This window comes from Agelaius tricolor, unplaced genomic scaffold (assembly GCF_023055355.1).
Source record: "Agelaius tricolor isolate 1412-34295 unplaced genomic scaffold, bAgeTri1.0.p SCAF_1, whole genome shotgun sequence".
In the NCBI taxonomy this organism is placed as follows: domain Eukaryota; kingdom Metazoa; phylum Chordata; class Aves; order Passeriformes; family Icteridae; genus Agelaius; species Agelaius tricolor.
Genome location: NW_027269261.1, coordinates 92,089,390 through 92,229,275, shown reverse-complemented (window position 1 = coordinate 92,229,275; position 139,886 = coordinate 92,089,390). Strand labels below are relative to the sequence as shown.

Sequence of the window (139,886 nt, the reverse complement as noted above, 5' to 3'; positions counted from 1 at the left end):
AAGGGACACTTTTCAAAGTTCCAGAGTGAACTTTCTGCTGAGATAAGCAGAGTTGTGTGTTTTCCCTAGGACTGGCTCTCAAAACCTTAGGCGCTTTGAGGATTTTTCAGATGTAATTTAGGATTAATTGTCATAGTTCCAAAAGCCTCAGATGTTCTTTGGAGTTTTGAATAGATTTGTTATTACTGATAACAGATGTTTGTGTGAGTAGCTCAGCAACAAATGGTCATTTGACTTCAACTTGCTAATCCAGATATGATACAATTTGTTAAAAATGCCTGAAGTGGATCTTTTAAGTCTTACTTATATTGTTCAAATACTTGAAAGACTTGTTGCAGGTCATAAATTTCATAATACATTCCTAAAGTGATGGCCACCAGGCTAAGCATCCAAAATAAAGGTGAAATGTTTTTTGAAGGCAGCAATCCTCATGGTCTGGCTGCTTGCATTAGGAATTATCCCAGCCTTAATGCTGATGTTACAATGGAGCTGCTGGCAGTCAAGGTTTTTTTCTTGTAATTAACCTTTTTGGCTGGTGATGTGATCAAACAGGCACAAAATGTTTTGACTGGAGAGCAGCCCAGCACAAAAGGACGTGGAGGTGCTGGTTGATGATGGCTGAACATGAGCCAGCTGTGCCCAGGTGGCCAAGAAGGCCAATGGCACCTGGCCTGTGTCAGCAATGGTGTGGCCAGCAGGGCCAGGGCAGGGATTGTCCCCCTGTACTCTGCAATGGTGAGGCTGCATCTTGAGTGCTGTGCCCAGTGCTGGGCCCCTTTACTGCAAGGATGACATTGAGGTGCTGGAGCAAGTCTAAAAGAAGTTAACAAGGCTGATGAAGGGTCTGGAGAGTGCCTCAGTCATATGAAGAACAGCTGAGGAGGGAGCTGGGGTTGTTTGCCAGAGAGGAGGCTCAGACATTCTCACTCTACAGCTGCCAGAAAGGAGGCTGCAGCCAAGTGGGGGTTGGCCTCTTCTCCAGGCAACCAGTGACAGGATTAGAGGGCATCATCTCAAGCTGCACCAGAGAAGGCTCTGGTTGAACATCAGGAAGAATTTCTTCAAGGGCTGTCAGGCATTGGAATGGAGTGCCCAGGGAAGTGGTGGAGTCACCATGCAATGGAATGTTCAAGAAACAACTGGACATGGCACTTACTGCCATGGTCTAGTTGACAAGGTGGTGATTGTTCAAAGGTTGGACTTGATGATCTTAGAGGTCTCTTCCAACCTAAATGATTCTGTGATTCCTGGAAGTTTTCTGTGTTTGTGTGTGAGCTGGTGCTGATAAAGTGTATCTCCCAGCAAATTGTGTGACTTAAAAAACAAGCAAGAGAAACAAAGTACTTAAAATATTCAGTTGAGAGCTTCCAGTACTCAATACAGTGTTCTGTGGTTAAGTGAATATCAAAATGTTTTACACACAAAGCAATTATCTCTGCTCATATAAGCACTACCTTATAGCTTTTTTTATTCCTTTATAGGATGATATTGAGAGTACCATGACTGATCTTGTCAAGTTGAGATACTTTCCCACTCTTTCATTCTTTGCATTACGTGTTTAAAAGGGGCAAGGGGTGAAATGACAGGGGGAAAAAATGGTAAAAAAGTATTAAACACCTTACAGTTCAATGCTTTTTTCTATTTGATCTCCCCAGAGCAGGATTTAGGTTGAAAACAAGATGTCTAAAATGAGCTGCCTGCAGCAGAGCTACTTTTCTGAGCTCTTTATAATCACTAGAATTCAAATCAGCACAGCCTGTGCAGGTTTTGAGAGCTTGTGCTGGATGTGGGATTAAGGATGCCCAGGGCCATTTGAAATATTCAGTGACAAGCCAGACCTGTCAACATCAACATCATCCTTTTTGTTTGTCTCTTTGTTTTTCCTTCCATTTATGCCTGTCAGACAATGTTTTCTATACATCTGAAGCCCAGTTTGATGCCTAAATCTGTCTCAATATCTGTGTCTTTGATCACTAGTAATGTAAATAGTACTGATAAATAGTCACAATAGTACTGTGAAAGTAGGTTTAGGTTTTTTGGTAGTTTTGTTTTTTAACTGTCTTTAGGTTTTTCCTGTGTATGTTTATTTTAAAAATATATCTGCACTCCTAAAGAGTTAATATATGATTTTCCTGATCTTATTTTAAATGGTCCTATTAAAATAGCTGTTTTCACACAAACAGCAGCAAGAAAAAGTTTACTTCATTTTGTATTCTACAGATATTTAAATCTACTTGGAGAAGGGGTTACATAATTTTCCTAGGCTAGTCTGGAGAAATTGGGATTCACAAAACCCCAAACTCTCTGTACCACAGCACTTTCAACTTCTTAAGCAGATATTATAAATATTGAAGCTGCCAATCACTGAGGGGTAAAAAAAAAAATCATATTTTTACGTAGCTGTCCTAGAGTGTGTGATCAGTGGCTTAACACTCTAGTCAGAGTCCAAATTTACTTAGTTCTTGGCCAGAGTAAATGTTCTGTGGTTGTCTCTCAATACAGTCCTATGAGTAGGCAGTATACAGATTCTCTTAGTTAGCTACCTGCCTTTCTTTCTTGTTATTGGATAAATGTCATGTTTTCCCAGCTGAAATTTTAGGGCAGGCCTGCATGCATAGTTCCCATAGAAACATATTACTGTCTTCACACAAACTGGACATGCTGAGTTGCTGTGGCAACACAGGTAAAAAATTCTAGTAGGTGTAGAAAATTGTCAAGTCCATGCTGGCTGCCAAGCCTGAGCATCTGGCATCTGCCAGGAGCTGCTGCTGAGTGCCCTAGAAGGGAGTGACATGCTCCCTAGGGTGCAGATGATGGTGTTAAACCTTAAAATAGCAGAATGTTCCTCCCAACTTGCATATATTTCTGCATTTAACCATGAGAAATACACTTCCCTTGTGTGTTTTGTAACTTCTCAAGTGATGTATTGATTCTATTGTTGATGATTGGGCATGTAGAGGTCAAAGAGGAATGTCTGGATTTTGTCACCAACTTGCAAATGTTTCTAACTGATATGTACCTGCTGGTAATCCTGAGTGTATTTGCATCTTCCCATAGAAAAGGTGATCCTGTTGGAACTATTTTCCCCTATTTGAAATCAATTTAAAATGCAGTGAGATGAGGTAAGGAAGATCCCCTTACTGTGGATTTAAAAGCAAGTAAAACAAGAAGTTTGAATCAACTTGCAAAAGATACAAAAATATTTACCTGGCAGCAAATGGAGGGGTGGGAAAGCACTTGAGATTATATGATAGGGGAATAAGTGACTTCATGCTAGTTGGATTGTAGTCATACAAGAGCAGCTTTTGCCAAAGTCTGTAAAGACAGGTACGTTAGTTAAAGTGCAGTATGATATCACCTTTCTGCTCACTAAGTCAGGAGTGGTGCCTGGCTCATTCTCAGTAAAGTGGAAGAAAGTTGCTAAACCAATTGACCGGCTCAGGATGGGGAGAAGGGGCTCATCTTATTTCCATCTTGGTCTTGCTGATCTGTGCTTTGAACTGTGTCCCTTTTGATCAAATGAAGGTCAGTGCAGAGCACAAAGTAAAATGTTGAGCATCAGCTCCGTAGAAGATGAAGAGGAGACAAACCATTTTAGGGAAGAGTTACCTGCTTCAGTTAAAGTAAGGCCTTATGATGTATTTTATTCATATTAAAATAAATAAATAATTCAGTTGTTTTAAATGTGAGCCTATAAGGCTTTGGTTAACTTTTGAACTCATCTCCTAGACTCTATTTATATTTGAGACATAACCTCTCAAAAACTCCACTCAGGAGACGTTTGATCAGGCCTTTGCAATGGTGTTCTCACAGCCACAGATGGTCAGTGAGCAAGGGCAAGGCAGGGAATTCTGTATTGATAATATACTAGATGTTTGGTGTATTGTTTTTCACACTTGTTTATACATCAGTTTGTCCAGTGACACTAATCTCTAGCATAGCTTGTGCCTTGCTGTTGTCTCAACATGTCTCTCTACCCTACTCCCTCCAACCTAAGGTCTCAAACCACCTCATATGCATGAACCTAAATATTTTATATACTCCACAGGACTCCTGACTGGTGTGTGTTTGTTCCCTGTGCCTAACACTGTGCTTGCCATTCTCCTCAGGAGCACTCTCCTCTGCTCCATGCTGCTCTCTTTCTTTCCCCTTAAGCTGAGTAACTGAGGAACAGAATCAAGTTAAATTCAGATCAACCATCTCAAATTTCAGCTGGAAATCTCTTCTTTCTGTTTCAGACACAAAGGTGGTGTGCCCTCCTTTTTTTTTTTTTTATTTCAGTTTATCTAAGACAGGAAATAGCATCTCCCAGCAAAACACATCTTGTTAAGATTATAAAACCTCAACACAGACCTTTAGGATGTGTTGAGGGCATAGGAACATGGTGTCTTGCATATGTAAGGGAGACATTTGCCAATCCCTCTTGATGAGGCCTTGAGCTAAGGTATAACTTACCTTGGTTAGTATTTTATTCTGTGTAGCACTCCCTGACATGCTCTTAGAAAAATAAGAATAATTTAGTACTAAAATATGCCAGTGTATCTATAACTACAAAAATAGCTTCTCCCAGCCTAGCACATAATTGCCTTGGAAAATAATTTCTAAAACATTCATAGAAAATACAGATCTGGCAACAAAACTTGCAAGTAAGGGCCAAACATTTATGTAGTCTCTTTCTGATGATTAGCATGACTACTTCAAAATGATTACAAAGAAAAATTGAGTGCAGCTCCTTTCCTTTTTCATCCTTTGTCAGAAGTCAAGAAAATGCATGAATCCTGTGCATAACTGCTTACTTTTTTCAACTAGGAATTATAATTTTGTATATTCTTCAAGGTAGCAGAAAAAAAAAATTCTATACTTCAAGCTAAGGATAATTAAAAAGAACTGCTTGAAATAGGTTTTCATCAATTATTAACCTTTTATTGACTACTAGTAGTAAAGACACTGGTTTCAGCTCCCTCAGCCCATCAGTTGCCATTGAGAGAACTTACCATGAGCTCTACTTTGATATCCCAATATGTTCTCCAGTAAAATTGTGCAGCAGATTTAATGCTCCTAGTTTTGTCTGTAATGCATCATAGAGGTTGGTTTTGTGGTACCTTTGAACCATAGTTGTTCTACCAGAAGCCATAAACTGAGACCAATGGACAGCTTAGATGGTGGTAATGGTTAAATCTATTAAAAAGCCAAACAATGTCTTAGAGCAAGGCACTGAGGTATCCTGATCTGACACACAAGCTGAAAGCACCAGAACTTTTTTCTTTCAGGCACCTGACTTTGATTCTCTGTATTAGTTTCTCTAGTCCAACTCTGAAAACTATCCTATGCCATGGAGGTGGAAAATGCATGTAACCTTGCATCTCTGCATATGGCTGAGCTCCCTTTGACAGTGTAAAGTGTGGGCTTTTTGACAGTGGCAGGCATGTGTTTTTCCATTTGCAGATGTGGCTATAAAGAGGTTCAGTCATCAGTGAATATCCCTGCTCCCCAAAACATAAGTGGATATAGCAGAATAGGCATGAGTTCCCTTGGATCTGAGGAATTGAGAAATAAAGACCTAAACTGATTTCCTACCCCAGTCATGTAACAGCTGTATAGTTACCATAGCAATGAAAATGCTGCTTAGCATAAGAGAGAAATTAGCTGGACTGATGGACCATGCCATGGGTGGTTTGGAACAGCACTCACTTCAGATTCCATTCACTGGGAATAATGCCAACAGAACAATGTCACATTTAATAAGACAGGAAAATAACAAGACCACAGTATGTCTCAGGTGAATAAATTCTACGGAAAAAGACACAGGATACAATTATTGTTTGTATTCCATGCACAGTTGTATTTATAATGGCATGCAGCAGTTTTGGCAGTCCAGACAGCTTCCTAAGTGAAAGTGTGTTTGCTTTTATTTCCCCTTTCAAATAGACTGGCATCACAGCACTATTTGCAAATAAATTTTATGTACTCAAGGGAGAATGAGTGTGAGGCAAATTCAGAATTTGTATCTTGTTAGGCTGTGTACTGTGAGACCCAAAGACAGTGGAATTTTACTCAGTAAATAATAATGATATGTTTTCAATAAAAATAATAAATAATTATTATATACATTTTTTAATGCAGTGGAATCTCCTCCTAGTAAAGCTCTTAATCAAATTCTAAGCATGGCAACAATGTTTGTGAATTGTGTATTGGGATGCTCATGCAACCTGAACGTTTGAAAAAGGAGCTGACAGATCAAGACCTCAAGAAGTGGGGTTATCTGGAGGTGTCTCTTAATGTGTGCTGCTTGACAGGAGAGCAGGATGAATCCATCACTCAGGCACAGGTTACTTCTTTACTGTTCGACATTGGAGGTGACCCTGCCACTGCAGAAAGGCCCCTCGTGCGGGCTGGGGCTCTGTGCATTCAGCTCAGTGCATGTTGGGTTTAGGAAGCACGGTTCCTGTGGGGTTTGCTGACCTTGCTGCTCTTCTGTGAGGGCAAAGCCTCAGGAGGACATTCCTCTTTCATCCTCAGTCCTAACCTGCTCTCAGCTCAGATTTAAATCTAGGTTGAAAATTTGATCTAGTGAAGATGCTTCAGTCTTGTCATAGTTCTCTCATCAAATTGGCTACTTGTTCCCACAGAATGGAAAACTGCTGGCCATCCCTTGCCCAGTAATGGCTGGGGAGCTTTGCCAGGAAGCCAAGAATGTAAAAGTATGCAGGGAACCAGTGGTTTAGCCTACTTCTGTGTCCCCTAGTCATGCAGGGTGGACCTCCTTCCTGCCAGTGAAGTGGCACAAACACCTTGGGAACCAAGTGCAAGTCAAAGGTTGTAGTAGAAAGAAGATGGGTGAAGATGGGCAGTCTCTTGGGAAGAACATCCTCAAAGGCAGCCCTGTTGTAGAGAAGGTCTTTCTCTGGGGCTTGTAAAAGAGTGCTCCATTAGCCCAAAGGAGACAGGTAATGCTCAGCAAAGCTGCCTGTCCTGCTTCTGCTGGAAACAAACATTTTTCAGTACTTTTGCAGAGCAGCTGTTTCCGTACTCATTGCTCTGTATGGTGGAAGGTAGGTCCAGCCCACACTTCCTTGGCACTATTTTCAGCAAGGGATGGGCATGGCCAAACATGGCTGCAACCTACGTGTCATGGGCCTCAGCAGATGCTTCGGCATCGCAGCCTTGGAAAAGCAAATTGAGGCACAATTGGCTTAGCCCACTTCTATGTCCATTACTCATCCATCCCTTTGGAACTTAAAGATGCTCCTGATCATAAGGTTTAGTGAGAGAGCTCTTCTTTCCAGCCTAGGTTTGTGTGCTGCAAAGTGCTGAAAATAGTTTTATCAGTAGTTTTGTCACCGGCAATGAGAGTGTGAACTCCTAGGCACTGACAAAAACCCACTTCTGGCTGATCCTGTGATAGTGTCTATTTTAGTACACAATTGACTGTATAGATGTCTGTGCTGGGAATGAATGTACTGCTTAGCCTGGGTGGTTGTTAAAACTGGAATGAAACAACAATGAGAACTGCAGTTCTTTATCTGAAGTTGACTTGGGCTCTTCAGTATCTGTCACTTACAAAAATGTCGACTTGAAAATAGTGCCTGCTGTCTTTTTATTAACTTGGGATGATTTCATGTGTTGGTGGAAGTGAAGGGCAGCAAACACTTTATTCCTTCTCTCTTCCTCACCTCAGCCTTTACTGAAGAGAAGAAATTGCAGCATAATAGAGAGACACAGGTGTTGAGGAGGACATGAACCTGACACAACCAGCAATTTCAGAATGCCTCAGAGTATGCCTTGAAACAATGTCAAGAACCAGGGAAAACAGACGAGATAAATGTAAATGTTTTGACCTGTGTTATTCTACTGACATGTTCACAAGAGTGTTTAGAGATGGGAGTGTGATGGCTAAAGAAGTGTTTGAAAAAGAAAATGAAACCAGCATGAAATTCTGTAATGCGCCTGCAGAAATCCAGGGGTGATGCCAAGGTGCAAAGTGTTACCTTTTTTTTCCTTTGGTGTCAGTGAGCCCAAGGTCAGGCCCTGAATGTGCATTCTCCTGCTGTCACCTGGGCTTGCAGGGGATGAACATAAGCAGTAAATGTCTTCTCCTTTCTTGCTTCATATTGGGGAAAAAATGTTCGGCACAGACAGAATTTAAGTGCTAATTTGTTTCAGGTCTCCCCTGCTTCTCCTGTAAACATGGTCATTTTTTCAAGTCTACATTGCTGTTGGAAACAAATCCTGAAACTGTTTTTTAATAATATCTACGTCATCTGTGAAAACAATCTGTTATGCATGGAAGAGGTATAATTACCACAGTCACTGTCAGAATTGCATAATTTAAATCCTTTTTCCCTTTCTTCCATGGAAGAAAAGGAACTAATTATTGCAGGGATTCCCATTATTTAGGAAGAGCAAGATTCTTAAAAGAAATTAATTTCTTTGGTGACAAATGACTTGTCTCATCCCAATGAGCACTGCAAGCTTGTCTGTGTGACCCCCAGGGAGATGTGAGTGTGAGGCCTTTGTTTCAGCTTCTGTGTTAGCTAAGTGCAGGCATCTGAATGTATATACTTAATTTGCAGAAAACAGTCTCTGTGCACTACATCTTCTAAAGCAGAGTCTCTGCTAGTACTCTGAGATGAGAGTAAACCATGTCCTCCTGGATCATTGGCAGCCAGTGCTGCTGGTGATGGATGTTTAGGCTGACAGATGGAAGATTTATTTACAAAATATGTCCCATCTTCCCTTCAGACATATTCATGGGTATATTATTTTATTGCCACTGCCAAGAAATTCTGATCTGTTTTAAGGACCTGGAAGTCTGTGGTGAGCATTTTGTGTGTCCTGCCTGCCTGATCATTGGCCTCTTTGTCTCTTCAAGGATCTAAACCATCTTTATTTTGCCTAATGAATAAATTTCCTGGCAAGCTGTTTTATATTTATTCCAATTACTGTCTCTGTCTTATATGCTTCTCACTCTTGGTAAGGTACTTTACATAACAGAGCAAATGTGTCAAGACTTGTTTACTCTGTCCTTTGCTTCTATTGTCTACCATCAAAGAATTATCCTGGCACTATGGACCTATCCTGTCTCTGCAAGTCACTTTCTGAAATAGCTGGTAAAACATATTACCTGGCTGCTGTTGCCATTAGTTCTGTTAAAAAACCCACCAGCTAAATATTTCAATCATTATTTTACCTGCTATGCAGCATGATACTCTTTTAAACCATACTCTGGTAGGTTGGCACTGAAGAATGGCATTGTCAAGAAGTTACCTTTTAGCTATCTTTTTCTGTCCTCTTTAGACATGAGATATTTTTTCCAAAGTGATCATTGTCCTGTAGTGTGGAATACTTGAAGAGTCTTTATTGAGTCTTGCTGAGCTGGAGCTCACTGTTCTGTCAGTCTGGTCCTCAGCAAGCCTTCAGTGACAAGGCGAACCTTAGCTTGGGGTAGATCCTCAGCAGTGAGGGTTTTCCCAGAACTTACTGCTAATTTACTTAAGTTTTCCCAGAACTTACTGGATCTGGTTTCCATGTTCCCTTCCCAGCTGTCATCTTGACAGTCTTCTCCAGAGTGGAAAAGGGTAAGGACAAAACAGACCAGTCTGGACAGGAGGTGGGATGTTTGCAAGAAAAAGCTGAAATGAAAATGTGCCAAGACACAGATTTTCATCAGCTGGTTTTATATAGAATCATAGAATGGTTTGCATTGGAAGGAACCTTAAAGATCATCTAGTTCCACACCTCCATCAAGACTTGTCTTTTTTGTTGTGGGTTGTATCCTGTATTTATTTCTGACACTTATGTATCTGACATTCCTCGTACGTTAGGCAGCACCCAAACACTGTCCATTAAGTTGGTTGATGAACAATCACATTCAGCAAGCAGATGTGCACAAGTGCTCTTTGCTGTTAAATTGGATAGAAAATCTTTGTGTATTGTTCTCATAACTGAAAAACCCGAGCTTAGGATGGGAAAATTGTAAGCTGTACAACCTACCCTCTTCCTTTTTAAGTTAGGATATCCATAACAGCAGGGCTCATCTAGAAGTAAACCTAGTGTTACTCTCTGCTTTTGGGAGGGTAAGATTTGAACTTAAACACTTCTTCAGGAGTTGCATAGCAATGGAATTTGCTTGCTCTCACATGGTGTATGAGCCTAAATTTTTCCTTCAGCTTCTGATAATGAGCATCTCAAAACTGGGACAGTCCTTGTTAAGCCTGCTGGAAGAAATGGAATTTCTTCCACTCCAGGTGTTTGTTTTTTCAGTAACTGCCATTGTTGATCCACCTTCAAACAAAAGCATCAGTGAACAGGAAAGTGTTCTACCTTAATTTGTAGTGGGGGTGACAGAAAAGTGAGATGCATGATTCACTTTCCTTGACTACCCAGAAATCAAGCGTAGGATGTTCAGCTCACTCCTGCTTATAATCAGGGGGTGAAAAACAAGAAAGGGCTCCTGCAGTGGATGTGTCAATTGCAGAGAGAGATGTTCCCCCTAGGCAATGATTCCCATCTTTCCCTCCACTTTCCCTGTACTGATCCTGGCTGGAATGCTATTTATTGCTTCCATAGCAGCTCATATGGTGCTTGGCTTGGGTTTGTGACCACAGAGTGGTGATAACACAGTGATGTTTTAGCTATAGATGAACAGTGTCTGCATGTTTTAGCTGCAGATGAACAGTGTCTGCACAGCATCAAGGCTTTGGTTTCTCACTCTTCATGTCCAGAGAATAGATTGAGGGTGGGGAGGGCACAACCAGGCAGATGTCCCAAACTGAGCAAAACAATATTCCATGCCATATAATGTCATGCTTGGCAACAAAATGGACAGAAGGGTATTTAAATAGATGAGCCATCTTTTTTTATTTTTTTTTTTTTTGCTCATGGCTGGCATCAGTCCACTTGTGGGAGGTGGTAAGTGATTGGTTTGGTTTGGTTCAGTTTATTTTCTTTCTTTCTTCTTTCACTTCTCCTTTGCTTATTAAACAATTTTTATCTTGCTTTTGCTCTTCCTTTCCTCTTCCCCTGCTCCACTGTGGGTTGGAGGGGCATGCAAGCGAGTTGTGTGGTGCTCAGTTGCCTTCCAGGTTAACCCACAACACAACATTTCTGCATTGAGAAGACAGCTCCACTTCCAGTCAAGCTGTGTGAGTTCCTGAAGCCTTGGTTGGAATAGTAATTGTTAGCACATTTATATATAGCAGGTCGCTGAGGCCACTAAAGCAAAGCAGCTCTTACAGGATAGATCTTAACAGTGAATGCAGTAATCAGCTCTCGTTGGTGAAAGTCAGAGAGCTTCTAAAGATACACAGGCAGGAACATCTGGGAACACATGCAGGAGTCTGGGCCTTCTCCACAGCTGTAAACAAGAGCTTGCAAAGCCCTGGTTGTCCTCTGGTGCTGCTTGGGGATGACCTGTCTAGCCATGCCAGTGTGTTGGCCATGCAGCAGCAAGAAAGAATGGTCTCAAGTACCAGCAGCATTTGGCTCATGGTTTTTCAAGTGTCATCTGGCTTTGGTTCCTGGCTTAGCCATGGACTGCTTGGGTCAGACCTTTCACATCTCTGCCATGGCTCCACACAATCTGCTTCAGTATTGTGGCAGTGAGAGGGTGTTACAGAAAAGCTTATTATCAGGCCTCAAATAATGATACACACAAGTAGCTTTCTCCCATGTTTTGAAGCTGACTTGCCCAAATTGGATGATAGAGAATGAAGGATGAAGGATGATAGAGAGCTCTTTGTCTCTTTTCCCCTGTACAATGATAAATGTTCCTCCTATGGTTTCATTTTTAAATTAAAGCAATTTAAACCCATTGTGCTTTCTCTGCACCTTTATTTAATTTTCAGCCTCTTGGCATTTTGCTTTCACTCTTCTTCAAAATTTGTTATGATTTTTCCTGCCTGATTAAATTAATTTAGGGCTTTACTTGTCACTTGTTTATTGTCTAATTCCCTAACTCCCTTCACTCTCCTACTGTTTAATACTTAGTACACATTGTATTTCTCAGCTTTAGCAATCTTTTCTCCATCTTCCCTGGCTGTCGCCCAGTATTTTGCTTCATGACATAAATTCTTCCCATTGTTATCCATCAGCATTGGAAAGCTTCGAGTCAGCTTCTCAGCAAGGAAGCAGATTGTGCCACCAGTCCTGCACTTTTCAGTACTAGCTAGTAGCACTGTGAGTAGTTCAGCCACCACTTTTGTTTCTTTTCTGATACCAATTGTAAATTTTTGATAATCTGAGAGAGGTGTTTTTAACCATGAGGTTGTGCTGGTATCTTCAGCCTTATGTTCTCCTGACATACCTTGCTTTTGTGCCCTTGTTGCTTCTGTGAAGATGGTAAGAAAATTGAGTTCAATTATATTTTATTCCTGGAACTGACTTGTTGGTTGTTTTTTTTCCCCTCCTGGAAAGTCATAGAAATATTTGAAACCAAACAATATAGCATAGTGGCAGGATACTCCATCAACAACTCACCAGAATATACTATCTCACTGCTCATGATGGAGGATTTGATCATAGTGGCAAAGGTAAGAGTTGGGATCAAGCTTTTTTGTGCACTTTTATATTTCCCCTCAGGACTGATAGGTAGGGTGTTTTCCCTGGACACAAAGTGTGAACATATTTTTATGCTTTGTGTTTCTCAAATCTCCTTTTGGGCATTTTGCTATAATATCCCCCCCTCCCATTTATCCTCTATCTGATTCAGGACAGAGCTGCCCCATTATATGGAATTGTACTCTGCTTCCTACTATGAAGCGTCAAGATAAGGATTTTTTTCCCTGGGTGTTATAATCATAGAAACATAGAACAGTTTGGGTTGGAAATGACCTTTAAATGCCATCTAATTCAACCCCTCTGCAGTGAGCATCTTCAAGTTGCTCAGACCCCATCCAATCTGGCCTTAAAACCCCTTTTCCAGGGTTTTACCATCCTCATTATAAACAACTTCTAAATTAGATATAACGATTGTTGTATCCTACAACCTCAGAGGACCTGTATCCTACAACCTCAGAGGACCTTTATTTATTTATTTATAATACTTTTCATAATCATAATGGAGTTATCAAATATATACAAGAACTTGCTTAGTAGGAGCTTAAGTTACAAGAAAGATATATAGATATTATAAGTTTCATTTCCATTCTCTCCCGTGTAATCCAAAAATTGTTCTTGAAGACACTGAAAAGCAGCAAGAAGTTAATAATCAGCTCTTGCTGGAGAGAAGCACTGCAGCATTAATTGTGTCTCTCATGAGGAGGCTTCAGGCATATCACTTCCACTCACACTGATCATAAAACCAGCACTGTGAATTGTTTCACATTTATATCCATATCAAGCTGATGCCAATTTATGACTGTTGTGTTCTTTTTAAATACTAAAATCTTATTTTGTTTTGATCTGTACAGATAAGGTCCATTAGTTTCATTACAAGGTGTACAGTATGATTCCAAAAAGCTGCCTATTATTGGTATTACTGAGCTGTTAGAACCTCACTCCATTCTCAAACACCACCCTTGCAAGAGGAAAAGCATATCAGGCCTATTGTGACTGAAGGGCTTTATCATATTTGACAGTTTAAACATACCTGGTGTTCTCATTTTAGCTTAACTTTCTAAACCATTTGCTTAACTACAGCATGTTCTTGTAGCAGCTTTGTTTTGCTCTTTCTGGGAATACTTGTTCCATGTGTTTGCCCAGACTCCACAGAGGGCTGAATGCTGCTTGAAGCTGGTGGCACTCACCTCTGCCCTTTTTTCTGTCCCACTGAGTTTCATTTGAGAACAAGTTGTCAATGGGGATTTCAGGAACAGTGTGGACTTCAAAACACAATGTGGCTTGGGTTAGGCCTGGCAGAGTCATTACACTGTTTTTGACCTAAGGCAGCTCAAAAGAGTTGGTTTTCCTCTAAGAAAGATTTTGGACGGTCACCAAAAACCTTTTCTGAGTACAGACTTATAAATTCCATACTCACACAGCCTCTGACCCAGGACTCTCACTGAAGCAAGGCTGCATGCTACTATCAATGCTGTAGAGAAAAACTTTTCCATACTATAAAATAATCTTTGAACTGTTGGAAGCTACAATTGCCAGACCCTCAGGGAAGGAAGGCCTGCAGGTTAGCAAGTTCAGCCTTTTCAATTTACCAGCAAGACCTTTAAGATGGGGGCTGCCTCATTTAAAGATGAAGGAGTGAATATAGCTCACCTAGTTGCTGGGGAGAAGTCCTGACCTCCTGTCCTTGTGCTGGCCAGAAGGATTCCTGTATTGATCATCCTTGTTCTCTATGCTCTCCAGCCACAGAGATTATTTGGCCTCTGGAGCACTTTAAATCTGATTGTGCAGAAGATAAAAGAGCCTGAGACCTTTTCTCTGACACAGGAGGCAGCTCAAACAACTCTGTTGAACTCAAGAGTTGGATTTGAAGCTGGCCTAAAGTCTTGAGACCTCTGGATGGAAGGTATTTTACTATACAAACAGCATGTACTTAAATATTAATACCTATTTCCAAGCTCTATCCTAGTCCAAGCAGAAAGATTATTTCTTTGAAAAAATATGACTCACAAAGATTAGATGCTTAAAAAACCTGTTTGTAGTGCAAGAATATCTTGCTTTATCAAGGAAAACTTTTCAAAGCTGAAGAGGGCTAAAAGCCAGTTACATGCAGGCTTCAGGGAGCTGTGGTTTTACACAAACCGTGTATGCAAAATGAATTTTTTAAAACAGCAGGCCCTTTAAAGAGCTATATTTTCACTGGAGGTTAAATGAGAGATGTTCTAAAGTGATGTTTAATATTTAAAGTGCCTAACAGAAATGGAAACTCTTAAAATTTTAGGAGTCTCTGCCAACCATCTTGAAGAAAGCAGTCAATTCCTTCCCACCAAGAATCTTTTCTGTCTATAGATGGTGGGTCACTCTTGATTGTGTATTTCTTCCATACACTCACCAGTGCTGGTGCTATGTGACAACTGTGCATGTATTATAACCAGGGGTTGTTCCTATAACATAATAAGGTCTATTTAAGGGGGTCCCCAATCCCATGAGGTTTTAAGAAGGAACATCCTTCTTAAATGAATGTTGTCATTGTAATGACTGTTCAGTATCTGAGCTCTTTATGTTGGACTGTAGCTGTATTTGTAGAAGTGGGTAGGTTGGTATGAATTTTAAAGAAACAAGACTGCTGCTGTGCCATAGCACAGAGCAAATACCTCTTTATTGTCATATTGTCAGCATTTTCAGAGAAGTGCTCCTTTACCTCTCTCATGGCCCTCAAAGTGCTTACCTTAACCAGAAGAGTCTGGCAAGCATCCTTCATAACTGTGCTGCATACTGAAAACCACAGACTGAAGAAGAATGTTGGTTTCTGCCTACTTCCCATCCTTGATTTACCTTTCCAGATCTATTCTGTAAGGAGTAAACTACTTCTCTCTCCTTTTTTGGAGCTACCAATCTTAGAGCTGTGTGTCTCTCTAATACCAACCTCTGCTTTACAGGTTTCAATCACATATTCTTTCAAACCATTTACAGATTAACATAAATCAAGTTAAAACCTCATTCAAATTGTACTTGGCTTTGAGGATGTAGGTTCTCCTTCAGACCAGAAATACTGTGTGCATGTTAGTCTGCCTGTCTGATTATACTTGTTTCTCCTGGTTTATCTAATAAAAGAAATTGGCTCCCAGCAAGCAATGCCTCACAGAAGGCAGTATAATAACTTCTTATGGTGAGTTGGCTGGTAGTTCAATGACATGATTTCTGAAGAGGTGCAGACCTGGTTGATCAAGATCCTCTCTGCAACACTGAATACATGACTATAAATCTTCTGTGAGCAAGCATGCTTCTGGCAGAAGGTGATCCCTGATGTCAGTATCCTCCTCTACTATGGAGGAGACAGCAGGAAGGAAAATACTACAAATTCTAGGCTAGATTGGAGCTTCACAACCTGCCCTAAGGGTTCAGCATAAAATGACAGCCTTTGTAGAGGACCAGAGAATGAATATCTGAATGTCCTCTCTCTCATATATAAGGGAACGTGGAATAAGGGACTCTTTGCAGTCTCCAGCAGCCTGATCACATCCCATTTATCCCTGCAGGGGAGAATGCCCCACTCACAGGCCCATCTGAGCTATGACTTGAGCTACAAGAAGGAGAACAAGGACTGAGCAGGGCAGCATGTGCACTACAGCCTATCACAACCTAAACATCTGAGTCAATACCTGCAAGGCACACCAATATTAATATGCTTGTCAGGTCATCCCTGCCTAGAGAAGGACATGAATCTGTGAAAATAGAACAGATGAGCTGCAGAGAGAGCTACCCTTGCTAGGAAGCCTGGGGATAATGTGAAACACTTCCTTTCCTCTGGTCTCAGATCAGCCAGATCCTTACAGACAACTTCAGGACAACTGAATTTCAGTGCAAGGGTCTGTGAAGACTTGAGAGCCTCATGTCTGAAGGCAGAATGGAGCTTAGGCTTCCTCCTTCCCTTTCAATAGGCTATGGAAAGACACAACTACCTTGGCTTCCACTGCAGAAGTGCTCTTCTGCACAGCACGGCAAAATCTGGGCAGTAACAGGAAATTAGGTTTACCTGTTTCTCAAACTCCAAAATAAAGCAAACATAACCTGGAGGAGCTTTGGGCAGCCAGGCACACTCGTGATATCCAGCAGTGGACATGGCTTACCAATTTCAGTGGGTGAACATGGCCTTCTGGTAGGGCTTTGTGTCATGTAGCTTATCAAACCTCAGTGACATGGAGCACATTTCTGTTTCATTACTTACTAATGCTGGGCTTGGCAGGCACTGCAGGTTATTATGATAAATTATGACAGAACTGTCATCTGCAGGATAAACTAGGATATAATGCCTGTGACTCATGAGTAGTTTTGTTGGAATAAGTCTGCTTCATATACAACACAATATTTAGAAAGCAATACCTGGAATTTATCAGAATGAAGTCTGCCTCTTTCCTTGTGTGGCTTACAAGATTGAACCAGAAGCCTTTAAAGGTTTTTTCCCCTCTACTCCTCACAGAAATAGGAGCTATTCCAGGAACAAGGCTCTTCATGAAATAGGGTGTAATACGATACCTCAAAAGAATTTATTCTGTGATCAAAACACCAAGGAAAAAGAATGCTGTGCTAAGGCATTACCAAAAGGACCAGATGAGAGGATCTGTACAAGGACAACCTTGATAGGTTCCCACAGGTGGACAAAAGAGCACAAAGTTTGGCACAGGATGAATCAAATAAAATTAAAGCGAAGACTAACTGCAAGCACTGGGGGTGACTTATTCTTCCTTTTCAGGATTTAAACTTTTCTAGAGGTAAATGCAAGTGTTAGGAAAGTTGGGACAATTATCCAAGAATCTCATTATTGATATTTGCTGGCTGTCAGAGAAACTGTTTTAACCCCTGAGAGTAGAGAGGTGAGCTTATTCAAAGCCTGACTAGCACCTCGCACTTTTAAGGGAAGTAGGGTATATCTAACAAGTATAAGTCAGTTTTTAAGTTAAATTATGAAAGTGCCATTTCCCCATAGTTTTTCTGCAGCTTCCACTTAATATTAATTCCACCTTAAAATTATCCCTTGTGAAAGTGATATCACTACAATGATATGAACACAGTGTGTGAGTAATCCACTTTTTATTAATTATTTATATCTGTCGATTTGCATCAAACTTGAAGGGGTGGCTTCTGTTAAAACTTCACTCTGCATCCATAAATGTTTTAGTCTTGCTTCTAATTTAATTTCATCTTGAAAGGTATATAAAATATGCTTTCCAGTTAAATATTATTTTTTTAAAACATGACAAACAGAGGAACTCTACAGAGTTTGAAGGAAAATCAGAATCCATTCTTGGCAACTTTGAACCCTGAATTTGTAAGTACAATTGCCTGTCAACAACACTGTTGAAAGTCAGCTTGGACAGCTGGTTTGTAGATCTGCAACCTTGAAAAGTTTTTTTGAGAGTGTAGTACAGAGAAATGACAAAAATTCAGAAGCTTGTTTCTTTATATCATTTTTATTAACATGCAAATGCAACCATACAGCTTTATTCTTATAACATAGTCATAATTGTTGTAAGTGGTGCAGGAAAGCTCCTCTCTTTCTTTCTGTTTAAACCACCACAGATCTAGAAGGAATTCAAAGCTTTTAACTCTGTAGTAACGTTCCTTTCAAGACTGTTGTTCTGTTGTTGTTTTGTTGCTTTTTTTTCTTTGTTGTCAGTTCTAAATCAGCTGCAGTGAGAGTTGTTTACTTTGCTTTCTATGTGTCTGCTAAACCTCAGACAGCTGCTAACTACACACAAATCCAAAGATTTGGGAAGTGAAAAGGACTGGTAGAATGAATTTCTGCAGAATTTGTGCTCTAATTGTAAATGCAGTTTCTGGCTGTGTGTCACTAAACCCGGGGCTGATGCTGCAGCTGCTGCAGATGAAGCTCCATCCTCATTCTGGTCAGCCACAATATGAATTTCTGTGCTACCTCTCCTCTTCCCACAGCTGAATTCCTTTGCATTTTAAAAATTCCCACTGCTGTCCCTATTAAGAGGAAGAGACAGTAATGATGAGCATAAAGAGTCAGAAAACTAAATGACAGGAGGAATGGAAAAAACATTGTGCAGTGCCCTTATCTACACTTGCAGTTGTGCACCTGCAGTTCCACATCTCATCAGGCAAGAATATTGTGTTTCTTCTGCTATAATCTCCTCTGCATTGCGATTACTGAACAGTCATTAATTCTGCATTTTCACTAATAAGAACTGTTAGAAACAAAATTTAGAATATTTAGAAAAATGCTACAATTCTTGTTCATTATTCTGTGGTTTGGTTTTGTTTGGCTTCTTTGCATTTGGTATAAAAGCTCTAAAATATTTTCTTACAGGACAGAGCAGAGATGTGTTGGAGGTGGAGAATTGGCTACCTGAGGCTTCTTCTTTTTAGAGAGAATTTGAATGCCAATTATTTTTTAAGGTTCAGAAAAATGAGGAAAAGCCTGAGTCATTCTGTGTTTTCAACAGCAGTGCAAATAGCAGGAGATAGGAAGTTCCTGACTTGCCATTGTGCTTATTCACATTTCTGATTACAATCATTAGCATAAGCATCAGTTCTGTGGTTTTGAGATGAAGATGACAGTATTGGTAGCTTTTATGATCCCTGCTGGAGAGGGACAATGTTGTCCAAGACCCAGGTCCTGCCTATAAAGAACAGGTGAAGACAGTGCTAACAAGTTTCAGAGCACTGGCAAAGATCCACCATACCATTAAAGGGTGGGTATTGCAGGGGGCTGGCTGCTTTGTTGGATTGGTGATGTTGCAGACTTGTTTCCTAGCACTGGACTGAAAAATGAAGCCATGTGGTTCCTTACAACACTTGGTTTCCATGAAGATGATTAAAAGCCATGAAGATGATGAAAAGCCTGGGTGTGTGAGCATGGACTAGGGGATTTGTGATCCCTTAGCTTAGAGAAGGCTCATGGAGCTCTTACTGATGTGGATGAAGACCTATGGTGGGAGCAAAGCAGATGGAATGGGATTGTTCTCAGTGGTGTCCAGTGACAGGACAAGAAAAAATGGACATGAATTGGAATTATAGACACTTCCATTAAACATGAGGTTTTTTTTTCCACTGAGGGTGATCAGGGTTTCTCAGACAGATTGTGGAGTCTCCATCTTTGGAGCTACCGAAGACCCAACACATGTCCTGAGCAAAACACTCTATGACTTATAAGATGACTTAGCAGCCTAGATGATCTCCAGATGTCCTACCAACCCCCAGCGAGTCTGTCAGAGCAAGCTACAGACATTATATTCCAAAAGGTCTCTTTGTTTGAAGAAGCAACAATTCATAGGTTTGGAAATTCAGATGATTGGTTTACCTCATCAGTGTGTATAAGCATCTACAGGGGGATGTCAAGAGGATGGAGCCAGGCTCTTCAACAGGCAGAAACTGATGCAGAGGAAGTTCCGCTTGAACATGAGGAGGAACTTTACTGTGCTGGTGACCATGCACTGGAACAGATTGCCCAGAGAAGTGGTGGAGTCTCCCTCACTGGAGATATTCAAGAACCATCTGGATGCAATCCTGTGCAACGTGCTCTGGGATGACCCAGCTTTAACAGAGACTGGACCGCGTGACTCACTTCCAACCGGATCCATCCTGTGCTATGGTTCCAGAGACCTGAATCAGATCCCTGAAGATTTAGGGCACTGCCCTTCACCTCCTGGCGGCTGAGACAGCACCTTAAACAACCCTCACTGCTCCCCCCCAGCTCCCGCTCACAGACTCCCCATGTGCAAGCGCGCTGGCCGCTCAGCCCCCAGGTGGGAACGGGGGAAGGGGACGCCATCCCGACTCCTCCAAAATCGATGTTTCCCCTCGGATGTGCGAGCTCCGGCCCGGCCAGCGACACGCAGGTGTCGCTCCCAGCCGCTGCTCCGCCTGGAGCTCGCCGCTCCCGCCCCTCGACGGCCGCGGCCGCCTCGGCTCCGGCCCCGCTCCGTGCCCGCACCTGCGGCCGCCCGGGGCCGCTCCCTCGCTCCCTCCCTCACTCCCTCCCGCGCTGCCCATTGGAGCGGGAGCGTCACGCGGCCGATCCATGCCGCCCGCGCGGGCCGGGGCAGCGCGCCCGCTGCTGATTCATTGGCTCGGCCAGGAGCGAGCCCACGGCGGCATCCCGCCCGCTCCATCCCGCCCGCTCCGTCCTGCCCGCCCGCTCCAGCCTGCCCGCTCCATCCCGCCCGCTCCATCCTGCCCGCTCCATCCCGCCCGCTCCATCCAGCCCGCTCCATCCTGCCCGCCCGCTCCAGCCTGACTGCTCCATCCCGCCCGGTCCGTCCTGCCCGCTCCATCCTGCCCACCCGCTCCATCCCGCCCGTTCCGTCCTGTCCGCTCCATCCATCCTCCCCTGCTCCATCCTGCGCGCTCCATCCCGCCCGCAGCTCTGGCTCGGCTGGGCTCGCCGGGGCCAGGGCGTTCCGGGAGGGCTGCGCCTTTCGGCCGGGACGAAGCGGCGCTCCGGGATCTGGCCGGGCGGACGTGCCCGACGGGGTAAGCGCGGTGAGGGGCCGGCGCTGCGGGCGGGGGGTGAGCGAGCGGCCAGAGACAGGCACGGCCCTGCCCCGCCGTGTCCCTGCCCCGCCGTGTGTCCCTGCCCCGCCGTGTCCCTGCCCCGCCGTGTGTCCCTGCCCCGCCGTGTGTCCCTGCCCCGCCGTGTCCCTGCCCGTCCCTTCCCGGGGGTGGGTGCTCCCGGCCGGGCTGGGCGGCGCAGGAAGCCCCGAGCGCCTGGAGTTCAGCCCGCGGGTAACAGGTGCCCGAGGCTGTTCCGAGCCGGCACCAGGCGGCTCCTGCAAGCCTTAAGGTCTGAAGCGCTCTGCCAATTTTTTCCTTTCATTTTAAATAATAATAATAATAAGATGCAGGAGGTGGCATTGTTCATTTGGGTGATGTGGAGAACGTCAGCTGTAGAAAAGCTTGTGTCTCCTTTCTGAATTTCTAACGGAGTGATTCCTTCTGTATTGAAAAGCAGAACAGCTGAAAAGCCCACAGACTGCTGAGCATTTGAATGAATTAAACAGTTGAACCGAAAACGTTTGAAAAAATATGGTTGGGGAAAGAAACCTCCAAGATAAGTTTGTTGCGTGTTTATTGTGGGTTTTTTTGCCTTTTTTTTCCCCCTCCAGGTAACATCTCTCTTCCTTTGTGCTTTCAGACTGAAGGGATGAACATCTCTCCTCAATACAGCCTTAGATTATTTCTCCTGCTCTGTCTTGCCTTCTTCCCTTTCTCTGTGCGCTCTTCCCTAGTCTGTTGGTTCTCATACTTTCCCCCTGCCCCCTCCCTCCCTTCCTTTTCCTTTAACAATCTAACAGTTGTCATCTCAGTGCTTTCTTCCTCTGGCCTCAGCCTCTGTTGACAGTGACTGGTGTGTAAGTTCAGGGCTCTCTCTTGACCTGTCTGCCATTCTTTCTTTGCTGGGAACAATCACCTCAGTGACAAGCTCTCAAAACTTCTCTCTGAGCAGTCCCTGTTCCCTGACATTTGCCTTTTCATCCTGCCATACAACCTTGTTTGGCTCATAAAGCTGGACAGTGACTGGAAGTGTAGACACACCACAAGTTTGGCACTTCTGTGACAGGCGTAGCTCATAGAGAGATGGGACAGCAGTGGCAATGCTGCCTCACACTGCCCCAGCAGGGCTGGTTGGGCTCTTGGAGGGAGCACTGAGGCACTTCTATTTCCAGGTGTGTTTCCCAGCCCACTGCTCTGTCTTGGAGTGTCTCCCTGTTTTGGTCTGTTCCTCTCATCAGAACTTTGCCAGAGGCTGTGCACACAGGGGCGCAGATTTATGTGACCGCTGTGGAAACAAACAGATATTTTGGTTTCTGCTCAGAGATAGTAAGGTAATAGTCCCCAATTCTGGTTGTTGTTCTTGTCCATTTGTGGCTTTCTATTCAGGTTCTTAAGCAGAGAGTCAAGATAATTTTGTCCACAGGAGTAAATGCCTGGAAGAATGCCAGGGGAATGGCAGGTCTCCATTGACTAAGGACAGCCTGGCTCCATTCTTGTCAAAATAATGAGACATTCTGGGAGTCACAATCACAACCAAGTATATATAAAATCAATCAAGCATTGCAAGATTTTTTTTTAAGGAAAAAAACCCCAGAATATTAATAACTGGACAAAATAATTTACTACCTACTCTTTCCTTGGTCTCCCATGTACACTTTGTCATGGAAAAGGTTTTGAGTGAAACACAGATGATACACTTGCAGCTTGTTCAAGAGTTTAAATCAAATTTAAAGTCTTTGTACCTATAACAGCAGCACTTACTGGCAAAATTATACCACAAATCTTATGACAAAAAAAATGAAGGCTTTATTCTGTGTACTCACTGCAGTGGGTTGTGGTTGTATTGGTTCAGTGATGTTTTCTTGGCATCTAGTTACTTATTTATAACACAGAGACATGGCAGGGATAAGAATGGGAAAATTCAGACGTGTGCCTGTGAGTTGTGTACTGCTGTCTGATTTACCTGAGGAGAAACTTGTATTTGAGGCACCACAATAAATTGTTTTCTTCTTCAGCAGTGCTGGAGAGAAGACTTAAAGACAGGGGGGAAAAAATCCCCCAATTCTTGTTTGAAACAATCCCAGACCTGTTTGACTTTGGATGAACAGCTCCATTTCAGCGAGTGCTTAAAATTGTCACTGAACCAATTAAGAAAATATTTCTGCATTATGTTGTAGGATAACTACAAAAGTTAAGAAAATATTTGTCATGTAGGTGTGGACATTTTAAAGAAAATCTCTATAATTTTGTTTTATTACTTCTTGATGAAATATAATATATGATTCAAATTACAAAGCTCATGTGTTATTTTGCATCTGAGAGATTATAGCTTCCAGGCCCTGTGTGGATGAAAGAACAAGCTGAAGATTTTTCCACCACAGCAGTGTCAAACCCCAGCTGTGACGTACCCGAGTGTGGGAGTAGCTCTGATAAATGGTCTATCATACCTGTGTTGTTTGGGCTTTTTTCATCCCTGCCACCTGGTTTATCTTGCTCTGGCTTCAGCAGAGGCTGGGAACAGAACTATATTTGCAGGAAAAACTTTGAGAAGTGAAGAAGTGCTGTGGGAAGCGTATTGTGTCCTGTGCTTCAGACCAGATGAGTGCTGTGTGAAGATTAGGGAATTATTTTGTAATGGGAGAGAGGAAACTGTCATTGGCTTCCACTCTGCTTGTCAGTCTCTGTGGTGACTTCTTCACAGATGCAAAGCCAAAACAGAGCTATGAAATGAGGCCTGATGGCCCTCATCCATTGTCTGGGCTGTGCAGCAGCATTGAACCCAAGCCTGGCACACTGCAGGCTGGTTGGGCTGCCTGTGCTGCAGCAGCAGCAGCCCTGGGGGCATCCCCAGGCATCCCTGGGTCTCTGACACCGAGGGAGCCCAGGCAGTTTTAGCTGTTAATGGCTGCTGAGTTTCCCAGGAATCACACAAGGGTAGTTCCTGCCTTCAGTCTGCCCCTGTCACTAATGGTTGGTGTAGGTGGGGTTGTTGAAGCACACCTGGGTGCCTCTGTTCTTGGGCTCGTTGGGTTTTCTGGCTACACAGAACACTGTGCTTCCAGGGTTTCTTCATGGCTTGCAGACTAGGCAATTTGAGTCAGCCTAGTTTGGTAACCCTCTGCATTGAAATAATTTCTCAGTGAGTTTTTTTTTTTTTTTGCTTTCAAATGGAATACCATCTTTTAGTTATTAAAAAATAGCAGTGTTTGTTCTGTCCCTTCTGTAGAGACTGTGAGACTTTTTGTTTTTGGTTTTTTTTTTTAATAGGTTCTTACATGGTACCAGAAATAGGAGGTATTTTAAAAGCAACTCTTACAGGTAGGTCATATTCTGATGGAGCCATTCCAATTGACCTGCAGTGTACTGATCAGTAAGAGCAGATGGAGAGAGCTTTCCTTTCTCTCTGCTCAGAATAAGGTATTGGATTGACAGACTTCAGACTAGAAAGGAATTCAGAACTAGAAGGAATTCAGGAATTCAACCCCATCTCAGCACAGAGCTTTCTGTGAGAATAAAGCTAATAAAAATAAACATTTATTAAAACTTGCTTTACAGTTTAATCTTACCTCATTAGTAGATATGCCAGGGCTCTTTCACTTCAGGGTTTTCAACAAATCAGCCTGAGAGGTTAAAAAATGGCAGTGAGAAAGGTTAAAATAGGCATTATTATAAATAGCTAAGGGGAAGGCAGCCTTTCTCTTGGGAAGTGTTGAATATATGTATATATACTATTGATGTCAGCATTTATAACATTATAGGACTGAAAAGGGGTCTGTACTTTAATGCTTACTGGTAGGGCTTCTTCTGGTCTTGTTGGTCTTGAGGGAACTTGGGTTTGAGGCTGCCATACCTGCACATCTAAGAGGAGGTTGGCTTTTCGTGGGGAGAGGAAAATAGGCTCAGTACTGTTGGTGTAATCCTGCCCTAGATGCAGGAAATGAATGGAATTATGGCTAATCTTTAATACTTTTAGAAAATGCTGTCTCTTAAGACTGGCTGCAGTATCTAAAGCTTTTGGTACTGGAGTTAAGCTAAGCTTCAGTGTGTGTTTTGGGAACAAGTCCCAGCAGCTCCCTACTAGCAGTTCCATGTCCCTTTACTGTCAGTGCAGGCCTGAAAATTTTAAGAGAAAGAGGGATGCAGTTGTTCTGTGATACCATGTTAGGTATAATTCATCTGCCTTCTCAGACAAGGCTAATGAGTGGGCTTGTGTAATATTTGCTTTATTCATTTTTAGAACCACACAGTTGTCAGTGAACTCATAGTATGGTATCATTTCATATTAGTTTCTGCCTTAACTTCTAGGTGACATCTACTGAGTTGGACTTATTATTATAATTTCCTTATATTGTCTATAGGAAAATAGTTGGCAAATCTCTTTAACCTTTATTAAATTTCACTTTGAAGTCATAATGTCATCACTTTTTAAGTAGGTACAAACAGCAACTCTACAGTTAGCAAGCAAATTGTATATAATGGTGTGGAGTGCATAAGAGAAGTTTGTTGTTGGAGTTTACATTGCACAGTTATAGGATAATAAAATGCATTTTATATGATGTGTAATATGGTGGTGTGAGGCAAAGATGTCTCTAACTGTAACCCCTCATCCTTAGTTCACAGTTTAAGCAGTGACTAAACCAGCTTTTTTCCTTTCCACTGTTATAAACTCCTTTTGTGCTGAATCCAACATTATTCTTGTTACTTTAGTGCAACAGTTCAGATATTGCTGTTTGTGAACATCAGTAACAAACATAACCATGGTTAACATTGTACTTTCTTTTTTCTCCAAGAAAAGACCTAGGTATCAGAGTTGGCATTCATGATTGATTTTTAATTGTAAAGTCAGTTTTCAGATATCTTTCTTCTTTTTTTTTCCCCCCTAAATTTAACTCATTTTTATCGCTTGCTTTCTTCTCTTTTATTGCAGGTGGAATTGCGTATTCCCCTGAAAAGATCACCGATTTGAACTCAAACCCTGCCCACCTAGGCTATTGAGAATTAGCAAGAAGCAAGGACCCTGAGGTGAGTATTTCCTGCAGACTTTCCTGTCTGTGCTTGGGAGGAGCACAGCTTGTTCAAAGCCACGTGCTAGGGTTGTAGAAAGATGGGGTCTGGATTGCTTTTCAGCTGAGGCAGTGCAGCAGTGTAAATAAGTTTGTGGTTGGTTTTCTCCTTTGTTTTTTTTTCTGTGACTTCACCTCCTAGTCTTTGGGATGGAGTAAAAAGGAATGTGGGGGTGGCTGACTCCCTTTTCCCTCATGCACAATACTGGTGCTGGTATGAGAACAAAGATATGGGAACAGCCTGAGTTGTTAATTTCTCATAGCCTACAACTTTTGGGTTAACTGTACTGCCTAGCTGATGCACCAGAGTGTAGTGCTAAGCTTTCTCAGCCTGGGACTTCCCACAGTTTGAAATGTTCCTTCATTTTCCCCCTGTCTGGGCCTTGGGATCTTCAGAGTTTGCAAGCGGGCAATGGTTTGTTCATTTGTTCTTTTGAAATCCACTGAGTTCTTAGAATCTGTGGCACTAAGCAGAGCAGAAGTATGTGGAAAATAGATGTAGTTTGTGACTGAAAATTCACCAAGCTCTGTGTGTCTACCATACTGGTAGTTTCTCTTGCTCCAGAAGCAAAGAGTACATTAACAATCCACATGGTTTTCTTTCTGTGCATGCAGGTCAGCTTCGGAGGGACTTGCTGCTGGTTACAGGGACAGTTTCAGACATACACAAAACCAGATATGCCTTTGTGGTCTCAGTGGTGGAAGCCATGAAGTTGTGTTGCAAATGTGGTGTGTGTTCAGTTCTGCTTTCATTTTGAAAGGTGAATGGCTGAGAGCCTCATGCAATGTATCAGTGACGTTCAGATTGGAGAAAACAGTCCAGCTGCACGGAGTTTGATATCCTGCTGCTGCTGTTCAAGGGCACGGGATTTACGCAAACACAGACAGACAGACTTGCTTGCCCAGGTGCCACTGGCAGCTGTCAGGCCAGCTGAGACCTTACAGACTTTCATACACATGATAAACAAGTTCTCATGAAGGCATAATTCAACTCCAAGAGTTGCAGTTGGGTCTCCATGGGGAACATCCGGTTACTTTTATCTGCAGAGAGCAGCCCAATGCTTCAGAAGAAAGCCCTGAGCACTTGCCCTTTTTAGGATGCAGACCTGCCTAAATTTCTGCTTGGCAGCACTGAACACAAGCCCTGCCTTGGGGTTTCTCAAATAATCAAAGTGAAGCTTTTTGTTCCTGACTTGCTCCTGAAAGAAGAGAGCTGGAGTGAGGAAAGCCTGGCTGCATCCATACACATCAAAATCAATAGAGAGGCTTTCATGTTTGCCTCAGAAGACTCCTGTACCTTCCAGAAAAACCCTCAGCCAAGTCAGTTAGAGGAGGTCACTGTGAAGCTCCAGAGCTGTGGGATGAATCATGGCTCTCTGTATCTGACAGAAGAGTGTTTGAGAGCATCTCCTGGAGGAATTCCTTCTTAGAAGCTCCTACCTCTTACCTGAATCCCTGCATGACCTGCTGCAGCCAGGCAGATGCACCTGACAGGCTGCTACTCTGCCAGCTCAGCCTGCCTTGCTCTTCCCAGGAGATACAGGGTCTAAATAGCAACTTCTTCCACTGTGCTGGTCCTTGTACCACCATGCCAGACTGGCTTTTTAAGTAGAGTAAAAGCTTTTCACATGGTTGAGGCTGAGTTTTTGGAGGTATTCAGACAGACAAAGCTTACAAGTGGGCTGAAAGTTGGTTTGAAGCATTGTTTATGCTTAGCTCTGCTGGTTGATTTAGAAGCATATTTATATGTCCTTCAAAGCACAGATTAGCCAGAGAGCTGGTGACTCAGGTTTTTGTTAGCACCTCTGCCTCTGACAGTGGCTTTTCTACAGTGAAAGCAAGTCTCCACATGCATGCAGTCAGTGGTGAAAGGCTGGAGCTTCTAATCCTAATCTATTAGGACACAGATTCTTTGTGTCCTGGAAGTGGCTATCCTCCCCATAAATCATAAATGGACACTAGAGACTAGAGTGGGAGAAAGCTCTGCCTGTGGCCCAGTGAATCCCATCTGCTTTGAGGTGGGAAGAAACACTTAAAGTGGAAGAAACAACATTATTCAGATTGTTCCCATACTCTATTCTGAAGTTTTCTACAAGTGGATTTCAGCTCTTTCTGCAATACTAAAAGGAGGGAGGAGACAATGGCCATTATTGATGCCATGTGAGGAATATTGAAATTAAATGCTTCATTGGAAAGTTATAAAAAAGAAAACCAGCCTTTAAACAGGACTAATCAATGTTTTCAAGAGACATGTCATCAACAAAACATTGAGGAGAAGGGGCTAAAAGATGGTGGGAACCCTGAAAACAAAACACAGAGTCTTGTAATAAACAATTGACAGAGCTGAGATGGGAACAAACCAGGACAGGGATCCTAGGGTCTTCTCTGTGCCACTTCCTTCTCCTAGAGGCAGCAGTTGCTTTAGTTGATTAAAATAAGAAAGCTTCTGTCTAAAGCTTAATCAGGCATTCTCTCTTTAGTTTGAAGAAATGGGAAAGCCAAGGAGGAACTTTACTGGCAACACAGGCACTTTTAGTTAGACTTACCTCTTCCTCTCTGTCCATTTTGAAAGGGTTGGAAGTACAAGATGGAAAACATCCTCAGCCATGTACTGCACTGTCAATGATATCCATGGTTTTTCTCCTTCTCCTCTGTGCTTCAGGCTATTTATTAATGCTGGAGGCTTTCTAAATAGCTAAGGGGAGGGTGAGGATAATGTGGTGAAGCTTCTTATCCTGATCCAAGAATGGGGTTGGTCACTTCTCTCCCCAGCTCACCCATTCACCTTTCCTGCTGTCAGGTTGCTCATTCTGAAAACTCAATCGGTTTGGGTTGAAAAATAGATCCATTTATTGTTTTAAAAGATTTATAACTTGCCAGTCAAGTTTTTTGGCATGTGTTTAAAGTTCTGAACATTGTATTTAAGTGTGAAGTTTACTTTTTCAGGCATGCTACTTATTTAAAATTGCTTTGAGGCATTACTGCCAGCGTTTGGTCATGGTAAAACAGCTGCAGAAAGAACTATTTTACAAATTTGAAATGCTGTTCATAGTACCTGAGTGAAAGTGTTTCTTATTTTGTGCCTGATTTTTTGTTCTTTACAATGGCTCTCCTAGCTCATGAAGCATTAGTCAATCCTGCTGGGTTTTAATTGAATCCAGAATTACCCAAAGCTCAGCTTGCTCTCACAAAAAGTATTTTGAAATATGTTTTAATTTGGGTTTCTTGACTCCAGCTACTGCAGCACATGTTTTGTGCAGAGATGTGCTTTCTTTTGGTGTGCATAAAACTGTCTCATATTCTGAAAAAAATTACTCTGCAAAATGCAAGGCTCCAGTACAGAATGGTGGTAATGACAGAAATATCTATCAAGATAATTTCATGATGCTCAGTATTGCTTTGCAGCTTTTTACTAATCTGTGAGGGAAATCACTCCTGTTTTCTTTTCCTTCTGTAGTGGCATATTGAGCCCCTTTATCAGCATAGAGAAATTTAGGTTGGAAGGGACCCCTGGTGGTCATCTGGTCCAACCTCCTACTCCAAGCATGTTTGACTAGATCAGGTAAGCTTTTCCTTTTATCTAATATTAATTTCTCGTCGCCCAATTTTTGTCCATTCCTTCTTGTCCTCTTACTGTGCACCTCTGAGAAGAGCCTGGCAGCAGCATCTCTGCACCCTCTAAGTGAAAACAGCACTGAGGTCTCCCTGCAGCTGTCTCTTCTCCAGGCTGAACAAACCCTTTGTGCTTCAGCTCCCTAAACATCTTGGTTGCCTTTCCCTGGGCCCCAGAGTCTGTGTGTGCAATTAGGGGAAGGAATGGGAGGGGATGGGATAGCCTTGTCTGAAGAGGCAGTGGCTGCTCTTGGGAGCAGGGGTGGGAAGTGACCCAATAGATGAGAAAGAACAGAACCCCAAAAGCTGTGCTAGGTGTTGTAGTCTCCATTAACACATTTCATATCCACAGGTCTGTATTTGCTGAGGTGCAAGATGTCTGCCCTGAGGCTGATCTCTAACAGGACCTCCCAGCAAGCCTTGTCTAACTCTGATTACACCTGGGACTACGAGTACTATGAGTATGGACCAGTGTCATTTGAAGGCCTGAAGGCTCATAAGTGTAAGTTCAGTGGAGACACACTTCATGCAGCTCAGCTTCCTGTGTTCCTGTTCTTCACTTGTGACTGAATATTGTACAAAACCATTTCTCTCCTAATTCCTAGGATTCTCTGCAATTAGCAGTATCCCTCTATTTATTAGATCATCATTATTGTTTATTATTCTGTATCCTTTTGCTGACTTGTGCATGAGAGAACCATGGATTTATTGGCTGTGGTAGGAATTTGTCAATACTGAGGAATATCTCACTGCCAGGAAAAGTTAACAACAACAAATACAGGTACACTGCTGCTTCTGGTGACTACTTGTTAAGATCAGTGTTGCTTTGTTTTGGTTCTATTTGTTTGTATTTGTTTCTGTTAATGGTAAAAAGGCAGTGGTGGGGAGCCTTACTGTATTACCTGTGTTTGGTTTCCTAAAAGAAAATAAATTTTTGGTTTTTAGAAGCTTGAAAATAAGAGAAGAATTTTTTCCTTATGAACAAACTTGCCATTGGTACTTTCTTCATAGGAGGAGTGTGCTAAATTCACTTCTGTTAATCCTGGAGTTGTTTTACAGTAGAAGCAAAAAATTGAGGATAGGTACCAGAAAGATGAGAACTGTGGATTGGAACTTGGAGAAGGTTGAACTAGGACAAGCTAGTACAGCTGGACCAACATTTTTTTAAAAGTAGACAATGGATTTGATAATCTTCCATTTTAGAGGAGATGATTGTGAGGGACAAACAATAAAAGAGGGGAGAAAAAAGTAACAGAAACCGACTCAATTACCTGATGGGTCTTGTAAGCACTTTGCAGAAGAGAAAAAATCCCCATCCTGTTTCTTTCTTTCTGAGGTAGATACACCCTGAAAGGATTTGATTCCCAGACTTCAAAGTTCTGGGGGGGAAGGGTTCCCATCCAGTGCTGGAGCATTGGTCCAGGATGGATTTCATACTTTGTCTCATTTGTCCCAATGAGCATTCAGATTGGGAAAAAGTAGAGCCTGCACTGGCAAACAGCAGCCCAGAAAGGCTGAGCTCCCTTCCCTCTACACAGTCACAGGGTCTTGGAGAGGCTCTGCAAGGGACACAAGAAACTTGTTGAAATTACTAACACTTCTGAAAGAACAAGAGAGTAGAATCTATTTTTTTTCCCTCAAAAAAGTCTGCTGATTACTGTCTGTATTTTTACAAGTGATAGGTAATTGAAAAATGTGGGCTAGCTTTCATTATGTTTTTAATTTATTTTCCATTCTTCCACTTAATCAGAGGTTAAACCTGATTGCAAAGATCAGCTGAAATGTTATGTACACATCTTCTTTTCAGCTCAGTGTCTCAAACAGCATGATGGGACAAAAAGGTATAAATGACATCTGCCTCTGGATTGCAGAAGGCACAGCTGCAAGTCAGGTCTTGAATTGCCACCAAAGTTATTGCCATGCTGAGCATGGCAGCTGAGCTTCCCTGTCTACTGTTCATAGAGCAGGAGGTCCTGAACAAGTCTTAGGGAATGGCACAGAAGTAACAACTGCTTTTCAGGTGGAGCTTGATAAAAGATGTCATTGGTAGTACTTGAATCGGTGATCTAGGCAGTCCCTTCTAGTTAGGGTGGATTTTCTTTAGTTTTTGTTTGTTTCTTTGTTTGCTTTAACTGATAGATTGGAGTTGGCTCTGTTTCCTTCACTGTTGTTGCATGCATTCTCCAGAGGGCAGAGTTTAATCTACTAAAGGAATAGTCTGTGCTGTGTATGGGATGATACTTCTTGACGTGGTGTGTTCTTGTTCCAGCTGCTGCCAGCTGAGCTGAGATTGTTGTGAAATGTGGAGGCAATGTGATCAGACATGAACTTCTCTGAAATCCTAAACTGGGGAGAAGGACAGGAGATTAAACAAGGCTTGTATGAGGAGGGAGACCTTGAATACTTACAAAGAAAAGGTGTCAATGAATGCTTGTAACTTATGTTGGAAAGCTCAACAGGGAATGGACTCCAGTATATGTGATTTGATTTAAATATAAAGAAATTCAGAAGCCTGTTTTCTGAAAGCAGAGAAAAATGTATTCAAAGTGACCCGTGAGAAAAAGGATTGGCAAAATAATCTTCTACACACACACACAAAAAAAAAAAAAAGATGCCACAGTGATGTTTCAAATATATGACTGCAAAAGGAAAAAAAAAGGCAAAAAGTATGTTCTGTTGTTCTGTTGGAAAAGAAGTGAAGGCATGTAGTGGGATAGAATATAAGAAAATAAAGATAGCGTAGAAAGTAATCTTACCCCTAAGGAGTTGCAGCTGGACCAATTATCAAAGATTAGGAACAGGCCTGACTTTACCAGGCCACAGCTGTAACCAATGAGAAGAAGAGCGCTGTAAAAGAGGGAACTGGAGTTAGCTGGCTGCTTTGTGAAGAATAGAGTCAGTGCTCTGAGGAGCTGCCCATGAGAAACACCAAGAAGGTATGAAACTTTTGTGATAAGGAGACAACAGTATGGAACTCCTGCAATAAGATGAGAACAAAGGCAGGAACTAGAAATAAAAAAATCTGGAAAAGGAGGAACCAGATATCTTATACATTGAAGCTTTAGAAAGTAAATAGACAAAGATAGCCAGGAGATACTTGTGACTGGCAGAGATAAGAACAGAATCACATTTTGTGCCTTTGAAAATGAGGAGCCTCAGTATGTTAGTTATGCTAGTGGGAGGAAAAATAGGCAGCAATGATCAGAGGATTGGAACTGCTGCCAAGATGTTATGAATCTGTATTATGAAGAAAAGGAAAGTCAAAACTGCAACTTGATAATGTAAAAGTATCCTATGAATATCTGCTTGTAACTTTGGGCAGCATAAATGTTCTTGGTACCATATTTGTTGAACAAAAGTTGGGTTATGTCCTGGTAATCTTGAGTAAGTGTTTAGAATTTAGTTGGTTTGAATAATTTCCACTGAAGTGACTGAGACCTAAATAAAATATTGAAGAGAACTCAGGATAGCTGCTTGAATTTTAAATGAATTCAAACAATGTAATTTATACAGCAGAGGGTTGGAGGTGTGTCAGGAGGCACAATAAAGCAAGGAAGGTGTAGCATAAGGCTCAGTAAACTTAAGAATTCTGTTGGGAGCAGGGGCACCAAACCAACCAAAAAACAGTCTTGTTATTCAGCACACAATAGCAGGTGTGATTTTTGTGGGGAGCAGTAGTTTACTGGAGCCTTGATTTTCTTTTTTTTTTTTTTTTTTTTTTCCTTTTAGTTAAGTTTTTCAGCTTGATTGATATAATCTATGTGCATACTTTTTTAATCATCGTGATTGCATTTTCCATTCTGGTTATTAATGCAGCTGCATACCATCCAAGCATGTCTGACTAACTGGAAGGTACTTGTAGCTATAAATGCTTAAATGGTATTTTTTTTTAAGGCGGTACTTATTTTTAGATTAAATCTTCAGGTACTACCAAGTCCAATATGATCAGCTATTTTGTATTAGGAAGGTAAGGTACATCTTTAACCAGTGAATACAGGCTGTGCGTACAGAATGATTCTGAAAGTAATTTAGTGCACATAATATATGGAATTACAGAAAAAAGCTCATGGCAGAATGCTTTAAGCAGAAAGGGGTATTAAAATCTCCTCCCTCTCCATCACAGAGATGTATACTCAAACCACATTCCAGTTATTTTACACAGGTATTGAGGGGGGAAGATATGGCATAGGAGAGGTGGAATAAATATTGCAGTGGGAGACTTGAAACTTAGCCTCCTTAGCTACCTAAGAAAGGGATTAAGGAGAGACTTCATTGTGATAAAGTATTTTCTCAGGGAGAAAATCTCAAGTTGCAGCAGGCATTCTGACTTTGCAGAAAAAATAGAGAATGGTTTGAGTTGATTTCTAGTTTCCACATCTGCCTCTTAGCATGGAAGATATTTCACAGTGGGAGCATGATTACAGCTGGGGCCAAGCACCAGGTAGGATAGCTGATTCCTTGTTTTTTCAGTGTCTTTAATTAGTCCTGTAGGAAATTCAACAGTTTCGTGCTGTGCCTGCTGCACTGGGTGAGACATTACAGCCAGTGGGGATCTCTGAGGCTTGGTAGTGGTGGTGTCATGAGAGGTAAGGGTAGAAAGGATTCCTGACCAAGCCTTCCCTCCTGAATGCTTGTGTGTTACTGTTTTTGAACGTCTACAGTGGAAGTTTTGAATACTTGCATAAGTAAAGAATAACTAACTGAAATGACAGGTGAAAAAAAAAACAGTGCTGATGGGTCCTGGGCCAGGTAATATTGAGTGTTGGTGCTCTGTAACTTTGGTCCGTGCTAATCAGTTGATTGTGTCTGGAAATATCTTTGTTCCACTTGAACCTCTATAAATCAAATTCCTGGAAACTCTGAACAGCTTGGAGCAGCTGTGGACCTACCTTGAAGTTGTAAGTGGACATAGATTTGTTTTTGGTAGTGCTGGCAAATTGCCTATGGTCCATTTGCTATAAATGAGAAGAGTAGATGGAGTTTAAGCACCCAGGCAAAAGGCCATGCTCTTCCCAATGGCTGCTATATTTGGCTATTGCACTGGTTTTGCTATTGATTAACTGCTGGTTTGACTTTTTTGTCTAAATCTGTTGTGCTCCTTTGACACTGTGTTTCAGTTTTCTGTACTTAAGTTGGACACCCAAATTGAAATTTTTTCAAAAACATCTGGTATCTGTTGGTTATTGATATTTATTGAAGTAGCAAATAGTTTTATCTATGGTTCTGTTTCTTGCAGAACCCTCTGTTTTGCCACTAAAAGGTCTTCCTAAACATATTTTGTCAAAGAAATCTATCTAAATCCAGAAACTTAATGGTCTGGGGCAGAAATAACTTAAAATAGCAGGAGTTCAGCTCTACAGAGACAGAGGATTTTGAGGAAAATCAAATAATCCTCTCTTCCTAGTTCTAGCACTGAAGTTCCAAAGCAATGCTTGGAAATGGGCCTGGCATCACACAGGGAGCTCCTATTATTTTACTTACCAAGAGAATTGTCTTCCCTCTGTTATCTACTGTCTGAGTTGTCTAGATATCAGTAAAATTTAGTACTGAAATGAGATTTTCAATGGCAGCTTTCTGTTTAAAAATAAAGATAAATTTGATTATCCCTTTGTCACCCAGAAATAAGCTGCAAATTGTTTTGGGTTTGCACTCATGCTGCCTGTAGAAGGCAGCTTTTTGCAAGTGCCAGTAAAATATTGATCATCTTGTTTCCTTTTTTTCTTTTTCTTTCACCAGATTCCATTGTGATTGGATTTTGGGTTGGTCTTGCAGTTTTTGTCATCTTCATGTTTTTTGTCCTGACCCTGCTGACGAAGACAGGAGCACCACATCAAGAGTGAGTCTGAAAATGGGGGTAACAAATCCTGCCTGCTTAGTGGCACACCTGGGCTCTTGCAGCCCCCAGACAAGCAGTGGCAGTGCTGACACTGTACCATCTTGTTATAGTCTGTTCTTATGAAACAGTGCAGCCTGTCTTCATTTCAGGAAATTTTAGTGTTTTCATTCTAAAAGGATGTTTTGGGTAGGCTGCCAAACAGGTGCCCTTAGTGGGATGGTTCTAAGTAGGCTCAAGTTTTCATGGAGTGATACTGTGAATATCAACAGAGTAGGTAGAGATAAAATGCAGTGCTGATGTTGAATTTGGTTGGTTTCCAAATGTTTGTTTGTTCAAGTCCAAAGATAGATTTGGGCAGTGTTTGCAAAATCTTCCCTTAACCCCTGAGACCGAGTGTTTCTGCTGAGAAACTGCAATAGATGCTGAAGTAGAGACCAACTCAACATTTCTTTAAACCCAGGGTCCCTTGAAAGTCCTCAGTTTTTTATTCTTTTTGGCTGATAAGTCTGTGCAGACCATGCCTTTCCTCAGTGGTTTATCTGCATTTGCAGAGGATGCAGGCTGTCAGTGTCCCTTCCTCTGAGAAAGTTTGAACCCACATCTCCTCGCAGGCTTGTGTGCCATGAAGTGGAAATAAAAAGCCTCTCTGGAGTGTGAGATTGCTTGCAGGCAGGTAGCAATGATGAGAAGATGATTGTAAAAGGCAATTGCTGGTGCTTATCATTTCCTAAAGCAGCCTGTCTCTGCCTCCTGGAGCCCCTTTGCTATTTAATCACATGTAAACTGGCTCTGGAACTCTGTGTAACAGCACATCCCCAGAGACAGGGCCATGTTAGAGATGGCTGATGTGCATCCTGTGCCTCTGCTGTGCTCCTGAAGTTTTGCTCCTGTGAGAAGAAAATAGGAGCAAAACTTCAGGAGCTCCTATTTATATATATATATATAAAAATAGGATATATAAATAATATATATAAAATATATAATATATATTATATATATTTATATATAAATAATATATAAAATATATAATAATATATATTATATATAGATATAGATAATATATATAAATCCTATTTATAAATATATATATATATATTTATATCTTCTGGATTCAGAAGAATCCAGCTTACCAGAACTGATGTGCTGGTATTTTTCCTTCCTCTACAGATTGTTATGAAGTAGCCAGACATTGCTCCCAAACAGATTCAAAATCCCTGTAATTGTTGGTGTGCTGCCTCCTTTTCACAAAGATCTCATTTATTAGCTGAGCATGAGTCTGGATCCCATGTGGACAATTTGAGAGGGGAAAAAGTGATGAAGTTAAAAATACATATATAGAGAGAATTTAATATGGATATTTGCCAAAAATTTTTACACTTGTAAAAATTTACTTTCATGTAGCAGAGGCCTGCTTGATATCTCCCACTTTTTTCTGCTTTTTTCATCAATTTTCTCAGAACAGTGTCCTTGAGAGTTTGTGAAATGTCCACCTTTGGTCATCTTCTACATCCAGATAATGTAATCCAAATTCAGACTTGCTTTTCTTGAGACTTCCAGAAATCCCTTCTGTTCTACACCTAATTATAATTTTTCTTCAGTTGCTGGAGCGAGACCAATTATTCCTTTTTATATTTGTTATAGATCTCTTTGCAGCTTTGGGAGCTGTGTGCCTGACAAGTGCTTGCCCACTTGTCATGCATGCTGAGCTGGCACCTTTAACAAATTTGAGCAGTTTTTTTGACATTTGGTAATGAAATTCTCATGGTACTGAACATGCATCCTCTGGGAATATGCTAAGGGCAGTGAATACAGTTGGGTTCTCTTATTTTTGATACATGTATATAAAAACTGGAGAACAGCTACCTGTAAAACCACTTGTTTTGGTTTGCCTGCATCTTCTATTTCCATGCATGACTGGATTGTTCATGGCTTGGTGTTTCATTAGTGGTCTGCCTTGAGCCCTCCTAGAAAATAGAAAATAGATGTTAACAGGATTCCCAGGTCCCTGACTTCAGGAGGGCTATTTGGCTGCTCTTTAAAGTACCATTAATGTGAGAGATTAAGTGTTTCTGGGGTCAGATGGATGGATCCAAAGTAGAATACTCTGAATTTTTTTTTTTCCCTAGTAGTATGCTTTTCTTGGCTACATATAAAAGGCCATGACAGGATGTACTTTTCAAAATTACACAAGATGTTCAGAATTAGGTACATTCTCAAACCAGAATGGACAGGGTATGGATGGGGACTGGAAGAAATGTAATCAGTTAGGGAAATTATGTCTGTTGCATTTATCTTTTGTTTCCTTGCATGTATGAGTATGTGGAACATTAGCTTGTGCAACTGAAAAAAAAATTTGGCAATATCTGAATTTCCAAAAAATGCTCTTATTCATCACTAGGAGAGGAAAGCATGCCATATTTGTTTCTGCATTTGAACACATCCTTTAGAGCACATTTGTGCAACAAATGCAAGAGATCATGCAACCTATTTGTACAAAATAATGCCTGGTGTAATCTCAAAGCAGTAAATGTTAGATAACTTTTTTTTTTTTAAGAAATCAGTTATCTTGTTTAAGTAAACCTGGGGTTTTTGAGGCTGCTTTTCTTGAGTGGGCTGAAAAGATAGCTGCTGAGAAATTATTGCAGATTGTAATGAGCAAGACTATGCTAGTTTCTAGTCTACATTTTTAAAAAAATGTAATAGAATTCCACTCTGAAATTCAAAGATGGTGTTTGTGAATTTTGAAATCCAAAAATATCACTATATATTAGATCATGTGTTCCCTGCTCATGAGCACAGGTTTAGGCTTCATCATAGATCCTTAATATTCTGGGGCATTGTAAAATTCATTTGCATCCTCCATTAAGATTAGGTTGTCATTGCCTGTCTTGTGTGCCCCTTTGCATGGTCAGCCTTTGCTCCTTCACACTTCACTGGATTACAAAGCACTTTCCACACCTGTGAAATAATTCTACTCCTGCAGTGGATTAATTTTAAACTTTCTTCTGCAGTCACTTCTTCCTGGCCTTACAGTGCTTGTCCTTCTTTCTGTGCTTATTTTCCACTTCTACTGCCTGTGCCACAACACAGGCAATTTGCCAAATTATATATGAAACTTAAACTCAGAGTGGTGCTTTTTACTGCATTCTAAATACATAAATGTCAGTTGTCAGTTCAGAATTATTCCAGGCTGTTTGCCCCTGCTATGTATACAGTAGATTATTACTTGGTTACTGGTCAGTCTTACATCAATTGAACATTATTCTTCTACCTGGTTCACTTTGAAATGCTGAGTGAGCTGATACAGTTTTGACAAACTAGAGAACTGCTCTGATTTCTAGGCTAGTGGAAGTGATATTGGGAGGACAGAATCCCCCCATCATGTAATGGAAGTAAATCAGCTTTTGAGAAGCAGGGATCTTTAACTGTGCCTGAAAGACTAATGGTAGGTATCCTGTGAAAATTTCAGTGGGTGGATTTCTGAAGGTGTCATCTGAGGCACTTATCTCCTGCTGCAGGCTTGAGGAAATGAAATTTCACTGAAAAACTCTTCAGTGCTGGGTGGACCTTTAGGTGTCCAATTATCTGACTCCAGCATCATTTGCTACATCTCCAGATGTAAACAGTATGACATATTAGTTCTTAAAAAAATTCATAATTCTGAGAACATGTTTCATTGCTCATTCTCTGAATACCTCTACTGCCTTCTAAATGCAAATAACTTGCATTTTGTGATGATAGCATATAAATTCAGCCTGACAAAGAATGAATCTGTAGAACTGCTGTCTAGCTTGAGCTCTTCTCACCCCCAGCTGCAAATGGCACCTGCATGAGTCCATGCAGATTGGTGCTGGTTTGAGCTAAGATTTATAAAGAAAACTGCCTAAAAAACATGTTAAACTATCCTTCCTGGCTGCTGGGATTGTTAAGACTGAGAGTGTCTAAAGCAGTCTTTAGTTCCAGCTCTCCTAATTTGGAAATCTGAATGTCATTGATTGAAGTCAGTGGGAAAGATGGTTTGATGTCTGGACAAGCAAGCACTCAATGCCCTCAGTGAGAGCAGAGCTGCCTGTGCCTCAGAAACATTTTGTCTATCAAGGACTTTTCTCAAACTGTTCTTATGAGCCATTTAAAACAATTGTTACTTCTTGAAATCAAGAGTGTCTATAAACTCATTCAGTGAGGTGATTGTTACAGTCTACTGATTACTAGAAGTGCCATTTAAGAGTCCTGGCATTAACTTATTCCCATGGAAAATTGTCATGACAAATGAAGACTTAAAATTGCTTCAGCTGAAAATAATAAATAGTGCTGGCTTTAAAAGTCTGTGGTAGATAAACTGTTTGGTTTCCTTTTCTCCTGATCATAATGGTTCCTGAAACCAAACTAGTTGATTAGAACTCAAATAGTTCTACTTTTGTGTTTACTGCATTTTTCTTTTTCCTCTATAGCAATGCAGAACTTTCTGAAAAAAGATTTCACATGAACAGCTTTGTGGCAGAATTTGGAAGACCTTTGGAGTCTGAGAGGGTCTTTTCTCAGCAAATGGCTGAAGAATCCCAGTCTCTTTTCCATTTCTGCATTAATGAAGTGGACCATATGAACAAAGAAAAAGAGAGCCAGAAAGGTCCAAGTCTGGAGAGTAATACCCACTTCCAGGAGGTTCCCAAGAGCAGTGGAATGTTTGAGGAAGACCTACATTGTCTTACAAAATTTAACATTCCTAACTTTGTGAACACTGAGCAGAACTCTTCATTAGGTGAGGATGATCTCCTCATCTCAGAGCCACCAATCATTTTATAAAGCAAACTGGTTATGCAATCTTAACATTGGATCCTTGACTGAAAAGTCCTTTTAAGGTAAACATCCCCATTATTGTCCAGTTTGAAGCCTTTCTTGGCCTCCTGCTCTTTTGACAGAAAGCATTTCAGACCTGTGCTTTTTATTGTATGTAAGACTGGCTGTACTGATAGAACTCAGTTTAGACAAGAAGTAAGACACTGAATGCTTTATTCTGATGCCTTCTGTGGTCTAAAACTTCTGCCCAGTATTATTTTTGATTTTTTTTTTGTTTGTTTCTTGCACTGTTCTTCATTTTTAAACAACCACTTATGACCAGCTTCTGAAGGATAATAATTTACAAGGACTGTGAAGGCTGAGCCTGGCATTGGGAGGTCTGTGAAAATTCATTGGCCAAGCAAAGTGTAAATCTCAAAGAAGACAGGAATAAACAGCCCCTGGGGATGTTCTGTAGATTCTGCTGCTCCCAATAAGGATGCCTGAAGCTGAGCACCACAATAAATACCTGCTTGGGACTAACTTCAGTTTCTGATCCCTAACTGCTTTTGGGTGCAAGTTAAACCCAATTTACAAAGCTTCCAGAGGGAATACCTTGCAAGTGAAATTGTTTGGTTACAGTGTTTACAAAATGCTATCACCACCTGCTGCTGAGTAAAAACAAATTGGTGCCTGTAATTATACTTCAGAGTGACACCTCAGCAGCTGCCCACAAATTCTAAACACAAACTGTGATTTGACTCTTTTCTTTCTTTTTTTCTTCCTGCTAGTTGCTGATGTGAACTCCCAGTTCAGTAATTACAGGATTCAGTAGCTAAATCACAGGAAATAAGAAAAAACCTATTTTTCTTCTGCCAATAAAGTTACTACATGCAAATGGTGGTGGTATGTTAAGCTGGTGTAATGTGTTGCTAACAGGCTGAACCTTCCTATGCTTTTTGCCTTATAAAAGGTAATTTATTTGTTGGCCACTGAAGTGCTAGCAGGCTTTGAGCTGGGAGGACCAACTCCAAAAGTACAGCTAGGCTGGGCTTGCTCCATCTTCTTTTTGTCCTCAGCTGGGCTAGTGTTGCAACCCCACCTGTTCTCTAGTGAAAGATTTGGTAAGGATTTGAATATGTATAGTTTTCAATCTTTATTTTTTTTAGAGATGGAATTAAGTTTTTTTTTTGAGAGTACTTAAAATTGTATTTCAGCTTTCTTCAAATGACTGAATGGCTTTAGGGCAAGCATATAAGAGGCAGAGGTACCAGGTTCAAACCCTTTGCTGGATTTCAAGTATGCTCTGCAGGAAGTTCTTAACTGAAATGAAAGGAGTGGATTCTGGACATGCCTGTGATGGTGTTCATGGAGTTCTTGGATGAGGGAAGAGATGAGAATGGTGACTCCATGTTTCAGAAGGCTTGATTTATTATTTTATGATATATATAACTATATATATATATATATAACTATACTAAAAGGAATAGAAGGAAAGGTTTCATCTCAGAAGGCTAGCTAAGCTAAGAATAGAACAGAATGGAATGAATGATAACAAAGGCAGCTGGCTCAGACAGAGACAGAGAGCCAGCTCTGCTGTGACTGGTCACTAAATCCAAACATCCACACGAGACCAATCACAGATGCACCTGTTGCATTCCACAGCAGCAGATAACCACTGTTTACATTTTGTTCCTGGAGCCTCTCAGCTTCTCAGGAAGAAAAAATCCTAAGAAAAGATTTTCATAAAAAGATGTCTGCGACACATGCCTAACTGAATTTTCTTGAAATTAACATGCTTTGTATCCAACACATCTGTGTTCCAGATTAGAGACCTGCTGATACATTCTTCAGCCACTAAAATGCTGATTAATTCATCCCTTCTTCACCTTACAAATAGGAAAGAGTGAATGGGTTGAGCATTTAAGGAATACAAATTGTGTAGGAAGAGTACAAGGAAATGTTTTTTGTTTTAATGTCCTGTGCCCTTATTACACACCACTCACAGCACAATTTCCTGTTTTCAAATTTGATTTTTGCAGGACTTGCTAGTGTTTAAAGCAACAGGATTACACTTAAAACAAAGCAGAGACTCTTTAAGACTAGCAGGTTATTGCTGAAAATAGTTCCCTAAGACTGAAATGAATCCAGTTCTGAATCAGCACAGCTCCAGTAAAATGTCTCCAGTGCAGAAAAGGCCTTGTTTCACAGGAAGTACATAACTGCAACTATGAAGGCTGTAAGTGTGGACTTTCCTTTTCCTAAATTTGGGAAATCTGTCTCTGATGTAGAATATGGCACTACTTCCTGCTGAGGCACCTCAATAACTATCAGCTATCTGATGGTTAAACTTTGAAGCTCAATATTGTTCTTGCTAACATGTTGTGGGACTTGTACTAAATGGGGTTTTTATAGCTGATTTCTGGATGGTTGAACTATTCCTTTTATTTTATTTTTTCCTTTGCTGTGCTTGAAAACAGCAATGCTGCTTGAAGGAAGGGCAAATCTATGTGGAATCCATGTCCTTTGCAACAGAGAAATGAAAGGTATTTTTAAGCCATTTAAAACTACATTTCATAGATCATTTAGGTTGGAAACAAACCTTTAAGATCATAAAGTCCAACCATTAACTCAGCACTGCCAAGTCCCCATCTCAATCATCTCACCCTGTGCCACAAGGCTTTTAAAAGCCTCTAGGGATGGTGACTCCACTGCAGCCCTGGGCAGTCTGTTCCACTGCTCCACACGCCCTTGGGGGGAAAAAATTCTCTGAAGTTTCCAAATAATGCAGATGGGGTTTTAGAAAAAGAAAATGCTGTTATTCTCTGTAGGCTAGCCTATGCTTTTCTTCTGCTACCTTAAATCTCAGTGGCTTTTCTTTGGGTAAAAAACTACTACTTTGGGGAGAAAAAGGAAGCATTCTGATGAAAGGTACTAGATAAAATGACCCAGAGCTGATGCCAACTTAACTTACAACACATTTGAACTGCACAATTAATATCCTTCTGCAGCATGTATTAATCCTGTAGAGCTATTTAAGTGTTTGGTTCTTGCTTCTGTTCTTTCCTGATGACAGATCGACTTTTTTCATCTTATCTCCCTTCTATATTTAAAGTCCTTCATGCTGCTTTTCTCAGAAAAATAACCTGTCAGTTCCCACTGTAGAGCTCCCACACCACTCCAGAGACACTGTGGCAGCAATAGTCTGATTCAGATTTTTGCTCTGCCTCAAAGCAGAGCCAAAGGCAAATGCAAAAATGTTCTGCAGTCTTCAAAAGCAGCTATTTTAAGGCTGTCCTTCCTTTTTTTTCCCTTTTAAATAAAAACAGATATATTTTGCCTCAGGGGAAAGGGCAATATATAACCTGTTTAAAAAAAATTCATCTCTTCTCAGAAAATCAACTCATTGATGCACTAGAAACAGAATAGAAAGTGTTCTAATCAGAGTAATCTTCAAAATGAGTACTTGGAATATAAAGGTGTTTGAAAATGGAATTTTTGTGAGTTTTCTTAGTGCTTGGCCTCAAGCCCCTTCTCAAAACTCAGTACAAATGCATCAGCTGCAGCAGATTTAACTGCAGAGACATAGCTCCTCTAAGCCAGCTATATATGTTTGTTTGCCTAAACATGTCTTGTATTCTGGAAGAACTTACCATGTCAAGTTATTTATCCCAGTTTTCAAAGGTAAGTACCTGCAAAATGATCTTCTATATAAACAAGCTTTAGTTGTGTATTAAAAAAAAGAAAAAAGGCAAAACCCCAAAACCTGTAATGTAAAATCAGTAAATGCCTGCTCATAGACAAGAGAAAGAGAATGGTACAACTGGGATTGTCTCCACTACAAGCCAGAGCCATTCAGTCTCTGAGACTACCAGGTGAAGTAAACAGGGTACATTTGTAATAAAAATAAGTATTTATGCACCTGAGCCCTAACCTTGAGTACTGTAACATTGACATTTTAGGCCAATTTTTAGCCTTGGATATTGACAGGTAGCAAGGACAGCAGAGAAGAACCTTCTACCACACATTCTCCAATGAGAGCAAGAGAGGCCTGTGCTTTCTTATTTTTGGATGAGAGATATGTGCTTAGCTATATGAAGAGCTACTTTCAATTCAGACTTATCACTGGATTTCTGTTCAAGAGTCAGGACAGCACTTGATACATGAGCCCCTCATTCCCTGCAGCAGTGGCTTTGCACAGCTAGTGCTGGTATATTTGTCCTTTTTCCTTGTACTTTCCAGAACAGGTTAAATATGGGATAGAGGGGCAGACTTGAAAATGTATTATGTGCTATCACATAAAGTCTTCATTCACAATAATCTATTTAATTTGTTACATGGACAATTCTGACATGTATTTCAGAGAACTTGAAATGGAACACACTGTTGCTGTCTCTGCCCCAAGTGCCATGGTGAAATCTGATCCTTTTCTGCACATCACATTTTCCTCTCTTGAAGCAGTCTAGGTCACTGAGTCACCTAGCCAGCTGTTCACATGATTTCTTAAAAACTTCAAACAGGACAATTCAAATTATTGTACTCTAGCTGCTTTGCTGTAAACAGATGAAGTGCATCTAAGCATTAGGCAATGTTTTAAAGATACTACATTCAATTCTTTAAATCCATCCATTATGCCTGCTGGAAATGCATGATGAAACAGGATGGCACAAGAAGAGGCAAAATATACATGAGGCGTATATAATTATGTAACTCCTTGAAAGATCACACTGAAATCCTCAGAGAGTCAGTAACAACTTTAGAAGAGAAGTTAAAACTTGCACCTTAGTTCTCTAAAAGGACACCCTAACTGCAGCCACTGAAGCCCAGAGAGTCTGTTTCTGTGCAGAGGGACCACTGCATGGTGAATGCTTAAAAAAATGAAGACCATGCTTCAGTGAGTGTACAGCTGCATAATTACTTGTAGGAAAATGGTATTAACCATCTGATAGCTTACAGTAATGGTAAATAACACTATCCCTGCTCAAGTAAAACACAGTCAGAGAGAGAATTTAATTCCAGCCACGTAAGAAAACAGCAATTGCTGAGAACTGACTGTAAGAATTGTAAAAAGTGTTTGAATGAACTGCATGAACATTAGGGCAACCCTCTGTAGCAGACTTAAGCACCATGCACATGAGAGAGTTTCCATAACTAGAAATGCTTCCTCTAGGATTCCTGTCCTAGGAACCCCCATCCAGGACCTGGCCTCTCTGGGAACACAAGGCTTGCAGTAGTTGAAAAAACATCTCTCACTTCAGGTCACACACTTTAATACAGTGTTACACATACAGCAAATTATACAGGAAATAAATTACTTGAAGTGATTCAATTTTTATCCTTGTCATTTGCAAAACAGGCCCAAATCAAGAAAATGCATTATATTTACACATAGCTGATATTTTATATACAAAGCATTTTTATATTTACACATTTTATGAATGCAGACTAATACTTTGTCAGATGGGGACAAAATAAAAATACTGACAAGATCTGAACATGAAGCAATCAAGATTACCACATTAACTGGTAACTGACCATCCTTTTAAAATATCTATATATATGTGTATACAGGCTCATTTTATGTTTGTGTATGTCCCAAAAAGAAAAAACCTTGCACTTAAGCACTGTCTATGTCTATATGGTACAATTTGTTATACTCTTTTGTTTTCTATACATGCTATGCCACATGCTTGTATGAGAGAAAATGCAGGTTTACTTTTGGTCCCTGAAGAATGCAATATATAAACAGACAAGCACAGACCTGAACTATTTCACAACTGACTTAAATGCTAGGTTCAACCAATACTGCAGGTCCTCAGGGACCTAAGGAGTACAGTCTAGCTTTCATCTTCTCTTTGCCCTAAATAAGTAGAGTTGATTGAGATACAACCTCAATATATGTGCTTGGGAATTCTTAAGGACTTGCAGCCACTGAAACTTCAAACTAATAATGTACTGATTTATTGGGAAAGCATGCCTTCCAACCACCAAATAGTTATCACCATCTATTTTAAATTTCCTTTATTTTTATTTGCTGCTTGGTTTTAGCAGCAGGTTTTTCACATATGTTAAGTGCAATAGCCATGCTCATCATCCCCCCCAGGCTCCTCTCTGGAGCAGTGCAGTGCCTATGGCTTCACAGGTTCCTTGGGCTACATTTCCTGGAGTGATGATTCTTCTTTCCCTCCACTGGGTCCATCTCCTTCTTAAAAGAAGAGAGCAAAAGTGTAGCACCCTAAGCTACACATTTGTGCTGCAGCAGGATTTGCTCTATGTACCAGCTCTACAGCACAGGTGTGTAACTGGCAGGGCCTGAGGAGAGGGAGAAAGCAACAGCCTCCAACATTCAGGCTATTACCTGCCATGATGCCTGTCAGTTCAGCAGAAAGTTACCTCCACGTTTGGTGTTTTGGTCTGGTTTTCGGTTGGGTGTTTTTGGTTATTTTTTTTTTTTTTCCTTTTCTGTTTTTTTTTCTTTCTTTTTCCCCCGGCCCCTTTCCTAGCTTGCTAAATATTTTAACTTGAAATTTCCCCACCTACACATCCCTGAAATCTGAGCTTTAGCCCACTGTCTTCACATCTGACTGGTCTCTCAGTCTGTCAAGATCACCTACAGAGGTACTTACTATGTCAGATCTGAACAGCCCACTCTAAAAACCTTATCAGTACAGCCTTCCCTTTTAAAAGGGACACCAATAACTACACTCACACTGTATTTTATAGGTTTTTTCTGTATCTGCCCTGTAAGAATTCAGCCAGACCCACTCTGCCATCAATCTTACCAGCACAGCTGGAATAATCTGAAAAGGAAAAAAAGAACAGCTTGAATGTGAGCACCATCAGGAATGCCTGCTCTGTTCCAGTCCTCCAATCATTCACTAAAGTGGAAAGAGGTCTCAAGGGGAGGAATATTATATGAATTAGAGGGAGAGAAGCAAATGTTGGAAAAATACACTTTTCTTGACCTATGGAAATGAATATATCAATGAAATGTAAAAAATGAAATACATCAATGCTATACAACAATGCTATATAACTGAACAGCCTACTACTAAAATTTTCACAAAGGAATCACTATAAGACAAGTTAGAAATCAAAAATATTCAGGCATGTTCTACAGTCTGTGAAAAAGGAAATTTTTCAATGGTAGTTGAGTTAATGGAATAACCTCAATATTCCTATTATTAAAAAATTATGTAAATTTATTACTAATAAAATAGAAGACATACAGTATGACTAGAGTATTGCTCAATGCAAATCTGCCTCTGGACATGAGAGATTCCAGAGAAAATCAGAATACAATACAATTTACATGTCGCAATAATGATTTTCAATAGCATTTCTATATATAACTTTGAATATTAAAATTCTGCTGCTCTATTTAGCTACTACCTAATCATGTCTTCTAACAGCTGCCTGTCACTCTGAATCCACTGGAATCAGGTGCAGGAATAACAACCCCTTGTTTCTGCAGTTCACGTAAAACATCGAGTATTGAATCCAACTCCATTCGAAATTTCTCCAGCTCCCGATTCTTCTCCTGGGCCAGCCTTCGCCACCTCTCAACCTCCTGGGTTTGCCTTACTTCAGAAATGTGCTGTCTTAGTTGGCTTGCCTGCAAATTAGAAGAAAACACTGTGATTTCCTATGCCAATACTCAGCCAGTGCTGCCACACTGCAAAAATCTGCCACATCATTTTATCTGATGCTCAAAGCTGAATGCTCGCATAAAGTGGAAGCAATTTGTTCTGAATATTACAAAAATCATTCTGATAGCAATGAATTCCTTTAAATATTTGCATTAATAACAGAAGGGTAGAATTGATTATTGATTAATGAGCCTCAGGAGAATTTAATTTATCCTCTCCAAAGCAGCAATTAAATTTGAATATTTAAGGCAAAGCTGAGCATATAACATGAAACCCTCTATAAATTAAAATTAACTTTTTAAATTTCCACTTAAATGTGGTATTTAAAATAACGCTCTGCAAAACAAAGTAAATCTGAATGACGTGTTGTAGCCTACTACTCTACTTTTAAAAACCACAAGTTCTAGGAATTATCAGAAAATGTCCTGTAGTCACAAAGATCTGATTCTGCTGCAGGCAAAGGTCTGAATAACTTTAACATGAATCCCTGGCATAATCCTATTAAGTTACACAACATAAGAAGTGCCATAAGATATCAAAAGCTCCACACCACAATTAATTGTAATAGATCCTTTAAAGAGAGCCCATCACTTAAAGGCCATAATTATCATATTTGCTGTTTGATACTAAGCATAACCTGTTAACTTCATGCTCAGCAATTTCCTTTTCAACACTATTCATTTTGATATAATTCATTTGGGCAACTGTTCAATGCCCCAGTACTGATGGTTAAAGGAGAAAAACTGGGACAAATCAAAACCCAAAGCTTAATATATAACAAGGCAGAAACACTACAAAAAGATTAAATTTAGTACTAATTATGTATACTACTACTTCTTTGAAAAAAGCCCAAAACATGACAAAACATCTTAGTAAATACTATTGGTATTCAGTGGAGCTAGATCACAGAATAGGCAGAAGCTAACACTTCACAGAAATGGTAAAGACATCCTCACATCATATAAAAGCAAATTAATAGCAAAAAATGAACTGTATTACAGTCACCTTTAGCAGGACAGAATGTGAACAAACATAACAAAAAAAAACAAACAGTGGCAACAGGACTTATTTTTAATCCAATGACTTGTTTTATGTATGGGTCTTTTTTGAAAGAAAATAAGTATCTGATATAGGAATGTACAAGAAGAAATCCTTCTACAGCAAAAAAAAAAAACCACTGTATATTAAAAGCATATTCCTTGAGATATGGTTTTAAAATTTAAAATAAAGTAAGATATTACTATACTTTCAATGTAGCTTTCCTGAATAGGGCTGCAAGGACTAGATAATCACAGTTCCTTTGAGGAATATATCATAGATTAGACTCTGCACTCCAAACTCTTGTCAGTTTTTAGTAGCTTGCTTTCATTGTGAAACTGAAGTATGAAATAATGATATTGACTCCAAAGGTCTGTCTGGAGTCCAACCCTCTGGGACACCAAGACCTTCTCAGACCAGGCTGCAAGGCAGTTACTCAAGTAATCTTAATTAGCACAGCAGGGTCGAGCTGACCAGGCCAGCACCTACACTCACTTGCATTAGCAGGCAAAGACAAAACCATGGCTGCATAAAAACTACTTTACTTTCCTCCTGCAGTGTGAGCTAAATAAGCCTGAATAAATACCATAAAATTACAGTTAAACCAATAAATTGCTCTTGAGAAGTAAATGCAGCTATGAACTGGTGTACCTTTTGAATTTCATGCTCTCTTTCTGCATGTCTGCTCTCTATATGCTTGATTTTCTTTTCCAGGCACAAGAAATGTTTCATTTCAGGACTCTGGCTTTCCCTAGCCTCTCTCAGCTCTTCCAACAATTTTGTCACCTACAGTCAAAAAGAGAATTGATGAAAATTGTTATAATTGTGTTAGGCAGTGTATATACCCGATTCCTTAAAAACATATTTGCATTGTTTAATTGTTACATTCAAAAGCTGTAGAAAGGAAGACATAAAAGAGAAATCTCCTTTGTTCAAAAGCTTTAACAGGGACTCAGGGACTTAGGATTTTTCATTTCTAAGAAGCAGCTTTAGGACATGAAAGTCTAGTCCTCTTTGATAAATCTGGTGCTGTTAATAATGTTATGAAGGGATTGTGTTCTGTCACATTTTTTACTTCATACAACAAAAGTTAACAGAGAATATTATGATTAGATGTTCTTACACTTTCCCTTCTCACACCCAAGATAAAGACCAAATATAAAAGATGCCAATGTATTTCTAAGGACTAAATTAATTAGACATGCTGCTAAGAGAGATGTTACAAGCCTGCTTAATGTAAGCTTAATAATTACCAAGTAAAATAACTTGACAATGACTTAAAACTGATTTCCTAATCCTCCAGAAATTCAGGGAAGTTTTCTTATAAAGCCCTACTAGTTTATTCTCATTCTTTGCCTGTTCTAAGTAACTTGATATTCCTTCATCCAAAGTATTTTTCGTCACTCTTAATGTGTATAAATAAACTAAAGTGACAAATTTGACATCTTTATGATAGTCCTTAGCTTCCCTTAGACAATATATTTGAGAGCAGCTACCCCTCTTCAAGCACTCAGTCATCCTTGCCTCTCTGCTGTGAATTCAGGTAGCTGGAAGCTTTGTGTCCTCATAAGATGTTATCACTCTTACTGAGAAGTGACTCTGAGGCAGCTTACTATTACTTACACATTTCAAGGTGGCTTTCTAAAATAACAAGGCCTGTGTCAGGATGTTTTTGCCTGTCCATTACTCCAGCAGTTTTGAACTGTTCAGCCACATTTTTCAGAGGAGCAGAAGTCTTAGTTTCAAATGATCTGAGCAAATGAATGTCTGCTGCTTGGCTGCTAAAGGGAAGGGCTGATGTGTGGTCTCAAGTATATAATTAAACACAATTAAAAAATCATAGTGGAAAGATCTCATGAAGGGAAAAAAGCCCCAGGAGAAAAGAGGCTCTGTGTATTTTGCCAGCGACAGAACCACGTCAAATACAATGCAGTGCTATGTGCAAGCTGTTAAGGAAAGGAAGCACTCAGTTAATGGAAAACATCCATGAACAGCATTTCTGAGATTAGTATTCAAATAAAAATCTTCCAAGAAGCCTCAGGAAAAACTGCCTTTTTGGATGTACCACCATTTTAGACACAGGACTCCATCCTATTACCACTGAGGTGCTTTCCCCTGTCACTACTATTTCCATTTGCAGGTCTGGTTGTCTTCTTTTCTCAGCAAAACTTATTGAACCTTTTAATGCTAAAGATGTATTTTAAAAGCAGTACAGAAGTTGTGCTAGAGGGCAAAAGCAAGGCATAGATATTTTTCTCTGTACAGTCTTGCAATGATTTCTGTAACAAAGATACTCCTTTACATTTTCTTAAATACCAGCACCTTGAAGTTGGCTCTACCATGTGGGTGATCTCTTAAACCATCACTGTCAATAACCTGTAAAGCAGTCACAGAGGAAACAACAACATTTGTCTCATTGTACTCTTGCTCTGTTTTTCCAGGAAGAAATATTACATATACTGACACCACTGGAATGAAACAAGATTTGCAAGGAAAGCCAACACCTATATGAACCCAAAGTCTCAGTCTCTATTCTGCAAACAGAATAATTAAACACAACTTGTTTAATAGGACATCTTTTTTCTCCCCCTACAAACCCACAGTTTTATAGAAATACTTCACAACAGAGGTGGAATTTTGCATGTGTAAGATAAATACCCAGATAAGTCTGAGTTTAGTAAGATTAAGATTAATCACTTTTATTAATCCTTGCAAGTTAGAGTATTATCAAAATTAATTTAAAATTAATGATCTTCATACATCAAGCAGATGGTGAATGAAGCACAGGCACAATGCTGAGACAGACTACATCCTCCTGAACAGGAAATGGCAACAAAGACTGGCACTACTTCAAGAACAACAAATGCATAGCTAGTGATTCCAAAAGCTTGAGCTAAAAGGTGGACACCAATTTGATCCAACATTAACCCAAATGCAAGGATAAGAACAAGTGTAAATTTTAGATTATTTGCTATTGATTGAAGTAGAAGATTAGGAAAAAAACAGCCTATATACTTCTCTCAAAACCCATTGAATTTCATAACTTTTATAGCTAGCTCTCCTTTCTTAAGGCACATTAAGTTTCAGAGATAGCAGAGGAGAAAGCCAAGAATGTAACTGCCTAAGTCAGTTTTATGGCAATGGAGGATGAAAAAAGAAAAGCTTTTGAAAACAGTAATAAAAAATCCTCTTAATTAAGAGGAATGAAGAAAAAAGTCCTGTGGTCTATTTACCACCACCCAGCATAACTCTCAGAGGATATGAAAATCTGGGTTAACCTACTGATCAAACTTCATACAGATGTCAGACATTTCAAACAAAATAATAATAAAAATATTAACATCAAAAAAGGTCAAAGTTTTGCATTCTGTTCTGCGTTGTTCTCCTGGTCACACACACAAGAAAAACCTTGCATTCTCAGGGATAATTGATGTAGAAGCAACTGACAAAGATTTTGTTTCTAAGACTTATTTTACTACATATTATTTCAGGCTTGACATGAATTATGCTGAAAACCCTTATTAGACTAAGGTATCCCCATTGAAATTTAAATATACCTCTTTTTGTAGAAGTTGTTCTCTTATCTGTGAAACTAGAAGAGCTTCTTGACGTCTCTCTTGTTCACCAAGTTGTTCTTGAAGATGTTTTATTAATATCTAAAAAAGGTTTAAAAATCTTTTGTCATTAGCATACACACCCATGACAACATGTGAAAACCAATGCAGGAGAAGTACAGAAAAAAATAAGCAGCACTGAGAAAGTTGGGGCTGTTCAGTCTGGAGAAGAGAAGGTTGTGTGGAAACCTCATAGCAACCTTCCAGTATCTGAAGGGGCCTACAGGGAATCCAGAGAGACTCAAGATCAGGAACTGTAGTGATAGCACACGGAATAATGGGTACACATTAAAATGGAGGAAGTTTAGGTTAAATATTAGGAAGAAATTCTTTACTGTGAGGGTAATGAAACACTGGAACAGGCTGCCCAGGAAGGCTGTGGATGCCACAAACCTGGCACTGTTCAAAGCCAGGCTGAATAAGGCCTTGAGCAACCTGTTCTAGTAAGAGTGTCCCTGCCCAGGGCAAGGGAGCTTGTGAGTATGATCACAAGTATGATCAATGATCTCTGAGGTCCATTCCAACCCCTTCACATCCTAAGTTTCTGTGATTGTAGCACTGCAGGTGTAAGTGCTGTGTGCATTAACAACACTGCCTCCAACATGTGTGTGTGCATGGGCTGTTAAATAGCACATAGGTACATATGTAGTACATGAAAACAAGCCTCAATCTTCAAGTTACTTTCCTCATTTTAAAATGTTAAATAATCTGAATGAAACAGCTCTTTCTACCCTTTATACCATGTGTAAAATAGCCCAGAGAAGTGGTGGAATCACCCTCCTTAGACATACTCAAAAGCCACCTGGATATGGTCCTGGATGACCTTCCTGAGCAGAGCAGTTGGACAAGATGACCTTCAGAGGTCCCTTCCAACCTCAGCCATTCTGGGATTTTATGAATACTGTGGCACAGGATGATTTTTGAAACAATAGGTCCTACTTTAAAGAAAGTACGTTTATAGTAATACAGAAAGAAATAACTTTAAGATATATCTATAGCTAAGTATTGTATCAACTGTATCTTACCTCCTGTGCTGAAATTCTGTTCTTTAGTTCAGCTACTTTAGAAGTAGAATGTTCCTTTGCATGCTGGCAAACAATCTTCTCAACTTCCCTCTGGTGGGAGGCTTTCAGAGATGCAATGTATTCCTCTGTGTCTTCCTGCATCCTGAACAGAGCAAGAGAAAAGTGAGATGTAGTAAAGCAGATACAGACAGTTCTTCAAAAATGCAGCAGCTTCTCACTTGAACACACAAAATAACCAAAATGTTAAAGGCAGCATATCTTGTATATTTCATAACAAAACCTTGCAAGACAGGATCACCATTACTTATATTGCTCTGAAAGGAGAAAAGGGTGGGAAACCTACTGTGGTGGATATGTGCATCATCTAATTAGAGGCAGTTAGGATACAAAAAATTCAGTCAATCATCTTTGTTGGTTCATCCTATTAAAACAGTGACAAGAGAACACATGCTTTTTAATCATAATGCAGCTATCTTCTTTTAGATATCTATTTTAGAAAATAATGTGTTATAATCTAAATTGCATGTCAATTTCTTCTACTTTGATTGTGAAGGGATGTAAGGGAGACTAGGTAAAGTATAAGGTTTCTACAGTTAGCTAATTCCACTGAAAGCACACTCCAGGTTTGAAGGAAAGAACATGGACCAAGTATTAATGCCATAAAACACAAAGCATCTAAGATATGATGATTTACACAGACATTTTACTTAAAAGCATAAGAAATTGTAACATTAATAAAAGCATTAACATAGGTTTGCCTGTAGAAAGAAATGTGACAGTGCACTGCTTTAAAAAAAACCCCCAAAGCTAGAAACAGCACAAATGAAGGTATAAGCAAACATATATATATATATATATATATAACCTTCACACATGGCTGACATGTTAATATGCTACTTCAATCCTATGTTTGCCAACAATTTGAGAAGGTTTTTAAAGGAATATGTTGAGCATTTACCTTCGCATGTTGCTTTCAGAATAAGCCAGTGCTGCCTGAGACTTCACCCGCTGCTGGCTCATTTCCAGGGACAGTTTCTCCAGCTCCTCTTTCAGATGGGCATTTTCTTGCACAACTTCCGAGAGATGAGAATCAGAGAAGGTATGTGGTTGGTGTGTTTTGTCATCATTGAAAATGCTTAGACAGGCTTCAGTGTTGTTGGAATTCCTTCTATCTGTTGCTAAGGTATTCTTTTTCAAGACCTCTGTAGAGTTCCCATTAGTGTTTGCTTTATTTCTCAAATTATTATCAGACAACATCACCATCCTTTCTTTTTGAAGTTTCTCTACAGTTTTTGTGAGGTCTTGTATTTCTCTATTTTTGGTGACCAGTTCTTCATTTAATTTTAACAACCTGTCTTTTGTGCTACCTTGTTTCATTTTAGAGTCCACGGACTCTAAGTCTTTATTATCATTTTTACTTCTGAGTTTTAATTGGGAATTTTGACTTTTAAGATTTTCGATTTCTGTTTGGAGGTTTCCAACAGTGATCTGATGGGTCTTCTTTAGATTCTGAAGCTCCTGCTCAAGTTCTGCAGAAGTGGCTTTATCACCATTCAGTTTTGGTGTTTCATTCATAAATTCATAGGCAAGTAGTTGCTCAAGCTCTGCAAGTCTTTGTTCATACTGTATCTAGGAGGGGAGTAGAAAGTAGGGACAAAAAAGCAGTTTCTTAAGTGTACTGTTATTATTAGCCATTCCTATTATTCTTTAAAGTTACTGCCCTTCTGAAGAAAGACTTCAGAAGACAAAATACAAATCAGGATTACTAACAAACTACTCAATCAATTCAGAAATTAGCAAGTGAAATAATTAAGTTTGCTGTAAAACAGAATTACTTGGAAAATTTACTACAAAAAATCTAATCACAATGGATGCACTAATTATAGGATAGACAATTATATTGACAAGAAAATATTTCATTTTTATGCAATTGAATTCTCTTCAGATGCTACCAATGTTAATTTTGTCATTATGTACTTATGACATGCTGGCAAACATTCATGTCACATGTTCAAAGTTGTATTTCACATTTTTCAAAACATTCTAATTTTTAACAGAACAGATCTTTCTTTTTATGTATTTCTAAGTATGAAGAAAGAAGTATGAATTCAGAGAGAGATACAATCTTTCCTCCTAATGAGTTGAGGAAAACCTAACCTTCTTAATAGCTTGGATGGCCTTTGAGGAAAGTATGATGAGTGACTTGTGGAGAAAAGGTGGAACAACTGACCAATTCTTTCTTTTCTTGCTCATTAAGCACCTGTGCAGTTCACCTTCTCCTTTAAGTAAAATTCCAGACTTCCATGTTTCCTAACATGGAAGTCTTTAGGCTCACTATCATGTAATTTTTTGACAGTATGTTTAGTGGTTCCCAATGTTCCCTGCAGAAATTCTCAGTCAGCAGACCTCTGAAATCACAGACTTTGGTACAACAAGGAATTAGAGAAGCAGCTCTACTCTGACCCACAGGGTGAAAACTACTTACCTTAATTGTAAGAATTAAATTATTATGCCTTGAGAACATGTCCTCTTCATTTTAATACTACCCTAACAATTTCAATGCTATTTTTATTTATCTTAGGTGCTGAAGGTACTGAAATTCTGGTTCTGAATTCTTTGAATAATTTTTTCCCCTTGAATGTGGTCTTTGCCTTCAGTTTTAACCACTACCCTGTGTTACACTTAGTTGCCTTGTGACTGTTACTTGCAAGGTGGACTACTCAACTTTTACCTTTATTTTTTGAAACTGTTGTTCCATGGCACGAAGGCTTTTCTTAGCTTCATCATCTTTACCTTCAAGTTCAGTTTCTAATTTCTTTATTCTTCTCTCCAAAAATTCAACTGTGTTTGTTTTAGCTGAAAGATCATTCGTTTTCTCAGCAGCAGCAGCAGCAAAAATCAAAGCAGGCAAAGAATTTGGATACCTTCTTTTTAGAATTCCTTCCATTTCTCTGATCTATTCATAAGAAAATTAAGTCAAAGGTTAAAAATAATAAAGTTCTAATGAAAAGGGAACAAAAGTAAGTGACAGAGTATTAACAAATTTAATTCCATTAAGGCGGAAGAATGAAAACCATAGATGCATATATTGAGAATTATTTTATATTCCTCCCATTTATGGTTTTGTTTACAGAAAAGCAAGACTCATTGTCTCTTACTGACTAACTTACACATGATCTTAAATAAAATATTGCTCTGGTCTTCAGATTACCTTATATCAATAGTCTAAAGAAAGTCAAAAAAAGGGATTTGAGAATGGCTTTTAGTGCTGTGAATATGCTTTTTTTTCCTGGATTTGCATTCACATTCTACTTTTCCAACTGTTAAGAATATTTCATAGCAATATTGGAATTATTCTCCCAATAATAGATTATATGTCTTTTATTTTGTCGTATGCAATCATGTAAAACTAACACTTTGCATGCAGCATTAATAACAAGTCCCTCTCTTATCTGTAGATAAGATATTCATATCAGAATTCTGCAAAGGCTCTTGCCCATGAGTCCCACATCCCTAACCAATGCAACTGCTACCTCCTAAAATTCAGGAAGGCTCACTTCCACTTGAGTTTTTTTTAGTAGAAACATGGATTTTAAGGTCTTCACTCCCCCAGTTTTCATGAATCTTGTATGAATCCAACAGAATTTAAACCCCTACTCTTGAGTCAACTTGGCTGAAATTCATCATACTGTTAAGGAATTACTGAATGTGGACAGGAGTCTTAGCAAGCTTTGGCTTTGCCCTCTTGCCCCTTTTAAAGAAACTCTGAACAGTTATTTTAAAAGACTTTAAAAGGGATACCAGCTTGTTGAATATAGTAGCTAGAAGACTTACTTATTCTAAGTAAATAATTGCTCTTGTGCTTATGAGTGTCTAATAACACAAGTTACTTTATCACAGAACTTCATGCTATGCTTTATCCTTATCAAGGCACTGGGGTTTTAAGAGACTTTATCTGAAACAAAGTTTAAATGAGAGAGAGTTCTTTTATTGCATACTTGTCGCTCAAGATCCTGAATTCTTTTAGCATCTGCTGCTCTGTCTCGCAAACGTTTCTTCTGTTGCACACACTGATCTCCTGCGTCAGCTCTGAGCTTCTCAACCTGTCCAATTTATGAGAAAACAAATTGAAACATATTCAGAGACATTGTCCTGTAGTACAAAAGCATTTCAAAAACACATAGTACAATGGAAGTATGCTGCCATTGAAAAACTCATAATGGTAATTTCTGTACTAACTGATTCTTCAGACTCTAAACCTCCATGACAGCTTCCTTCTCCAAAGCAACTGAAACTAGATATGGAAATCGAAAAGAGAATTTCAGCTCTGGGACACTCTTGTCTTTATACCAGGAATACTGCTCCTTTCTTTCATACTACAAGTATACAGGCTTGTAAGCTGTCATATAAAGTGCTACAGTGCATTCCATGATTTCAGGATGAGTTTAGGAAATGGTTTGTGATTTGCAATGCTACACTATGTCATGAGATATAGAAGCAGCCAAAAGGAAATGTTAAGTTGTGCCTAAATAAAAGCTGAGTCCCAGCTGAGAATCAGGGCCTGGCTAACTCATGTTCCTGCATTCCTGTGATGCCTGGTCACGAGGACTTAAAGCTAAAATCTAAAATTGAATTTCCTAGCTTTATTAGCCACTATGATCTCTGTACAAGGATATTATACCCTGGATATTTAAAAATATTCCTATCTTGAATTCTCTCCCAGATTGGTAATATTACCAAGTCATGCTAAGTCATGCTTTTATGCCAGCATTTTATAGTTTGACTGATTTGATTATTTCTATGAAGTCACAGCGTTAGGCACCAGAATTTTTAGACACCAGTCCAGCCCAGAGAAAATGCCAATAAAAATATTTTCTTTCACAGGAATGGTATCTTGAACAAAGGTTAATAGATATGGTGGTGTGTGTCCCTGGCTGCTCCTTCAGAAGCATTTTGTTTTATCTTTGATCTCTCTAATAAAAGATCATAAAAGATTCCAAGATCAGTTATATTTTAGCACTGGTAAATTTTTTTTTAATGAATCCTAAGTCTAACATACTGACAAGTAGACAATGCAAGTCTCACCAGTATTCAAGATTCTTGTATTAGTTTTGTTTAGATTTCAAGTGTTTTGGGTTTCCCCCCCCGCCACAGTAACCAGGGAGCTTTTCCTAAGAAATAATTTAGAACTGGTACTTAAGAGAAACAAAATGTGTTGCCTAAGTTACTATGGAGCATAAAGGAGGAAAAGAGAATGAGAAGAAGGGTGTTCCTGGTTGTTAACATAACAATATACTTCTTTCCCTTAGGTCAAGAAATTTAAAGGTTTTAGGGAAGCATGTTACTATTGTTCCCAGAAGCATCGGCAAGATGTCCAATAGAACCAATCTAATATACCAAAAAAAAGGAATTATTATGAAGGAAATAAGTACATTACAGTCATCACTGGAAAAAAACAAACCAATTTTCAGTTCCAACCTCTTACATAAAGCTAGATATTATCACCTCTAGTCTTAGTTTCTCAATTTCTTCTCTTGCATCTCTAAGACGGGCTGCATCTTTATCCAGAAGATCTTGATTTTCTGCATACCACTGAAGTCTTTTTTTTAAATGAGTAATTTCCTGTTTGTACGATTCTTCCATGATTTTAAATTCATAAGACTTCTCACCTACAAGAATAAAACATTCTTAGAATTGTTTTATTAGTAATTATGTATTGAAGAAGTAATTAGTCAACACTGTCTTCCTCAGCAGATTTCATACATTTACCATTTTGACAACACTGTTACTGAAGTAATTTTAAAACCAGATCCTAATTGGGATTTTAAAAGCAACAGTATTTGTAAAAACCCTTTTATTTTTCTCATACACAGCAGTACTCAATGGCTTACAGTTCACTATAGAAAGTATTTAAGACTGAATTTCAGAGAGATCTGTTATTGATCATGCTCTAATAAACAGACCTTCATCATCAAGATGAATGACAACATAGAATATATGCCTTGATGTTTATTGATCATACTCCTCCCATTTAGGGATCAAGCATTTTCAGAAGAGACTTGTAGGTAAGTATTATTGCACTTAGCATTTGTGATGCCTGACACTGGAAATGGGAGAGTCCAATTTTGAGCCTTCTCTCATTAATTCAAACTGGAAAAATCTCTGATAAGATGCTGAAAAAAGTCCCAAGGTGTAAGTTATAGGTAAAAAATGGGGAAGAACTAAATAGGGGACTAAGATGTAACATAGTAAATCTTTTCTTATGAACAGAGTTGTCACATAATTGAAATATTTTTTTTTCTACATCCAGTGAAAGATTGGCAAGAAATCAAACTTAACAGGTCACAACAAAGAGTTTGGTTGGATACAGGAAGATACTTTCTAACAGAGTACCAAAAGTACTGCAGCATGTCCTTCACTGTATGCTTTTGTTAGAAGTTTAGACAGTATTTGTAAATGGTCTAGATGCATTTCACTAAGTAATACTTTAGTAAGAAACAAGTTTTTGTTACATATTTATTTACTGAAATGCAAAGTAAGCAAAATTATTCAACAAAATGAAGGTGCTTTACTTGATGCAGATGCAATCTGGACTTTGGCTAAATCTCTCTCTTTCTTGGCTTGTACCAAGTCTACCTCAAGAGCTTGTTTATCTTGTTTTAGACGTCTTATCTCTTCTTGCAATTTAGCTTCTTCTTTCTAGATTTTAGAAAAAACAGTAAACCATGAAAAGCTAAACACATAATATCAAACAAAACCCCTGAGCATGCTTTTTCATCACACAAAGATTAAATCGCAACAGTTACATCCGACCACAGCAACAATAAGGTATTTTAATTTTGGTATTATTGTCAGGCCCTGCAATTTTGGTATTATTGTCAGGCCCTTTCCCCTGCAAAGATCATGGGAAAACATAAGCTTAAAAAAAAAAAACCAACCCAAATTTAAATTTAAAAAAACCCAAACTCCAGATTTTTTAAGCCTTACTTAACTGTCATAGAAGTAGAAAATCTCTGCCTTTTGAAAGGGTCAGTAAAGAAAATGGCTTGACTTACTTCTGAGACTGAAGACTGTAGGATAAGTGGTCAAATGTATTGTCCAACAGTTCATCCTACTACATTCTACTTCTTGCCATTTTCTGCAGACAGTCTCTCTTTTTGCTACACAGAAACTTGGTCCTGAAGTTTGCCAGCAAACTTCAAGACCAAGTAGGACAAAAGGTCTTTGTGCCAGAGCCACCTCTGGAGATGGAGCCCCTTGGTCCTAGGTATGCACAGGTACAGCAAAAATCAGCTGGGGGGCCTGAGATTTTGGGAGCAGCCGGTAAACAGACCAAGTGTCTAGGCATGTACATGTAGGTTTGTTACTGCTAGTGAGCTCCTATCCTGAACTGCTGAGCAGGCCACATCAGGCCTGTGTGCATTGGGCCACACATGCTCCTTGTGTTTCCAGTGGTATTAGCTGTATTTCTGTGCTACATGCAAAGGCACTACACTCTGTTATCTTACAGGCTTGGTATATCCCTACCTGTGCTACTCGAAGCTCTGAAATCAATTCTGTGAAACTCTGATTTCTGCCAGGTTCAGAATCCTGCATGACTCGTGATTGGTTGTTAATCTTCTCTATCTTTTCTCTAAACAACAACAGAAAAGCAGTCATGCAATGTGATTCAGCATACTATCAGTGGCCACTGAAAAACAAACACAACCCCGTGCCCCCCAAACTGTAGCACACAGTCAATCTGGGCAGGTTCAAAACAAAAAGAGAAACAAACATACACAATATTTATACACAAACAAAATTCACTGTAAGGCCAAGTCTTCTCACCTCACATGAACTAGTTTATTTGGACTACACAAGGGAAGGAAATAAAAATCTACCCTGCATCAGTGGAACTCATTTACAGGCCTCTCCATAGCAAAGATCTGTAGATTAGGAGTACACACAATTGCTAGGTTGTTTTTCCTCATTACTAGCACAGGATGCAAATCTCACAGGACCTACAATGCAGGGAATAGAATTGTTTCTCCACTAGCAGAACCTCTTGTGCCCCCTGATTTACTGTGTATCTTACAACAGCATCAAAACATCTTAACAACATCAGCAGAGCCAAAATATCAGAACAAGTGCAGCATAATGTATTATGTATTTTGATATGAATAAGAACATTGAAATATTTCCCAAGTGGAAGTCTCCAGTCTTCCCACAGGTTTGCAACACCATCAAGAAAACAAAGAATTAAGTGCCCATAATCAACACAAATCAATTCTCAAAAGAAGAAACAAGACCACAAACCTGAGAAACACTAGAAAACATGCACCTGATAGACTCTGCAATGGTTCTTCATTTAAAAAAAAAAAAAACAGCAGAAAATTCTAGAGATTTTAGGTCAGATATGCAAATAAGCCTACCTTAACTGTATTAATTCAGACTTTAAGCACTGATTCTCCTTAAACATCCGTTCCTCATTTTTTTTGTTTTGGATTTGTAGCTCTTTCATTTGTTTGTATAACCTCTCATTTTCCTAAGTTGAGACAGACAAAGTTCAGAGATTACTGTTTTCTTCAGTTATAGAAGAATTTTCTATGAATCACATAGTTTACCTGCTGAAGCAGTGGAAGAAAACACTGAATATTTAATTACTGAGCTTCTAAAATGGTTATCTACTTTCACTATTTACAATTTCATCCAAGTGTCTGCTCACTCTGCATGAAGGAGCTAAGACAGATCCTCTATAAACTACCCCAACTATAATCTGAAAACGTGTTCAGGGGTGAGTGTTGATAGATCAGAGCTCAGCCTGCCCATGCTCTAGTCCTGGGGACACAAATCACCATTGTCTGGGATGCTCACAGCCATACTGGAAAGACATTGTGTTTATATCAAGGAATCATGCTGAGCATCAGCTGGAAGCTGGTTGAGCTACCCACTGGATTTTACAGCTGCAAGTATTCAAAAGGATTATTAAGCTTGAATTATCTATTTCTCCACTTGACTAAGTAATACAAATCAGGCATGCTATTAAGGTTACTTTGAAATCTGCTGCTCAGATCTTGAGAAAAACATTTTAAAAACCAAAATTTTTCAGATTTCAAATACTGATTAAAAGCACTAATTTTCAGCTACATTTGGGAAAAAGTTTGTGGTTCTTCATTGACCATTAAGTTCTCAACTGAAAAGTTACTGATTTTTACAATTTAGAACATTTACATGGATCTGTGGAAAAACTTAGTCCAAACTAGACGTATGAAAGACTATTTAAATCTGCAATATGTTTGCCTTTCACACCTAAATTCCATCCCCTTTTTAGAAAACAAGATACCTGATTTCAACAGAAAAGTAGTAATCATTAAACAGTTTTGTTTCTGAAACTGGATAGAACACAGTTCAACATGATGTATGGTGTTACCTGTTGATAACCTTGAATAATGACCTCTTGATCTTCAATCTCTTTTTGTATTTGGGCCAGTTTTTCCTCAGTTATAGGAATTGTTGCTGCATGGGTCCACCTCTTTTCTTGGGTAATCTCTTCCATACTTCTTAGCTTTCAGAAGAAGACACACAAACAATAAGAAAGTTTTGTTAGCAACACGGACTTTTCTACAAGACTGTGGTCTCTTCATTATGGTATCAGAGCAGACCAACAAGTGGCTCTAATTGGAGAAGCATTATGAAAGAGAGAAAAGGTATAAAATGTTTGGGAAAAGCTAGAAGCTTCTGTTCTTATGTCTCTAGACAAGAGGGTATGTTATGATGCAGGGAGTTATTCTCAACAAGCGTATAGTGGAATAAATCTGGGAATATTTCATACAAGTGGTATCTGTGGGAGTGAATCAAATCTTTGCAAAAACTTGAAGCAAGACTCTCAAAATAGCAAAGTAAGGGAACTCAGGATAACAAGGTTTATCTCCAGGAAAAAAAAAACCTCATGTCTTACAGGCAATAAATATAACAGCAGGTATGCATTACAGGGTGTCTGTAAATTTGGATTTTCTCCTCATCAACACCTCATCTAAAGTAATATTGATTCAATTTTCAGAAGCAATGTTTCTTCTCTTCTATAGGCACAGGATACAAGATGATAAAGTACCTTACTCTGAAGAACATAGTTTTCCTGACCCAGATGGGAGAGCTCCTTTTCATGCTGTGTTTTCAGTTCCACTACCTTGGCCTCCATCTCCTTCTCTTTTTGTGAAAGCTTGCTGGCCAGCTGCTGAATCAAATCCCGAGCTCTGTTCAGGTCCTCCTCTGCTGTTTGTAGTCGTTTTAACAAATACAGCTCTCTATCACAGCTTTTGGAAGGGGAAAATGATAAGTCCTAGGGCAGACAATTCAGGGAAACATTACACTGAGTTGATTGTTTACCAGAACTCTGCTTATCAGCTTTATTTAACTGGTTTGTCTAGCTCTCAGCAACAACACAAGGCACTTGAAAAAACAACCCAAAATACAAACCCCCAACACTTTAATAGCAAAACATCCTATATTCATTTTAATGAGTGACCTCATTTGCAAAATATATATGAGGAAAAGACGACAAAAAAATCCAAAAAGAAACTAATACATCTCATATGACAGCCACTATATTGTTACCATAATTATAATTATGCATCATCTTACTTTTAGAAAAGCAGCAATGCTTTGGGTATTCAATGAATAGCTTTTTTATGCAGTTGATAAGGGAGAAGGAAAAATCATTATGGTACTGTAAATTCAGTCAACTTGGAGAAGCCAGAAGGTACTATTAAATATTTAATGCAATGCAAATAGGAAAAATCCCTGAACAGTAATACTGTTTAAACATTCATAGGAGAATATTATAAGTAGAAGTTATATTTAACCTTCTTTTACAATGAAATAGTAATTTTTATAATTTAATAAGCCACTTTACTTATATAGACTCACCAAAGCCAACAGCACTATCCAAGCAACTGAAAAGCAGTAAAATTATATTTGCATATTTTAAAAGTAAAAAGTAGTATTTGACGAAAGGGAAGTCTTCATTCACTACTTCAGTATTTACCAACCTTATGATAATTGTTAAAAGCCTTGAAAAAATAGGCTTGCAGACCAAGTTGTACATGCTATAATTAGGAGCAACACTGGTTATTACTCACATGATGATATTGCCTGTTATAATCCTCAGCCTGGTGTCCAAGATTACTAACAACTGATTGGCCAGACAAAACTCTGTTAATACTTCCCTCCAAAGTTGGTTCATTTGCTGCAGATCTTATTATCCTAGTAGCAAATAAGGCTTCTTCATTTAGGCAGAAAGTAAAATAGAACAAATTATATTCAGAATTTTATGTCCTTTAAAAAAAATATGTATTCATGTGATCCAACCTGTAGGTATATAAATTATTCTACAACCTGAATTTTGACTGAAATACAGAAAGTTGAGAACAATGATATACTATGGAAAAGTTGGAGGGTTTTTATTTTTTTTAAAGTAAGGAACAGATGACAAGATAAACAAAACCCAAGAGAACAACTGAAACAAGCAGCTGGATAATAAATCCTTCACAAAACAAGGTTAACCTCACTCCTCCACTTTAGAAGCAGCCAGTTATCTAAGTATACATAAACACAAAATATTTCAAGGTATGGGAAAGATAAGACATAGCAATTTTCAAAATAGACTTTGGATTGCAGACAGTACAGAAAGAAATGCAACATTTATTTGTTGCATCAAATAACAACTTGACTGGAGTAAGAAATCAGGAAAGATCCCTCTAGAGTCACTAACATACATGGAACTGTTCACATCTCAGCCTTCTGATAGTAACTACAACTGCCATTTCAACTGCTCCTGCTTAGGAATGTTACACCTGAATAAAAACCCCACCAGACAATGATTCTCTTCTAAATCTCATGCCTTTTTAGTGTCACACACCCCTCAGAAAGGTGCTCCCTTAGCACTGATGACTTGGCAATTTCTTGATTCAATGTTATTCTCCTCCTAGCTATAGAAGAGGCCCCTGCAGAATGCAGCCAGGTGAGATTAATTTTCTGAAATCACATAAAATTGAACTATCATGAACAGTTATAGCCAGAGAGGGAAGAGCAAGTGTGAATGAAGCCTGTAGTCTTATTTTCCCAATACTTGTCATTCACTTTACCACCTTCACCAGGCTGTAAAACCTCTTCCTCAGGGAGAGACACATCAATGTACTGAGGAACTGAGGTCCTCCAGTTCAACAGCTGCCACTGAAGCACCTCCCTAAGACAGGTGAATAATCCTAAACTGCTTTTCCTGACACTACCTGCAGGGCTTTTAAAAGCACTGCATGCTAGAAGTGCATTAAGCCTGGGTACCTGTAGTGTTACTTGCTCATGCCTCAGGGATAGCAAACATTGTCTGAATTAAGCTGAATAAGCTTAAGATGAATTATCTCATGAAATTCTTTGGGCTTCACCCCAAAATAAAAAGTTTCCTTGCAACCCAGCTTTCACAGGATTACATTGGTATTCTCCTTTCCATAGTGTTTCCAAGAGACATGAACAGAAAATAGCACTTCCTTTTTAGTACTTCTTTTGTACTCTAGGAAACCAAAGATCAAAAGAAGCTGAGAACAGGAATTCAGCTTCAAACATACAAGTTAGTGAGTCAGCAAATCTTTGCATTTACTGTAATGAAAAATGTCAACTTGTAGATATTAATTTTTGAACACCAGCTTTTTTTACTCTTTTGGTCTTGCTGGTGAACAATAGATAAGTCTCAAACCTAGTGGTGGTAAATGTGAGTGGAGATGAAGCAAGACTAAAAAGATTCATATAAAAGTCTCTCTCACAGCTATTTCATGCTAATACAGAAAAAAATCAGTACTTAACTGCATTTGAGTTTAGATTTCTCTACAACATTTGGGTTTTTTTTTAATGTGAAGCATAAAAAGCAAATCTCTCTGGCTCTTAAACTCAGAATTAAAACTCTCAAAACTTACAATTACCTTTAGATTTTGCTCTATCTGCAGGACTTCTGGCTTTCATACAAGTCTTTTTGAAAGTTTCTTTTGGTGTTTTCTTTTCACTGACTGGAAAAGACTGCTTTGAAAGTAAACTGGGCTTCCCGTAGCCAGAACTTCTAACCATTCCATGAGGACCATGTGAAGGTTTCTTTTTATGTACAGGTGCTGGACTTCTAATATTCTTTGGTTTGGTTGACATTGGTTCTGATCTTTCATTCTTCAAGGAACAAGACCGAAGAGCCTGTGACAGAACACATTGGTTTAAAGCAAGTTTTAGGCTCTGCTGTAGGGGTAGCATTCACCAGTGAAAACATAGAACCAGTTGCCAAAATTACAAAATAAGACTCAGGGTGATGGCAAGCATTATTTTTAAACAAATTAGTAGTAAGTAATTTTGCAGAATTGTACTACTTCAGAACTACACAAAGGCAAGTACTTTGTACTGCCTCTATTTAATTGATCTGGGAAAATGTATTTTTATTTTAATTGTACTGTACATTACAGGGTCTTTTGCTTACCAAATAAGGTAGGACATGAGTAAAGGCTAATAAACACAGTGGATATAGAAACCCAGCCATGAATAAAGGAACAGTGGTAGGCAGAGGAACTCTGCTAAACTTGACCATCAAAAACAAAGCACACAACTCCCAAGACCAAGAGACGAAAAAGTTTAGCCTGTTTGCCCTAAAGAGCAATCCACCAGGATAAATCAGCCAAACCTCTGTCCCTACAATGCCTTGCACACACAAAAGATGACTGCCTAAAGGAATGTGAAGCTAATATAGGGGAGGCAAGGAGAAAATAATTTGGGGATGCAAGGAGAAGTTTTGGGATTAGATAAATCTTGTACTGGGATGTTTGAGATGATTGTAAGAATATGGAAAATTTACAGGATCTCTAGGGAAAGAACAAAATAGAAGTAAGAAACAAGTCTTGGAAATAGAGGAAAAAAACAGATTAAAAAAGCTGGTGACATGACCAGGTTGCTGGTCAGCACACTTGTCTGACTCAGCTGTACACTGACCATTGCAGCCCCTCCTATGTTCTTACTGAACTGCATTTCTAATTGTTGTCTCTGTACAAATGCTCCCTGTTCTGAGCCTGTTGTGCATTTACAAGTGTCCCTCCAACGCTCACATGCTCAGAGACATCACTGTCTTGAGCTGGAGATATGGCATTGCAGCAGCCTTCCACATGTTGGGCTGGGACAAGAAGAATCCCACTGGACCCAATATACACTGGATTTGGTGACCTCTAACAGTAGCAATGGCAACATGAGACTCTCAAGAAAAACAAACACATCAATTTCTCAGATCTCTCAATTTCTTAACATCAGAGCATAATCAAGTGACAGGCAGTCTAAAAATACATACCTTTTCAAATTACTTCCATATAACAAAAATCTGGTTGGTAATACTTACTTTTTTAGTTTTGCTTCTCTGTGAAAGCAGAGAGTTTTGTCCTATTTTTTCTCTTAGTAGATCAGGCTGCACTTCACTGGTCTGAATTTCTTTCTCAGTCATCCTCTGAAAGGTATCATCATTCATGCTTGTCTGTAGAAAGATGCTTTCTTCTCTGTTAAACTTTTCAACTAAGTTTTTCTCCCAAGATGTATTATTCTGGGGGTCTTCAAAGGGTGAGTGGCTAATGAGGTCATTGTCTGTGCTACCCACCAGTTTCACAGGACTACAAGAAAAAAGAAGTCATACATAATAAGACTTTTACCTTTTGCTTTTCTATCACTCTGGAAAAAGCAGGATATTTTTTCTTTACGTATCAGCTGGAAAAACTGCCTGAATTTCAAAGAGCTACTAAGTCTCTTTTAAGACCTATCTTGCAGATTTAGTCATACACTTCATCTGTGTAAAAAGAGCTGCTTTGCAGCAGCAGCTGTTTTTGTAGAGGTAGCAAAATTGGCTACAAGACAAACACCTGTAAGCCTGCAATTAACACTAATTAAAAAATGAGCAGTATTTCTGCTGAATGCAGCTATATAAGATCCCAGAACTCATCTACTAAGCATAAGCTGTATTTCTGATAGTTGCAAGGCCTATGCTGTCTGCTCTAGACAGAACAGTTGCAGTAAATAAGGGGGAGGTATGGAGCATAGGTTAGTAAGACTCACAACAGTGAGTCTTCATCTTTGAATTTAAGATTTGGGAGTTTGGAGAGCTAGGACAGGTTGTGAGCTGAAATCCTTGTATGGGGAAGGGGAAAGAGCAGAAGACTGGGAAGGTAGAGATCCTAGCTGTGAGAGTGATGAATACTCCTCCAAATGATTTGACAAACATTGCTGCTTATTACCTGAAGTAAGTATGGGAATCCCTAGTCTAAACCTATTAACACTGTATAATTCATTTAACAGTTCACAGCAAATGCCATAATGCCAGTGCAGGATGTAACAAAATTTCAGTATTTAATTAGAGAAAGATACAGATAAGTTATTTAGTGAGCTGTTTTTCACAAATTGTTAGCAGCTTTAGATTGCTACAAGTCTTAAAATGCATCTTGTAATAAATACCGTTCAGGGTCCACATCAAAATTTCTGGTATTATACATGTGTCCTGTAATTGTTTTCATCAATTCTTCCACAGTAGGTAAATCTAAAAAATGAGAAATAAATATAAAACAAATTAAAAAAACCACCTAGAAAAAATATTTGTTACAAGGACAACATTAAAAAATGTTTCATAAATGGACTATTATAGATATTACTAGTTCACTCATTTTACAAGCTTGTACAATACATGCCTTCCTTTGAGCTATTTACCTGAATCAACAGTTGACATGTTTTTTGCATAGATGTCATTATTTTGTGCAATGCCTTGCCCTAAGCCTTCTGAGGCTGGCACTGCAGAATTGTGCAGTTTTTGCTCGCCAGTGTCCCCCAGAGACTGATCAATGTGATGATAGGCCTGGTATAGCGCTTCCATGTCACTCGTGGCTTGTCCATAGGAAGTACCTGAGAAAAAAGCAGCCTTGTAAGAGACACTACTGGATTTTCTGTTTTGGGAAACACCCCACTGGAGCCTGTGTTTCAGTTACTAGCTTGGTCTATTATGTGGGGAAAAACAGTGATATCATGTGCATTAAAAAATAATTTAAAATCTCATTTTTCCTATAAAAAGAAACAGTTGCCAAGTTATTTAGTGCCTACTAAATTATCTCATCTACAGTTTGCATTCCTCTCCATCATTCTCTCCCATCTCAATATTTTAACACTACCAAAATTAACATTTTAAATGACTATTTGAACAGGTGCCATCACAGCCATAATCTGGATACTAGTGGCCTGTACTGTTGTGTGAAGTTTGATAAGAGAATGTATTTAATAATTCAGTTCAATGCAGAAGAATTTTAGATATGAGACATAACCAGAAGAGATGGTATTTAAACATAAAATTGCAGCATCAAAAACTACTTTTCAACAACCAAGTGGCAGAAACATCATTATTTCCTGAAGTATTTCCTCCTGCTTTCAAGATTTGTTGGCAAAAGCCAAGGGCTCCATGTTTCCCAGTAATCTAAGAACAAGTGAAGACATTGGAGTCATCTATTTTAACAAAGGAAGATTTAAGGTTTTGAGTTTTGTTGTGTGGTGGGTTTTCTTTGGTTTTTTTCTTTTTCTAAAGCACCCCTTACCTGCTTCATTCATTTCAACTGCACTGACTTCTTCAGGCTGATCCTGTTCACCTGGAGCTACATCCGATGCTTCAATGGCCTTCTGAAGCTCTACAGCAGAATCTTGTGAATCAAGCAATACAACTAAGAAGATAAATGTTAAAGAAAACAAAAATTCTCTTATTTATACTTCATCACACTGGAATTAGAAGTATATCAGAGCATGATGTCTTAAGTATACAAAAAATACTATGTAATTATTTTATTGCCATTAGTGGAAAACCAATGAACTCTGATTACAAGTCTGAGTTCTGAGTAGGTGTAATAAATATAAAAATACATTGATGATTACCTTGAAGTGTTAATATGTAGATTATTTTTAACTATTTAAATTCAATGTATTTTCAGTAGAACACAATAAAATAAGGTGAAAAATATCAAAATAGTAAAAATCAAGTAAGCAAGTTTCAAAAAGTTCCATTTAATCTTCTTCCACTGGACAAAGTTTATATTTTACCTTTAGCCAGCATGCCAGTGTTTGCTTCTTCCTAACAAAAAACAAACAAACAAACAAACAATTACTTTTTGAGTATCAGGAAAAAATATTGGACAAACTTTAGAAGTTGGTCCAATACCTAAAAACAGTTTTTAGAACTTAGAACTAACCAGTTATTCATTCTCCAAGAATAGGCACCTCTCTCAAAAATCCTCCTTAGGATGCCATAAAGTTTTCAACGTGCTGTACTCTATTGTTGTGGTGTGTTTTATGCTTGTTCAGTTTTCCCTCCATTGTTCTCTCAGAAAGTCCTGCCCTGTTACCAGTTTGTGTCAATCCCCAAACCCCTCCCCAGTTGTCTTGGTTACCAAATGTATCTTTCTTGTTCCCCACCCCTGGCAGCCTGCCTGTCACTCGACACCCCTGCCTCTTTTTCTAGAGAGTTCGGGCCAGGGTGTCGAGTGATTGGGTTAGGGGCCAGGGTCCCTCCCGCAACTGTGTTTGATGGGTTCTCCGATCATGCCAATCCTTAATGTATCCCTCTCTGATTTGCTATCTTTCACCCCTCCCACCCTCTGTAAAACCGAGGCTTTTTCCCTGCCTCGGGGCTCTCAGCTTCTTCCACCGAACCTGCACGTTTCCCTACCAATAAAACCACCCCCCCGAAGAAACTGAGGGTCGCCTCTTCATTTCATCCTGCGACTTCGGAGCTCTTTACTGCGGCCACACGTCCGCAAGGCCTGACATCGCCTTAAGCACAAGCCCCTGACTCCGGGTTGGGGAAGTGCCTGACTGGCTGGAGGTTGGCTGGACACTTATCTAGCCTGGGCGTTTCACTTTTCACCGGCCACTGCTCCACTCTATAAACCTTTTCACAAGTGAATAGAAATTAAATGTTCCTCTGCATATTCCTGGTTCTCTTTTATTGTAATTTGAAAAATGGAAGTTAAGTAGCAGTAAGGACATTATTTACAGCTCCATTCTAACTTTTCAAACATTTACTAGAAATACCACTCTAATAAATTTATTTAAAAAGAACAAAAAAACCAAATAAGTTTACCTAGTGAAAATGAATACATGATGCTCTGTAGACTTCTTTTGAAAAAAAACCCAAATCTGAATGTGTGCTCCAGGGATGCAGCCATGTGCTCCAACCACATGTTCTACACATCAGAAGACCTGAGCAAGCCAGTGGACAGCAGTGCCCTCACAGCTCATACAGTGAAGATTTTTGGGTCCTCTGTCCAAAGGGCTTCTCTGCACAGAATTAATTCCAGTAGTTTGTGTCACTTGCACCTCAAAAGCTCTGAGAGAATAATCACTACCCATCCTGAGGCCGAGTTTCCACCTGAGCTCATCATTTGTGAACTTCCATCCTCATTTCTTAACTCAAAGGGGAGTAAGCAGAAAACCCTGTGAAGAACTTAACCCCTTCTATGATCTAGCACAGGGAAGTGCATATCCTTAATAGAAAGATATAGTCTGAGAACCACTATATTCTTTCAGACAGGATGTATCATATAAAGGTTTACTATATTTAGTAACATATTGCAGAGCTTTTAAAATTCCTGCAAGTAACAGAAACATTCAGCAAGCTATACCTGTTCTTGAGGACTTAAATCAACTTCTGACATGATGTTTTGATTCATCTGATCTCCCTCAGTTTTAACGGCAGGTTTAGTATCTGTTTCTTCTTCAAAATCTTCACTGTAGCTACCTAAAAGAGTAAAAATAAATGTCAAACAGAATGAATACTCAAGGAGATAAAGCACTAAGAGACAGCTATTTCCTCTTCCCCAGTGCCTTGTGTAAGAACAGCTACTGCTAATGTTACTCCTTTTACAAAGGAAACAGAAAGTTTCCAAAACTGAGTGTGGTACTAAAACTACAGTGAAAGTCACACATAATATCTCTAAATTCAAAGGAAGCTTGCCTTGTGATCAGATATGCTTTGTCTCCTCAAGGTGTACTTGAACTGACCCCTTTTATTCAATTACTCTCTCTCACTTAGGGGTGCAATGATGCAATTCCAACGCTGTAGATAAAGTACTCTGTACATACACTTAAGACAGTTTTGAGGCTCAGAATCTGTAATTTGGCTTCTTATGACCTGCTCTGGTGGGCCAAAAGCCACTCTCAAGAGTAAGCACTATTTAAACCCAAGTGTGTCAGAGAATGAACTTTACAAGCAAGCCAAAGGCTTTTCCTTCAGTTACCTAGATCCTTTCACAAGTTTCAGTTCTCTTTTGCTGTATCTCTCCCACTCAGCTCCTGTGGTTAACAGGCTCCAGTGTCTGCATTATCTACAACACTTAAACCTAGAACCCTTGCAAAACCCCGGATCATAATGTGTTCTTTATGTGTTTATGGTTTACAAATACATCCTCCTTATGCTTGGGAAATTCAATCCTGACAACAGGACCTCTCAAAATTTCAGCTGAATATATAAATTTTAAAATACAATCCATTAAATTACATGAATACACACTATCATATGACAGCAATGAAGCATAAAATAAAGAGACATGACAAATGAAAGACAAATAAGCAAGAAATGTAGCATGAAAATTTTGAGGGGAAATCAGATAAGAGTAATACTGCAGATTACAGAGATTAAACTCAGGTATGAGAGGTTAAACTCAGGCACAAAAATGCAGATGACAGTTAAGACATTGGAGTAAATCAAATTTTGACACCAGAGGTTTTTTTTCCATTCATGAATGATGCAGGATTTTTACTACTTTTTCCCCCCTTTTTTTTTTGTCTTTTGGTTTACAATAGATTAAAAATCCACTTAAGAAAAGAAAAAGCACAGAAGAAAAAGTAAACCCCTTAACACCTCTGTATGAATAACAGATGCACAGTCATAATGCAACAGCAGCCTAAAAGGCTGATGTAAGAACTACAGGTAAAATAAAAGATTGTATTACCAGATTTCTCTTCATGTGCAGGTTCTTCTTCTTTTTCAGCATTTTCATTTCTGAGAAATAAAATGAAAATTCTACTCTTTTTGGACAGCAAATAAATATACTTTTTTTTCTTGGAACTCTACACTCTGATACTTCTTACAATTAGTAATAAAAGAAAAAATTGTAATTTGTCCAACAAATCAAATCAAAGGTAAGAAAAGTTGTAAAAGTCAGCAATTATTAAAATAAAGTATTTCCCAGCTAAAATTCTCAATCTAATTCTTAAAACCACTCCCTTTCTGCATTCTCTTCAACATCTACATTAACTCCTCAAAAATATTTTTATCATCAAGGTTTGCTTCCTGTTCTGACCCTGTCATTCTGGATTAAAAAAATAATTTTAAAGACCACCCACCTCTCCTTTCTTTCCCCTTTTCCCATAAAACAGAAGTTTTGCTCTTATCTAAACCTCTCCAGAATTCTGCTCCTCCAACTGTTTTCACATCAGAAGCCACCTCTGAACTCAGCATTTTCACCAAGAGTAGCCCAAACTTCCCCTTCATCCATTCCTCTCACAGATGTCGGAACTTATTTTCACGTAACTGATTATAAATGGGTTGCCCTAGTCTATGAAGATTAAGGATCTTTCCTCTAGATTCATTTGTAATATCATGTCTAAAGTGACACAGAATGCTTCCTGATCTATTTCCTTGTTATTATCGTTGTTACCTCTTCATTTAGTTACCCCTTACATTTATGAATGTTGTTACTACTGAGTTATGCACCAGACTGTGGAGCTACATCCAGTCATCACTAACTCATGCTCTCACTTTTATTTATTAAGCTCATTTCTTTCCTTGTCTTCAAGAAAAAAAGCCAGACCACAATAAACAAACAAAAAACTGTCTGAAATTATATACAGGATATCATCCAACAAGATCTCAGTGGTGATACCCAATCCACATGTGCCCACTAATACAGTCCACAACCTTTCTTCCCTCTAAATTACCGTACAAATGGTGCTAGTATGACAGAATCATTGGAATCCAGCTCTTTATTTAATCTTGAATAATCAAGAGTAGAGGAAGCTTCTCGTTCAAGCTTGGCAAAGAAGATCTCTTTTTCTTCTTGCTCTTCCAAGGTATCCAATCCAACTCCTATGATGCTTTGATTAGGCCCAGAAGCTAAAACTGAATCTAAATTTCAGAGAAGAAAATAAAATGTGTCTGTGCTCTATGTCCACACAGAATAGCCAAAATAGTTAACAACAACTACAGCCAGACTTATAAAGTATTAATGGTATCAAATCATTACAAACTAGTACTAGGAGACTTCAGTTCACGACACAGCTGACAGAACTGAAGAATCCCATCTTGAAATGAATGAAGGTAAACTGCTTTTAATAGTAACTTATTTTGATCTAGTTAACTTGACGAAATGTTGGGGTCTCAGTTCTCACCATTTGTTTCCAGGCTGTCTCTACTCAAAGATACAGCATCTCCATTACTTTTCTCAAGCTGCATCTTTTCCACATCCATGTTTTCATGACCTTCTCCCACAGGCTGTGAAGTGTTTTGCATCTTGAGAAAGTTTCCATTGGTTTCAAGCATTCCTAGGAACAAAGTTGCAATATTCTTGACTACCATCTAAAAGTTACTTGAATGACACATCATTTTTCTAGTCTCCTTCCAGAACTACCAGTTTTAATCTCGCATCGCAACTGCAAAGATGTGCAGTCTCACGAGTCGCATTCACCTAATTTCCACTGATTCTATATGTAAATCTTGTTTAATTCATTAAGCTATTATAAACATTATCTTCCTATCTTTCATATTTGCACACATACCTAAAGTTCAGCATGAGTCAAATGCACCTGAATTACTATCACATTACTCATGAAAGACAATTTCACACACAGACCCTATACAGAAATTGACATTTCTTTCTTAAAACCCAGTCCATTTTATTTGATTTACTACCTCAGATCACCACAGATTTTTTAAACTTGCTAAGCCATTGGCTTGGCAGCTACATTTCATTTGTTGCTTAAAGTCTATAAGGAAAAAAATAGTAATCAAAGTCTCTTAAAAGTCACTGATGAACACCCAGTTATGCCATTCTACACATTTATGCAACTACAATTTGTAGCTGCTCTCTCCTAATTGCAATTTCACTGTTGTGAGGGTTCAATATCACCCTAACAACTTTTTCCTGGCTCTCAGGCAGAACACTGCCATATCTACTTCCTTATGGAAGACTAAAAGCCAGATATCGCAGGACACTCCTAGTTCAAATACTCCCTTCTGCCTGCCTGCAAAACACACAGGTTTATACTCAGATTCTGAATAAGTTCTCATTGGAGGTGGGATAGGAGAAAAGCTGCTTATGCATTTTATCAAATGACACATGAAGTTATTGAACAGTTCTCACAGAAGGGAACATAAACTAAGTCTGTTTTTTCCAACATGAATCGTCAGTTGGTAACACAGAATTTTTTGTCCTGCCTGGCCACATGATGTTGAGATGTAGCTGTGTCCTTGTACTGAGCACACCAGAAGGATGAAGACACTGACAACAGCTCATTTCCTGCTGCAGGAGACTGGAGGAGATCCATACATCAATTACACTAAATCAGTCTTCCATGTGCTGACCAAGTGCTTCAGCTCTAGGATCTCCCTCTGTTCTCTACACAAGTCCCATTTAAAAATGCCATACTTGCCTATATCATGACAATGGACAATCCTTTCCCTTTGGTACTACAAATGTACTTAGGGTGAGGGAAGGTGGGAAAGTAGGAGCCTCAATACCTTTTCCCTCCCTACTGGGCAGCCCTCAGCATGTCCATTCTGATTGTAAGAGCCTCCTTTTTAAAGAAACAGAATAGGTTTACTTTCTGGATTTTAATGATAAAGTCCGCTTGCATGTCTTTTTGGGAGGCTAAGTGCAGAAGATTCCACACCTTGGAAATCCCCATCCCTGTATCTAACCTCAGCTCTCTCTTCAATATAGAGCTCTGACTGACTTGCCCTGCATGCAACAAATAAATGTCAGAGACATTGTCTAAAAGGCAAGCTCCACATGTATAGAAAGTTAATGCCTAAATAAATACATATTGCTACATTGAAAAGCAGAAAATGGAAAGCTCAAAGTGCTGAAAAGAAGTAAAAAACTACAAATAGCCCATTTCTCAGGTAGCCAAATGCAGTAATTTAAAGTAATTTACTCAGATGCACTCTATTCTAGTTATCAAGACAGCAAATAGGAATCTGTTTGCAGCTGGGTCACAAGTTTTTTGCAGAGCTTTAGATTAGCCATACCCTCACCAGACCTCCAACACCCTATTTTTGAATGAGAATATATTAGCAGAATCAAATGGTAACTGCAACTGACCTCCTATCTAGAGATTTGCAAGAAAGGAGAAGGGATTATACAACAGTAAAAAAACCCAATTAGAATGTTTAATAGAACAAAAGTTTAAAGAAAACATTTTCCTGTGTTTTTTTAATGTAAATCATCTGATATAGAGTGAAATTTCTCAGCAGATGTACAATGATCTTGGAGGCTTCACAGGGTTTATGTAAGCTATCTAATAATTTTTAAATATTTTGCTAGTTAGGGTTTGAGTCAAATCAGAGTTTTTTTTAAAAAGCACCTTCCTTAATAATCTGAAAATCAAATACTGTTTCTGCAGCTATTAAACTTTGCAACTTAGCCACTCTCAACACCCACACACACCACTCACGGCTAGTGAAGGCAAGAATATTTGTTTTCTCTCACCCTACACAATCTGGACTCTGAGAAACTCAATCAAACCTGGAGAAAATATCAACTCATATGGATTTAACAGTCTCTTCATTGTGTTTTTGTGTTTGAAGAGTCCCATGGATTTCAGTGAGGTTAGCAAGAGCCATCTGTTTTTGTGGGGTGGGTATTTGTTACTTCTCTTAAAAGCTCCTTAAGTAGTTATCTTGAATGCCAAAGATTTCACTACCTGTATGTTTCTAAGCAACATTTTGTAAGGCTAATGATATACGGTATTCTTTTTTTCAAGTACAGCCACTTGAAATGAATTAAAATAAGAACCTGAGTTTCACTTTGAGTATTTATAACGACCATACTTGCAGAGAAACATTTAAAAACAAATACAAAGGACTCAAACTGATAATAACAAACATCTACTTCAAAAAAGTAACTTCTTTTTTTCCTAATCTGACCAAGACTGTCAGAATTGAGTCATTTTACCTTTTTAATACCATAAAAATACAGTAAATTTGTTACCCTCAGAATTGCATGGACTGTCAGAAGCAAGGGCTCCTTCTTCTTTGTTTAAGTACGAATATTTCTTGTCCTTATGAAATTTTTCCAACATTTTGGATTTAGACAAAGCCTTGCTGCGAGATGCACTGGAAGATTTAGAGGGAACTACTTCTAAGTGTCCATAAGCATTATAAATTTTAATGCATAGTGGACAGGGAATAAAGAGAAGAACAAGATGTGAGACTTCAAAGTGACACTTCTGAAAAAGTAATACAGTTCAGTTTCTTGTACACTGAATTACTTCTAATTTTCTACCTGTAAGTAAAAACTAAAGTAAATACTTGTAACTTCTGGAAATAGAACTACTCTTCTCTATCCTTTTTTTCTTATTTTTAAAAAGATTCTTGATACAGGTACACTTTGTATTCAATTACACTCTTCTAGGAGCTCAATAAATGACCTGAAAACAAAGAAAACTAGTAAAATTACTTCATGAGTAAAAGGTTTTTACTACAAGGTTTGAAAGGAAGCATGTAGGCTGGTACAAAGAAAAGTGGGAAAACATAGGTACATCAGTATAAATTATTACTGTCTTTATCACTGTCAGATATAAGAACTGCATTTGTTTGCTCTAACCCTTGTGGGGACTTGCTCAGCAGCAAAGCAAATTCCATTCATGTTAGCAGAATTAAGTTTTAGATAACAGCACCTATGCTGAAAACTGCTCTCATGATCAAAGAATCACAGAATGATTTGAGTTGGAAAGGACCTTAAAGACCATCCAGCTCCAATGCCCCTGCCATGGGCAGGGACACCTTTCACTAGACCAGACTGCTCAGAGACCCATCCAATCTGGCCTTGAACACTTCCAGGGATGGGGCACCCACAGCTTCTCTGAGCAACCCATTCACCGTCACAGCAAAGAACTTCCTCCTAATACCTAATCTAAAGCTACTCTCTTTTAGAGTGGTATCATTCCCCCTTGGCCTGTACTACATGCTCCTGTCAAAAGTCTCTCTCCAACTTTCTTGCAGGCTCCCTTCATGTACTGCAAGGACACAGTTAAGTCACCCTGAAGTCACTTTCCTGGGCTTAACAAAGCCAATTCTCTCAGCCTTTTCTCATAGAAGAGGTCCTCCACCCCTCTGACCACCTTAGTGGCCTCCTCTGGACTCTTACAGCTACACTACAGCCTTCATATACCTTAGGCTAGCCAGATGGTCTGTGTTGGATTTTGCCATGTTAAAATTGTCACAGTGGAAGAGGCTTCAGAATTGAGTAATTCTGATAAAACTCTTATTTATGGGTCTTTTGAGTTCACCTCTTTTGAAAGAGAGAGTAGGCTAGGACATCGAGACAAATACTTCTGCTATTTAGAACAGGAGTATGGGGATATGTGACCAGACCTTAACACAGCTCAAACACCCAAGATAACTAAAGGAAGCTGGTGCAGCAAGAAGAGAAATTGAATAAATCCATTCTGATACGATGCATAGGTCCTTTATTCCCTCAACTAATGAGGAAGTTCACTAGCAAGGCAATACTCCTCTAAATCTATATTCTCCTACACTTACTGGGAAACTAGAAGTGTTTTCAGCATACCATCTATTACAAATAATGCAAACACCTGATACCTTTTAAAACAGTAATTTGAAATAAGTACAGAGGTCCTCCTATTCCATTAGTATTAGCCCATCCTATTAGTATATTTCAAATACTAATCCTGATTTGAGAAATAAATTAATTTTTAGTATTTATCTCCCAGATCTAGATGCTTTACACCTATTCTATGCAAATGAGGCTTATGAAAATATATACATACATTTTCTAGACTGCACATACACTCTAGAAAACTAACACAGGAGATGTTCTATAGTCTACAAACTACATCACCAACATGATCCAAAGACCAAGTGCCAAATATTACATTTTCATGGCTCTCCAAAACATTACTGATCTGCTTGAATTTAACACCTATGCCATGCTTAAATCAGGACAAGTTAATTGCTGTTGTCTTTTATACAGAAGTATTTAATGGATCAATACTTATAATTCCTACTTATTTGCTGGAGTTTCTTTTCAGATAACAAAATGACCACATAAAATGCTGAATCTAAAGTTACACTGGCTAAAATAATCCTGCAGTGCAGATTAAACAATTTAAGTTTTTCATTTATACTAACTGCTGTCTCCATTCCAGGGGCAGCATGCACAAAGCAGCACATTTATAAGCAAAGGGAAAAGAACTACATCAACAGAAAATAAGTAAAATGCTTATCTGACTGCTATCTTTGGAATTAAACAAGTAGAACAATGAATATTAATATTTCTTGAGTATGAAATGCAGGAAGTATAACAGACATTCTATTTACTAAAGATGTAGTAAATAGGAAGTACATTAGTACTTAGTACATTTTGTTCAGATTTTTGAAGTTATTTCCCCCTTTCCCCAGGCTGACATGAAATACTGTCTGTCCTACTATATCACTATATGTAGGGATATATAATGCTACAACAACTGAGCAAAAATTCACACAATTATTAATTTCTTTTGAAAATCATAAAAGAAGTATGTGGCAGCTTGGTCAAATGGACAGTTTGCTAAGGGTTTTCTACAGAAAACACACTAATAATACAAGGTTGATACTGAATAAGTATATCAAAACATATTTAATCAAATACCAGACTGGGAATGGGGACTCTTTTGTTCAGTATTTTCCACTGCTTCAGCATGGCTTTCTGTCAGTTTCTTCTCTTTTCTCACTTTAACAAATTTTATTTGAAAATCTTGAAAAGACAAACAGCAGGACCAGACATGCAAGCAAGACAGGACAGGAATTCTTAGTATCCGATTTCTTTTTATCATTTAAATGACAAAAGCAAGTAGAAAGGACATCACCTAAGTCTCCAACCTGTCCAATATGGAAGACAGTGTCTTGAATCGTAATTTGCACATTTCAGTTTAAAGCTGAAGAGGAAACAGTTTAAACTAGAATAACTCATGGAGTTATTTTAAAATGTACTTTATACTTCTCAGTGAAACAGGCTATTAGTTTAACTCTCTACCTATTTCCTGGGACTTCTGCAACAAGATGCCTTGGAAAAAAAAAAAAAAACAGACAACAAGTAAGTGTAGAGCACATATTTAATCTTCTTCTCTTTGTCTTTCAAGAAAGTGTGACATAGATAATGAAGTAACTCAAAACCTCAAACTGCAAGCAACATATCAGCTTGGTGTATTACACAAGCTAATTATCCAGACTTTCTTCAGATAACATTATCTCTAAACAGTCACACCCAAAGACATCAACTTATACATATGGAGCACACATTTATAATGAATGCACTGCCACACTGTGGGTGAAGGTAGATTTAAGCATTTATATAAGTTTGATTCATGATGATAACTTTAAAAACACTAATTTTGTTTTTAAAGTTGTTTTGTGATAAAACAACTTTAAAAACACTTCTATTAGCTGATAGTCTATTGACTATGTCCTATCTGCAACGAATATGAAGGTTCCAGCCTAGAAGGACACACAAGGGTCTCCACAAAATTTTGAAGCATGCTGACATTACACTTTCCTGAAATTAAATTTAGTTTATTTTCATGTTTGTTAGCATCACAGCAGTGTTACTATTTTCTCCCATAAGAAAATATTTTGCTGTTTAGGAGATGTTTACATATAACCTTACAAAGAACTACAAGTCTAAATCATCTTCTCAGTCATCCAGTGCAGTAACTTATATTGCAATGTTGCTGTGCCATCATCCACTGTTATTAGTTTGAGCAACACACCACACAACAAACACATGCTGAGAATATTAGACATGGCAAAATAGTATTTGACAAAGTACTTGGAAGCACACAAGAAAAACAGAGAGATACACAGAGGAAAACATGAGCAGTTCTGGAAGCCTATCCACACTGAATTCCTTACAGTCACCCAACCTGTCATTTTAAAACACCACAAATGCATCTACATGAAGTAAAATCATAGCCACATAAAACTGCAGAGGAAAACTCAATTTATCCCAAAGGTGGTCAAGGTGGTCTCTGCAAATGGCTCTCTTTTGACTCTAGGTTAATTGCCCTACAACTAGACCCTACCTTGCAGAAGGGGATTCATCATAGCACACATTTTGCAACTGATACCATTTACAAGTGTCCAGTGTGACAAATATATCCCTTTCCTCATGGAATGCCACAACCAGGAGATCCAACTTCATTCCATGGAGTTACCACCTTCTTGCTAAGACAGAAAGTGGAAGGCCCTCTAGCAGGAATTAAAGGCCCCTCTGCTTGGCAGTATTAAAGTAGTAGGTGGGATATATGGCTTACTGCATATGCTCCATGAGTGTGCTATTCTATGCAGAGTGGCGACAGAGCAGTAAATGAAATAAAACTAATAATCTGCCTGGCAAAAACGGTGCTCAGGGAAGAATTCTGTGCACGGATCTGGCACACTTGGCGTTCACTCCTATATTCTCAGCTTTGTTATGTCCAACTGCCAAGATGTTGGATCTTGGAGTCAAATTGCATTACACACAGATTACTTTGAACTCCCTCCAAAAAAACCCCCAAAAACCATCAACAGTATGAATATGAACAGGCTAGCTTCTTTTGCATGTAAATTGATTCCATACTGGCAAAGCTGGGGAGGCTCACCTTCTGAATGTTTTCCTGTTAAATGAGAAGCTTTTCTTAAGAGACACTTTGAAAAGTTTACCAGGTATTTCACACATCAGTAAAGTGTAGATAAAGTTTGTTCCAGTTCTAATAGCTTTATCTCTAGTTAACCTGCACAACTGATAAGATATTCTTAATTTTAAAAACAGTGGTAGAAATTGATTGGATAGAACATCTCAATATAATCACATTGTTTCTGGTGACTCTGTTTTTAATTTTACTTAATCCACACAAGCACTCTTCTCTAAAACTTGTAATCAGCCTGCCCTTTAGTAACCTATTTCAGTGTGTTTTCTACCATAAGTATCAAAGTTGGGTTGCCTCAAGCATCTCAGAAAAACCATGGAAACGTGCTGAGCTTCTAAGTCATCAGAATTTTCTTTGAGAGTATGTAGAAAAATGAAGTCATGGTAACCTCTTCATTCTCACATTGCCCAGCAAGAACACTCCATTTTTACATTATTTGAAAAGCTGAAAGGAAATCATCATATATCATAACCACCTGATAAGAATTTTCTCATATCCATCTGAGTTTTACATCAACATCTTAAAAGGCCAAGACAGATAAGAAGTCCAGGTACCACCTATTAGGATTAAGCCTAAATGGCACAACTGCTGACTAGGATTTGACTCCTCACTAAGATGACACTGACAGATAGTCTTAAAATCTGAGACTACCAGTAGTATTTTAACTCTGTCAGATGAAAAAAATTATTTTTGTAACTTTATGTTAGGGTCCACTTGCAATTAATACGAATCATGAAAATTAAGAAACCGCCAATTACTACAAGAAGAAGAGGGCAAACATCCTGTGGAAACTCACTACTATAGGTTTTACTACCCAACAAGAAGACAATGTCGAAAATAAAAAAACATAGAGGTGGAAAGCTTGCAAACAATTATATATTTTCTTCCAGAACTATGTGACTGTGTCGATACTGAACCAGCAATCATGTCATCACAGCCCATTTCGCCTTGAGCCACAGTTCTTGGCAAGGGAAATGTTGAGAATACTGAAGACATACATCTTGGATTCAGCTGGTGTTGAAAAGTTTTTCTTTCTTTGTGCTTTTCCAACCTACTACAAATGTTGCAGTTAGCATACGTTTATACAAACTGGTCTTTTTCCACTACAGTTTTGAAAACAGAAAACTATAAAAAGTCAGTATAAAGAACAGGCTGGCTACAAAACACATATACAAATATTTCTGCGAGTTTGTAAATGATATTTTCTAATTATTTTACTATTGATAATGTGCTTATTTTTTACAAGTTTGATTAATTCAAAAGCTACAGAAAAAAACCCATCAGACAGCTTGCATACAGCTTGAATATGAATCATTAAAAAAATACAATTCTATTTGAATTTTATGCTTTACAAACTTGCACTGTAACATTCTAAAACACTTGAGTGGCATCAGCTTAATCTCAAACCAGGCCTAACATGCAGTATGAGAAAGAACTAGCCTGACCCCCTCTGGCCAAAACATTGCAAAACTTTAAATTTACCACCATCATCCGAGTCTTCCTCAGATAACCACCAGGGCACTGAATCCTTTTTCTTCTTTTCTTTCTTCCTGGGCTGTCCCAGTTTCTCAAGAATGCTGGACTTTTTCTTTGGATTTCCAAGTGAATCATCTGAAAAAGACTGAATAAATTGCATACAAGATTAAAGAGAGCTTTTACATGTTTACATTGTTTCAGTCACTCAATTCTGGACTTCTGAGTCCAGATGCCTCTCATTACTCCCCACTGTTTGCCATTTTTGTATATGCATGACAAAACTGATTAAGGAACAAAAACTATATTCATATGGAATAAAACTGTATATTTTAATAATCCCACTGCCAGAATTTGGATATATTAAAAGTGGAATTCTTCAGAGAATGTAAGTTAAAATGAACAGCATAATCAGCTCTTTTTCAATTAGTTAAGACATATAAGAACCAAAACTTGGACTACATCCCTGAAGATAATGAAGTAGAGCAGAAACAATTTTAACTTGTCCTTGCTTTGTATGTGAACATTATTATTTTTTAAAATATTAATATTAAAATTAATATTAAATTATTTTTCTAAAAATAAATGTGCACTAGCAACATTCTGGCTGCCAGCAAATCAGATTTCAGAAATTAATTTTGTACTTTGTATTCATGGAATATAATAGAAATGCCAGAGCCATTCCTACCCAACTGTATTAAACTTTCATATGTGTTAGTCATCCATGCTGATTTTGACTGATGGCTTGAATCAATGGAAAAAAAATCTGAGTATGGACACCATATGAATTTAAGTTACTGATAAGTAACAGGAAAGAGAAGACAACTAACCTCTGCTCCTTTCTTTTAATAAAGCTCTTTATGGCCTACAGCAGGCTCAGAGTCACAATTAGCTATCCACACACTGAACAAGGAAATATTCATTAAACTACTGCACTGCACCCTTATGTTCTACATATTCTTTGTGCAGCAAACTGGGGTTAGGGGGAATGGAATAATTTTAATCTAAATTTTTAGCTACAACTGTTAAAGCCAATTGTCCTAAAGTGTCTTAGAGAATATGGTGCACAGACTTAGTAAAAGCCATAAACGGTAAGGAACAAAGAATTCACATATGAAATGCATCACATGGGAAAATTTCAAAAGCTTCGCCTTTGTAATAGTCACAAATAAGAAAATCTGATAGTATAAACCCAATATTAGAGGCAACAGGATTGTGGATACTTAACACAGAAAACACAAGGGTATGTTTTATTAAAACAAGCCTCTGCAATCTACTGCCTCCTATTACATTAAAAACACTGCAATAAAAGCCTACTTTTACTATATGACTAAAATTTCAACTTCTTCATTCAAAAATCAAATGCCAATTATATAAAACTATAATTTAAGGAAAAATAATTGTAATAAAATATTCGTATTAGTATCTCTGATGAAGAACATCTTTAGAGCTTTCAGTTTCACTAGAGAAAACTAAATGTCTGTCATCCATCTTAGAAAGAAAGAAGTGCTCTGAGCCTTGCACTTTAAAAAAACCACAATTTTAATAAATTATAAAACTGCTAGACAGCAGGATGTATTGCAATTTCTCTAAGTTGGCTATGTGACATTGAACAAAACAGCTTTAGATTTATAATAAATATCCCATTAATAACAATTTCCTGACACTAGTCACAACACAAGTACTAGTGCCATTGTCCCCAAAGGTCAGACTGCCTCCTGCTAGCTGGAAGCACTGACAGGTGCTTGATTCAAGCAAGCTCTGTTATCACTTGCTCTTTCTTTTACAACTAACAGTATCCTCTGCTCTGCAAGCAGAACTTCAGTGAATGCTCATTCTCCTTAGTAGATTGTAACTAAAGAACCTGCAACTCCCACAGGCTGTGCTCAAATTCTGGAAACTTTCCATGTCCAGCCATCTTGTCAACTGCAGACAGTAAAGGTGCAGCAGCTGGGAGAGAAATGCTGACACAAAAATACTGCTGCATTTTTCCCAGCATATCAGTTGTCCCAACAGCAAAACTTGCAAATTTTTTTCCTTCCTTTGAAAAAAAGGTAAATCAACCAATCAATTTTTTGGACTCATAATGACTTCTCAGCACCAGTAATGGCACCAACTTCTTCCTTCCCCTCCTCCATAGGAGAGCCTCTCAGCCTTTCAGCAACACAGACACACAGAAAGTGTCAGTTGTTTAATCTCAGCATTGATAAAAGCCTAAAGAGGCAGTTTTAAGAACTAGAACAACTACATAGCACATCATCAGTTTACCACCTCCTTTGCATGTGAAGGAACTTAAAAAAGGTAGGTAATACAGAATTTGATCTGTATTACCTGATCCAAACCACTCAAACTTTCATGACTAGTTGCCCTAATTAATAGATAAACCCAGTATTTTTTAATTAAATAAGTCTACTCCAAAATATGCTTTTATTACACAATAATATGTTAATCTATTTGATCTTTTAATAAAAAGTTAAAATGCTTCTCTAACATGGCTTAATGTGCAGTGCTTCTCTTCCAGATACCATTCTACAGATATTCTAATAAGGATGGTATAGTCTTTCCTTTTGAAAGTCTTCCTTCTCAAGTATCCATGAATATCAAGTAGAACAAAGGTCAACTGAAAATACTAGAAGCAGACAACAGCTTTTTCACATTGCTTTGAGTCATCAAAAAAGGGCAATTAATTCATTTAATAGAAGCACTGTGTATTAGAAAGACTTCCTCACATAGCACATACCAAGAGAATGTCACAGCAAGCACTGAAAACCTGGAGCTAAACCAGTATGACAGATGATGCTCAAGGGAAATCCATTTGACAATAGGAGGAAGCACACCAAAACAAGATACTGATGGTGAGGAGTGGATGTACGACAGGAACACAGACAGTGGAGGAGGAAGGATTATGGGAAGAATTATGGATGACAAGAGGGTGTCTTGGCAAGGGGCTGGGAATAAGCATGACCAGGCAGAGGGAATAATTAAAGGATTTATCCTACATGCAGTCATTGTTATTACACACTTGTGTTTCCTTCTGTATAATAATAGTCTAGAAAACCCACTGATAGCTTTTAAAGTTCAGTGTATATGCCAGAAGACTTAGTTTAATCCTCATATTAGACCTGCATCATCCAGCTGTATATACAGTCTTTCTTTTAACTTCCTATGTTTTAATCACAAACATACATACACAGCCTCACCCCAAACACAGATTCATTAAGAGTTATTTAAAAGGGAAAAATCCTGCTCCATTTCCTCTTTGAAAGATTTGCTTCAACAATATTAAGTCTGCTCCAATCTACTGAGAAACAGATTTTATTATTCCCCACCTGCTGCGACACTCTCAACACAAACATCACCTACAGACAGATTTCAAGAAATGGACCACATCAGTTTCTCATCTTTCTAGTATTAAAAGGCCAAACACTTTTTATAAAAAACAAAAGCAAGGAGAAGGACATAGCAGAAGATGCCTGTGTAAAAATAACAGAGAGTAGAGAACATCATTGTTATCTGGGTCTGTATCTAGCTAGCAAAAATCACAGTGCATATTTTTAAAAACTGGATTAGCAGTTTGAAAACAGTTTTGGATTGAAATTATAAAAAAAATGAAGACATGAATTGTTAAAGTTACATTCTCTGGGACATTCCAAATGCCACTTAGAATAATTCAATAGTCACATGAATTTTTTAATGAGCATCCTCAATGTGGGCAGTAGCTGAGGGGGAAGAAGAGTGTGTTAAATGAGGAATGGAATACTAGAAGAAATCACATGCAGAGTTTTCACAGATGTGCATAACAAATAAAAGAATAAAACTCCTTTCTCTTCCCCAGAGCAGCTCCCTCTGTAACAACCGTAAGTAAAGAATTTTGAAAGAAATGCAAAGACTAGTTTTCTAATTTTACTAACATTAATAATTTCAGTGAGTTCAAGAGTGCTAAGTTAGTTACATCATTAAATTAAATTACTTTTCACAAGTCATTAAATTGTAACACAGCCTCTACTTAAAAAAAAAATCATGCATACATTACATATAACAGAGACTCCACAAATATTCTCTGCCATCACTAGTTATGCTTATATACAGAGTTAATATCTAATAAAGGCCTTATGTAGCTGTATTTATGTTTTAGGGTTACCACACTGTGTTCTGACAGACCAGAGGGCAAGTTCTGAAATTAAAGGTCTATTTGCATTGAAAAAAACATACCTAGTCAGGGCATCTCAATCATGTCTGATTATTCTTAGCTTAAGTCACAACCCACAGACTTGCATGATTTTGCCACTACTCAAAACCATGAAGCACCATGAGGAATTAAAGGAATCAAATTCAAATTTTCTAATCACTACAACATGCTTCATTTTATACAAGAATTTTTAAATATAATTCAGTGAAAGTAAGCACTGCACAGAAAAATACAGAAATTTAAAAAATGTAGCTTGTGTTTGTATACAGGCAGATTTTTTTTAACCTCATTTTCAATTATACATCAATTTGAAGCTTCTGGTACTAAGTAGCACCAACAATAAAACTGAAACAAATATCAAGAACCAAGGGCTCTTTCTGAAGATACAACCAGGCAATGACAAAAATATTTATTTAATTACAAAACTCTTCTCTTGATTTCAATACAGCAAAATAGTATGAATTTGGCTTAGCAATTAAGACCCATAGATAAGACAGCTATGTTAATTATGTCATAAAAGGAGAGCTGAATCTTACATTTCATATTCTTCCATACTCAATTTTCCCCATTTTTTAATAGAGAATAGAGATGTGACCTTGCTCTCAAACATACCTCTTTCAGAAACTCTTCAAACTGCTCATCTAATTCTTCCTTTGAAAATCGATGAGCCATAATTTGCAGCTGGATTTTACCTTCCAAACAACTGAGTCTAAAAACTAAAATTTAAATTGAAGTTAATTAAATGCATTCTGAAATTGATGTAACCTAATAATTTGCTTGAATAGAGCTATTAGCAAAAAAACCCCAATCCAAAACTTGAGAGATGACAAACATCATTCTCCCATCCCTGATAAAACTATTTACTGAATGAGACAATCAGCACAAATGTATCTAGATCACCCAAATTCCTTACAAGCAAAATACTCATTTCCAAAACACCAGCTTCAGCATCTAAACTTTGAGGGATAAAGAAAATATTATTCACTTCAGCATCTTTACATTTTTCTTCAAAAATCAGCTCTCTTAGCAACCAAGCATTTTGTTAATAATCAAAAGAGAATCTATTGCAGTAATATTTTCATTTTAAGGGTTTTTAATTCCTTTCTATGTTTCTTCTCCAACACTGGGAACATCTGGCACTGTTAGTTTTGTTTCATCATCTCTGCTGTGCTTTGGATTTAGTAAACAATAAATACATGTAAATCTTTTTAAGGTTAGGGAATGGCATTTGGTTTGATCTGCCCTGACAGAGAAAGCCAATGACACTTGCCCCCCCTCTCCTTCCCCTAAGTCTGCGTTAACTTTTCAGGTATAAAATATGCCCAGCAACCAAAAGGCTGTAAAGCTTTTGTGTATCACACTGCTCAACACATATGGCTGCCTTCAAAACTGCATATGTATGGCAGCATTAAACTGCACTAGCATCTTCCAGCCCGAGAAGTGTGATGTAAACATAAAAGGGCTAAACATTTGCAAAAGTGCTTTTACCATTAAATAAAACTTCTCCCAGTATGGAGCCCACTCAGTACACAGGACTGTTACCTACCTAGTAAATTGATTTTGACAGGCGAGTTGTGACAACTGTTTCCTGCTTTCACTCCTTATCCATCCATAGACCACCCGACACTTTGGCTTTGGCAGTTAAAAAAAAGAAGTTTTATAGCAGACTGGCCAGGCGTTGAATTCAGCACGATACCCTTATGTAAGCATTTGGACAATATCTGAAAACATGGTAAGGAGATTAGGAACGTTACCTCTCAGGGCACACATAATCCAGTATCCTTTTATACTTTCACATCAAAGCACACTCGATGTTAAACGCAGGATGCTTTAGCAATTTACTAACTGCGCCAGCTACTTTAGCAAGTGGGGAATATTTAATTCTAGCCTTGCCAGAAAAACCAAGTGATTCTCCTGACATTATCTTTACTTCCCATTAAAATGACGGCTTTCTTCTGCCTACCTTCTAATTACATCTTTTATAAAAACTAACAATATGTAACTTCAAGGACAACAAACATATTTACAATTTCGGTAACAGAAGATCATAGGCAAACATTAACCTCGGCAAATATACTTTTCAGCCATATCTTCAGAGCTGGCGGCTCACAAATGACTTCGTGCACAAAACAAAGGCGGCACTTGTTGGGATACATGCTACAACACAGCCCAAAAAGCGGAAGTTTTGAGGAGGTATGGCTAAACCACGGGGATGGAGGAAAGCTTAAACAGCCTAACACATTTCGCGTAACCTTTTAATCATCCCAGCCGTGACCCCATCCTCTTCCTCCTCCGGCTTTCCCTGGAGCACACGCGCGGCTGGCGCAGGGCAGCGCGGGGCTCGGGGGCGCAGGGCAGGGCTCGGCTCCAAGGCCCGACGGGCGCCCCGGGGAGCAGCGGGAGAGGGAATTGGCCGCGGCTCGGAGCCGTGCGCTGCCCGGGCACCGGGCCCGTACCTGCACCGCGCCGGGCCCCGCTCAGCCACGGCGGCCCCGCTCGCCGGCGGCGCGGTTGCCCGGGAAACCCTCCCGGCCACCGTCCCGCCCGCAGCAGGGACCGCGTCACGTGATTCCGCCAAATCCATCCGCTTCCCTCTGCTCCGCCCGCCCCGCCGCGGGACGCACGGCACCGGGGCGGCCACACGGGACGGGAGGGGGCGGGCCGGGGTGCCATGGCCGCCGCGGGACACGCGAGGGGACAGAGACGGGGACGGGGACGGGGACGAGCACGAGCCCGGGCGCCATTGATGGGCGGCACTGGCGGAAGGGGACGGCGTGGGGAGCGGCGCCCCCTGGCGGGCGGGGGTGGTCTCTGAGCGGTCAGGGCGGACGGGGTTGGGGAGGTGGGGTTTCCATGTCCGAGCGTTCAGGAGCCAGCCTGGGGTTGGGGGGTTTCCATGTCCGAGCGCTCAGGAACCAGCCTGAGGCTGGGGGGTTTCCGTGTCCGAGCGCTCAGGAACCAGCCTGAGGTTGGGACATTTCTATGTCCGAGCGCTCAGGAACCAGCCTGGGGTTGGGGGGTTTCCATGTCCGAGCGCTCAGGAACCAGCCTGAGGCTGGGGGGTTTCCATGTCCGAGCGTTCAGGAACCAGCCTGGGGTTGGGGGGTTTCCATGTCCGAGCGTTCAGGAACCAGCCTGGGGCTGGGGGGTTTCTGTGTCCCAGCGCTCAGGAACGAGCCTGGGGTTGGGGCATTTCTATGTCCGAGCGTTCAGGAACCAGCCTGAGGCTGGGAGGTTTCCATGTCCGAGCGCTCAGGAACCAGGCTGGGGCTGGGAGGTTTCCATGTCCGAGCGCTCAGGAACCAGTCTGGGGTTGGGGGGTTTCCATGTACGAGTTCAGGAACCAGCCTGGCCTCGCATCTCACCACCTCAGCGGGCACTGAACGCCCTTAGCAGCTCCAAGACCCCGCAGTCACACGGTCAGAGCAGGTTTCCTTCTGCCTCCACCCCAAGCACTTCTCCAGAAGTCGGGCAACTGATCTTCAGGAAAAGCAACAAGAAAAGGGTTAAAAGTGTGTTTAATTCCCTAATGCAAGGGTCAAACTCAAAGCATCCTTTCTCGCTTTTTCACAGAAATCCCTTTCTAAAGTTTTTCTAATGTTTTCAGCCTTAGATGTCGGCCGTTGTGCTTTTAATGCATTTTAGCACATCTCTGGAAATGTTTAAAACACGCAGGGAAATTAATGACCCCTGTTTCCCTGACCACTGCCTCTCAAATAACCACAGAACAATTGCAGTCTGTGCTTGCATGTGCTCTCCAGCAAGGGTCTGTCAGTTGTGTTTGTTGTGAGAGTCACGTTGCTTCAGGAATTTTTATGCCAGCATTTAGTAAATGGCAAAATAAAACAAGTTCACTTAAGAATACAAATGGACATTGTTCACACACGCGCGCGCACACACACGCACGTTTTGATTCTCTGTTCAGCAGACTTGGAACGAAAAGATTTTGAAAGGAAGTTTTCTTCAACGAGTGTTGGATACTCATTGTAAGTGAGAAACCAGTTAAAGTCCTATTACTGCCTCTCATTTCCTGTTAGCTTGAGAGATAAAGACAGTGCTTCCAATATGGCCTTTATGTATCCCAGATTTTTTAATGCTAGCATAAATTATAGTTTAAATTCAAAGAAGCAAAGAAATATGGGCTCTGTATTTTCCACACAAGTCTACAGGAATTAGTTTGCTAAAGGTGCTGCTGCACTTCTTTCAATCAGGCCTATTGTCTGCAGATGGAGTATTATGTTTCTATTTGCAAAGTATTTTTTTCATCTTTATGTGCAACTTCTGCTGCTGTCTGTGTGAAATGTGGGAGCTGATCAAGGACAGAATGCCCACATAAACTAATATACTAGAACAATTTGTTACACACGACAGCCCACTGATGGTGAAAACATCAATTTCCAACATTTACTCTTTTCTCTTGTTGCGTGAAAAAGCATGGAGTGAGGCATGAGAATTTAAAAAGAAATATGGAAATTAATTAAAAGAATGTCAGTCATGCTTCATGCCTTGATCCTGCTCAGATTTAAGCCAATGCAAATTTTACTATTAACTTCAAAGTGATAGCTGTGACATCATTCATTGATCATGAGAGTTACTTCATATATGATCAAATAATCACATCAAGGGCTCAGTCCTTCAAGCTGCTAAAAACTGTTGCACATTGAAGCTTTTCTGTTTGCTGAAATATGTTCAAAGAGCCTTGTACAAAGTATAGAAAAATGTGCAGAGGGATCAATGCTGTTGGAAACCTCAGTGCCCATATGGGAAAGAAAAAAAATCTAAACCACTCTTGATGACTGTGGTGGAGAGGAGGCATTGCCTGGTGTTGAAATGTCATCCAGTGCATTCAAATAACATGCACAATAGCCACTTAAAAGATTTTCATTTCCTTCTAATGCCATCCAGTTGGAGCAATTTTCTCAAGAGCTCTTAACAGCAGAACTTAAAAAATGGGAGACCGGGGCTAGCCATGAATTTCAGCCAGGAACATGGCAATTTGGGCAGCAGTGCTAATAAGGCAGAAGGATGGGTGCAAATGCTAAAATAGATCCTGCTGGACAGAGCCCCAAATTATAAGGTAAATTTCAGGCTCTGCTAACATGGGTGGGAAGCCTTTGTTGGCTTCTATGAAACCAGATTTTCCTGCTGTAGTCATTGGCTTTTCATTTAAATATGTGGCATATGCATACATAGTACATATGGTTTTTTTGCTAAACAACAAAAATATGAGACGTCATGGTTTATTATAGTAATTTCCAAAGATTAATGGCAAAATTAAAAGGAATAAAATATCCACACTTTTATTCTGTTGTCTAATTTCAATTTTGCATCATCCATAAAAGTCAATAGGGGAAAAGATACCAAATAAAAATCAAATAAAAACCAAAAACCTCTGCCACATTCACTTTAGCTGAAGCATTGCATCAGATAGTATTTCAGTTCTGAGCCTGCAAATATGTGAAATATGAGATTATGATAATAAATATTTCACCATATTCTTGGTTATGTTTTTTTAAGGGTTAACAGTTTCCTACTGAATCAAAAGAAAGCAAACAGTGGTGGACTAAGATGTTAAAATTGCATTTTCTGTGTATGCTCACCAGGATGAGACTTCCTTAAGTGACAATGCAATAAAAGCCCTTTCCAGTATGCACATCTGAAAAAAGAAAAGCCTTCCATAACTAGAAATTGCACAGAGAACATAAAGAATCGTGTGGAACCATATTCCATGTGAGAGAAAATGGTAGTCAAATTAGGATTATTTATAAAATAGTTCACATAACTAGAGTTGTAGTTTAAAAGAGCATTTTTAATACTTTCACTTTTGGCTCGCTGCAGGTCTCATTTTCTTCCATCACTGATAGCAAGTCCTCAGATCCCAAGGGTTGGATTTTTGGTTGATTCAGTTACAGTAGCCTGAACTCAGCGTCTCACTGTATGTTTTTTTCCATCATGAATTTTCTCCTTGGGCTGAGAACTAAATTCTGTGTCATGTTTCAAATTATTCCAGAGACTCAGACTGGTCACAAATCTTACTTCTTCTTGCATCCTTTGAAGGGAGCCGCAAAGTTGGGAGTTTGGAAGCTGGGCTGTTGCTGGCCATTTCCCGTTTTCTGGAAGTTAGCAGATACGCACTGTTTCTCATACTTTTTGAAATGGATCCTCCCTCTGGCTTATTTATATAAATGTTTAATTGCCTTAATGTTGTGCCCTGTACTGCCAAGTTTTCAGTTTCTGTGGAAGAGTGCAAAGTTGCTGTAATTACTGGCTACAGGAATAAATCCTTCACCATCATAGAGGAAACTCTCCTATCACCAGCAACTGTAAGCAATTAAAAATTCTTTCAAGAGGGTGATTGTTTGCAGTCAGTAATTAAAGGTGCTTATCACTCTTTTAGATTAAAGTGCATTTTCCAATGTTTAACACTGCTTTTTCTTTCTTTTCCTGATTCTCTATAAACTTGTTGGAAAACATTGCTCCCCTTTGTAATCCAGCTAGTGGAGCAAGATCCCTTCTGTTGCTTTTGTGAAGTCCTGGGAAAATTATTGTGCAAAGACTGTCGCACTTTTGATTTACTCTAATGATGCTGCCCTGTGCCTACTGTAGGTCCCTCTTTGCCAGTGAAAATTCTCAGTTCTTGGCATCAGGCAACATGTTTACAATTCCTACTCTGTGGGACTGGAGAAATAACTTGGGTCGCTTCCACCTGAGATCATTTGAAGTGTAAACCCTCATCTGCTTTGAATATTCTCCTTTGCATATAGAAAGTTTTGTAGTAAGTTTTTCTCTTTGTGTGAAAACGCACTGCATGTGTTCTATTCAGAAAAAGTCAAGGTAAATATTTTTATAAAAATTTCTTGGTGGCTTTGGAAAGATCAAACTCAGAAAATTCTTCAGAGAAAAATTAAGTATTCTGATTTATTAAAATTTTCAGATCTGTAACATCCTTCGTTGATCCTGACAACATATCTGCTTAGCACTGGCGGGAACGTTAGCTTTGCATTTCAGATTTTCACTTGGTTATTTTTAGTTCTTCTGAAGCCTGGGAAATAAGAAATATAACTGCTTTGAACAGTCTGAAAGAGCCAACTCTAGCAGGGCCTCTGAATCTGATTAGATAAAACAACAAAGAGGTTCTGTTAGGGCAGAGGCAGGAAGAACTAAGGTGGGTGGCAATATCTGTCATAACTCAGGGGAAATGTAGCCTCAAAGCACTCAAAAGTGGGTGAAAAAATAACATAAGCAATAGACAACTTTCCCACATCTTAGGTCACTCTCCAAATGCAGTTTGAAGAACTTTCTCTGTGCTCCACTTTTTTTTTTTGGTATTTTTAAAGTACAATAAACAGCACATGCATGTGTGTTTATATTAAAAAGCTGATTTAGGGGAACATCGTTTCTCTTCACATAAGTATCTGAAGAAGTACAGTGTGGCAAGTGCAATTAGATTTGTTGGTACGGAAACCGTGTAAGATTTTAAGGGATAGATTTGAAATTTTCAGTGTTTTCCTCAGAAAGTTAGGTAGCTTAGGGATGGACACAGAGGATTTTTCCACTAAAATACAGCTAGTCATAACACCACATTTTATCATATTGTGCAGAAAAAGAATCAAAATGTTGTGTTTAGTGCAAATGGGAGGTGTTCAGTTTTTTGGGGGGCTTGATTTAAAAATGATCTGTTATTGGAGGGGTGGAAACCTGAAACACCCACTCAGCCAAGTATTGTGCTTCCCTTCATGCAGTGTAGGATGCTTAATTTGGGTTGGAAGAGATTGAAAGAGTGATTTGTGCACTTCCTCAGAAAAATCAGTCAAAATGTTTGCGAAGTTGCTGTGCATCCACAATATTGAGCTTAGTCTATGTCAAAGGCTGGGAGTGTTACCTGTGTGAAGCCCACTGCTAAGTGTGCCCCAAACTAGCCCTGCAGCTGAGGAATGTTGTGCTTGTTCCTCATATTGGAGGCATATGAGAAAAGTCCCTGCAACTGCTCTTTCCCTGCGTGTAACTGTGGCATTCCTGCGGTAACTGCAGATCTGTCTCCCATGGGACAGACGTGGTGTGGAACAGGAGATGCATCCAGGTGTGATAACCATTGCTAATCCAACACTACATTTGGACAGGAGAGCTGGAGTGTGAAATTTATCCCTATTACCTTTCTCCTCAAGTTTCTTCTCATTGTAATTTCATCAGAAAATAATCTGCTCCACAGTTTTTAATTTTCCTTGCTATCGCTCTGTGAGGTTCAGTCTTACATTCCTGCACAGGGAATTGAGCATCAGATCTTAAAAGCTTGAGAGGGAAAAATCAGATTCTTGCCAGGAATTGTTGCCTATACAAGTTATGCTCCACTAGCTGATCCACTAGCTTGGACTGTCCAGGTGAATGTATAGGAAAACTTTTTCCCATGATTAATGGAAAAAAAGATAGATGCATGGACGTGGATACCCCTTTTTGTCTTTGGCCAGTGAAGGAATAACCCCCTCACAACCAGGTTCACATGTAATAACAAAAACCCTGGGATGTGTTAACCAGTATTGATGGGGAGAACAGGGTGACTATTACAAGTCTGTTCTCTGTGAGAAGCAAGTTTACATGTTTTGTCAACTTAATGTAGCTGTCCCACTCGTCATCTTCTCACTCATGGAGACAGAGGGCCCAGTCCCATGCTGTTTGTGCAGATGCTGTTGGTACAGAGATGGGGGAGGAGGAAGTCAGGGAAATCTGAGGTCTCCTTCTCTGCAGGTCATCCCCAGCTCTGCTTGGAGACATTTCTGGTAGGTGCAGGTCCCTCACCTTGAACGCATTTCTAGCATAATGCCTTTGTTGCCTTGTGCTGGTATAAGGAGTTTTCATTCTGCACCAGGTGAAACAACTTTTCTGAAGTCAGCATGTGACTTCTGCTTTTTGGTTTAATTTTTCCTTACCTGGAAAAAAAGATAATCTAAACTGATGTTCTGTGTATGTGAAACAAGAGCCAGCCAGATAGGGACTATGGAATAGAAAACCTCACTACTCTGGAATTCAAACCTGGACAGACAGATTTATTTATTTATTTTTTCTCTATAAACAGTGCTTTAGGGATATGACCTGTCATTACTTAGAGACTTCCAGCAGTGGAAACCTTGGTGTCTGTCTACCACCCACCTAGTACCAAAAATGCCAAGAGATCAGCTTGTCATGGGACTAAAATAGTCCTTAACGCTTAGCCTCAAAGGACCATGACACCTGTTCTCCTGTGTCTTCTCTTTCTCTTCATATCTACCCCACTAATCACCTATTAGCTCCTAAGGTACCAGAAATAAACACCAGCAGTCCCTAGGTTCAGACAGTGTATATTAAGACCTGTGAAAACAGCCTTTTGCAATCATTTGTCTGGAAAATAATACCTAGCTTAAGGATTTAAAACCTACTGAGGTTTCTTTGTTATTTCAGGCTTCTGGGAATGGTCATTTTCTTAATGTGATAAGAAACTGGGAAATGTTTTCAAAGAAAAGACACTTAGATGTGTGGCCTGCCTGGATTAGTAACGCTGGAAGCTGCTGTTCCATGAATCCCTTAATTTGACAAACCTTCCCTGGCAAGCTGCTATATTTATTTAATTGAATATTAGGCTATGATTTTTACATGTATACTAAAGGTATTTAGGTGTCATAATTGTCTCGCAATGTAATAATATTTGAAGTTATTTAATTTAAAGTTGGATAAGCTTGGACTTTTTGTTCATTTCCTCCACTCTGAGGGATAAAATAGCATGGTGTGAAAGCCTTTTAAGATTCAACAATATTGTTCAAGCATAGCATCTGCAACTAATAACTATGTAACTTTGAATGAAAAAAAAGTCTAATTATCATGGAAAAGAGAAGATGGTTGACTCATCTTCTGCAGTTTGGATTACATGTGTGGGATTGTGTTTTGGATGGAGCACTCCAGAATAGCAACACTCCATCAAAAACACAGTCATGCACCTGTACTCCAAATGGCTGAATAAGGCAAAACACATGTCATCTGAACACTGTGAATCAAATTAAAAAAAAAAAAAAACTAAAAAAAAGAAAAGAAAAGAAAAGAAAGGAAAGCTGGAAGAGAAATAAAGACAAGTACCATAACATTGGTGTGTCTGAAGAGTTGTTTCTTTAAAGCTCCCTGAGTGATTTATTTATCACTAAACCTCTGTTCGCAAGCCATGTTTGATTTTGCTCGATGCTGATATAGACACTGAAACTGGATATTATGGAAAGGGCTGCCAGCAACTGTTTGATCCTGATAAATTACAATAACAGGCACAATTTACAATGAGAAGCTATTGCTGCTTCTGGCTCTAATGTGTGATGAGGTTTAAAATGTGGTGGGCCAAAATTCCCTTACCTGGTGGCCCCCTCAGACCATTTACAGAAGAGCATTTAAGAGAGCCACTGAGCAGAAGAAAATTACATTCACAGCAAGGGCCAGGCCCAATTTTATATCAAAGGTGAGCATGTGTGTGTATATGTGTATCTGCCTGCATTTGGAGTGAAAGATGTGGGGAAAAGAAGTAGAACTGTGTATAATCCACATGTTTGGAAACTTGTGTGTTAACTGAGCAGCCCATTCCCTGGATCCTTCTACATGTGTGCACACCCCCCAACACCCCCCACACCACCAGCCCTCACCACCCCCCTTTATGCCTGCAATGCATATGTGTTGTGAATATTGAACTATATGCTCTGGGAAGTTAATTGATGACTGGCTGCTTATTTGATCTTCACAGTGTCAAGTTTAAAATGTAATGGATGATAAAACCCACCCAATAGCTGGACTTGGAAAGAGGTGCAAATTCAGAAAAATGAATTCAAATTCACTTGCCTCTCATTTCAGAAATGAATTCAATTGCAGGTGAATTCAAATTCACCTGCCTCTCATTTCAGAAACTTATACAAGCTACAGTCCAGACCCAGGAGAGAAAATAAAGATTTCTTGATGTATTTCATTGCGTAGAAACTTTTGATAATCTCATCAGGTGCTATTTTTCCTCTTTAGGGGACTTTGAGTCTAATCAGATTAACATACACATTTTTAATGATGTGCCAAAAGTTAATTGTCATGGGGACTAATGAAGAATGGAGTGAAAGGGATGCTGGAGGAAAATGAGGAACAAGAAAAAGATATTGACTACACGTACATGAAACTATTTAATCTCTGATCAGCTCACATTGCTGGTGCCTCCTGTAGTGAAGAACAAGGGTAGAAGAGACAATTTCATACACTTTTGTTAGTGAAATGTTGAATGAGGCTTCAGAAAGTCTCTAGGAGCAGTGGTGATGTTCAGTGTCTCTGACAGATTGTTTACTCGACTTCTGAAGGACTGTAAAGCACCTCACCTAACACTGGGTTCCTGTCTCTGGGAAGTGTTCACCTAACCAAGACTGTATCATATCTCGCTTGCTTGACCTCATCATCTGTTAGTTGCCTCATCCAGCTGCTGTTAGATTCACATGGGATGTGTCCAGAGATGATCAGGAGAGGTTTTTCTGTATTTGCAGCATGTTTCTCCCTTACTCCAATGTATATAAACACTTGCATGTGAACAGCAGAAGCTGTCCCCAGTTTCATATTCACAAACCTACTTTGTCTGTGTCCTCTGCCTTTGACAAGTAAACTTTCCCATTGTTTTATTTTTCCTCTCTGGTTTTCCATTATAAAAACCCTTTATATATATTCCACTAACCATTCCTCTTTTCCTTGGAAGAAATGTATGTATGCCTACCACCCCTTCTCCCTGCCACCGCTTCCCCAGACTTTACATAGGATTAGTATTTCCAGTGTCATCTGCTGGAGAGAGGCAGGCAGAGTTGCTGCATGTCTTTAAAGAGCGAGTGTGTGTCCATGAGCACACACATGTGCACACACATGCTCTCATGTATAGGGCATTTCATCCCCTGTCTCGAGGAGTGTGGGGTTCCCTGGATCACAGAGAATGAAGCAGAAGGGGTGAACATGGGCTTGTGTCTCTATAATGTGGACCCAGTTTAGCAAAGGCATAGTATGAAATATAGATCTGGAATGCAAAGGGGGCAGGTGTTGAGGACAAAAGGCACACACATTCCCCTGATTCTAAATATAGACAAATGTTTAATGTCAGTATCTATGGACTCTGTGTGAAGGTGCAAACTACCTCAGAAAAGAAGCTGAGAATAATTTCTAAAGAGGTGCCCATTTCCATGCTGCTGGAAATTTTCTGCCAAGAATTAGGTTGGATAATTCCAGGCCAGGGTCCAAGTTTACATGCCTACCAGGGGAGCATACATTAGAAATTGAAATTAGATATGACAAGCTGATCACAGGAGAAAAAAATGCTTAAGTCAAAATATTTTGTAAGAGATCAGCCTGAAATTAGATTAATGGTTGCAAAAAGTGGCCTGAATATTCAAAATGAGGGCAGTCTATGGGAAATGCCTTAAATAAGTATTTTCTTTTCTGAGCAGGCAGTTCAAACTGCCAAAAATGAGCAGAATTTAGGGGATATGTTTTCTCCATAGATCCCACAGCGAAAGAAGAAGTATGACTGTCATTTCCCTACATTTCTGGGCAGTGTGAGTTTTGTATCTACAGCTTGGTGGGCTCCCAGCATAGATAGGTCTGATCTTATGTCCATTGGAAGTACTGTGGTACTGGGACAGGTAACTTGTGTGACCATGACTTGCCCCCTAGGAAGGCAGCTGTAAAGATGATGCTTTCCCTAGTAACTGGTTCTGATCAGTACTAATGATTGCTTCTTTTGATAAAAACCCTAATTTAGCACTGAAGTGTGTTTGACTTGAGCCTTCCAACTTGTGAGACCCCCTCTGTTAGATTGAAGAGCTCAGAAGTGCAGTCTATTTCTTTTCTGTGGCAACACTAATATATTGAAGCTAAACCACTTCTTCTTGACCAGCTGTGACTTAAAGTCAGCAAACTTGCTGTGGGGAGCTTCTGCTTTCATTTTAAACCAGCTTACATGATAATAGAGCAGCAGGATGTGCGAGTCACTGGAGTTTACCTTTCCACCTGATTGTGCAGGCTCGGAGCAGGGAATGCAAGCGATGAGAAAGTTAACGACGAGCGACAAGGGAGCCGGCCACCCGCAGCCCCCGCGTCTGGCAGCTCTGCTCAGCTGAGCCCGTGGTGGCACAGGGGCTGTCCTAGGTTTCAAGAGAGAGAGATTTCCACATGTCCCTCCTGCCTTCTGTAGGCAGCAAACTACCTTGCATAGTTCTGATTTCATCATGAGCCGTGTTTACTGAGCTGTCAGAGATAGGCCTGTCTCTGGAGGCAAACGTTAGGACTGGGAACAGAAATGCCAGCAGTGAGCACATATGGCAATGTTTGTACTCTTAAGTTTGAAAGAACTAGACGAGTTAACAAATACAGATGTTTAAAATCAGTAAGAGTGTTTAATGAAAACAAACAAAATACTGTAGTCTATAAAGCTAAACCTGTTTTTCTTTGGCTCCTTTTGACAAGCTGGGATTAGTGTTTTTCTGAACCTATACCCTCTTTGACACATGGGACGTTTTTGAGAGACAGATGCTGGGTGGCACTTGGGTGGATGCCTCTGATTTTTAGTTAGTTAATAAATCAGCTTTTACAACCATGTGTATCCTATGATTTAACACATGTGTAACAATAATACTGGATTAGGAAGAACAAACTGTTTCTGCAAAGAATATTTTATTTCTTAGTAATATTGCATACAATAAGAGCTTTTCTGTAACATAAACAAAGGATTCATGCTATTTTTTCATTTAGCCAGTGCCCTTTATCCCCATGGGTCAAATTGTGCTCGGAATTGCATTAGTACAAATGCAGAGTACCTCCACTGAGCTCAGTAAAACTCTTTCCATTCACTTGAAGGGATGCTGCCTCAAACCTCATGCAGCTTGCTTTCCACAGGCATCAGCAGCCACTTCCTGCCTAGTAAACTGCTTAAGTGATGTTCCCTCAATTAAAACACTCATGTAATGCTTTGCAAAATAAGAAGGTTAAATAGCGTCACTTTGCTTTCCTACAAAAATCTTTTTCCTGCTCTTGTTTTTGGAAGGAAAATTTTCTTTTTAATCTTTAAGCTCCCACTGCAGATATGTGCTAAGCTACTAGCACACATGACATCATCCTTGGCTTCAGCCTTTGAAAGTGAAATGGTATTTAAAAATATGAAATTCTGGTAGCAATGTCAGACCCAAAGTTGAAGTTTAAAACAAAACTGACAACAAAATCAACTGCCAGGAAACAGACTATTTTTTAAATTAGACATCTATCATGTCAACTTTGAGTTAATCTCTGGAGCCAGCTCAAGAATGGATGAGGTAATATTTGCACATGTTGTGGATAAGATAGAATGAAAATGGATTTTCTCTCTCTCTCTTTTTTTTTTTTTTTTTGGCTAATGTGCTACAAAGGTTATGAAGCCTGATGGTTGGAATCGCGAGCTGTGATTGAGGGGTAATGTGTGAAGCAGCAGATTAGAATGGCTTTAATATGTTACACGATGATCTCTGAAAGATCCCAGGCTGTATACAAAGTGTGGTGAATAGGGGCACTTGCAGGAGGTAGGAAGATAGGTGATAAGTGGAGGGTTGACATAATTCTGGAGAAAGCTCTCAAAGCCAACACATTTAGTGGATAAGTTTAAGGACTTGGTCTCACTGCTTTAGTTCTGAGTGCCAGGGGTTGAGGCTTAAAAGGGAATCAGAACTTGCTGACAGAGCCAGCTAAAAGATGGCTGGATATAAGTTATAGCGCATGAAAGAAAATGAAACATTGAATCATAACCTGTTACAAGAGCAACCTCTTTTGCTGTTACAGAAACTATCTGAAAATTTGTTTTTGTCTGTGTTAATAGTGCTTAAAACACATGCGAATTACAGCTGGGAAAGGAATTTCACTAATTCCTGTTTTCTGTGCTGTTTGTGAAAGCTTTTCTTAGCCTTTGTCCATGCTGTTCTCTAAAGCATATTTCTGGCAAAGGCCTACATTCCTTGCTCAGTGTTTGTACCCAACTGCCTGTGAAAGGTTGTCATGTGCAGAAACTCTCAAAGGCCCGGCTTAGGAAGTATGGGGCTCAGGTGGCTTGTTCTATCTTGTTCTGTTTTAGTGGTCTCAGTGGTCTTTCCTATAATCTTGGCAGTTCTGGAGACCAGTTAAGTTAAATCAGTTCTTTCCAAGACCCTGCTCAGAGGTCCATGCTGCAGCCTTGTCCATAGTGAATAGCTATAAATTGCTAGTCCTTTGATCTGTTTCTCCACACCACTGGAGTAGCTTTGCACCTCCTAGAAGTGTTCAGGAGCAGAGGCAGGAGAGTTCTACAGAGCAGGACCCCACTCTCCACAGGCAGACATATGAGTTTTTTTGGACCTTTTGTGCCAGTTTCCCTTGGGGTTGTCAATGGAAGAGGACTGAAGGACATACAACAATCAGGAAGAAAAAGATGTGTTCCTATGGGAATGTGAGGGCTAGGAAAATAACTGAGATGTTGAATCAGAGCAGGAAAGGTCTATTCCACAGACATCTCCATCCCTTTTGAGAGATATGCAGACAAGAGATTGATTTCAGTCACTAATGTCAGGTTTACAAGTGTAAGAGCCGAATTTTGTCTCAGGCATTTTTGCTGTGGGCAACTGTGAGTTTGTTACCATCTTCTGGAAACCCCACAGTCAGGGGTGCTGCAGTCTTCATTCACAAGTGACCATTACATAATCAACTCCATTCATATCTGCTCTCCAGCTGAACAATAGGTCTGAAAACTGATTAGCTGTGTTTAGGCCAAGGACACTGTTCTGCCTAAAAATGCCAGGGGATGTTCAGGTGAGAACCAGCAAAATGTGAAAGAACTTAGACATGACTCAATCAAGGAGCGCAGCTTCCTCCAAAGAAGAGCACCTAACTTCTTGTAGAGCAGGACACAGAGCAGGACACAACACAGAGTATTTTCACAGCCAGCTGCTATTCTGCAAATGGATAAAGAAGTAAAATCACTAAAAAAAAAAACAACAAAAAACCCAAAAACAAACAAACAAAACTCCCGTGTTTTTGAAAAGTTTGTGGTTTTTCAATAGAATACAAAATGAGCACACAATGTTCACTACTTTCAAAAGAGAGTCAGTGGAGAAAATCTGAACTAACTATGACTAGGATTGGGAAGGAATGGAAGTAAAAAGTTTGGAAAAACTTGCAGTTCTGTTTTTTTATTTCCCTAAGAGTCTTGGGTTTTTTCCTGTGTTCATTTTGATTTGTGGAAAGCTGTTTACATGACATTTATGCCGTATACCTCTCTGTGAAGAAAGTTATACAACATATGTGTTAGTCTATGCAGGTGTTTATAACTGTAAATGTTACTTTTGTAGTTTGCCAAATGGAAAATGCACCCAACGGCATCCTCTTGAACCTGTAAATAAACTGTTTTCCAGAGCAGCCATCAAGCACATCATGAAAGGAAATGGCAGAGCAATTCCACTGACAATAGCATGAGAATTATTATGAACCAGATGTGAAACAATACAAATATTAGTGAAAAGAATAGTTTCTGTCTACCCGAGCATGACAAAGCTTCAGGAAACGCAGGGATACGGATTGGATGTGCAATGAAAATAAGTGTGTGATTCTCTGACTGGAACTGCAGGCTGAAATTCTTCTGGACAAGCTCACAAATGATGTGTTGTTGGTATAAACACTAACCAAAAGCCACTCATCCCTTTGACTGGGGCCAAACTTTTCTTGCTCCCCATGGGTGAGGAGCTGTGGCATTCCACCTGGGCATCAAACCCACAACTCCTTTCTGCCCTGCAGCCACAATTCCATTATGGGTCCCTGTAATGCCTGATTCCTAAGGGACTTAGCAGGTTTACACCACAGATGTAGAGGATTTGATGCAGTGCTTCAGCCTGTGGTGTCTGGCTCTGCTTGTGATGCTCCTCTGTTTGTGTGTGCCTCCCCAAGGCAGCTGGGTGCTGCTCTGGAAGGGGAGGCAGGGACATGAAGAGCATTGGGTTGTGCACCCTATCTGCCAGACCACTGGGGATGTCTCAGACACAGAAGGGCATTTGAAGGGCAATGAAACCTATTTTTGGGCAGCTGAATAATGCCCTAGGTGTTTCATGCAGCAATAAGCTCCAGCAAGCTTAGATGTGGATATGAATGGCAATGCTGCACTAAGGGCTATGGCTGAAGGTTGAATATACAGCAACACTGGTATTTCAGAATCAGAAAATAAGGTTTCACTCTGGAATTTACCAGGGTACCGGTGCTAACATGTAAATTAGGTGGAATAATCACATTTTGTCTTTTTGACTAAGGTTAGAGCTCTTTCTTATCAGCAAATGAAGTGTTTACCAACTGACCAGGTTTCTGTTGAGACTGGGCAAGGGCAAACTGATGTGATTAAAATATCACACTTTTTTTTTTTCTCCACCAGTGTTTCAGGTGAAAACTTCAGTGGCCCATCTGGCCTCAGTTGGTGGTTTTCTAAGTTGCCAGCTTTACTTCAGCATAGTGTGATAATATTATTTCAAAGTAGCCACATCATCAAGTATCTTTCAAGATGTGAAATATTTATAAAAATATATATTCCTGTTTCAGTTTATACAATCCCTGCCATCCTTTACCTACCAAACTTGTGTCATGTGAGCTTTTATTCCATTATTAAAAGGGAGATGTGAAGTCATGTGGCCATCCTATCACAAGCTTTTGCCAGCTGTAAACCTCATCACAGATCCTGTAAAGTACATTTCCACAGATCAAGTTACTGCCAGGGAAGACTTTAACAATCTTCTACCCTACTTTCAACCCTCAACAATTAGTATTAGCAAATGGCCCAGGCCACTGCCTGAATCACATATGATTTCTATTCAAGAAAGACAAACTTTTATTCAAACCAGACCCATAAGCTAAACACATGAGTTTCTCTGCTTAAAATAATGAATCTGAAGTAGTTTCTATCATTCATTTTAAAAATCACTCTCACATTTGAAATCAAGTTGGCTGTTTTCCCTTGTCTGTATTAGCCATCTGGTAAGGGTGACTTTTCTAATACTGGCGTCTAGAGCTAGCATTCATTCTTTAAAAAAAAAAAAAACAAAACAAAAAAACCAACCATCTTCCCCTTCCCACTTTAGTTTTTTTCATTTTTGGAGCTTATCCTCATAATATGGGCAAAACTCATGCTATCTTTGGAAAGAGAAAACAACCCCTCCACACATGGCATAACTTCCTCTATAAGATTCTTAATACATTTTACAGTCAAAATGTAGTTTTGTATGTGATGATTTAAGAAGGCACACACATGCTTTCAGGTCATTAAAGTGCATTGTAAAAATAATAGAGACACAAAGGGCTTATTCTCAAGAAACGATGCACACCCTCTTCTCCATGGAATATTGAAGATCTGTTTCATTTTTCAGTATAAGGCAAGTTCAAGATGCTATTTCCTTACCGCATACCTCAGTGGTGCATGACCCCTGAAATAAAAGAAGTGAGGGGATTTACATGCAAAAGAAAAATCTTGGCACTTCTTAACATTTTGCTGCTCTTCCTAAATAAAAGACCTTCAGAACAAATCCTCTTACTGCTGTTGCAAGGGAGTTGTTTTGTCAGAGAGCCTCATTTTCTGTGGATGCTCCCTGAGTGAGCCAGTGAGTTTGTTAGATGCTGTTTTGTAACAAGCTCTAGTGAAACAATGTGTATTTAAAACTGCCCTTTGCCCCTACCTGATGACTGGCTGTTCACAATACATGTGGATGAGAGATGCTATGTGTGGTTCTGATGCACTGACTAACAGAATTGTAATTAAAATCTGAAAGCCAGATCAACCAGAATATATTTCCAATTAAGTATACCTCAAGGTCTCTTAACAGGTACTTTTTGGCAGAAGTAAGCTGTCTGTATGCTTCCCACTTCCTTTAAAAATATAAAAACACTTGGCATACTGAAGCAGGGATCAATAAATTGCCTCTCCATGCAGTGCAACATGCACAGTATTTCTTTTAGCGGTTGGTCTTGGCTTACTGGCTGTCCTTGCAGTGGTTCAAGTCTCTCCTCTGTGAAGGTATTGGCTCTCCCTGGATGAGTGAGTGGGAAAGAATTCAGCATTTGCCACAAATCTTCCTGTATCCCTGCCCTGTTAACAACAGACTGCCTAGACAAATTCTACTGTACAATCATAGAATGTTGGGGTTGGAAGAGACCCTAAGGTATATCTAGTTCCACCCCACCTACAATGGGCAAGGACACCTTCCACTAGACCAGGTTACTCAAAGCTCCTCTGAGTGTGGCCTCTAACACTTCCAGGGCTGAGGCATCCACAGCTTCTCCAGGCAACCTTTCCCAGTGCCTCAGTGTAAAGAATTTCCTCTTAATACCTAATCTAAACCTACTCCCTTTCACTTTGAAGACATTCCCCCATCATATGATAATCTGAGAAAGCCAAGTGTAATGAAATTAGGTAACAGCAGTCCCTGCAGGTATTCCTGATGGTGCAGCAGCCCTTAGTTCAGGTGCTGTGCATGTGAAGGAGTCTGTGACAGTGTGGGAGCATCAGCACTGCAGCTTTCACGTGTCACCAGCCACTTGCCGAGGCTGCCCAGCGACACCTCCCACTCTGCATCAACCAGCTGCATCCCCAGCCTAAGGACAGCAGGAAAGGGCACTATGGGGCTCACAAGCACCAGTGTGGAGAAAGGAACAGCCCAGCCAGGGTCCTGAAGCCTGACAGTCCCTCTGTCCTGAAGCCTTGGCCTCCATCCTGCTGTGAAGGGTGTCCAGCAGCTGTTCATGGTTTCTGCTGGTGCAAAAAAGGGCTCCTGTAGCACAGCCTGGAGATAAGTGGCCAAAGGTTCCAGGCAGGAGGAGGTCAGTTTGGTTTCTAACTAAATGAGAACATGCCTCTGTCCTTCTAATCTGAATAGTAAAGGATTGCTGGTAATAATATTTTCAACATTTTGATCAAGGTTTGTAAGAGAGTGAAATATCTTTTATTACACTAGTCTGAAAAAGCAGGCAAGATTTCAACAGACAAAGTCTTCCTCAGGTCAGTAAGGGTATGCCTAGAGAACCATTCATGTTTAGTGTTTGTAATCACTTTTGTGGTAAAAAAATGTCCTAGGATGAAAGAAAAATTGAAAGAAAATTGAAATTGCACAGAGAAAGCTTATCTGTAATATTTATACCACTTAAATGAATTTTGGGAATCTGAAATTAATCATCTGTTTAAAATCTTGTAAGGATTCCTGGTGAGGTATATTACCATTAGCTCTCCAATTAGCAAGCACTTAGGAAGTGTTTTGAATATTCAAAAAAAATTTTTCAAAGTGAAATAGCAAATAGACTTCCTGTTCATAGAGATAGATGTGGCAAGAGCAGGAAGGACAAGCACTTGCCACCATCTCTCTTGAGCTACACAATGGTTCCTTATTGAGCAGCCATTGCTGCACCACATTGTTTATTTAGGAGGACCTAGTCCATGCATCCCTGCAGGAAGATGCTGTTTGACTGTTCTCACCATCATTGTTGCCATTTGCAGCTCCAGAGCTGTCACAGTCGTGCAGGGCATTGAAGACCCACCCAGTGCACACTCCTTGGGAGACTCTTCTCAGTCAGTGACTGCTGGCCCAGAGCATCAGTCCCACCTCCAGAGAGTTATCTGACATGGCCCACATCCTCTCCTGTGCTCCCCTCACCCCTGGGCTGAGCTGGGAGTGCAGTGTCACACTCAATGGCCCATTTTAGGTTGTGTCTGTCTAGATCTAGACCATTTCTTTGTGCCTTTGGCTCAAGGGGAGCCTTTTCAGTGTGATTGCTGGGGTGTGCACACGGGAAATGTGGTGGGCTGTCTGCAGGTGATGCTCGCGAGTTGGAGCTGCATTGCATGGCCTTTCTGTGGGTAACACGTCAGTGTACTCCCACTTGAGTCCTTTTCACTTGATCTTTGCCGGGACATTAAGCTTTGCTATTTGCTGCAAGGGTTTCGCCAGTGTCTGTGAGCCCGGAGAAGCTGGGATGCAGTGTCCCTGCAGCCGGGGCTGTCCCCCAGCAGGTGCCCAGGGTGGCCCGCAGTGGCCTCAGGGCTGCGGCCTCTCGTGGGAGTCAGCAGAGGGTGCTCCTGCAGCAGGGCAGCGCTGCCATGCAGGCCCGCGCTTCACAACGAGCCCGATAGGAAGGATTGGTTTGGGAGTTATTAACCACAGCTCTCGGACACGCCAGCAGACTCACATCTGTGGACATTTTATATAAAAGACAAGTAACGGGAGAAGGTGAGATCTTCAAAGTGTCTTGTAACCCAAGAAGGTCTGTACTGTATAAGCACAGGAGGCAGCAAGAGATTACAATAAGTTGTGTTTGTTTGGGCTACAGGGAGAGCCCCTGCTCTTTGGCCACTGTTTGATTCCTGGGGCCAGCACGGAGCCTTTGTCAGCAGCAAGTTTCCTGATGGTGATGCTGAAGGGAAGCCCTGGAGGGGATATTTCAGCTGTTCCTTTTTGGGTAGGCAGGCCATGGCCAGCTGCTGAGTATTTGCTGGCTGCCACAGGATGTGTGGGAACATACAGGGATGTGTGGGGATGTACAGGGATGTTTGGGGGGTGGAAGGAGAGGTAGCATAGCTAAGGGTTAAGAGCAAGAAAGGGCTGCTGCCAGGAGGAGGATAAAAGTAGTGGGAAAAAGCAAAAAATAAAGGGAAGAAATACTCCAGTGGCCCCAAATACCCATGGACTTTATTGTATTTTTTATTTCACACTGTGGTTACTTTTCTGGGCATCTTAAAAATGACATGTGTTCCTTGTGTGTATGTGAAAAGAGGAGGTTGTAGGGATGCTTTGAAATGGGTTTCTCAGGGCCTGCTGTATGGAGACAGTTTTATAACTTGGAGGTACCCTCAGCTTGATGATCTGGATGATTTGCTGTAGACAGCTGGATTCTGGGTACTTTGTCATCTCATTAAAGCCAGTTAATGCACTGTGGAGGTCACAAATGCTTCTTTCTGGTTTTCCTACTCAGTTATTTGCTGGTGTCCAAGAAGTTGGGAGTTGGGGAAAACAAGACTTTTTTGTTTCTTAAATAATTTTTGCTGTTAAAATTCTCACTCGGCATGTTCCTCTTGTCATGTTGAAAAAACCTAGTACAATTAGCAAGCATTTGGGTGTAGGCAATAATACAAAATAAATAAAAGCGTTTTTGTACTATCTCACACTGTTAGCTCCTGAGGGAAACTCTCATAACAATGAGAATGGAAACGGACATAAATTAGGCTGTAACTACAGCTGACTAAATAATAGCTGGGGTTTTTTGTCAAGTAAGTTGTTCAATTAATATTATTGTGGTCTTCAGTGGAGAGAAATTACTTGACCAATATTGCATTGTTTTCTTCTGCAAATAAAGCAACATTGATAAATATGTGCTCTTTTCTTGGAGTCACTGTCTGACTTTGCCTTTATATTCTTTTCTTTTAATCACTTCCTTAAAATGGAGTTTTCTAAATGGCTTATATGTGTTCATTTTGAATTGGCATTTTTAAACCAGAGGAAAAAATCACCCAAACTGCTTTCCAGACCCTTGTAATGAGCATGGCTTCTCCCAATGCATTTTCATTTCCCCTTCTCTTGACCCATCTCTTCTATCTATAGCAGTGTATCTGCACTTATTTTCTGTTTCTCCATATAGGTAGACCCAGCTGGTCTTCCTGGGGCCCCCTGATCACAGAGGGATGCAGAGTGTGTGTGAGGAGATGCATCTGCCCCTGCAGACAGGGCCTGTAGTTGGAAAGCTGTTTCAGTAGCGACCTTTTCTTTTGCTCCACAGTAAAGCCACTGGCTGGCTCTCAGTGCTCACGGAACAGAAGCCTCCACATGCACTGAGATTGAGGTAAGTCAGCACTTGTGTGCAGCAACAGACATTGAAAAGTAGCTGCAAGTCAGGGAATATGTGATCGTTGGGAATGAGCAGGATTGTCTGGTGGATATGAGGAAGCTCAAGTCTGCTGTATCCATTGTTGCTGACAGCAAGTGCAGACTTTTAGAAAGAAAACCAAGGTGTAGTATCAGCTATCCCTTAAACCAGAGACATTTCACCTCCTGTTTATCTCAAATTCCTTGGATTATCTTCACCAGTGGCACTGTTAACTTGCCCTGCCTTCAAACAACTCTAAATCAAAGCATTTGTCCAAACTAATTCCTTTGGATATTTCATTGTACAGTTGAAACAGACTATGTGAAGTGGCTTTTTGTTCCCTGGATTCTCAGGATTAGCCAGGAGCATGTATCTTGTGAAGAGTTATGAGAAAAAGGCATTTTAAACCAATGTAAACATGGAACACCTTTAATTCAACTCGTTTCAGTTTTACCCCACTTTCATAGTGCATCCAAGCAGACATTTGCAAGGATTGTAACTACAACATTACTAAGTGGAAATGCAGATTTTGCAGGCAGAAAAGTTTTCTGCAATAGAATATCAGTGCTGGGTTAAAACACAGATTATGTGGTTAAAAGCATGTTTTCCTCCAAGTTACAGAATTGACCTGACCCTGGAGTACCCCCCCAACACCAGTGGAATTCAATGGCAAAATTCCCACAAACTCAGAATGGACCAGTACTGGGAAGGATGGGATCCTTGAAACCAAAATCTCTCAATCACTGCAGTATTCCCATTGAATTTGAGGACTTCACACACATCAAGGTTTATTTAATGGACTGCTATATGTGCTCAACAAATTGTAGGATCGACCTGCCTGCCAAATGAGTAATGCAGGGTTGCAGCTGCTTGGCTTGGCCAGATTCAGAGCAAGGCTGGTATGAAGTGGCAATTCTGCCCCAGGGAGTCTTCAGGCTCTGACTCACCTGTGGAAACAGAGTAATACTGAGTGGCTGAAGGGGGTCCTGCCCCAGGCCATGTGTGGAGGGGGCTGCAGTCTAATGGGAAGGTGCCACCACTTTCCCATGGGCATCACCTACCCTGCTAGTGGCATTGAGGTGGGCTGAAATTCCTGCTAATTTCAGACTGACAATTGTGACTGTCTTGTCTTTCAGTTTAGCTCTTCCAGAACAGATAATTTGTTTGGACTTCAGTGGCAGGGATGGAGTGACAGGGTGGGAGTGAAGTTACTCCAAATGTAAACCATTCAGATAGTTTTGGTGGATAGCATAGTTAAAATCCTAAAACACTAGAAATATTTATTGATCTGTGGACTTCTTAACCTTTTTTTGTAAAAAACAAATAGAAGGATATTTTGAAATGAAACGTCCTATTTTAATTAGGAAACAGAAATATTTTTATACAATATCACTGTGGACAATTGGCATTTTTAAAGATTTCCTAATATATAAGTGATTTATTTAAACCAAAATGTGTTCATAAACTATGTGTTCATAAACCTCATGTATTTATAAACCTTATGCTGTCAAGTCTGAATTTATTAAAAAAATGCAACAGCACAAATGAATGCGATAAAAACGCCTTTTATTTGTTGTTCTAAAGTAAAAACAATGCCAAAGAACATTTTGATGTTCCTCATATGACAAATTCCTTGATCCAACTGAAAGTTTAACTACTTCTAGCACTGGGCACATCCATAAACAATGATATTATATAGTTAAATTGCATGGAAACACAGTTAGGTCTTTGTCTACTGCTTTGTTAGTGATGACCTGAAATCTAGCTCAAATCTTAGATGGATTTTGCTTGATACTTGCAGTGAATATTCTGTGTCTAGTCTGCAACCTGACAATGATATTACTTTACATTAAAGAAATAAGCAGTCAAATTACAGCTTATTCTTGGGATATTTATAAATAGAAAAAAACAGCCAAAACCTAAAATCTGTAACTATACTGTTAGCTATGGCTATACCCAGGGCTTTTCATTTGCCTGTTTCTCTGCAGGGCTGGGAGAGTCAGGAAAGCCTGGAAAGCATAGAAACCTCCATCAGAGTTTCATGAAAAATGCCTTGAGTTTTAAGGATTTGGGGTTGAATTAGTATCTGTGGATCAATGACAAAATATTATTTTGGAATCACAACCATTTTTTTTTCTGCAAAATTTTGTTTTATGCTTACTTAATATAAAAGAGAGTGACTGAAATGTTTTTGAATTTAATTCCATTCGGCTGTTGGCAAATTTTGTCTCCTGACAGTTGCAATTCTGAATGTTTGCATGCTCTGCATGAAATTGGCTATTTTACAAAAGAATTATACAAATCCTAGAATCCTTGGCTTGCAAATGGGCTGGAATGAATTATGACCTAGCTGTCATGTATAGAATTAACTAAAACCCAGAGTAAAGCAAAAGGCCTTCAGCAAGCGCTTTTCTGCTACTAGGCTTTTTCTGAGATCATGTTGAATTAACTGTTTCTTGAACTTCCAAGAAATGTAGTGACTGGGTTGTTACAAAAGTCTTGGCTCTGTGAAACTGAGATCCTTTTGTTTTAGGAAAACAATAGGAAGGCTTTTTTTTTTTTTTTTTTAATATGGACAGATTCTCCTGGGCTAAGCAGTGTGATGTCTGTGCAGTTACATCATGGTCAGCAAAGCCTAACAAAGTGAATGAATTGGTTCTATTCCAAGTGTATTTGTTCCTGGGTGCTTACACAGAGTTACCATACATAGGAAAACTGAGGGGTCAACAGGGAGCCTGTGTGACACAAATGAAAATTTGAATTCTTGAGTCAAATCATAGGAAAAAATCCTGTATTTGGGAACAGATAAGAAACCTAACAGGATGTTTAATAACTGGAGCAACATTAGATACACTGTATAGATGAAATCTGTATTCTGGGGAATAGTTCTTACCACAACAAGACATTATGTCTTTATTCCTTAGAGACAGAGGGAAAGAACTGGGGATTATGTATCATTTAAATGTGCCACACACATTGTCTCTGAACACTCTGGTAAAGAGAAAAGTGCTTTCTAAGGCCAAGGCTTCTTTGCTTAGTTGGATAGCTTTCAAGGAAAAAGAAAAAAAAGAATGAAAAATTAATAAAGGAGGGGACTTTTTACATGTTTCACATTACCTTTGTTTGTTAAGCTGGAGTATGATGTGTGGAAAAATTTTAAATCTTTAAGGCATCTTTTAATATTTTAGTTACCTGAAATATTAACTGATTTATTAGGTTCTATGATATTGGATCCAGGTCAGTACAGGAAATACTCAGCTGCAGTGAGTCTCTACAAAAAAATAGGTCAGACTATCCATATATCTTCTTATATTATTGGGAAATTCCTTCCCAGATAGCACTGTAAGTAGAAATGTGAGGTTTTTTTGCATTTCACCATATCCCCAGTGGTTGCACTGTGACTTCCTGCACATGCTGTTCCAATGCCCCACTGTCCTAGTCCATAAAAGAGCTCACTTCATATTCCCCAGAATATCATGAAATATGGAGACAGTGATATTTTCCATTTTAGGAGAAGAGAGTATTGTGACATTCCAGGAAAAAAACCTTCTTGGTTACACATTTGTGGAGTCTTAGCATCTCAAAGGCAAAACAGCTTCTAAAGGGAGGGATAGACAGTATAATATTTTTATGGAAAAATAAAAAATATTTTTGAAAACACTGTGTATTTATTTTACTAACAGAATGCAAATCAAATTCTACTACAACTTCACAGATCTGTGTGAATTGTTGTACAAAACCGAACTGTACTATTTGCTCCAGAACTTTCTTCCATTTCATGTTCTATATGCACACACAAAAAATCAAGAGAATGAGTGAAAAATCTGCAATGTCATAGATAAAAATCTGCAAAGTTCTAGTCAAGAATTGCTATTTCAGGTACTGAGCTTTGGGATTCTTATTTATCTTAGCCCTACTCACTACATCTGACAAAAATATCCCCAGATGCTCCTCTTGTTGCACCTAGAGGAAGCTGCAGCTTTCTGCTGCTGTATTGCAGCCAAAAGGAAGGAGCAACAGTTGGATCCAGAGTGCTAGAGCTGAAAAGTCCCACTGAAAGTCAAGTGCTTTTAGCTCAAGCTATTTGCATCAGGTTGTTCTGTAATTTGCTGTTATCCAGGACACTTCCTGCCAATCTTGGTCATGCTGTAGAATGAAACATTGAAAAAAACCCCACACCTTTAGGAGTGGAAACATACAGGCCTGGGGTCAGTAAGCCCCATTTGCCTCCAAAACCAATTTTTCAGTGTTTTTGTTTTGCCTTGGATGCCCAAAGGCCTACAGCCCACCACAGGAAACCCTAAGCATAGGGATTTATGTGAAATTAGGCTGCCCAAAACCTGGTCCAAGCAGCTGTAGGGAACTATTCCATCTTAAGGATGTGCAGGAAAACTGTTTCCCCCCTGAATTATGAATCGGGTTCAAGGTGCTGATTCTTGCCTTCTAAAAACAGGCAAGACCTGAGCTCAGGTTTTCCAGAGGACCTTTCATTAGGTTGGGGAGGAAAGATCGTGAATGGCTGTTGGTCTTCACCTTGAAGACTTGCTGAGGCAGGGACCTTTCATGCCCGTGGAAAAACCCACTACAATAAGAGAGGATCCTCTGCACCTGACTGAAGATGAGGCCATGTGTCATCCCAACATATCCAAGCTCTCTGTTGTACCCAAAAGCAAAGCAAGGGAAGGGCTCAACAACCAAATAAAGCACTGTCACATCCAGAACTCTTGTTCAGACAATGAGCCAAATGTGACAGGCACTGAACTAAGGAAAGAGACTTCCATACTTGCATGCTCTTGTGATGACCAAAGTTATGTAGAATATAACAGGTAAAGTGATGTTTTCTGGCCTCCAAGTCCAGACCTTTGGCATATTTGAGGAGTTACTTTGCTTACATCCTCACTGTGGCCCAGGAAATGTTTGAGTTCTGTTATATTTGCAGAGTGGGAGGACCTGATCTGTTCACATGTTACTGTCTGAATCACTCATTTATACAGTTTTAGTCACCATATCACAGGAAGAGGATATAATTTGTCAATTTCTAAAAGCAGAACAGTAGGTCTTAAGAAGATCTGGTGATAAGGAAAAGTTACACAAGCTATCTTTTTTTTGTTTTGTTTTGTTTTGTTTTTACCTCAAAGGCAAAGAAAATCTTTGAAATGGTCTTGTCTATTAACTCAAAATAATGAAACAAAAATATATATCTAAACTGTTGAACAGGTCCCCTACATTAAATCTAAGTGTAGTTCCTTAAAAGAATTTGGTGTTTTAGGGCCCAGATTCTAGATGTCATATATATAAAAATGTTAGGATTGGTACTTATGCAGTGTGATGCATGGGTCAAATGCTTACAAACCAAAATCACAAAATCCAATAGGCTGAATTGGAGTCATATAAACTAAGAAATGATGAAGCTATATCTTAAAGACTCATCCTAGTGTGGAACTTCAGTTATTGACTCTGGACTCATTAAGACTTGTACCCTTGAATGTCCTTTTGAAGTTAGGTATTCTGTAACCCTTTTTATGCAGCATCTCCAGTTTAGTTATGCAGAGCTTTGGGGAAGCATTTCTGTTTATTTGCCTCATTGTGTTTAATGTCTTCTAGGTGAGAAGTGATTCTATCCTGTGATAGATTGATGAGGTTTCGTGCATGTAGTAGGGATGACTGCATGGGTAATGGGCTCTATTTATCCCATAATTTTCTAGATTAACTCAGTATCAGAAACCACCTTGTAAACTGCTCAGTTCTTTGTCTTTTCTCCTTTCCTATTTAAGGGTATGGTCTTTCAGTGGAAAAAGGCCTACAGTGTCCTTTATCTCGGTGCTCTGTTAGATGTTTTTTCTCTAAAAGCTCAGATTAGAGGGCATCAAAGGGCTTTCCTGGATCCTTTCAGATGAACTTTTATTATTATACCTCAACCAATAGAACTGTGGTTACCTAATTCAGACAGCACAGAGTGGTTCTGCCTTGAACTGTTGGAGTCATATTGTTGGCTAAGGAAAAATGCAAGCCAGACTAGTTTGCTCACTTCTATTTCAGGCCATGGAAAGTTTGCCCATTTGGGAAATGCAGTTAGCCAGTGGATGAGTTGTCATTACTCAGCGCTGCTCCGTATGGAAAGGCTGGAACCTCTCCAGCAGCAGGACAGATCTTCTGCACAGTGTCCAAATCTCACACCTGCAAAGCAACAGCAGCTTTGCTCACCTTTCCTCTGGTGGAGACCTCGATTCCAGGCTGGCTCCAAGCTTGCTGGATGAGCCTGCCAGAGGCCTCTGGGATGTGAAAGACTACCCCTCTGTCAATGCTAGCATGACTGTTTGCAACACATCCAAGCTAAGTGAGAACCCATGGTTGTTAGTAAGGAACCTATCCCTGTGGATTAGCTCTCCAGCATGAGACAGCTTTCTTTTCCAACCCATATATTGCCTTTAAAAATGTTGCCTCTGGATCAATCTATGAGAACATAGAAAGGTTTTTTCTATCTCTAAATGGACATGCAATGAATTCTTATAGAAGAAAATTCTCTGTTTTATCTCTTTCACATTGCCAGTCTTCCTGCTGTTTTAATCCTTGTGGAACAGAGCAGCTGTCAGACTGTGCATGTGTTCCACTGCAGTTGCATCCACAGTGACAACTAAAAATAATACAGGAGGGAGATAATTAACATATTGCTACTTTTCTCTTTGTACTGTGCTGCTTACACATGTATTTACTAACATGCTGCTCTATCATGGTTCCCATTAGTGTTGTAAAGTTTTCCTACATATGGGCTTTAAGCTTTTCTAAGCACAAATTTGACTTTTATTAGAGAAACTTGATATAAGACAGTAATTTCAAAACTGACTTATTGCACACTTATTGGCTCAATTTGTGAAGTTTTATAAGATGCCATTATTTAATTCCCAGAGCATGCTTACAGCTGCTGCTGCTCTTCTTGGAACACCTTTTTGCTTTGGCAAAATTGTGTGCTGCAACCCCCTCCAGTTGGTAAACACACAAACAGACCATTGAGCGCTGGAACAAAGTATTCTGTATGCTTCTGCTCCTAATGCCTGCCTGGAGGGTTGAGGCAATGCTTTGGAAAACCAGAGTTTTCTGTGCATGACCACAGGCAATGGGTTATCTCTGGAGCCAAGGGTGCCTGCGGTGCGTTTGGGATGGTGAGTGCAGCTGGCAGCATGAGCAGTGCAGACATACTTAAGCCAGTTTTGAACAAGGTGGCTGAGGTATTGAGAGGAGGCCAGAGGCTGGGGCTACAAAACCCAACTGAGAAGCTGGCTAAGCCCACAGGCAGTGACCCACCTTGCTCTTGGCACCGCCACAGCCACTTGTACACATCCTGTCACCTCCAGGTTCTCAGCAGCACTGCGTGGTTTGGCTGCTGCACAGAGCATGGGGAGGAGGAACAGGGGAGTGCTGCAGAAAGGCTCAGCTCTGGCCAGCTGTCTCAGCAAGAGGCATTGCTCCACATGTGTCCACTTCAGGGGCAGCAGCAGCTGAGCAGGGCAGATGTCAGAGCAGTGGGTGTTTTCTGCCCCCCAAGAGGCTTCCTGCAGCCCTTACTGTGCCTGTGCTGGTCCACAGCCACAGGCTGTGCAGGCTGGGATTAAAGGTAATTCAAGGGTGTCTGTGTTTCCACTGAGGCTCCCAGGCAGACAGAGGTGAGGAACTGATGATATTTGGCAAGCATGGGTGCAGTGCAAGGCATTGTGCTAAGGTGTCAACCAGGACTAAGCAGATCATCACTAGTTTTTCCACCCTATGTCCAAGCTTTCCCTTAGTATAGAGCTTAAAACTTTGCCAATGTTTGTTCTGTGTACCATCTCTAAGACTGGACTGCTCATAAGAGGTCAGTTTAACCTCCCTGAGTGTTTGGTGAAGAGACCCAAACTGGGCTGTGAAGAGCCTTAAATTTCTTTTAATTGCTGTCATCTTGCAACTTTCACAACATATTATATACTTACAGACTGTCATCATAGGTTTCTTCTGGAATTGCTTCTTTTGAAGAGCTGAGCAAGTGTGGCACAGCATTACAGTGTTATGGGCTGTGGGAGCTGATAATGAAAGCAGAAACACTAGTGCTCCATAGAATCCTTCTGCCAGTTTGTTGATGTTGTCTTTAATCTTGCTCACCTATCTCTGAGGAACCTACAGTGATGACTGGTAGCTCATTCTTACTGTAGCTGATTTTGTTTTCCATATGTCTCAACATTCCTACATCTGGTGCAAGAAACCATAGCAGAGCAAGCAAAACAATTACATTGCAAAAACCAAATGTGAAATATTCTCATGTGCACTGTGTATGTGTGTATTTTAAAATGTGGCCATTTAGAGAGGTGTAAGAAGGCAGAAACCAGTCAGATTCATTTCAGCAGATCTATGGAACAGTGCCTTCATTGGGAGGCTGGTCCAAGGCCTTCCCCCACTCTCTAACCACTGAGAGCTCCAGACTTTTCCAGAGGGAGGTGGAGGGAAGGAGTCTGGTGCCTGAAGTCAGGAGCTCTGAATGTAGCTACACCTTCTGGAGCACCTCTAGGACCATCCTCAGCACAGATTTTTTTTACTTAATAAAACTTCTGTCCAAAATACACCTTTGAAACTGACCTGTTAAGATGCAATTTCAGAACAGAGGTACTGATATGACTTTAATTTTGGTTATATTAATGCTAGTGATTCAACTTTATTGAAACATTCAAACTTATTTCATTCAATATACTCATTTATAGAGTGCATGGTTAGGGTAACCCAAATCTCTTGCTGCCCTAAGGGAAGCATACCTTATTTTCTGAAGCTCAGAGTAATTTCCTCCGTAGACTTGCCATCCTTCCACCAGCTAATTAGTAAATTATGCTGGAGATTAAAAGCACTATTCAAGATATCAGGTCATAATTTGGAAATCCTGTGATGGGAGCATAAGTTTTCACTGCTTATTAATTTGTTTGCTTTGTACCGATTCAGCCTATAGCTTTAATGTTTGAATTCAATACCTGGCAAGATGTCCTATGAGTTGCTAAATTCTCAGGAGAACATGAACATGGTCTTGGCGCTGCAAAAAGCTGAAGATCACTCAGACACAGTGTCTTGTATCTAGCAGTGGTTGGCAGCAGGCATGAAGAGACAGAATACTAACTCAAGGCATGTAGAGCTTCACTCATCTTCCCAGCCTTTAGTTATCAGTGCCTTAGTGATACCTGACACTGTCATCCACTGTGATCAGTAGCTTGAGATAGACCTACTTCCCATGAATCTGTTTGTTTCTTTTTGGACTCTGTAGCTTAACCACATGCAGTGTTAAAAACTACTCTACAGGGATTTTAACCACATGAAAATTTCACAGGTGGCACAGGGCAAAGAATTGGTTCAAAGACAGTATGGCTACATCCAAGCAGTAAATAATAATTTCGTATTTCCCTTTGCCATGCCACTTACAATGCTGTCTGTTGCTCTGTAAAATCCCTTTTCTGCTGTAGTTTTTTCCAAATTGAAGACACACAACCTCTGCATTCTCTTGAATGGCAGATGTTGTGCCAATGATGCAGCTGACATGCCTGAGGCATAGGATGCCATTCAGAGGGACCTGCACAAGCTTGAGAAGTGGGCTCATGTGAACCTCTTGAGGTTCCCAAGGCTGAGCTCAAGGTGCTGTATCTGTGTCAGGGCAGCTCCTGGTATCAACACGGGCTGGAGGATGAAGGGATTGAGACCAGCCCTGCCAAGAAGTACGTGGGGGTGCTGGTGGATGGAAAAAAAAAATGGACATAAACTGGTGCTTGCAGCCCAGAAAGCCAACTGTACCCTGGGCTGCATGACAAGGAGAGAGGTCAGCAGGCCAAGGGAAGAGATTGTGGAGTGCTGCATCTGGCTCTGGGGTCCTCAACCCAGTAAAGTCATAGATCTACTGGGGAAGGTCCAGAGGAAGGCCAGGACGATGAACAGAGGGCTAGAGCACCCTTCCAATGAGGGGAGACTGGGAGAGCTGGGGTTGTTTGACCTGGAGAAGAGAAGGTTCTGTTATTGTGGCATTTCAATACTTAAAGAGCACTTATAAAAGAGTTGTGAAAATAGAATCTTGGTAGTGTCTTTAGTGATAGGACAAGAAGTAAGTCTTCAAACAAAAGGGGGTAGGTTTAGATAATATACAAGGAAGACATTTTTTACCATGAAGATGATAAAACACTGGATGCCCTATCCCTAGAAACATTCAAGATCAGATTGGACAGGGCTTGGAGCAACCTGGTCTAGTTGAAGATGTCCCTACTGTTGCAGGAGGGTTGTGCTAGGTCACCTTTAAACGTCTCTTACAATCCAAACTATTCTGATGATTCTATGTGGTTGTCTGGGTTGTCTGTCTTGGCATTTTCTCTAATTTTATTGCATAGATTCCTAACATTTGAGGACCCGGTCCAAAGATGTGTACTTACATATACACTTAAAATTAATATCCAGGACAAATAACTCAGATTTTTACTTGACTTTTTTCCATTGACATATTTTCTCTAGGCCTGCCCAATGGTTGACTTAACACTCTAGGATATGTGCAGAGCAGATAATATGTGTACATTTAGGACTACAGGCAATAAAACCCAAAGGCTATTTTAAGACAATGGAAACTAAAGTGCCCTGGTATCCCTTCAGCTTGCCTGATTACCTGATGCTTTGCCTGATTGCCTGATTTTTTTGGGGGGTTAACCCAGTAGTTAACATTTACCAAGTGTGTAAATGTTTTCACAATGTAGGACTGCATATTCACATTATGTGCTTTATAATGAATGCCAGCGCTGTTTTCAAGGACAAGCATTGTGACTTTTCCAAACCTCTTTGCAGTCTCTTCTGGTTGAACACCAAGAGCTTCCCCTGTCATTGCCTTCTTTCTATTCCTACAGTCATCGTGCTGTGAAGAGCAAGCATATTATGAAAGGGGTGCTCATTTCCCAAGCAAAATCAAACCCTCTCCAGGTCTCGTGCTGCAGTCCTCTCTGTACTTACCCTGTTAGACCACTGTCAAGGCTGCTCTTGTTTTTCCCTCCCAACAATGGGATATTTTGGCAGTCAGATCCCCACAGTGCAAATCCACCATCCTCAGGCCTACCCCCAGCATGCTGGTCATGCAGTGATTGTTTTCTGCAGCCATTGCGTTTCCACTTCAAAGCTTTGGGAAAACTCAGGAAAGGATAAACCCGGTGTGTGGAGTGCATGGACCACAATTTTGCCTGAGAAAGGCTGGTTGGTCCTGGAAGTTTTTGGGACCTTCAACTACTGCCCTTCTGTTTGCTTAATAAGGCCTGTGGGCATAGAGCTGATTTAGTGGAAACTAACAGTCAGAGTTTAAATATGCTCCGATGACAGCTGACTTTACTTGTTAGAGGTGTTGCACAAGGCTGTTGCTAATGATTAAAGCAGATGGACAGGAGGAAGAAAGCAGAAAGCTCGAATGTGTGAGAGGTGAAAGGGCAGGAGAATTAGCCCAGAGATTTCCTGTGGTCTGTGGGTGTTTTGTGTTAAGCGCTAAATCAAAGAATTGTTTTTAATGAATGAAAGTGCTATACTTCAGCAACTTAATTACAGCTAGCCTTCCTCTCCCGCCACAGTGGGAGTGGGTATTATTTTAGATATACTCATGGTGGAGTGTAAAATCGCCTTGCTTTACCTTTCTGCTGTTCTGCAAACCCTTTATTTGTGGGGACCTTGCGAAAGGCGAGGCTGTGGAGCATCGCTCCCCTGAGCAGCAGGACATGGCTCAGGGCATCGAGGAGGTCAGGGGGAGAGCCTGGCGGGGCTGCTGCTGGCCAGCAGCTGCCTGCAGAGCACATGCAGTTATTGCATCTTTTGTACTGAAAGCTTGCAGGGTTTCTCTTCACACTGGCCTTCGCACGGCTGTGCCGCCACGCAGTGTGGTGGGTTTGGTGGCACTGAGCAGCTGCTATGAGCGCACAGCCCCACCAGTGTGCCTTGCCAGCGTCCCCAGCAGCCTTGCAGGAACGCAGGAAGGTTTGGGCAGCACAGCCAGCTTGTACACAAGCATCCAACAGGGACGTGCTCTGATAATGGAATTAGAGGGAGAAACAAGGCCAGGCTGAAGCTCTGAGGTACATTTTTCTCACCATCTCTTTCCTAAGCATAATGCATTGCATTTCTACATAGTCTCATTAGCTATATAAAAACCCTATTGATTTTAAACCCATACATAATCACTGGATTTTTTGAATGACACCCAAAAGGCCCTGATTCTACATCGATGAAAATGAACTCATAACTACATCATATTCTGCTTTGCTTGGCCATGGTGATACCAAAATATTCTTCTTTAGCCTCTAGTGATGAAAATATTAAATATATTTTAGTTTTCTCTTAAGACAAATTGAAGTACAGTTATACTTCAATATTTACTCCACCACAATCAACTGCATTATAAATTAAATTAAATTAAATTAAATTATATTAAATTGAGTCTTCTGTCAAGGAAAACACCTGCAATTCAAAGCAAAATTATATTTGGTTTGGTGAATTTTATGATTCAAACCCAAAATGAAATTATTTTGTGCAAACAAATGAGGAGAAAATGTAGTGCTACCTACCCAAGTTCTTAATATTTTGCTGCTTCATATCTGGTTTTGTGAGTAGTTGGCTATGTATCTGCATTAGCTTCAAGATATGAATATATTTAAATTTCAAATTACTTATATTGCTAGGAGAAAATTAAATTTATGCAAAAATTTTAAAGAAATTAAAATAAAACTGCCTGCAACTTGCATTCTACAAAACCTCTGTCTGGAAAACAACATTCCACTTGATGATTACAAATAATAACAATGATGACGATGAAAAAAGGAAGTGCTATAAATTTTGCAATGCATGTGAATTCCAGAATGGCAGAATTAAACTCTTTTTAAAATCTTACTGTTGCTATTTTATTGTTGCTTTCACGTGCCTATTCCCTGTAATTTAACATTTGGAATGGTAATTTGGTTTAACCTCTTCAATAAAAGCATAAGAGTTTCCCTCTGTCTTTTTGGTTGATAGACTGCTTATTTTAGGCAAAAGCACTTCTCCATTCTGGAAGAATCTGTTTGTTGTGAAGAAATCAACCTTGACAAAATTGTAGGACTTCTAACATTCTGGTGAAAATAGGTAAATAATGATCAGGGAAAACCTTGTATTAAAAATCAGCATGATTTTCCATTTTCATATGTGCAGGCAGACGAAAGGCACAGATAAAATATTTTATAGAGTTTGGCTCAAGATGAAAAAAGAATCAAACTAAAACAACTTTTGTTCCTGTGAAGAAAAACAAAAAGAACAAAAAAAAAGAAAAATCCAACAACTTTTTTTCCAGTAATGTCTCTCCAGCTTTGATTTAAGCTTTAGTTTCATTCAAATTAAACCACTTAACTTTGTCTGGTTTGAGAATCATAATCATACAAAACAATGTTTTGCCAAACAAAATAATTCAGCCCAAGTTCAGCCTAAATTTGTCTCACATTTTTCCGAATTCAATAAATATTTAGCAGGTTGGACCATGGTTTGAGGTTTCTAATGGATTCCCAGACTGTGTTTAGCCTCCTTTGATAGTTTGATGCAGAAAGAAAACACAGTTCTATCAAAATCTAGAAGGAGCTGACCACGAGAGGCAGATGGAGATCTGCATAGAAATGTTTGTCTGGTCCTCCAGAATTGTTTAACCATTAAAATCTCTGTCTAACAGAGCACTGTAGCAATAATTGGCCATGCACAAGGTAGTAGGCATTGTAGATATTTCAATGGCTAAAAAATATCTACTAAAAATATCAAAATCCCCTGTCTGCCTGCTGAATGAACTACTCTTTTCCAAGACATGCAAAGTTTAAGTCCTTTGGTTTCAGGCAGTATTTTCAGTATTTTTTTTTGTCTGGGTGGTGTTTGGTACGATGATAAAAAATATGTAGGATACTTTAAATTTCTATTTATCTTCAGGATCTTCTTGATATGACTGCATTTCTGTGTGTGGATATATATTTAATGAGCCTGGATACAATATTCCCTATCAATGGAAAGGTTTGTTGTTTGATGGATAATCTTAATTTGTAGAGGAAGTAGGGAACCATGGTGATCATGTGACTTAGAGATTGAAAAATCCTGATTTATAGCAGTGCTCTGAAGTTTGCAGCAGTGTCTTTCATTTTATAACTTCATCCTGCTATCCATTCAGAATTGTTTCATTTTGACTTCCAAATAGAAAAGTCTCTGGTAAGTAACATCAACTTCCCTTGAGTATAAGAGTTGTGAAAGTTTCCTCATGGCAATTTTGAATTAGAGAGTGTTAAAATTAACAAAAACATGAAAAAAAAATTAGTATTGTCATTAAAGTAAGAAACAATCTGAGACAAATTATGCTCATAGCTTGAATTATATTATTAGCCTTTTAAGAATTAAATAATGCAATTTTTTTTCCGTCATGTTAAGGTAGTATTATTGCTACATTTGAAGGAAAAAAAATAAAGAAATGTTACTTTAAAATGTGTTACAATACACTTTTGCTTTAACCAAACAACAGTTAAATGAAGAGACACAATTGCAACAGGGAAAATACTACAGTTAATATAAGCAGAAGTAGAGAGCTGATTTAAACTACTTTCCCTCACAAAACACACAACTGAAATAAAATTGCTCATGAAAATTAGTCCAAGCTACTGATTGTGCTTGTTTTTGGACACTTTGGTTCCCACTTTTGTGCAGCTGTGAGGGACTTCTGCTGTACATACTGTGATGCAGCATAAGCAAATAGCAGAACGGATATAAAGCTATCCTTCAGTCACATTGCACATAGAAACATATGATGGCAATTATGAAGGACAATGAGCTTGGACAAGGCAATATGAACAGGTACTTGAAATATCCAGGCTGGCTCCAACCCTCCTGGTTTTGTTTAAACCCATGCATTGCCTGTGCTGAGGATGCCAGTGGGACCCCAAGATGGGGGAGAACTGATTTTGGGACTGCTGGGCATAGTCTGATTTATGTTCAGGCTCCACCTGTGTTCAGAGCTGTGCTTGTGTTACTGGTTTATCTCTGGAGATAACAGCAGGTGATAACAAAATGTATCTAGAGCCAAGATGAATTTTTTCAGGTTGCTGTATAAATCTACTATTTGAGCCAGGAAAACAAACAAAAAAACCCCACTGTCTTTGCAGCTGTCTTTTGCAGCTGTCTTTGGAAGGAAGAGCTATGTACAAAGCAAATAAACTTTTTTCCTCAAATGCTCCTAAAAGTCTGTGGCATTATTTTCCTCAAATTATCAGTTTTCTCACTTGATCACAGTTGCCCAAGTCTTCATTCATCTCAGTTGTATCTTAAGTTGGAAGATAAATTGCATAGGCAAAGGCAGAAGAAAACTTTTGAAGCCAAGAGGGGAACCAAGAAAAATCATATTCAGACATTAAGAGAGAGTCCTGGCAATTTAAATTCTGCAAGCAAGGAAGCTGTCAAAACAGGAAGCAAGGAAAAGGTGCATATGAGCAAAGTGGTCTAGTGGAAGGTGTCCCTTCCAATTATGTGGTTGGGACAAGATGATTTTAAGGTTCCTTCTAACCAACTATTCTATGATTATAGAATATTACATTGCATATTTTGTTTGACTTCTGAAATGGCATGTGGAGGAGGTATGGATAAGATTAAAGGAGATTGGAAGGTGGCAGGACCAAAGAGGGGAAAAAAACCCAAGTCAAGAATATGATTTTTAACTTTGTTTTGTATCCTTTGCTCTGGAAAGTAGGAGGAGTGTGAAACAGTGAAAGAGCTGGTTTGGAGGAACTGATGCTAGCCAGAGGTTGCCTTTTGTGGCCCTGAACAGGCATGGTGAAGGAAAACAACCCCTCCAGACAAGGACAAGGGGGGGCAGAGCATTACAAGTGCAGAAATCCCAAGGTGGAAATGAAGGCTGAATATGTCTGTTGAGACATGTGTGTTCTGTAGGGAAAGGTAAATTATGGAGGCAAGAAAGGAAGTGAACAAAAAAGGGAGTAAAACATGTTGAAGACTAGAATGTAATTTAGAAAAAAGGGCTCTTGCAGAAAGTGTACAGCGTTTTCTACATGTAGCCTAAGAGAATTGTGTGGATGTGTGGGAGCCAGTCCAAGACTGTAAGTTAGAAAAGGGTAAGAAAACATAGCTGCAGGAGTGCTGAACTGAGATCAAGAGCAAGCGTCCTTACAGGTCACTGGAAAATCAGTGTTGGCCAGTCATTACCTCATTGTAACCACTGATACCTTCTACCCAAAGTGTAGAGAAAAAACATACAAATCTCAGATATCCTTGTGTGTGAATTCTAGATCTGTGATAAATGCTGATGATACCAAGTGAGTTCTTTAGGTCTGATGGGCTTCAGTAGAGAAATAGAGCTTTAGTCTCAATTCTGGCTTGCAACCATTTCCTCTGCTGTTTTATAGCATGGCTGTGGGCCTAGCTCCTAGTTGCAAACAACCCAGGACTTGTCTTACATAACTGAAGACAGGAGAATGTCCTTAGGCCCACAGCAGAATGTTCTTAGGCCACAACTATCTGAGAAGTGACAGTTCACTCCAGTGTTCTTGTAGAGTGTGCTGGAAGATGCTGGTTGTGGACCTGACTACCATCTTCTTTCATCTTGACAAATTTGCAAAAACATATCACAAGCTTGGGACAAAATGAAAATGAAGCAGAGGCCTGGACTCCAAATGTTTTTTGTTTCATGGGACATAGTGAAAACAATGGTAGAAGCAATTGACTGGTCATTTTTTAACAACTGAATTTTACCATGTTTCACATTAATTTTCGTAAATACTCAATAATGTGACACACAGAGTTGATTTGTGTAACAGTTTGCCATATCTGAGGCTATTCTGTTATCCTGATCAGTTTATCACTTGCACATCTGATAGACACAAACTGGGCCTGTTGAATGTGAATCTGCTTTGTTCCTCCAACTGTTTCAGTTACTCCTCTCTCTTAACTCAGTTTATTAACCCTGTATTTCTTCCTTACTAGACTGTCTGGTAGAAGATTATCTAAAGGAAACTTACTGTGCTCTGGCTTCTGCCCTTGTAATCATCATGAGCTTCTCATGTGCAGTGTCTCCTTTCCATGCTGTGCAAACCATACCTCATTCTCCAAGGAATCAGAAAGCCTAATGCGTGATGCAACACTCGTGGAAGAAAATGTAGAGATCTCTTTCCTAAGCAAATCACCTCTTGCTTTCTTTTCCCAATATTTCCTGCAAGCATGGAGCTTCCAGTTCATGACTCCCTGAGATATAAAGCCTTAAGTGTTTATTATTCTTATCATCAACCCCTACTTTTAATATTTAAAGAACAGTAGTGGTTCAAACCACTGTTTTCTCAGCAACAGTACAAACGATTGATATGTTGAAAGAAAGTGCCTCCGTCACAGACAAATGAAAATCTTGGTAGATGAGATGAGGAAATGTTCTGATTAAATAAACAAGAAGGCAAGGAAAGCAGAGAATAAACATATCCTTTCTCTGAAATTTTGTGACAAAACTTTGTTAGTAAGAGAAGGCAGCATGGAAGGCTTTTGAGAGCTAGGGGTCAAGGCTGCAGAGATATGGCCAGTGTCCCACCCCTGCTGGAGACAAGCCCTTGCACACTCAGGTCACTGTTAGCTGAGAGGGTAGCAGGGACTTCATTCCTCAGCATCATTCTGTGTGCAAAGCTGAGAAGGCTGATTGCTATTATGGACTGAAATACACAAGGTATTAACATGAGCTCTTGTTCAGCTATTTTGTCAAAAGCTCAAAAAACAAGAAGGCAAGTAGCTGTTTCTCACATATATGCATATACTTCTTCAGGTTAGCTGAAAAGCTCTCCCACTGAGTCCTTAAGGATTTGGGATCCTGTGGGTAGCTTACACCAGGCAGCCAACAACATCCACCCCAGAGCTAAGGTTGCCCCCCAGCATGCTGTGGCTGACATACAGCAGGATTGCTGCATGGTCTGAAGATGGGAACCACAGTATTGTGGAGGGGGTGTCTGTGAGAGGCACCAGGTCCTGCACCCCGCCTTCATTAATGTCAGCTCATGGCAAGTCTGGAGAGAGAGGCTGCTCAGTGGCTTCATGCCTCTCTAGTGAGCAGCAGCTATTCCTATGGGAACACATAATTTCCATGAAAGAAAAACCTCATCTCCCATAAAAATTTGCCTGCTTCAGGCCTAAGCAGTCTATGTCAACTCAGTCAGGTCTTTCATTATGTAGGCTTCATATTTTCTCTGAAGGCTTCACATCAACCACCTTGTGAATGAAATAAAGCAGTCAGGAAACTTGGATTGCAATTTCAATGTACATGGCATGTCCATTTGAGGAGCAAGGAGTCTACAGCTTAGGCCTTAAATCACATACACAGAATAGGATCCTTCTGCCGTCAGACCAACCCCAGCAAATGCTCTTGGCTTGATTTCCAAAGTTGCTGAACATCTGTTGTTCTTGCTGATTTCAGCGCGCTGTGCAAAAGCTCAGCAAGAGCTCAGCAAGTCTGAATGTTAGACTGGCTGCGTGACATCCTGAAGTGTCCTGTGGTACAAGGAGGTCCACAGTGGGTTTGATGCTGGCATGAGACCAGTTGTTTCATATGTGGGAAGAAAGAAGCACTCATGCTCTGTGGCCAAACAGGCAATTGATGGAGGAAATGCAGCAGTGGCACAAAAAAATGTGGTGCAAGCTGAGGCAATCATCACTCCAGCATGCACAATGAACACCTTCTGGCTACATACATGGCTACATGTGTTATGCATTAGAGTTACACATGTTAACTATACCCATATATTTTTTCCTTCTGTAGAGATAGCCAAGCCCTGGTATTGAAGGCCAGTTGACTGACAGACATAACATGATCCACTGGATTCACAAGTCTATGGGCACAGGAGGCTCAAGATGACTGCAGAGCTGCTGACCAGTAGATTGACCTTTGGTGAGTTTCTTTCTCTGCTACTGCTATTGGTCAATCCCTTCCCTGCAGTTGTAAGCTCCTGTCAGGAAACACCAGAAGGAACTGGGGGAATAGAGGTAGTTTTTTCCAATGAGTGCTACTGCCTGCTGACAATTAACTTCACCTTAGGAGGGTCAGCAGGGTTGAGCGGGATGGCTTAGGAGGAGGAAGAGGTGTTGATATGGAGTTAGTCAGGAAGAAAGACAAAGGCCAAGCATAGACTTAGAGATAGAAAAGGTATGAGAAGCTGTGGGAGGACATTATCCAACTTCTTGAGTCAAGGCAGGATCTTCTGTACTGAAACTGTATTTGACAGATGAATTTCTTCTTACAAATGCTGCCAGTACTCAAAATTGCACAACCTCCCTCAGAAACACCTTCCAATGTTTAAAGATCCTTATGGATTTTCCTAATGTCTCAATGCCTCATTCTTCTCTGATCAAATTTATGTTACTGCTTGTTGCATCTAAACAGAGGTGAAAAAAGCAAGAATGGGTTTTTTCTCTTTTGGAAGCTGTCCTTCAAAGCCTATTACTATTTCTCATCTCAGTTTTGTTGTTTTTTTTTTTTTGCTAAGCATTATGAAATTTCTTCTCTCCCCTTGTTTTTCAATCTCAGCTTATTCTTATTGCCTTTCTCTGAGTCCCTCCCTTCACATCATTTTGAAGGGCTGCATCCAAGACCAGATTCAATACTTCAGCAGAAGTCCTCCAATCATGCCATAGAGTGTCTCACAAATGTCACTCCTATTTATACCCCCAGCATTCCTGTTGTCCGCAGTTTCCAGCACCAACAGCTCACACTTGATGTCTAAGGTATGGGATACATACCTTAGACCTCTTTCTGTGGGGCCTGCTGTGTAACAAGCTGTGCCTCCTGAGGAATTCAGGCTGCCAATTGCTGAGGGATAAAGTACTCAGAACAAACTAGAAAGCCAGGGCTTTGACACATGATTCATTTTGAAATGAGCAAGAACTGGGGAACTCAGCACAAATAAAACTGTTCTCCCAAGTCCATGGAGAGCTGCCTGGCCCCAAAACCACTTTAATTTAACCTCTGCTAGCCAGGCCCTTGTAGCAAAGAAAGCTGCTGGAACAATAGTAGCAGTTGCAGCAGCAAGGAAAACAGAAGCAGCGAGGTTTGTAGGATCTGGATGCTGGCCATACATCTGGGCAGGCCCATTGCACACAACCTGTGATGCAAGCCTTGCACGATGCAAACAGACGTGTGCATTTAAGTCCAGCCTACATGTAAGCTTTTAGCAATTGGATCCCCTGGAGTGGCCCTCTTCAGCATTAAGAGACCATTCATTTCCGTGTTGGAACATGATGGAGAATGGCACAGCAAGGGTACAAGGGGAGAGTCACAGGGTCTTCTCATCAGAAGGGAAGACTCTTTGGCCTTCTGGTAGACACTGATGCTTTTTTCCTTCACTCTTTGTAGTCTCTTATTTGGGCATTAGATTCAAATTCTAAAATAAATCCATATAGTGAAACACAAATCTCTCTGAATAAATAGTTTGAAGGGATATTTTGCTTTTTAACAGAGTGCTATCAATAATCAAATTAATGGCGGCATTTCAATTGTTCTGTTTGGAAAAAAGTTTGCAGAAAGTACTGCATTGCTGTACATAAAGTTCACATAAGTTTAAGGCTTATTCTTTAAGTTTAGATAAGACACAATCTCTTGATATGACTTAAAGAATATTGTGGTTAAAGAATACTCTGTGTGTGTGTGGAGGGGGGGGAGAGAGAGTGAGAGAGAGAGAAGAACATAGTGGCTTTTATTTTCTTACTTTTAATAGGGCTATTTTGCGAGGCTGAAAAAAAATTGTTAAACTTGCCTTAATTGATTGTTTAAAGTACCATGGTGGATTTGTCTTTTAAACATAGCCCGTGGTTAAAGTTCCCATTGCATTGTATTTGAAGTAGGTCCTTTGTGCTTTAAAATGAAAACTGTAAAACTTTTGGTGTTTAAGGCTTTCTGACTCCAAGTTAATTGTTTTCCTTTAATATGAGCAGAATTAAAGATATTAAAAATCGACTGCTGGAGCACATAATTGTGGCCTCCCATCTATTCTTCTTGTGGAAATGAAAGGAATATTGAAAGAGTTTCTATTTTACAGTACCAGAGGTGGCCATGCATTTACAACTCTATATATTCTTTTAGTTGAATTCTTCTAAACCTCACGCCTGGCTAGCAGTTTTCTCCCAGACGATTTTCATTTTCAAAACATTCACATCCAATAAACTACACGAAACATAGTGTGAGAGAAAAAAGGGGACAGGAAATGGCTCTGTTGCATGGTTATTACATCCTATTGCCTGTGGGTTGCTTTGTTATGAGTTTTAACTATGTAAATATGACGTATATGACATCAGAATTTAATCTAAAGCTACTAGGTGGGAGATAGAGTGTGACTTTATTGTTAAGGCTAAAATCAACTGGGTGTTGACAGGTCTCAAAAGTCACTGAGTATAAGCTTGAAAAGGAAAAGCTCAGACTGATAAGCTGTTCCTTGATTGACAACTTCAGGCTTGACTGCAAGTATTGAAAACAGTTGAGCAAATGGAGGGAAAAAAGTTTTATTTCATAAGAAACTACACTGGGAAATACAGGAGGATTTATAGGCTGACGTAGCACAAAAACCTAAGAAAAACAGGTGTGAGGTTTATAAAATCTGGAAACTGGGAAAGCACATTGTCCATGAATGATTTCCCCATTATAGTTTAATTAACCTTGTAAAAGCCCCTATGCAAATATAGTGCCAGAATGGAGGGAAAAAAATAAAACACTGGTGTCCACTAGCTTCGACTTTCAACAAATCATATGTCAACAGCTTATGGCAAGGAGGTGGGTTGAAAAAATGAGAAGAAAATAAGAGAAAAAGATTTCAGTGGGAAATAAATTCACCAGGGAAAACAACACACTGATTTTTCATCTTTCCAGTGAAGTCAGACCAATTTTTGACACTGTAAAATCCATTATGGAGACAATAAAATAAATACAGTTTAAAGTAGCAATCATGGGTTGATTGAAATGTTATGATAGCTACACGTACTATATCTTATCAAATATTATCCATGAGGAAGCATTCAATTCATTTTGTGCCAATTATACTCTGTGCATCATAAACTTTTATTGCTTGTTATGGAATGCCACTCAGCCAACTTTTTCTTCAAATATTGCATCATCAGATTCAGATGGAAAACATCTTTTAATGTGGCAAAGTGTTAAAGAAATCTAATACTCTGGGGCTGAATGAAAATGTTAAGGTTCATCTCCTGGATAAGAAAAACAATTTATGAATGCAATATTCATTTCCTGAGGTGGGCATAAGCAAAAACTTCATCTGAAACTTAAAACCAACATGTTTGCCTTCACTAGTTTCCTTAGTTTAACTCATTGATGTCATGTATTATGGTCCACTGCTAAGACCACATCTGGGAAGGACTTGCTTTTTTCAGCTCTCCAGATCACTTTTACAGGGAACTCCTTGTATAATTGCTTGTGCTGAGATTTGAACCTCAAGGGCCAGCAGATCAGATTTCACTTTTAATATATTACTGGAGAATATCAAAATAATCTGCTTGTTTAATCTTGATCATGCCAGCCGATTAACACTTTGACACCCTGAATCACAGATGTTAAATACTACAGGGTAAGGTTTCAGTGAAGTGTACACACTATAATGAGGCTTTGTGAAGTTACAGATCTGGGGTTAATGTATTTACTTAAGCATTTGCAGTACACAAACTAGGGCTGTACCTATCAAAAGATAAGTTGGGCAACATTTGTTAAAAACACCCATTGTACATGGGGGTGGGTGTCAAGATTGGCAGCAGCTTGCTGGATGGGATGAGAGTATGCCTCCTGGGGGAGGTGACAAAGTGTTTCTGATTTCTCTTTTAGGGCCTTCATAAGTGAAGCAGGAAGGGTTCAGTAATAACAATTCAATTTAAAAGGACACATGGATCAATGACTTGTAAGGGAATCTCAGTTTCTGATGCATCTCCTATGTAGAAACACTAACAGTAGTAAACAGCACGAGTCCCCAGATCTGCAGGGAACACTTAGAAGCAGCTGAGACAGGGTACCATAATGTCCTCAGTCACAGCTGGTACAGCTAAAGACCAGATTGAATTGGGTTTTCTGATGTATTGAATCAGCTTGCACAATTTGTAGTGTTTGTTTCTTCATCCCATCAAAAGGCCCATTGATATCAATGAAAATTCACAAACATAACTTGACACAGCCCTAAAATAATACTTTTCTGAAGAAGATTTTGATTATTTTCTTTCTAAATTCTCATGGTTTTCACTTGGTAAGTTTACTGACACCAATTGCATGGTTCAGTAAATCATCTGAGGATTATTATAGGTGTAAAACACATAACAGTGTATCAAAGAAATGAGACAGTGGGGTTGACTCTGCAATCCATATTGATCTAAATACCTATTCCAAACTTTATCCATCTGGATCATACTTGTTTAAGAAGAAACCAGAGGTGGGAGGCACTATATAATGGTCAGTTTATCTAATGTGTATGAAGGAAAAGGGAAAGACCTGTACTTGGCTTCTTCAAAAAACTTTTTCAGGACTCTCTACCTGCCTGCAGTTGAAGACAAAGCTGAAGTACCCTGCTGTAGGAAACCTCTCTCCAAAGAGTGGACAACATGTACCTGCAGGGGTTAAGTCTGACAGCCTGTCCACTAGCCTTCCCTCCCTGTGTGGAAGTCCTGTATTGCCATATCCGTTTTCCCCATTTTCAGGCGTCTGGATGAGTGGACAGTGAGTAGGGCAGGAGCTATTGTCTTTCATACAGTGAGTGGGGGACCAGCTGGGCGTTACTGCGTCTGCTGCTCCCACAGAGGGAGTGGACTTACAACAGAGTTCTCCAGCCTCCCTGATGCCTCACTGTGTAGGTAAAGCTCCTCACCTAGTTGAAAAGCCCAGTGTATGTACCACTAAAAAGTTGGGGAGAAAAAACACTGAAAGAAGGCTGATTGTCTGCAGGTGTTCTGTTCCACTGGGAAGGAAGCAACCAGGATCCTAGGAGAGCTGGTGACCACCAGCTGCTGTAGCCTCTGATAGGCCCCTTCCTCCTGTCCCTGGACATCCCACCAAAACACTGCTGCTGCCATTCATGCAGAGCACAGTCAGCTGAGGAAAAAATTCAAGAGTCAGAGTGGCCACTTCTATTTCTTTTTCCACTGTTTTGTTTAGCTGCCTGCAATAAAAAACCAGCAGCCTACTTCCAGAAGTGCATATTTCCATTCTGTGAAATACGAGCTGCTCCTGAGTCCTTGATCTCTCTTTCCCAACTAAGAATTCTTAGTTATTCCCAGTTTACCCAGAGAATTGGTTGGCACCTCTAATCTGTGCATGATACCAGGCCATGCTGCTGTAATGACTGACTCACCACTGCATCCAAGGGCTTTCTAAATAAAAAACTAGGACTCCAGATATCCTTCATTAAACTTCTATACATGACTCACTACTCTCCTAGGGCTGCATTTTCTCTTCTTGATGACAATTAAGAGTGAGGTTTGCAGAACTCACCAGTGGATTGTTTCTGTTCTTTTTGAAACAATGGTATCAGATTTAAGCCAAATCTGACCATTAAAAAAAAATTCTAAAAACGGATAAGCAAAAAACTACAGTTTCTTGAATGTGCTGTTGAACATAAGAGTTTCTGTAGGTTCTTCTCTGGTAACATACTGAGAAAGCTACTGTATTTACTTCACACAGAGAAATAAAAATACTCTCTGTCTCTTCTTCCCGCTTCAGTGGCAGGCACAGACAGATTCCATGTACTAAAGAATAAGTAGTTTTGGGTTTTTTTTTCCTTTCAGGTTTTTTTTTTTTTTAATCAACTCTTTCTGGTCACAAATACAGCAAAACACCAAAGCCTTAGTCGCAAAAGAGAAAGGATACAATCATTTGGCTAGGTCTGTTTACCACACAAGGGCCATGATAAAGGAAAGTTACTTAGGGAGAAGGAAAAAAAGTTCCCCTATGCATCTCTCAAACTCTTATTATGCTCTCAAACTTCTACATTCACTTTTTGAATGTATTTCCCCCCTCTTTATTAGACCACAGAGCCAGAACTCCCACCTCACACCTCTGGACTCCGGACTTGGCAGTGTCATAAAAACAGATCCATCAGCCGCCACCAGATCTGGTCCAACAAACCAGTGACAAAAGAAATATGTATATAACCAAAATTGGTTCCTTGGGCAACAAAAAAATAGCAAATAGGGGTGCAATGTACAGCACATTTTTTTTAAAACTCTTTCTGGAGTAAGAGTATTTTTTCCCATTCAGTTATACTACAAATATGACACACTATATGGGAACATTTATCAATGAATTTCATAATCCTTCTGACAGAATTTACCACTAAGTTGCTGCTGTTGTTACAGCTGCAGGAAGACTAGAGGCCTTGATCCAAAACTCAGTACTAAAAAAAAATGTGGGAACTCAATACTGGGAATTATGTGGGAACCTCAGCCATGCAGAAAGGGGGAGAAGAAGGATGTCTGTTTACCTCTGTTTGTGCCTTTCCAGAAGAGTTGGAGGGACACTCCAATTAGAACAACAGGTCAGAGAGCCTGGCATTTCTAACTGATGTGAGTTTGATCTGGGAATAAATACCTTGGCAAACCATTTACATCTGTAGCAAATTAATATTTCTAAAGCAAATATTCCTGGCTGCTCAGGTGGTGGATCCAACCTGTAATCAGCTGAGCAGACACACATACTGTAGTTTCTCAGCAAAGGCTGGATATTAATCCCAGCTACTTGGGCCTTCAAGCACCAGGGAAAGAAATGAGTGGTACAGATGCTCAGGCAGCAGAGGTGGTTATAGAGGAAATGTGATCATATTCACTGAGTTACAGCTCAACAGTTATGTTGTGACCACTGTATTTTTAATGTGACCATCCATCTTCATTTTTCATCATGCATTGGTAATGTTCCCTCTCAATCTTATCTCACTCTTGCCAGTAAAAGCAACTCTGCCTAATCCTTCTGCCAGGGGTTGTAAAGTAGTAACAAGGGCCAGGTCCAAGCAGCTGGGGTAGTCCAAAGTGGGTGTGACAGCTCCATCAGCTTTATTCCTGCTCTCTTTTAGTTCCAGGATCTCTGCATAACCTGTAGCTTCCTCTGGGGCTCAACTGTGGAGCAAACCAAACCATCTTCTGCAAAAATCAGCTACAACACAGAGGAGAGAATGGTTCATGCTGAGGTCCCCTACCCCTGGAGGGGCAGTGGGGATGTGAGCCAGTTTCTACTAGCAGAGATCTGGCAGGGATTCCCAGAACTGCTTGGACATATTCTCTAAAAACCACCCAACATATCTGAGAAGACAGAGTAACTTACCTGGCATCTGTGCAAAATCTGGTCTCTCCACTAATCTGGTGTGAAATGAAAGGATTTTGCTAATGGTGGAGAGGACCAGGAACAGTGTATGTGTATAGTTAAGATAACAGTCTCTGACAGTAAATATAAGGGAACTCTGCTCCCTCTCTTCTGACACTGTGAGTTAATAAGAAAAAGTATTTCATTCTTGTCCCTTCTCCTTCCCCTAAGCCCTCCTCATGGTTGGCTGCCAGCAGGTAGCAGCATCCCAAACTATGTCACTATTAGGAAATTTAAAGGGACCATCCTCAAGCATTGAGGGCAGGAAAAGAGAGCTCAAGCTCTTCTTGTACTCTCCAGAAGAAAGAGGGTGGAAACCTTGCATTTCCTTATTTTTACAATATGTAAAACAGACAATTCTTTTCTCCTTGAGTCCTGTATAACAGAAATTTTGGGTACAACATCATAGTCCGAATCTGGCCAGCATATGGAGGCAGGTCCTTAGCCTTGCAACCTCAGGATTTACACTTCTAAGTAACTTGTTGAAAGATGCTATGGTGGCCTCACCAAAAAAAAAAGACTTTTTTTGGCAATATTTATTTTACTCCTGTGCCATTTGGAGATGTCAAGACTGTGCACACATATCTTGAATTTTAGCTTTTTGTTACATACTACAATGTAAGAAGTGAGATCAATGCACATTAGTTTGGTTTCTGTGGCGAATGCTGAAATGCATAAACAAACTGTGAGCATGTCAGCTGTGTTTGCTTAAGGATGTTAAACATAACTCTAGTTTCTAAGGACAGACATATTCTTGTCCATCTTTTCTTCTGTCTTCTTGTAGCTGCTTGGCTATTCTGGAATGTCTTAAACTACGTGAAGAAAAAGAAAATAGTGACACAGGAAACATAGGAGGACTGAGGAGATCTTGCTTTTTCCAAGCTGTGTACTTTTTTCAACATGAGATACCTCATCATTCATTAAAAGTTATCCTCAAAAACATGAATTGAAAAACCAGTTGCTTATTCTCTAAGTTTCTATCTATGGCAAAATGCAGCTGTAAATAGATTCATTTGTTTACTTGCTGACTAAACTTTGGTCAAATTCTGCTTGGAGTTACACAATGTAAAGTTGGAAGGATTCCATGAATTTTCAGTGAGAGCAACTTTTCTCACTCCCAAAAGATCATTAGGTTCCTTCAACACTTATTCTTTGTTTTGCCAAGATAAAGATTCAGATGTTTTGATTTTTCCGTTCCATTTCTAAAATGCAGTTTTTCTATGTTCTGGCAACATATGGCATGAATATGTTCTTTTTTATTTAATACAGGAAAATTATTCAAAAGTTCAGACTTGCTTTTAATGCTTTTTATTCCCTTGTAAACGCTTTAATTTTTTTGATTGCCTTCTGAGCAATGTCAAAAGCCAGGACCGAGGGGAAAAAAAGACATTCCACTGAAGCATCTTCCTATTGAAATATTGGCATGGCCAGTAAAGCAAAAATTTAGGAAAGGACCATTTTCAATGTTCACTTTGTTGGACAACAGGCCTGCCTTGGTAGATGTTTCAACAATGAAATTATTGTACATATATTTGCTTTAATGCCTCTGTTGTTATCATGTTTTTTTAACAGCAGAGTTGGTTATTGCCAGATGTCCTGCTCAACAATGCTTCAGCACACATGGGAATGCTTGTGATGGCCAATCAAGTGAGCTGGCAAAATAGAAACAGATGGCCATGGATGTGTACTCTAACACATCTTTAATGAAACTGGGCCCTTGTGTATATGATTACATTGCACTAATCACCATTTGCCTATCCTAGGTCCTGCACCTCTAGTTGTAGACCATCTAGTGTCCTAGCTCTGCATTACAAGTTGTTCATTCTCCTATTCTAGTTTCAGGTGCATGGGATACTAGGAAAGGATGGTCCAGTGCAAGAAAAACTGCTTGAAAGAAGATGTAAATCAACCGCCTAGCTTAAGAAGTACACAAAATGGACTAGAAACATGCTAGTTATTTATTTTCTGTCTTTTACCTCTTGGTGGCTTTTACCAAGTAACACTGGAGCCATGTTTTGTTGAGCTGCAGTACAGATCTGGTAGTGGTCCAGCATTACAGAGAGAGCCAAACATCACTGGATGCTCTGTGGGAGCAGAGCATGTGTGCCAGACCAAACCCTAGCTGTACATCTTCCCTTGATTTTCCTGGGACTCTTTAGCTAAACAGTAACAGGCTTCAGGTGCAATTAGATGGGCTCAGGAAATTGTGCAAGAAAAACTGATCAGTTGGTACCTCCTGCAAGGTTATTGTATCTTCTTTCAGTTCTTCCCTGTTTTGGCAATCAAATCCAAATTAATTCCTAAACT

The 139,886-nt window shown here is 39.6% G+C and overlaps 2 protein-coding genes across 7 annotated transcripts; one reads left to right on the top strand and one right to left on the bottom strand.

Annotated features, from left to right (window-relative positions):
• The first annotated feature begins 20,370 nt into the window (after positions 1-20,370).
• On the top strand, positions 20,371-41,260 carry MRAP2 (melanocortin 2 receptor accessory protein 2). Its single transcript, XM_071443735.1, has 7 exons — positions 20,371-21,054; positions 26,003-26,097; positions 26,754-27,682; positions 29,596-29,700; positions 30,103-30,252; positions 35,487-35,586; positions 40,038-41,260. The coding sequence occupies exons 5-7, from the start codon at positions 30,126-30,128 to the stop codon at positions 40,387-40,389; spliced, it is 579 nt and encodes a 192-aa protein (XP_071299836.1). The 5' UTR covers positions 20,371-21,054; positions 26,003-26,097; positions 26,754-27,682; positions 29,596-29,700; positions 30,103-30,125; the 3' UTR covers positions 40,390-41,260.
• A 4,355-nt stretch (positions 41,261-45,615) lies between these two features.
• CEP162 (centrosomal protein 162) lies at positions 45,616-90,918 on the bottom strand. 6 transcript variants are annotated; one of them, XM_071443688.1, is made up of 28 exons: positions 90,775-90,918; positions 89,865-90,039; positions 88,931-89,034; positions 84,139-84,277; positions 75,142-75,294; positions 74,692-74,878; positions 73,704-73,753; positions 72,375-72,490; positions 70,795-70,825; positions 70,299-70,421; positions 69,427-69,618; positions 69,178-69,259; positions 68,078-68,342; positions 66,639-66,897; positions 64,806-64,948; positions 63,779-64,006; positions 63,098-63,232; positions 62,100-62,212; positions 61,216-61,321; positions 60,261-60,387; positions 59,194-59,357; positions 57,687-57,791; positions 56,420-56,644; positions 54,647-55,317; positions 53,689-53,830; positions 52,607-52,705; positions 49,701-49,835; positions 45,616-47,977 (listed from the first exon to the last, which is right to left on the bottom strand). In XM_071443688.1, exons 3-28 carry the CDS (start codon positions 88,988-88,990, stop codon positions 47,768-47,770), a joined length of 4,260 nt encoding a protein of 1,419 aa, XP_071299789.1. In that variant the 5' UTR covers positions 88,991-89,034; positions 89,865-90,039; positions 90,775-90,918; the 3' UTR covers positions 45,616-47,767. The 6 variants fall into 6 exon arrangements, with proteins under 6 accessions (XP_071299789.1, XP_071299784.1, XP_071299807.1 ...); XM_071443683.1 differs by having other exon boundaries at positions 90,571-90,865; XM_071443706.1 differs by having other exon boundaries at positions 84,142-84,277; positions 90,571-90,865.
• Positions 90,919-139,886: the final 48,968 nt, after the last annotated feature.

Bases quoted from the DNA above. Each gene is read 5' to 3' on its own strand.
- MRAP2 (XM_071443735.1), top strand. From the start codon at position 30,126: ATGTCTGCCCTGAGGCTGATCTCTAACAGGACCTCCCAGCAAGCCTTG. The intron at 30,253-35,486 runs GTAAGTTCAGTG...TTCTTTCACCAG, and splicing joins AGGCCTGAAGGCTCATAAGT to ATTCCATTGTGATTGGATTT. The intron at 35,587-40,037 runs GTGAGTCTGAAA...TTTCCTCTATAG, and splicing joins ACAGGAGCACCACATCAAGA to CAATGCAGAACTTTCTGAAA.
- CEP162 (XM_071443688.1), bottom strand. From the start codon at position 88,990: ATGGCTCATCGATTTTCAAAGGAAGAATTAGATGAGCAGTTTGAAGAG. The intron at 73,754-74,691 runs GTAATTTAGAGG...TTTATTTCTCAG, and splicing joins ATACTAGCACCATTTGTACG to AAATGAAAATGCTGAAAAAG. The intron at 59,358-60,260 runs GTAAAGCACCTT...TTATTCTTGTAG, and splicing joins CCAGATTGCATCTGCATCAA to GTGAGAAGTCTTATGAATTT.